At 39.7% G+C, this 129,051-nt stretch overlaps 2 protein-coding genes across 4 annotated transcripts; both read right to left on the bottom strand.

The window, feature by feature from the left end:
- Nucleotides 1-7,772: 7,772 nt before the first annotated feature.
- Nucleotides 7,773-20,188, bottom strand: hmgcs1 (3-hydroxy-3-methylglutaryl-CoA synthase 1 (soluble)). Of its 2 annotated transcripts, none has more exons than XM_077243324.1 (10): nucleotides 20,042-20,188; nucleotides 16,902-17,359; nucleotides 15,484-15,609; nucleotides 15,128-15,292; nucleotides 14,190-14,358; nucleotides 13,689-13,859; nucleotides 13,482-13,588; nucleotides 10,612-10,737; nucleotides 10,362-10,510; nucleotides 7,773-9,385 (listed from the first exon to the last, which is right to left on the bottom strand). In XM_077243324.1, exons 2-10 carry the CDS (start codon nucleotides 17,347-17,349, stop codon nucleotides 9,299-9,301), a joined length of 1,548 nt encoding a protein of 515 aa, XP_077099439.1. In that variant the 5' UTR covers nucleotides 17,350-17,359; nucleotides 20,042-20,188; the 3' UTR covers nucleotides 7,773-9,298. The 2 variants fall into 2 exon arrangements, with proteins under 2 accessions (XP_077099439.1, XP_077099438.1); XM_077243323.1 differs by lacking the exon at nucleotides 20,042-20,188 and adding an exon at nucleotides 19,114-19,272.
- A 7,474-nt stretch (nucleotides 20,189-27,662) lies between these two features.
- On the bottom strand, nucleotides 27,663-103,597 carry map3k1 (mitogen-activated protein kinase kinase kinase 1, E3 ubiquitin protein ligase). 2 transcript variants are annotated; one of them, XM_077243312.1, is made up of 20 exons: nucleotides 103,196-103,597; nucleotides 69,797-69,947; nucleotides 66,744-66,938; nucleotides 65,655-65,849; nucleotides 64,225-64,341; nucleotides 63,998-64,146; nucleotides 62,826-62,947; nucleotides 61,189-61,270; nucleotides 60,075-60,270; nucleotides 59,251-59,493; nucleotides 49,557-49,678; nucleotides 48,189-48,280; nucleotides 47,324-47,516; nucleotides 45,054-46,305; nucleotides 44,067-44,219; nucleotides 43,634-43,796; nucleotides 41,656-41,787; nucleotides 41,082-41,224; nucleotides 31,573-31,704; nucleotides 27,663-29,781 (listed from the first exon to the last, which is right to left on the bottom strand). In XM_077243312.1, the coding sequence occupies exons 1-20, from the start codon at nucleotides 103,567-103,569 to the stop codon at nucleotides 29,632-29,634; spliced, it is 4,356 nt and encodes a 1,451-aa protein (XP_077099427.1). In that variant the 5' UTR covers nucleotides 103,570-103,597; the 3' UTR covers nucleotides 27,663-29,631. The 2 variants fall into 2 exon arrangements, with proteins under 2 accessions (XP_077099427.1, XP_077099428.1); XM_077243313.1 differs by lacking the exon at nucleotides 103,196-103,597 and adding an exon at nucleotides 72,754-73,062 and having other exon boundaries at nucleotides 28,231-29,781.
- Between the last annotated feature and the right edge of the window lie 25,454 nt (nucleotides 103,598-129,051).

The following is a 129,051-nucleotide window of genomic DNA, read 5'->3' as shown; positions in this document are numbered from 1 at the left end:
TGCAGCACAAGTGAAAATAAACAAGACTCTTCTTTCTCAGTATAGCCCACACTTAGTTTCAACACGTAACTGGATTTTGACCTGTTTAGTCATGATTTTTGGAGCATCCCTGTGTGTCAGTGTAGTGAGGCTTATAGACAGTTGCATCTTCTGACCTGTCATTGTAGTATGGATCACATCTTCCAAACTGGCATAGGATAATGTACCCACTTGCCCGACTTCCACAACAACCCATGGGTGGATTCAAAAGAACCGAACGCTAACGTCAATCCAACCTGGGTGTACACTAAAGTGTCAAAGCACCCTTACTTTCATTTGGAGAATTACTAGATAAATTCAAGCTTCCACTATCTTGTGTTTATTTTGTTGTTTATTTTTATTATTACCATTATTTATTTACAGATTTTTTTACTGTTACTATTATTGTTGCTGTTATTTGTATTTATTTTGTTGTGTGACTTGTCACTAAATAAAGCATTTTAAAAAACACGACGGCTTTCTTCTTCCATGAGGGGGTTTGGCATCACAACGGCGTTGTTTCCAGGTGGAACGTTAAAAAACGCAACACACAGGTCTCTCAAAGATCCTGAAGAATCCAACCAGTCAGATGACGACTTTGTAACTCTCAAAGTGTTTCCCATTTTATGCATCAGACGTTCAGCCAAAGGTCCATGACATCTGAGGCAGAGACGAGGGTGTGGTTGGACCCTCTAGCTCCACCCATTGGGTCCAGAGAGGGGAAGCTGGACGTCAAGCTCCACCCACTGGCCTTAAAGGTGCAGTAAGCGATTTCTCAAAACTATTGTTGAACACTCTTGATATTTGAAATTAACCCAAATAAACATGCAAGAGTGCCCCTTTTATCATAGCAGAAGTGAAGCAAAATAATGCCTCACGAAAAATTATGAACGAACAACAAGGAAGAATGAACACACAGTACAAGCTAGAGTTGGTTGTTAGTCGCCAGCAGCACACACTCAAAACCAATGCTACTCTCGTGGAGTAGAAACACCCTAACCTCTCGTCCTTTTTTAGAAGTTTCTGCTGAGGTCTCTCCAGCACTGGACAGCTTCTCTAGTATGATGCTGCCTTCAGGAAATTGCGCTATCGGAAATTTCCTACTTCCCACTTCTGAAGTTGTGATTACAAGCTCATCGCATTCAAATTTTGACTTGTGAGGGCGTTCTAGTCCAATTTTTTTAACAAGGAAACTAGTATGTATGATAATTCCAATAGCACGTGAAAAATGAGCATGCCTAAAGCTCTTGCCTGATCATAATAACCCTTCTTTTTCCAGTGATATTCCTCTGAGCTTTCCTCTTTTGTAATGTCTCTCAGCCTTCCCTCTTTTCAGTCTCTTCAAATCTCTCTCCTCCCCTATCATGAGTGGACTCGCCCCCTAAAGCTGATTGGCTCACTCTCTTTCCTTCCCCATCATGAGAAGACACACCCTCTGCTGCTGATTGGCTCACTCTGTCTCCCCCATCATGAGTGGACACACCCTCTGCTGCTGATTGTCTCTCTCTCTCCTCCCCCACCATGAGTGGACACGACCCATACAGCTGATTGTCTCTCTCTCTCTCTCTCTCTCTCTCTTTCTCTCTCCTACCCCATCATGAGTGGACTCGCCCCCTACAGCTGATTGGCTCTCTCTCTCTCCTCCCCATCATGAGTGGACACGCCCCCTACAGCTGATTGGCTCACTCTCTCTCCTCCCTCATCATGAGCGGACACACCCCTTCTGCTGATTGGCTAAGTGTGTTGTGGTGCTTGGACCGATCCACTTTCAACAGCGTTTCTCAGAAATCGCTTTCAGCACCTTTAACTCCTGACAGTGCGAAAATGTGATGAAATGACAAAGAAGGTTCAATTGCAAGTAAAAGTATTTATTCAGATCTGGATAGTGACAGGGAGCAATATTGATAATGTCCAGGGATGAAGTGCACTTGGAAACACGCTGGGACAGCCCATCAAGATGGTAAAGGTGAAGAGTAATCCAGGTAGATGGCGATGAATGCAGAAAACAGAACCAGGAAGTGGGTAGCGGGGAAGACTGAGTGCTGGACGACAACGACGACACGGGAACAGTAGGCCGGCAGGAACACAGCGAGAGACAGGCAGGAACACAGCGAGAGACAGGCAGGAACACAGCGAGAGACAGGCAGGAACACAGCGAGAGACAGGCAGGAACACACCGGAACATCCACAACGCTCTGACAAAGACAGGGTGAAAACAGAGAGACTAAATAGTAATCGCTGATCACAGCTGCAGCTGGCGCGCTGATCAGACACGGCTGATGGGAATAAGCGGCAGTGATCAGCGACACCGCCCACACGTAACACACACACACACAAGACGAGAACAGAGACAGCGAATTTATGAACTGTGACAGAAAACTGTTTCCGGGTCCAAGCCTCTACTCAGGTTCAAATGAGAAAGCTATCTCAACACTAGCGTATACTAGTCTCGAGCAGCAATCAGCAGAATAATTACAACACAAAGAAAAAAAATGGTGCAGTGATGAATCCAACAGGATTAAAATAATAAAGCACTGTATGAAAAAGAAGCCAACTGTATCTGCATGGGCTATCCATGAATGTATTTAGTGACACAATAAAGTCCCAATAGTTAAGGTTAGTTGGTTATCTGAGAGATTTTAATTTAAGAATGACAAATATAATGGATGATATTGCCCCTTTAGAACTGAAAAAATCCATTGGAAAACAGAAAGCTCCATGGATGAATGATCCGTTAGTTAAACTGAAAAAGAAAGAATGTAGGAGAACAGAAAGGAAATGGCGTAAATCCAAACCTAATTCAGATTATCTGATCCATAAAGGGACACTTTACGAATACAATTCTGTAATTTGTAAAGCAAGACAATCTCATTTCTCCACTATTATCAATAGTAAAGCTAATAACACCCGTGCGCTATTTTCCTCCTTTGAGAAGTTAACAAATCCTTCACCTTATCTGGCTCCTGAACTACTTTCAGTTGAAAAGTGCAATGAATTTGCTTCTTTTTTTAAGAGCAAAGTAGAGAACATAAGACATCATATCTCATTTACGTCGCATAGCATCTCTCACTTTGAATCACCAATTAGTCTGAGGGATGAGCTCAGCACTCTTTCAAATTTCAGCCCTGTTGACCTCGACACTCTTGAAAAGTCTGTACAAAGTCTAAGTTCCTCCACATCTGAGCTGGATATTTTACCAACTAGCTTTTTTAAATCTGTGTTTCATCTAATTGCAACTGATGTGCTTTTAATAACTAATACCTCTCTACTGAGCGGCGTATTCCCTAAGTCCCTTAAAATAGCCATTGTAAAACCTTTACTTAAAAAGAACAACCTGGATGAGTCTGTCCTCAACAACTACAGACCCAAATCAAATTTGTCTTTTATCGGTAAAATAATTGAAAAAATTGTTTTTAATCAAGTGTCTGCGTTTCTAACCTCAACTTCCTGTTTTGATCTCAACCAGTCAGGTTTTAGAAAATACCATAGCACTGAAACAGCCTTGGTCAAAGTAGTCAACGACATTCGGCTAAATAATGATGCTGAAAAAACCACTGTTCTTATGCTGTTGGACCTCAGGGCGGCTTTCGACACTGTTGACCACAGCATACTAGTAGAAAGACTTAAATGCTGTGTTGGCCTCTCTGGCTCGGTCATCTGCTGGCTAAAGTCTTATCTAGAACACAGGAGTTTTTATGTTTCTATTGGTCATTATGCTTCAGCTCCTGTGTCCTTAACATGTGGTGTCCCTCAGGGCTCAATCCTTGGCCCTCTTTTGTTTAATCTGTACATGCTCCCTCTTGGCCAAATTATGAAAAACCATTCTATTAGTTACCATAGCTACGCAGATGATACACAGTTATATCTATCCTTGTATCCCAACGAGTTTGCTCCCCTTGAATCTCTTTATCATTGTCTTAATCAAGTTCAAGACTGGATGTCTAAAAATCTCCTTAAATTAAACACAAACAAAACTGAAGTAATTATCTTTGGGAAAAAGGATCAAAGACTAAAGACTGCCACATTATTGGGAATGAAAGGTTTTGAGGTAGTGGAAACCGTGAAGAACCTCGGGGTCATTATTGACAGCGACCTAAGTTTCAATAGCCACATGAAGGCAGTCACAAAATCAGCTTTTTATCATTTAAAAAACAATGCAAATGTTAAAAACTTTATATTACCGGTAGATTTAGAAAAGCTTATTCATGCTTTCATCACCAGTAGGGTGGATTATTGTAATGGTCTTTTCACTGGTCTCCCTAAAAAAACAATAAAACCTCTTCAAATTATTCAAAATGCAGCAGCAAGGCTATTGACCAGAACTAAAAGAAAAGATCATATCACACCAATTTTAAAATCTCTACACTGGTTACCAGTGATCTATAGAATTGATTTTAAAGTTATTTTTCTTGTTTTTAAATCACTAAATGGTCAAGGACCTCTTTATATAGCAGAGATGCTTGAAACATATAGCCCCTCAAGATCTCTTAGATCTGCTGGAAAACTCCAACTGGTACAATCCAGCGCTCGTACCAAGCAGGGAGTGGCAGCCTTTAGTTGTTATGCGGTCCGTCTTTGGAACCGTCTTCCTGTAGACATTTAGACCTCTCCTACTGTCTCTATTTTTAAATCCAGACTAAAAACAAAACTTTTCTATGATGCTTTCTATTAACCCTCTCTTGTACCTGTGGTTTTTAAGGTTTTTATTTTAAGCTCTCAATTTTGTGTATTATGTTCCTTGTGAACTATTATGTTTTTATTTTAAGCTCTCAATTCTGTGTATTATGTTCCTTGCAATTTAACATGTTTTTATTGCTAATGTTATTGTGTAATTTCTATTATGTAAAGCACATTGGGTTACCGTTCTGTTTATGAAATGGGCTATATCAATAAACCTGAACCTAAACCTGAACCTGAGAGACGAACACACTCAGGTAATTCACACATGCGTTAACCTCTCTTTCTCTCTCTAATGACCGCTTAGTCTTCAACTCTACGTAACAATGGCTGAAGTTTATCCGTTACAAACTCTAAACGCGTTTTTGGAATTAGCAGCGGACGCTTGGGATGATCAAGCATATAACTGACTATGATTATTAGAAAAATAACACTGTTAATTCTTACTTAACTAACAATGAGCATATGCATTTGCTACAGTATTTATTGTTAATGTTAGTTGTTAAAATACATTAAAGTTGGTATTAGCATTAACTATGATTAATAAATAAATAATAAATATATATAAATAATAAATCATTTAGATGTATTCTTCACTGCTAGTTAATGTTAACCAATGAAGTTAACTAATGCATTTAGGTCTCACATTTTTAACCTTATTTTGGGAACCATCTGGTCAAAGATGCTGATAACTTCCTCTTTGTCCAAAGGAATGTCCCTCTCTATGCCGTGTTCTCAAGCAGAATCGAGTTGATGTGTCCTGCTTCCCATGCTGTATCTGTGGAAAGCGTAAGTGTGCCTTGATAACCAATCACATTACAGCCAACAGTTTTATTACAGTCAATAACTTTTTGCGGATACCACAGAAATGATTAAATAGTGCCGGAATTATAACGATTAATATAATTCTGTCATGGATTGTCACTGGCTATGATGAGGAAACGGGAAATGACCTCTTGATCTGGATCAGTGAATGTTTTAGAGAACAAGTGTGGTTGGCATTTTAAGTGTAGTTCCTGAGCTCTAAACTCAACTTTTTCTCTCGTTTTTACTGCTGTCAGGCAGGAAGTCAGAGCCCTGAATGTCACAATCCTGGAGTGTCCCAAAGGCCCTCTCTGGGGTAAAGGTCAAGAGATAAAGCATGTCTAAATCTAACAGCCTATTTCCAGCTGCTTAACCCCTGATGTGCCAATTATTAAAGTCCCCTGCAGTCAATAATTTTATCCCTTATTACTCATCTTTGATAACCAAAATTACATATTTAAAAGTTTTTTCTTCTAATTAAGCTTAAATGTAACTGTACACCATTGACTCATTTAGTATGCGCAGTTATATGAATATGCAAATGAGCCCCGCCCTCCACTCACTCACTCAGCTCAGAGATCCACTCGTTGACGATCACAAGTTGATCTGATTGGTTACAAGGTAGTTTGTGACGTCAGAAACACCAGCGATTTCAAACCGTGTTTTTGAGACTGTCTTTGGTTCACTGCAGTTTTAAGGAGAAAATACTCAGCAATGCTGTTGACTTATGAATATACTCATAGTTTGTCTTAATGCACCATTAACTTCACTCCTACAAATATGGACCAGCTGAAGTTTGCGTACAAGGCAAACAGATCGACAGATGATGCGATTTCCATAGTTTTACACACACTGTTCTGGAGCATCTAGAGCAGACTAACATCTATGCCAGGATTCTCTTTGTCGACTAGTTCAGCCTTTAACACAATAGTTCCAAACAAACTAATCACAATCTGGGGCTGAATGCACACACATGCAACTGGATTTTTTAATTGACAGAACACAGACAGTAAGGCTGGGAAAATACACATCATCCACTCTATCCCTGAGTACGGGAGCACCGCAGGGTTGTGCTTTAGCCCACTTCTTTACACTCTTTTCACACATGGCTGTGTTGCGGATGACACTATACGGTCATTGGACTGATAACAAACAACAGTGAAACAGCATACAAACAAGAGGTACACAGATTGTGCACATGGTGTGATGGCCACAACCTCACACTCAACATCAGGAAAACAAAGGAAATGGAGAGGATCACGTGTTTCAAGTTTCTCAACTAGAAACTGCTGGTGAACTTCTGTCACAGTACCATTGAAACACACTGTATGATGTCATGGTATGGTAAGTGTAATCAGGCTGACAGGAAAATGCTGCAAAGGATTGTAAGTACAGCACAGATATACCATCGGGACCCAGTTACGAGATCTGGGCTCGATGTACACCTCACTTTGCTTGTGGCGAGCTCAAAACATCTTTAAAGACCCGTCTCACCCAAGCCATCCCGTTTAACATTCTGCCATCCGGGAGGAGATACAGGAATATCACTCTTTCTTTCCCAGGATTGTGACAATACTTGAACACCACTTCTGCTACCCATAATCCATCACACCTCAGTTTTAGATAATCAAAGTCCACAGACTAACAGGTTCATCTCATCATTGTATATTGCTGCTCTTTTTCATCCCGTATTTTTGTTATTTATTTTATGTTAATCCCATGTGTACTTATTGTTACAATGACGATAAAGCTCTATTCTTATATCTGATTTTTATCTTAGCTTACTATATATTATTTTATAATCTAAAGCATATAGATTATATTTTAGCTCTAAGAACTGATAAGAATGTAAATGTGTGCTTGAAATGCAATGTAAGTCGCTTTGGATAAAATGTCTTATTCTTATTAAAAACACCACATACTATAGACATATAAACAACATTAAAAGCTGGATTTTCACCACAAGGGGACTTTAAATAACAAATACTTGCATATGAAATGCAATAGGAGAAAGTAATACATATTTTGGAGCATTTATCAATTGATATATTAATCAATAACGCTGCCTACAAAAATATAAATGATTTGTAGACAGCACTACAGTATATCCGTCTAAACCAGATGCTCGTCTGTGAGGAGTGTGTCCCCATACAGGACTGGACCAAACTGCCGACTAGCCAAAGTGCCCATGTTAAATATGTAAATATTTATGATACATGATATTACTCTGGCCCTGCAGTAATTCAGTGGATGCAGAAGAATAAACATAGACGTCAGCAAAAGAACATTTAATCCTCAGTTCATATATTATCAGATTCCCATGTACAATTGTGACATATCCTCTATACAGCTTGTTTTCTACAAGTCGCATCTGATCAGATTCCAATTTTTGTCCATCTGGAAATATAAGTCAGTACTGTACATTACTTGCCAATTATTGGCATGAACTGAACTCAGGGAAACCTCTTGTAAACATTGGCTGTTTCAAGTTATATCTTTATAGTCAACATATCCTGGCAGCAGAATGAAAAGAAAGAAAAATACCTCTATACAGTTTTCAGAATAAACTCTTATGTGTTTTATACATTGTTAGAATAAGGCTTCTCAAAGTTGATGGATATGCAGTTTTCTTCAGATGTTAACATGGACCCACAGATTGAAGAATGTTCTGGAAGGAAATGCCATCTTGCTATCAGCGTTAGTGCAATTAAGCGTAATATGTCTGAAAATATCTCTTCTTAGCTTTTAGCCTATAATATCTGCCTTAAGCCCTTTGACATCAAGTTTTTAAGGTGCGAGCTTCTACAATATTGTAGTATTATTATTAATGTTGCTTCTCGCCTCCCATACATCTCTGAAACAGTTGCATCATTACGGATAAGTGCTCTGTGTTTAAAACAATCAAAGATTTGATGACTTAAGCTCACGTCATGTGAAATCACATCATTTCTCAACAGATCAAGGAAGTGAATATTAGGGCAAGTTGTGATATAGAGCGAGTTCACAGCTGACTCTTTCTCACTTCAATACCTAAACTGTCCAAAATTAATTTGTTGTTACCAGTGTGACTGATTATAACCTTTAATGTTTTTATCAATCTTTTATCCTCTAACAATAACCATGACTTTATTTCCTGGTCTGGGTTCATTATAAATGTACACCATCTACTTATGATTCTCGTTTCAAAGGACATAAATGCCAACAGAAGCCAGTTTAGCAGCAACTAAACAATTATGTACTTACTGTATGTAATTAAAACTTTACATTTATGGCTCATTAATATGTGATCCAGGCACATTTCCCTGACATGGCCATGGTTATAAGACTGACTAGAAAGAGTTAAAAACACAAATCCTGACAGCGATACAGTCATGAGTGTGAAAACTGCAGCTATTAGATCAATTAAAAACGAGGGTCGATCTTCCCTAAAACATCCATGTTTAGACGCTCCGACCCTCGAGTTCTCGGCTGGCCTAAAACGTCTATTATGACTGACAGGATCGAGAACATGGAGCTTGTGAAAGGCCAACAGGTAGATATTTGAAGTTAAAAGGATTAAAGGAGTCAGGATTTCTGCATAGATGACTCTGAGCATCAGAGAAACCTTCCCATGTACTAACACTTCATCTTCAACACAGTGACGGTCAAACTAATTCTGTCCTGGGACATTTAAAAAGCTTTGAGTTTGATTTGACTCATTGATGAGTGATTTGGCTGCAGAAGTCCTGGGGTCTTTTTTTAGCTTGTTTCTTCTCCAGATAATGTGTCCTCAATGTGACCTGCACCTCATAGAGGTAAATCAATGATCCCCGTTACTGATGACCACCTCAGGGCCAGCTGTGGTAGTTGGGATACGGGGCATCTTCTTGAGCGGGCTGGGATTATGCTGAGAAGGACAGAAAAAAAACAATCAGCCAAACCCAAAACACTTAGAATTGATTTACTACAATAAAAGACTATTGTAGTAAATCGTTTGTTTTCTCCACTAGTTGGGCCTGTTTAGGCAGATATGAACACGGCAATCGTTCTCAGGCCCCGTTCACACCTGCATTAACCCACTGGTGCTCTTCGAAAAATATCTTTATGATGTTTTTTTTTTCTTCTTCATCGGAATGGTACAAAACTTCCTTGACAAATTTCATCTAGTGGAAACTTTTGGTACTGCGGCCAAACAAAATTGTACTGAAAGCAAATTTTTTGAGATTTCAGGCTGAAATTTTGAACACAACTTTCGAACTTTCACAACTTTCATAAATCGCAAGATTTATGGCTTTGATTTTCTCTTTTTTTTAGGGGTTTTAGAGTAAAACATGTTTTTGAAAGTATATATTTCATTTAAAATTGAAAATAGTATTTTTGCACATAAATAAATGTAAAATTCTGTAACTTTTTTTAAGTTCACTTTTAAAACTTTTTTCTCTTCAGCAATAATCTGCCATGTGTCGTCTTTGAAAAGAGAGTCCTCCTAAGTCTGTGCTCTAAAGCATTCAACATTTACAACAGTTTAAGTTGGAAATTACATTTTCAGATCTATGCTCAAAAAGTGAATAAATGGATTATAAATACAGCGTAAATATAATTTAGTAACATAAAATCCCCTAAAAATACAAGATATTAAATAAAAAACATTATTGAACTAAAATAAAGTAAATTCATTTAATAAAATAAAACATTGTCATTTTTGACTGACACGCGAAGAGCACCAGAGGGCTGTTTTGTGATGTTTTGTGGTCGATAATCGGTACAGTAAAAATGATTAAATTGACATCACGTGCTCTACACTAATCCCCTAGTGCACACGTAAATGGGCTTTACTTCCAACTGAATGAACATGTTTAACTGGTCTAGAGGTAAGTGTGTACCTCAGCTGCAGTGAGCAGTCCTGCCTCCAGAGGCCTGTGGTCGCTCATCGAGCGTCTGGCGTACTGTCTGCGATGCTTCTCGTCCACACGGGTTAGGTACCATGTTCCCGGGGAGAGTTCCTCTACAGAGCCTTGAGGGATGTAGTTTGCTGTGGGAATATGAGAAACATCACATTGTCAAATGGATCCGAAATATTTTCATAAAGACAAAAATCAATGCGAGAAGAAGAGAATGCAAACGCTTGATTACCTAAATGGTGGGTTTCTTCTCTGAGCTTCATGTTCTCAGCAAAAACCCCCGGTGAAACCTTCTTTCTAGAGTCCAGTCTGGCCTGCAAGTCACACAGGCTGGAGACCATCTTATCCAGAGCAGAGCCTTGAAATGAAGATGTACGTTAGCACAACTGACTGACTGTCATCAACCTTGAGTTAACAATGGCTGGCCGTTACGACTAGCCTCTTATGGAAACTTCAGGCAGCTTTGCTCATTATAAATAGTATTTATAATACTATTATAAATACTGGTGGGCCGTCAGGGCCAGCAAGGCCTTCTCTGCTGGCCTAAACACTAAACATCAGAATCACTGACTTGCACTTCAATATATTTATCCATGAATGAGTATTAAATTATTCCCAATAGTCCACTCTATTAATTTCATAGCATTTCTCTTGGTTGCGCTGCTTCCAGTAGTGTATGTTTATGTTAGGGCTTTTATCCAATCATATTTCAGCCAACGAGTTGTCAGGGTCAAAGAAATATGCATCGAGGCCTTCAGAATCAATAGTGTGGGCACCTGTAGTTTAAAATGAATGGCAATGAAACTGTTGCTTTGACCAATCAGATAATCAGTCAGATTTAATCAGCCAATCAGATTTCGATTTGACTGCACCGGGGCCATCTAGCAGGCGTACAATGACATTGGCATTTTCACGTGCTTTGATTGGGTGGTCAGAGCGCGTACTATTACTGGTAGTCGGAGCTAGCTTACCGCACCTGTAGCGAACTGCGTAACCTACAATATATTCCTGTAGATTTAGTAGTTTTTCAACCCACAAATTAATGTTTCTTTCCCTCCTCGACCCCCAGCAGGTTCAATACTACTGTAAAAATCCCTTATTCAGCCTGAGCTTAACGCAGAGTCACGGAACTCTATTCAATCTGTCCGGGGAAAAACAGAACTGACTATGTAACGTTATGCCACGAATGATTCTGAAGGCAAATGTCCCGCTGATCTCATTGCTTTTCTTCAAAAATCTGTGTGAGAGCATGGGGCAGCTGTACACATCGTCATGTTTTGCGGTGACTGTCCCTCTGTACACTGCTTCTGTCGAGCAAACACTCTCAGCCCTAAAGCGAATTAAAACTTATGCCAGAAATATGACGGGACTCGACTTTCAGCATAAGCCTTGATAGAAAAGACTTCTTGTTGGAACAGAAAACGCACAGAAAACCCGTACAACAGAGTAATTGAAGTCTTCGAAGTCTTAGAAGGAAAGAAATAAGGATGGATTTTGTGTAAAAAATAATCAGTTGTTTTGGTGAGTAGCTATAATGCTTTTTTTGCCCACGTTTTTTTCCGTGGCGAATATGATTTTCTTCTGAATTTTTCTTTTAAATTTATGAAAACTTCATTTTTTTTCCTCAAACATTCATACTATTGTAACGTCTAAAAAGGGACTATTGTAACCCTTGAACGACAAGTCAAGGGAGGCTCCATTTCTGGACTTATAATTGGAACGCATGAACCACTGAACACAAACGCACCAGCCGAACTCACTCGCTCGTTTCTCTCTACCCGGGCTTTTCCAAACTCACCGCATTAACCCAATAACTGCTGGTGCAAAATAAAAACAGCAATTTCACAACAATTATTGAGAGTCTATGCGCTGCTACACTATTAAAAGTTATTAATTCAGGTAGGACACCACAGAAGGCCTAGGTGTAAAATGCATGGCCCGCCACTTATAAATACGTTGCGCGGCGCTTGTGTCCAAGGTGCAATTCTGTGTCCACATTGGCTGTCTACACTGAACATTATAAAAAAAAAATATTCCAAATCCAAATGTCCTGTTGTCAGAAGTAGTACATCCCAAATGGAGCCGTTTACCGTTCTGCGACTCGGCACTACACAACATATCGATTGTAGACAGCATCAGTGATTGTAATGGGATTCTTTAGATTTTGACGTGTCGCACAGCTTGCATCCGGTGCAGACACTTTAGTTAAGACTGCACAAAATTACAATAATCGCATACAACTTTTGAGAAAATAGTAGCATTTCCATCCCATGTGTTCAAGAGAACAAAATTATCACTTCCTGGGAAATTGGCACAACATATCTGTAATAAGAATGAAAGTTGCTGCAATCGGGTAAGATAATGTGGCTCTTTTTCCCTGCATCATCAATGACCTTTGATGCATGCGAGATGATTATGGGAGGTCGTTATGCAGAACCATTTTGATGACGGACTTTGGTTCAGAATGACAAACATGCTGAGATGCTGTGCGATGAAACTGGTCTGATGGTTGTCCAGTTATCCAATCACATTATGTGCATGTCTCCTTATTGGATAAAAAAAATATCCAATAATATCAAATATCCAATATCAAATATCCAATTATCCTCCTCAATTGTGTGCATACAATATTTTTTTTAGAAGTTATGTTAATCTTGGTGTTTCCATCCACCTTTTTGTTTTAACATACAAATAGGTGGATGGAAACAGCTACTGTAACTGTAGGTTTTTACAATTGCCAAGCAATGTTGCAAATGTAATACAGCACATTACTACAGAATTCAGCTGATTCAGTGCGGGCAAAGCCCGCTGCAATTTATTTTTGCAATGATGCCAGATTTACCTAAGCAATCTTCTGGTTACTATTTGGTTAGTTCCAAATAAAGATGGAGTACTTTTCTTTTAATTCACTCTATCAAAAAATAGGCATGACTACATTGTTATGTATTATTATATGATACAATATATCTTAAAACATTTTTGGGTTGAAATTCCACATGACACGAAAATGTTGTACCATGACTGTGAGCTTGGTCGTACCGCCCACCCTAGTTTAGGGGAATGACACTCTAATAGAAACTGCTTCTGTGTGTGTGAGTGTACCAGGTGTGGCGTCTTGTGAGACTCTGATGGAGTAGAGTGTGGCAGCAAAGCCTGAGCCGTAAGAAAACACACCGATCCTCTGTCCTGCCAACTGCTGCGGTGTGTGTCTGTAGAGATTTACAAAATAATAAGAATCACGTTTACAGTGGCTTTGAATATAACCATGAATGCTGTATGAAAATAAGACGAGGCAACCGTGACACTTACTGTGCAAGAACTGAAGCCAAGCAGCCGTACACTGATGGCGTGTACATGTTGCCGTTCTGGTTGGATATGAGGAGAGATGCTTTGGTTTTATTCTCAAACAGTTCTGAACTGGCTTTCATAAAGGCCTTCTCCACATCTCTGTCAAAATAAGTGTCCTCAATCTTCACATCTCTGCAAAAAAAAGTAAAGAAATTTAAAATGTTTGGTTTATTTAAGATGCGGTCACTATGATCTGCTGTTGTATGGAAAACAGCTGTGAGAAGAATCTTGAAAATCTCTCTTTTTGTCTTTCATTAAAAAAAAACCTGCATATGGGTTTGGAACAACATGAGAAAATGACAGAATTTTCCATTGTGGTGAACTTTTTCTTTAAATAAAATATATTGTGATTTAATTAACGTTAAATGTGACCATTGAGTGCACTTCTCAGCCTGTCCGTGTGATGCTCATTTGGCGCGACTCTTTTTAACACTCAATTGTCAGCTGAAGGAGCCTATTAACCTGAAAGCTTCCAGTCCGCTGAAGGGGCCGCTCTCAGTGTTTGGACTGGGATGACACATGAAATCGTTGAGCATTAGACGAGCCAAAGACTTCTGGACCAGTTTGCAGTAAGGAGAGTGGAAGACCATGAAGCCAAAGTCTTCAAGACTACAGCGCCTCTCAACACCCTCTGAAACACAACAGAAGCCCTAATTAAAAAATGAGCAATAAGTCAAAATCCTCTAATAGTGTTTTTCTCTGTTGGGATGTGCACTAATAGATCCTGAAGAAAAGATTAAACTTGGAAATGGTTTAGCCAGTGAAAATTGAAAGAGGACATTTTGGCCGATAATGTGAACACAAATCTTTACACTAGCAATCAGGTACATGTCAATCATTAAGGTTTAGAACACAGCATGTAATGCATGAGAGGAGGAAGTATGAGAAAATAAAGGGACTCCTTAATACTAGCATGCTTTTCCAATTTAGGTGCCTTTAACTAACATGTACTTACATCATAAATAATTGTTTGGTAAAATGTACTTATTGTGTTGATGTTGTATTGTGAAACTCTTGTGCTGCAAGTGAAGCTAACTGCGTCATTTCCGCTTTAAGGGTGGGTTAAGGGGTTTACAGTGTGACTATTTTACAGAAATTAATAACAGCTGTAATTATATGCAGGCACTTTTTAAATACATGAACAATGTTAAAACATGTATGTACACAATAAGTGCAATGTATCAAATGACACCTGTAAATGTAAGTATATAGTAGTTAAAGACACTTATTATAAAGAGGGAATTTTTTATGATAATTTTTGCTATCTGGCAGCCCTCAGTCACGATTTACTTTCACAATATGGCAGAATAATACAAATAAATACATGAAAATAAATAAATAAAAGAGAAAATCAATGATTGATTTACATTGTTTAAGAATATGTGGATACATTAGCCAACCTCTTTGCCACTGGGCGTGGATCTTGTTCCTGAAGACAGAGTAGCATCGATCTAAAGCGCTGAGGTAACACTGGATGGAGAGCTTGCCGTCCACCACTGGATACTCGGACACCATATCTGGCTTATAAAAATCATACGCATGCTGCATATGTGTCCCACGCAGCCCTGTGAAAATATGTGATTACATTTCAATTACTTCATGGAATAAAGAATACAGAGCATTACAGGTATAACTGTGTTTTCTGCATGAATATAGTGTGGACTTTAACCGTGGTCTCAAACCAGACCCTGTTTAGTTAGAGCTGTGTTTGAGTGTCAGAAAGGTCATGACAGCGGACGTTAGGCAGGCCTCATACCTCTCTCAAAGGCCAGAGGGGCGTTGGGTCCCACTAGCATGGCAACGGCTCCGGCGCCCCCTGTAGGCCGGGCGCTGCCCGTGGCGTAAATTGCAATATCACCAGCGACAACCACAGCATAGCGACCTGCACCATCAAAACCAGTCAGTTAGTCAATGCTCAATAGGCAAACAACTCAACTCAAAATACAGCTTTTAGTAATGAATGTGGAAACATGCCATGGTCAGGTCACATTTCACCATAAAATCAGAGCTGGAATAAAAACTAACCCAAATAAAATATATTTTGCATAGAAGGTAACAATGCATGTTTTAGGACTGTTGTGATTTTTTGCACTTTGATATTATTCTCTAATAATTAAGGGTATTTCTCAACCTAAATTCTTAGTTTTTTTAAACTTTGAATATGTAATTCCCATTATTCTTAATGGTGAGTCTCACTACTGTAATAAAAGCTGTATCATTTAAATTAAAGGCAGTATTTCAAATACTACCATATATATACACAGTAGTCAACATTTGAAGTGGATCAAAACCTTTCATCAAAGCTATACGTGAATTTCAATTCTGCACCAACTTCAATACACCAACTTCAATTCCCAGGGAATGCAGGGACTGATAAAACGTACTACCTTGGATGCAATGCAAGGGAAAAATGTGCCAAATGCAAAAAATTATTTCCATTACAGTTTTTTTTTTACAGTAATGACCTGCTTTACTGTCCTAAAGCAAGTCGTTATATCACACTGCCCTATTGTTCTTTAACTATAAATATGAATATTTGTCTTTAGATGTTGTGGTGAGACGGGAGCTCTACACAGACACATGTGTAGGGTGTTAGAGCAGCGACCCATCCCAGGAGCTGGACTCCACCCAGTTGTGTGTGTGTGTGTGTGTGAGCAGTGTGCGCTGTCCAGGAGCTGGACTCCACCCAGTTGTGTGTGTGTGTGTGTGTGTAAGTGAGAGCAGTGCACCATCCCAGGAGCTGGACTCGACCCAGTTGTGTGCGTGTGTGAGAGCAGCGGATCGTCCCCAGAGCTGGACTCGACCCAGGTGTTTGTGTGTGTGTGAGAGCAGCACACCGTCCCAGGAGCTGGACTCGACCCAGTTGTGTGTGTGTGTGTGTGTGAGAGAGCAGCGCACCGTCCCAGGAGCTGGACTCGACCCAGGTGTGTGCGTGAGTGAGAGCAGTGTACTGTCCCAGGAGCTGGACTCGACCCAGTTGTGTGTGTGTGTGTGTGTGTGTGTGTGTGTGTGTGTGTGTGTGTGTGTGTGTGAGAGAGAGAGCAGCGCACCGTCCGAGGAGCTGGACTCCACCCAGTTGTGTGTGTGTGAGTGAGAGCAGCGCACCGTCCCAGGAGCTGGACTCCACCCAGTTGCGTGTGTGTGTGTGTGTTTGTGTGAGTGAGAGCAGCGCACCGTCCCAGGAGCTGGACTCCACCCAGTTGACGGCGTTGAAGAGCGCGGCGGTTCCCCCGTAGCAGGCGTTGGTGGTGTCCACTCCCTCCACGTCAGTGTTGCCCGACTCCTCGAACAGCTGCATCAGAACCGTCTTGGTGGATTTGGACTTGTCGATGATGGTTTCGGTGCCCACCTCGAGCCGGCCCACGCTGTCGTAGGACAGGCCGTTCCTCTCCATCAGCCGCTGCACCACCGTCAGGCACAGGGAGTTGATGTCCTCCCGGTCCGAGCAGAAACCCATGCGGGCCTGTCCCAGCCCGACAGTGTACTTCCCCGACCCAACGCCATCGTACTCCTCCAGCTCGGCCTGGTCCACGAACTGAGAAGGCACGTACAGCTCCATCGCTATGATTCCCACATCTTTAGGCCACGTGGCCTCGCAAACTGCAGGGAGTGATCCAGGCATTCTGAATGGACTGAGACAAAAGTGTGCAGGACGCTATAATTCAGCACATCGACTCACATAAAGCAGGTTCAGACCAGTATCAGTCCCACTAGATGTGTGACATGTGCGGCTTATTCAAGACAGACAATACTGATGTCTAGAGAACCGAGTCGCAGATCACAGATAATGCAGAGGAACATATTTCATAATGTTTTGTAAGATGTCTCTTATGCTCAGAAAGCATTTACTTAATCAGAAATAGTATTACAATTTAAAACAGCTGTTTTCTATGTGAAAATATTGTAAACTGTAATTTATTCCTGTGATCAAAGCTGATTTTTCAGCATTATTACTCCATCAAAATTATCCTTCAGAAATCATTCTGATATGATAATTTGCTGCTCAGGAAACATTTATGATTATTATCAATGTTGAAAACAGTTGTGCTGCTTCATAATTTTGTGGAAAACTTGCCAGCATTAATTTGAAACATCATTTTGTAGCAATGTAAATGTCTTTACTGTCACTTTTGATTAATTGTAATGTGTCCTTGACCTTGTAGAATAAAAGTATATATATTATATTTTTTCTAAAATGTTTCTCGAGCATCAAATCATGATATTAGAATGATTTCTGAAAGATCATGTGACACTGAAGACTGGAGTAATGATGCTGAAAACTCTGCTTTGATCACAGGAATAATACATTACATTTAACTATAAATTCACATAGAAAAAAATTTCATTATTTCATTCAAAATCAGTATTTTAAATTGTAATAATATTTCACAATATTACAGTTTTTATTGTATTAAATGCTGTCTTGCTGAGCAGATGAGACTTCTTTCAAAAACATTTTAAAAATCTTAATTATTCCAAACTTTTGAGCGGGAGGGTATTCATAAATACTATGAGACCAGTAAGCGGCAAGTCCTTTGAAAAATGAAAACAAATATATGTGTGCAAGATCCTGAGGAAAGAGCCATTAGAGAGGCACATGGCAAAGCCTGTGAGCCACTGGAGCTCTGCTCTAATGAGATTAACCCTGTAACGTTAACTGGGTAAAGGACATTACCTTTAACCTACATAGATATTGCTCTGCAGAGCAACTTGTCCTGTTCCATGTCAAGTAAACACACTTGACCGGTCAATGTGAAAAAAAGGGAGAGAAAAAACCCTAGTAAACACTGTTGGTATTGATTTATTTACGCATAGGACATGTGCATAAAAGAGGTCATCGGAAATAAAGTAAATGCATTTTGGTATCACGTGATCTTGTCTTGTAGTGTTAAAACATATATATGACATATGGTAAAAACAGCTAACTTGTCATGTTTCTTTCATCTAACGACAGTTGACTTTAGTCATTATGAATTACACCTTTACAGATTGTTGTTCTGGTTTGATTTGGATGATGTAATCATTCCTCTGTACAATTCTTAGCCTCTTAATCAGTTTACTGATTGTATAAGTAAATAACGCGCTATAAATCACGCGTTTTGGTTTGTCGTGTCGTTAACAGTAATGTGGAAACGCTTTCACTCCTCACTGACGCTTCTCTTAGCAATAATTCATTTTAATAAGTAACCTACACGCAAATCTACATTTACATTAAACATATGAATTCCACAACCAGTAAGTTAGTAACGTAATAATTCTGGAAAGGGTCTAGGCAATGACCCCACCAAACGTTACATGTGTCACTAGCAGACCGCTAACACCTCATTCATCACTACGGCATATAACTTTACACGACATCATTCACATACAGGATAGTTCTTCTTACCTTACAATCATATATCAGTTTCTATAGCTAGTCTGCTGTATGGTGAGCTCAGAGCTGTCCGGAAGGAGATATCATAAGGTCAGATGTGTGATGAGTGTGCACTCGAGCAGTGTTTGTCGACGGACCGTCTTCCGCTGACGGAGGAGCGCGTCTCAACTCACACGCGTCCACTGCGCACTACACAGTACGCACATTCAGTGTGTACCAAGCAAGAATTTCCTACTTTTTTAATCCTTATATTCGGAACGCGTGAATACGAACCTGTAATGAATGCCTGAAACGTTTTTAAACCAATATTATGTTTTTTTGTTTTTGTTTTAATAAACATCAAATAAACATTAGATGTATGATATAACCCTATACTTAAATGTATAAATTGGCGCGAGACATTGTTTAAAAATATTCAATTTAACGTTACGTCGTTTCTGCTATTTCAGAGCTATTGAGACACTTTTCCCCAGTCATTTCAATGGCAAAGGTTTCCCTGAATTCACCCATATTTAACATTAGTAGTCACTACTCTGATAGTAAACGAGATCCTCCGATCTCGTTTACTATCAGAGTACTAGATTTTAGCTTCACAAGGAAATAAAATATCTGTAAACTTATACAAAAGTGCTCATATTAAATTTAATTCAGAAAGTTGGTCATGGGGATTTTATTAGTGTTGCGCCGATATTGTATTTCACTTTTTTTTAAATTAACGTTATGTTTTTTAGAATAATTATGAATCTTTAATAAAAGTAAAAAACTAAATCAATAAATCAATAAGAGAGCTTTTCAAGTGCATGCTGAACTATCGAAAGTCAAATTCATCAGTAATTTTGAAGTTAATGTAGTGTAGCCAGAAACTTTATAAAATAGGCTATAAAATTCCTCAGAATTAAGCACATTGTTGTTGTTGAAAACAGTTTTAGACTGGACTTACCTTTATAACCGAGTTCAGTTCCTAATAGAGCTTGTCATTAAGTGAAACGGCCGTTGAAGACGGTATTAAAGACATATACTATTTATACACGGCGAGCGGACGATACCTGTGCAGCGCGCGCGTCTGCTTCTGGAGCGCTTCCCACACAGCCAATCAAAACAAAGAACGCGTTCTGAAGGTCCTCATCTTCCCGTCCCCTCATACTCTCAGCCAATGAGCACTTCAGAAAGGAGGGTGCTAGACGAGGTGCGCATAGTGGTTCAATGGTGTGAGTGGATGACAGTGTATGGTGAGAGAGCAGCAGCCAATCAGAGCGCACGACTGATTATGCTCGCCATTTCTACGCGAATCGGCAGGGAAGCATAATATCGTTTCCATGACTACAAGAGGTTGAACGATGAAACACATCATATCGGACAATCATAAGTCCAGTCTTCCTCCTTACCAGTTAGATTATTAAGATGACAATGAAATGGGATAGATTAATTGACCAACAGAAACTAAATCAATAACGATAAATAAACTCTCAAGACATTTTAAGTGGTCTAGTTAGTATATAATAGATAAAATAGTGAAACGTAACATGCAAAAGTTAAATAAATAAATCTTCATAGACTTACATTACAAAAATCGTAGTTTGTTATGTAATCTATAAGATATTAAGAAAAATAGGTAATATGACTTTGATGACTTTTTTAATTATTTTTGACCTGTTGATCATAATTTGAAAAAAAAAAAAATATATATAACAAGAAAGAAAATATAGTTTATACTTTGTTAGCAACAACATGATTTGAATTAAATATTACATTAATTATAAATAAATATATTAGTAAAAGATGTTCAGATGACAAAAACGTTTTGGGAGTTGAAAAAAATGGGAATGTATTACATTTAAATATGACATTTAAAAAAAATAATTAGGAAGAATGAAAAAATGATTAGTGCAAGAATTTACTGCCATTGTGTGTATTGAATCATGTAATCAATAAGTTTAAAAAAAGTGTTTTAAAATGTATTATAATCAATGTTCAAGTAATTTTTGGAATAGGATTATGTAATCCAGATTACATCAGCTTTTTGTATACATTTAATATATAGTATTTAGAAAGAATACAGTTTTTCTCCTTTAGTATCTGAGTTAAAGAAACACAATAAAGTTTTTTAATGTTGTTTAAAAAAAAAAACTCCAGGTGAATTACATTACAAACTTGTTTTAAGGCAAAGGTGTATAGGATTTTACTGGTTCCCTTTCGAGAGGTCTCTCCTATTGCGTAAGTAGCTTACGCTATGGGAAAACTCCTTTTCTCGAGAATATTGAAGTCTTTATGTAAAACGCATTGCAGCTGCACAGCTGACAGCAATGAACGAAGGCAGCTCGGTCATTGGCTGTGCTGCGGCAACTTGCTCGAACCAATGACGGGGCGACTCTGAATGCGCGACCAATGAGCGCGCTTCGCGCCCACGCGCGTCAGAGCCCGCCAAGATGGGCGTGGCCAAGAGCTATATATTGGGCGCCCCGTCATGAGAGTTCTTTAGATTTAATCTCCTTCAGCGAACACCTTCTTCGCTGGATCCTCCGGATTATTGAAGCTTCGCCGTCGAAAAGCATACCAGCGGGATTTGCTACGAGGACGTCGGCACCTTCAGCCGCCTTCTAACGCGATCCTACTGAGCCATCCGGCGTACTGCTCACGCAAGTATTTACATCTGTTCGCTCTGCGACACTTGTAAAAGAGCAATTTTTCCAAGGCGTTGTTTCAAATGCCTTCCTGCGCGTCGTGCAGAGACCTTCTCCCGGACGGGGATCGTCACATCATCTGCGCTCGCTGCCTGGGCCGGGACCACGCAGAAGCTGCTTTGACCAAGGGCGGATGCCCCGAATGTGACGACCTGGGTCTCTCCGCACTGCGGGCTCGCCTCGCCGCTTTCGCCGTGAGCGAGCCCATCGCCGCCATCCCTCTGTTCGAGCCGCGCACTAAGAAAAAGCGCCGCTCACAGAGGCTTCCTGAACCTGAGCTCAGTGACGTCACGCCGAGCCAGTCTCCGCGTGCTTCACCGCCGCTCTTGCCTTCCCCACCGCCGGTTCAGTTCACCCAGCCGGACCCACACCCCTCTAGCAGAGCGGTGGGCCTTGTGACTTTCGGCGCGTCCGAGGACGACGGGGGAATGGATGACAGCTTGTCAATCGACGCTGCATCGGACGACTGGCCGGGCTCCACTCTCGACCCCGCCCCGTCGACGCTAGCTAGCGCGAGCGGGGGCTCCACCATGGATAGCGAGATTATCCGTGTTCTCTCTAAGGCCGTGGAAGACCTCGGGCTCGATTGGTCTTCTCCCGAAGAACCAACCCGGAGCCGACTGGATGAGTGGTTTCTGCAGGGGCGCCAGCAGGCCCCTCGGCAAAGGCCTTCTCCCTTCTTCCCGGAAGTTCACGACGAACTCACCAAGTCGTGGAAAGCCCCCCACTCTGCGCGCCTAAAGCCTTCTTTTTCTTCCTCGCTCTCCTCTGTGGACGGCGCGAAGGAAAGAGGCTACGAGGGAACACCGCCCCTCGAGGAGGCCGTGGCCAATCATCTCTGCCCGCCCTCCACCACCGGATGGAAAGCCAAAGCTTCCCACCCCTCGAAGCACTGCCGCACTACTTCAGCTCTCGCCGGTCGCGCCTACGCCGCCGACGGCCAAGCTGCATCAGCGCTTCACTCTATGGCGGTACTTCAAGTGTTCCAAGCCAAGCTTCTCCGCTCTATGGACGAGTCTGGCCCCGAACCCGAAGCCTTTAAGGACCTACGCAGCGCGACTGACATAGCCCTGCGAGCCACGAAGGCCACCGCCCAGTCTATCGGCCGTGCCATGGCTAATTTGACTGTTCTCGAGCGCCATCTGTGGTTGACTCTGACTGAGATGAAGGACGCGGATAAGGCGCCATTTCTCGACGCGCCTATCTCCACCAGCGGGCTGTTTGGACCGGCGGTTAAGGGTTTCGCCGAACGCTTCACTGAGGCCCAGAATGCTTCACAAGCTATGCGGCATTTCCTGCCCAAGCGCTCCAGCTCATCGCAGAGCAGACAGAGGCCGCCGCAGCCGCAGCGGGCTAGAACAGCCCCCACCGCCTCTCAGCCCGCGCCTCAGGCTGACGCTCGACGCCGCTCGCGCTCTCACAACCGCAAGCCGCCTTCTGAGCGACGGGGTCCTCGGCCCAAGATTGTGCTGAACCCCGAGCCTCGAAAGCCGTCCTAGCCACAAGAATGAAAAGAGAGAGTGCGTGTCTCGCAAAAGCCGGACCACTCTCTCTGCAAAAGCTCAAGCATTACCCAGTCCCCTTACAGGCGGCTGGATATGTTCATACAGCAGTCAATGGGCCAGTCACAGAGCTCGCTCACCTGCAAACAAACGCCGTTTTTACGGCGACGCACAGAAAACACAAAAAGAGTCTTTTTCTGTCTGTGTCACTAAGGGTTCAGATGTCCACAAAGTGTGCATTCCCAGATACTGTCAAAACAGTGCCAAATTCATTCCCAGCTCAAGCTGCGCACCCCATGAATGTAGATCACGTGCCTACGGTCATGTACGCACCACTACACACAAGCACTGTTCACACAGTTATAAATTCATCCCCAGTAAAAGCGGGAAACATTATAAAAGTGACGCGTGTGCCTACCACTGTTTATGCACCCCCACTTATAAACACTGTCCTTACAGTGTCAAACACAACCCCAGCCCAGGCTGCGAGTTTTACAGACACAGCGCGCGCTGCTGTAATCACACACGCGCCCATTCACTCAGCTGCTCAGCGCGCGCCCGCGCCTCTGAGAGCTATGAGCTCAGGCGATTCGCTGGCCGGGTCCCTGCGTCACAGCGGCCCGCCCCTAGCCTGTATTCAGCCCATATCTGTACACGCAGCGCCATGGGAAAATATTCCAGATATGCCGAAATGGGTATTGAATATAGTAAAGCACGGATACTCGCTCCAGTTCCCTCGCAGACCACCACGTTTTACGACTGTGGTCGAGACGAAAGTGAGAAAAGAGTGCTCACATGTTCTACGCACCGAGGTGCGCAAACTAATAGAAAAGGGCGCTGTGGAAACTGTTCCCCCCTCTCTGAGCGAGGCAGGTTTTTACAGCCGCTATTTTCTCGTCCCGAAAAAGGATGGCGGTCTCCGCCCCATCCTAGATCTCAGACACCTGAACAAAGCACTAATGATTCGCTCGTTCAGAATGTTAACAACCAAGCATATCCTCGCGCAAGTACGCCCAGGAGATTGGTTTCTCTCAGTGGATCTGAAAGATGCTTACTTTCACATTCCAATAGCGCCTCATCACAGGCCGTTTCTGAGATTCGCTTTCGAGGGACAGTCGTACCAGTACACAGTACTTCCGTTCGGCCTGTCCCTGGCTCCCCGTACATTCACGAAATGTATGGATGCAGCACTTTCCCCCCTAAGGCGAAGGGGAGTGCGAATACTGAATTATCTCGACGATTGGCTGATTCTAGCACAATCAGAGAGTCAGTTAATAACACACAGATCTTGGATTATCAGCCATTTAGAATGCCTGGGTCTAAGAATCAATTTTGCAAAAAGCATACTATCTCCCAGCCAGAGGATTTCTTTCCTGGGAATAGTTCTAGACTCGATGCAAATGACAGCGCGTCTCTCATCAGAGCGCGCGCTCACCATCCGGCGCCTTGCAACATCACTCAGGGCGGGCGCGCTCGCCCCCGTCAAGCGGTTTCAGAGGATGCTCGGTCTCATGGCCTCAGCATCGGCCGTACTCCAGCTAGGATTGTTGCATATGCGCCCTCTCCAACGCTGGCTCAAGAGCCGCGTCCCTACTCACGCGTGGCGTTCGGGCCACCTTTTAATCAGAGCGAACCACGGCTGTATAAAAGCCCTGACGCACTGGAAAGCCGCCGACTGGTACCAGTCAGGCGTGAGTCTGGGTGTGAACACAAGGAGAAAGATGATAACGACAGATGCCTCCAAAATAGGTTGGGGGGCCCTTTACGAGGGCAGGCCTGTCTCCGGCTTTTGGTCAAACCCGGAGAAGCGCCTACACATAAACTGTCTGGAAATGAAAGCGGTCGCTTTGGCTCTCAGAGCCCTGCTCCCACAGCTGAGAAACGAACACGTCTTGGTCCGAACGGACAACATGACGGTAGTATCGTACATAAATCGCCAGGGTGGACTCAGGTCGAGCTCCATGCATTCAATGGCCAGGAGACTCATTTTATGATCCCAGCACAACTTGCGCTCGCTGAGAGCAGCGCATGTGCCAGGTGCCCTGAACCAGGGGGCGGACATGCTATCCAGAGACAAAATTCTCCCAGGAGAATGGGCTCTCAACCCGCTGACGATTCACTGGTTATGGAAAACCTTTGGCAAAGCGGAGATCGACCTCTTCGCCTCCAAGGAGAACGCGCACTGCCCTCTTTTCTTCACGAAAAGCATGGATGCGCTCGCCCAGAGCTGGCCGAGCCGTCCCTTATATGCCTTTCCCCCGATCGCGATGCTACCGCAGGTCATCAGTCGGGTCAGAGAGGAGAAAAACGCAGTGCTGCTGATAGCCCCACTCTGGAAGAACCAAACATGGTTTCCAGATCTGATGCAAATGCAATCTGCACCACGGCCGATTCCACTGAGGCCAGACCTCCTCAGTCAGGCCAACGGGATGATATTTCATCCCCGCCCCGATCTGTGGGCCCTTCATGCATGGCCCCTCAACGGGTTCCCAGGAACCTCACGAGCGGAGCACTAAAAACCATCGCTGAGGCGCGGGCGCCCTCCACGAGACGCTTATATGCCCAGAAATGGAAAGTGTTCAGTGTCTGGTGTAATGCCAAGGGCCTGAACCCTGAAACATGCGAGATTACGAACGTACTCGCTTTTCTACAAGGGCTTCTGGAGGCGGGCCGCGCCCCCTCCACGCTCAAAGTATATGTGGCGGCCATCACAGCATCACACGACCCTGTAATGGAACGTCCATTGGGAAGAAACAACCTAATTATTCGTTTCCTAAGGGGCGCTAGGAGGATGAACCCTTCACGCCCCCCCTCAGTGCCGATCTGGGACCTAGCTACTGTCCTAGACGCTCTTAAAGGGCCTCCGTTCGAACCACTCCGAACCGTGCACCTTAAACAGCTCTCGCTCAAGACTGCGCTCTTGCTGGCACTCGCCTCGGTCAAGAGAGTGGGCGACCTGCACGCGCTTTCGACAAGCGCTGCCTGCCTAGAATTCGGACCTAACGACTGCAGGGTCGTCCTTAGACCGAAACATGGGTATATTCCTAAAGTGCTCACCACTCCCTTCAGAGCACAGGTTATCTCCCTAACTGCGCTATCGTCCCCAGCAGACGAACACGACGCTAATCTACTCTGCCCCGTTAGGGCTCTCAGAGTGTATTTGGAGCGTTCTGCCCTATTCAGACAGACAGAACAACTGTTTGTATGCTTTGGCGGCCGCACGAAAGGTTCCGCCGTTTCAAAGCAGAGAATCTCTCACTGGATAGTTGAAGCTATAGCGCTGGCTTATGAAGCTAAGGGACTTCAATGCCCCTGGGGAGTCAAAGCACACTCCACCAGGAGTGTGGCTTCTTCCTGGGCATGGTCGAGCGGGATACCGATCGAGGATATTTGTGCGGCGGCAGGCTGGGCCTCACCGTCCACATTTATCAGGTTCTACAACCTACAGGTCCCGACACTGCATTCCAATGTACTATCAGCATGATGCTAGTTGAACTACGAGTTCGTATCTAGATTATGTATGTGCTTGTGTCACACTGAGCGCCTTCTAGCCGCTCTGTATTCTTTCCCACATATAAAGCTCGCCTCTGCCGGCTAGTTGGATGATAACTTTGCTTTTTTAGCTCAGGCACCTGCCTCTGGCTATCATAAGGCGAAGTTCAGCACGCACGGCGTTTTGCATGGTGTTCCCATAGCGTAAGCTACTTACGCAATAGGAGAGACATCTCGAAAGGGAACGACTCGGTTACTAACGTAACCTCGGTTCCCTGAGAGGAGGGAACGAGTATTGCGTAAGCTGCCGTGCTTGTGCTTGGTTAGTTCGCTTCAGTCGTTTTAACCTAAAGAACTCTCATGACGGGGCGCCCAATATATAGCTCTTGGCCACGCCCATCTTGGCGGGCTCTGACACGCGCGGGCGCGAAGCGCGCTCATTGGTCGCGCATTCAGAGTCGCCCCGTCATTGGTTCGAGCAAGTTGCCGCAGCACAGCCAATGACCGAGCTGCCTTCGTTCATTGCTGTCAGCTGTGCAGCTGCAATGCGTTTTACATAAAGACTTCAATATTCTCGAGAAAAGGAGTTTTCCCATAGCGTAAGCTACTTACGCAATACTCGTTCCCTCCTCTCAGGGAACCGAGGTTACGTTAGTAACCGAGTCGTTTCCATCACCATAGTAAAACAGGCCATAGCTAAACTAAAGGAAGTTACAACGATGAAAGTTTAGCATGTTAAGACGACCATATTTCTTACAAATGTAAATGAAACCACAGTTAGATTGACTGAACCGCATGTAATCAGCACATCCAGTGCTGCTGTATTGACTGAGAATAAAAGGACCAAAAATTGAACTAAAAAGAGTAAAAAAACACAAGAACAGACTGATTTTCCTATACGTTTTATTTGCTATAAAGACCAAAATAGGTAGATTTCATTATAAAATGCTTCCAATGGGGTAAAAACCTAACAATTAAAACATTTTTGACAAAAGCTACACAGGATTAAAAGATACAGCTTTAGCCAATTATCATTTTATTTTGCTGAACCCAGAGATTTATTTGCACAATAAAAGGTGCTAATATAAGTTAGCCCTTAAGCCCTGGAGATCTTTGAGGGAAAAAAACAAAGAGTCAGAGATATAAAATTATAATAAAAGAATATATATTTCTATATATATATATATATATATATATATATATATATATACTTATTATTTATATATATTGAGAAGTGAACTTTGGTAGAAGAAAACTCTAGAGGACACCTGAGGTAGAAAAGACTGGAATAAAACAGCAATAGACAATCTTCACATAAAAAGTACCACCAAGTGACGAGAAACGGCATCATTTCATACAGGTCCGTTCAGCCCAGAACAAAAAGCCCATGAAATTACAGAACGCAGTGAGATGAGGAGAACTGAAGAAATGAAAGAAGATGTGGAAAACTCAAGTAATACTGATTAGATTTTATCAAACCAACTGAAACGGACACCTTTCCAGTATATAAAAAGACAGAGTGCATAACTTTAAAGCTTTCATAAAGGCATAGGAAAAAAAAGAAGGAAAGAAAAAAAAAAAAAAAAAAACACATCGCAGGAACAAAATACATATTTATGATGAGAAGTGTGGCTTTAAAAATGCAGGAGTCAAGTAAAATATATTTAGCTACCAAAATTCATATTTACATCTTAACTCTTCAAGCTTGATCAGCCTGTTATCCACATAAAGCAGTAGAACTTGCATTAAATAACGTTACTTTTAAAAAATATTTTGAAATTGTCACGTTTACAACTCGAGATTTGTGTGTCCAAATAAGGTCATCAGTATTTTTAAAATGGTTTTAAAAATGGAAGAAAACCTAAAAAGCAACAACGCTTGAAGAGCTACAGCTCAGACACCTGACATGTTTTCATAACATGCATAATGTTAATGGTTTTTGGGGAAAAAAAACAGTGTTTACGAGCACTAAAGTTGTTAGCTAAATACGAACCCTCCACCGAAATGTTCAACGCTTGTAATGGAGTAAATAACATACGAGGAAATATTCAGTTACGCGAGCTGGATATTCCTTTAGGAAGCTTAATCATTTACAAAAAATTTCGTGAACTTGAACAGAACCGCACCAATAACATGGCTGAGTAAATAACAGCTGAAAAGGAAATGAAATTTCAACTGAATCATGATGAGTCGACACCCAAAATAAAGAAATAAGTCAAATCATGACATATAAACTGAAATCGAGCTGGAGATCCGAAATAATGTTCCAGTGAGACTCTTAAACAAGATTTACAGACGCACATCACAGTCTAAAATTGGGTGATAGCTTTGAAAAGGATCCCAATTACACCCATTAAGCTAAAACATGTAAAACCAGACATTTATACAACATGATCTCCGTTTAGAAATGAAAAGCGAACCATACCGGCATTATAAGCATTCACATTCAGCGGTGCGCTAGTTCAACTAGCAGAGATTTGTCTTTCACCAAAACACATTCGTGGTGTAAAAACACATGAGGCCCGACATGAAGATCCGTCTAAAGTCAAATGTGTTAAATGTGAGGGGGGTATAACAGATGAGCCACTGAACTCCATTACTCAGGCTGAATTTTACAAAAGATCACCTGATTTCTAGCCTTCCAGAAGCTAAATGGACTGAGCAGAGATCTAAACTTAACAAAAATGGCACTTTTATACAGAAACTCTGTGCAATCGTGTTTTTTGCATCATGTATTGAGGATACAGCATTTAGGGCCCTCTGCATTGAGTGTGTTTTGTTTGTGAAAGACAGAAAGTGTGTAGACTAGCAGTAGGAGAGCGTCAGCAGGAGCAGGCTTCAGTAGTGTGCCGTCTCTACCAGGTGTGCCTGAAGATGGGGTGTTTCAGCAGCTCTCGTGAGGCCGGCCGGTCCGAGGGCTGGAGCTCCAGGCAGCGCAGGGTCACGTCCCGCAGGCCCGGGGACAGGTGCGGGGGGATGCCTGGAGCTGTGGTGGCGCTGGCAATCTGAGGGAGGAGTCAGTGAGAATGTCAATGTCAATTTTATTCATTTATTTATCACATTCTAGGTTGACCAATGTGCTACACAATAAAAACACAACAATAAGAAAATACAATATAAATAATAAAAAAACAATGCAATATAACTTCCTCATTGATTATATACCAAATAAAAAAAGGGTTTAAAACTTAGATTTAAAAACAGACAGTGATGATGCAGATCGAACACAGAAGGGCAGAGACTTCAGAATGCACAATCTCTGGTTGGACAACCGGAGACGAAACTGGACGAAGTTCAGTCAATATATCCGAGGTAAGGAGGAGCCAAACTGTTTAAAGATTTAAACACTAAAAGAAGATTTTTAAAATTCACTCGATAACGCACAGGCAACCAGGGCAGAGAGCGTAAAACCGGTGTAATGTGGTCCTGTTTTTTAGTACTGGTTAAGAGTCTGCAAGCGGGATAAAGCTGACCAACTAATCTCAAAATAAAGGGAGTTACAGTAATCTAATCTAGATGTAATAAAAGCATGAATTACTCTTTAAATTTGTTTTCTTCACAGAATAGGTTTTACTTTTACTAGTAGTCGCTGCTTAAAAAAAGCATGATATGACCACTGTATTTATGTGTTTGTCAAATTTCAGCCCATCATCAAAGACAAAGAAAAAGAGCTGATGTTCCCTTTTGCCAAAAACTTTAACCATTTTTGACTCTGTTGATCCGACTGTCTGTGGGTTAAAATTTAAAAATGTCAAGTCAAAATCACTCGATTTGCATCTTCCGGTGGACTTTTGCTGACGAACAATCAGTGATATCTGGGAGCAGCTGATGCCCTGTTTACTCCTGGTGTTAAGATGCGTTTTGATCGATCACAAGTGGACGAGGGAGACACATTCACGTTCACGTTTTAATCCGTCTCTTTAGTCCACTTTCAACCACTTCTGTCCTGATTTCTTCGAGGTGAGGGTCTACGGCCAGGTAAATGTATGGGTTTTTCCAGATCTTTTGATCTAATGGGCAAAATAAGATCACGCAATTTACATATAAACGCGCCCGGAGACGAGAGAGAAACACACGGGGAGCATCAGCTTTAATTTCTGCTCTGACAGCCGTAAGATTACGCTGAGCGCTGTGAGTGTGTGTTAGAAATCAGGAATGGTGAGAGAACATTGTGCTGTGTTTGTTTTTCGTCTTCAGTCGATAGTTTAAATCCCATCTGGCTAGCGCTCTTCCCATTATGTTTACGCATTAGGTCAGTAGTTGGAGAGTAGACAGTCTATCGTGGCTGTTTACACTATGAAAGCAATCCGGTCTAATGTGTTTTCATCTACCTCTGGAAGTGGTCAAAAACTGGACAAGCTAAAAGTGTTTTAGACCCCGTTTACACCTGTATTAGCATTGTCGATTCCGATCAACCAAACACATCTTAATACCAGGAGTAAATATGGCCTCAGAAATATTGTTAATTTACATATATTACCGACATTAACAATACAAAGCTGGTTAAAACTCAGTGAACTTAACCTATAATACATGAATATGCTTTTTCACTTCCTGAAGCTACTGAGAACTGGTTTAGTATGTTTTTAACTAGTAATTGTATTATTTGTTCAGCATGAAAATGATTGTGTAAAAACAATTAAGGAAATGTCAAATATGTTCTTAACTCACCTGCAGTCATTTACATTAACTCATGGTAACATGTATTATAAATGGGTTAAATTTTCAGTAAACATGACTACATTATTGTTTTGCTCAAAGTCCTAATATGTGCACACATGCAGTTCAATCCGCACCTTGAAAATGAGTGCCAAGTGGTTGGAGTGTTTCTCAGCGTTCCAGGGAGGCTTGGCACAGGACATCTCTATAATAGCACAGCCCACACTCCATACGTCACAGCTGCGCCCGTACTGCTGCCCTCGCAGCACCTGGACACACACACACACATATATGCTTAAAACAAACCAGTTCACAATCACAAACTCTCATCTGACACCTGAGACGATATCTGTAGTAACGCCGAGACCATTCAATAAAGCTGCCATCAAATATAAAAAAATGCAAGTTGTCATTAACTGAAATTAAGTGTCTGAATTTTTACATTTTTGCTTTGTAGTCTTTTTTTTATAAACCTTTTGTATGGAAGTAAAATAATGGCAAATGTTTTTGAAACAAAAAAGCCTGTTGAATTGCAAAACTTGAAAAAAATATGCATTGCATAAATCATGCCTGTATTTTAATGCATTGTATTTTAATGCATTGTATTTTTAGGGCTGAAATTTAGCATGGTTGAATATTTAAGCTGTGAATATTTAAATTCAAAACATTTCAAACATTTTCATTAGTAAAATTTAATAATGTATATTCACCTTTCATATTTCACTTCCAAAATATTCAAACTGATTAAAAATACAACCTATAATATTCAGCAGGCAATTTTCGGTCCATTTTATTTCGCTTTGCAAATTCGCTTCCACAAATTCAGGGGTTCAAACTCGACAGTAAATTCAACGTTGACATCCAGGAACTGCGAAAAGCAGTAGATTACCGAGCGTACTCTCCATCTGCTGTTAGTCGACATCACCAGCAGGGGATGCAAGCGCGTGTTGTTAACATAGACAGTAAAAGACCGAGCAACAGTTCATAAAAGTCCTTCCAAGCCATTCATTCATAAAAACTCATATACGACAATGTAAGTTTATTTGTTATTATTATGACGGCTTTTTATGTGAAATTCAGTGTCTTCCCGATTACTTTTCCTGTGTACCGTAAATACATCTTTCTCTACCGTGAACAAGATTATAATGTTATTCCCCCAATGCGGATGTACAGATCCAATGTTACATTTGAGTTTGACAAATATTTCTCTTGGTTGTTTAGTTGCCTTAACTTTATATTGGTGCGATGTGCTGCATGCATTAGACTACTAGGGTTTCGCTCAGGACTTCAGGATTCCCCTGCTGGACATATAAAACGCTTAACGGAGCTTAAATGGACTAATACAGTGATATAAAAGACCAAACTCGCAGGCAACCAGATGGACTCAGAATATGCTTCCCAGTGATATACTGGCATATACTGGAACGGTGCATTGTGGGTAACGGCGGCCATTTTAGAGGCAACGCAAAGGCCGGTTTGGAATAAGGTAATAGCGTAACCGGCCGATCTCCGGATAAATAAAGGAGTTTATTGATTTAAAAACGATTGCATTGGTCCAGAATGAACAGAACTGTGTCCATGGCAACGCTCTGTTTTCCATACAGTGGTCTGTTATCAAGAAATAACAGACCGCATTCAATATTTGTATTCAACCAAGCCATGTAATAATAACAATTAAACTACAGAGCTCCAGCAATAGAATAATATGTAAGCTATTAGTAATAATAAAGCATTTTAACCTTTAAGATACAGAGCTTAAGCAACAGAATACCATTTAAGGTCCAGTGCAGAGGAGACTATAGCTAGAAATTACCACTGCATTTGTGTGTCTATTGGCTGATGCTTTCTAGAAGTGTAAGGTACAAATTATGCCATAGCTTGTCAGTATAACACTAACCTAGTCTATCTACCAAAATCTAGATGAATAAACGAGGTGACATTGCTAATCGAGAATTGATATGCTGATTTGGCTGATTTAGCAGCTACATCAGTATAACAGATTGCTCCCAAAACACAGCAACATACTTACTGCTTTAACGTTAATCTGAACAGCAGAACTTTAGTTAACTGCTAAATGAATACATTCAATGTAAATGTAGCTAGCTAGTTAACTCTGGCAGCTGAAAATCTATTGACCATGTGATAAAAATATCAGTTATCAGTTAGCGCTAACAGAGTTGACTACAAAGCAAAGCAAAAAGACCACCACTTATATGATTTATGAGGCGTTTGCCCTGTCGAAATTAACCTAAATTAAACCCTAAAATTACCTAATGACCAACGTAATTACATACTGCCTACTATACAGTACATCTACTTCCGTACCGTGATTCCCACAATGCATCGTGACGTGATGTGACGAAACGATCCCGAGCTCTATAGCATTTGAAGAGAACGACTTAGTCGTAAAACCAACTGTAAAGTGTTCATGTAGGTGTCATGCATAATGCGCAATTTATTCAAATAAATTGAAGTTCGCTATTGAAGTTCGAAATGTGTAGGCCTATACCAATGTTGTATGCAACTTTAGAAACGGTCCGTAAATGTGCCAATGTCAAGCCAATTTTACATTTAGTCATTTAACAGACGCTTTTATCCAAAGCGACTTAGTTAAACTAACAATATGGGACAACAATATGCAAGTGCTATGGCCCTTCCCAGTTTAATCTAACGCAAGACATGCATGTAGGCATACTTCCCCAATAAGGTGCGAGTTTGGTCTTTTATCAATGTATTAGTCCATTAAGCTATGTTAAGTGTTTTGTCCCAACGGAAGGGGAATCCTTGACTATGATGAGGTATAGAGGGAAAACGATTATAATCCCGTTAGAGAAAGCTGATAACATGTAGGTCATCTGTTCCCAACAGGGGGTCTTGAAGTGTTGAACAGTGAGCATTAAAGCAGCAGTCTGTAACTTTTTTTGTCTTCAAAATTTACTAAATTTATATAATGAGCGAGTACATCATGAATCCATTTTCCAAACCGTGTTTTTGGGACTATTTTACACTGGTTCGGGTCGCACCGAAACGCATGTTTATTAATCGCTAGAGCGCCAAACAATCATATTACATTAGCCAATTTTATTCATGATCGCCTGGCTGACCAAAAAACGTGTTTTCAACTAGGTCCCAGACACCAGTCATTTTGTAATAGCCTATATTAATTATTTTTTCCCTACACAACAGTGTGAATACTGATATTTTTGTTATTGCATTTCAAATAGGGCCAATTAATAGGCTACTCCTAGGCTTACGTTTTTAAATTACAAATGGCCTACTGATGTTTTTGTTTTTGTTGTTGAAGTATTTTCTATATTATATGCTATTATTTGTGCATAAACATATCTGGTTATAGTAATAAACATACTGTTGGTTTAAAAACAAAACATTTTGTCATCCTTGCTGCAAGCTTACAAGAGCTACAATATCATTAAATGTGAAGTGGGGCCCTAAAATATTTTCTTGGGAAAAGGGGGGTCTCAGACAAAAAAGGTTGGGAACCACTGATGTAGACTACACAGTGAAAGTAACAATGAAGTTAATGAATGAAACAAACAAAGCTTTTGTGCCTTTATCATCTTTTCCGCATAGGCTACTGACCCAGATAATCATCACAAAAACGTAATGCATGCTCAACTGCTGTAAATGAGTTTTATGATGAATGGCTTGCTCTAAATGTTGCTCGGTCTTCGTCAACAACACGCGCTTGCACCCCCTGCTGGTGACGTCGACTAACAGGAGATGGAGAGTATGCTCAGTAATCTACTGGTTTTCCTGCAGTTCCTGGATATCAATGTTGCATTTACTGTCGAATTTGAACCACTGAATTTGTGGAAGCGGATTTGCAAAGCGAAATAAAATAGACCGAAAATTGCCTGCTGAATGATAGGTTGTATTTTTAAACAGTTTGAATATTTTGGAAGTGAAATATGAAAGTTGAATATGGATTATTTAATTTGCAATAATGAAAATGTGTTTGAAATGTTTTGAATTGAAAATTCACAGCTTAAAGGGGAACTCGGCAACTCTAGCCATTTCTTTGATGATTTTCACTTTTGTTGTCGCATATTGTCTCATAAGCTCCCCCTACAGCTGTGGGGCGAATATTTCACAACACTGTGGTAAAAAAACTCACTTACGGCACCCTCCTCCCCCTTTCTACCGCTACTCATGTGCATTTGTTATTATCGGAGCTGGCCAACTTGCTATGTCTACCGAGGTGGGTAATCCATCATACACACTGAGGCGGGTGTGCGTGTGTTTATTTCGAATTGCCGTAAAGCAGTTTGTGTTTCTCGCTCGTTCTCGCTTCTCATGAGACTTCCTATTTCCATCTTACCGGGACGTTAGTACCCATGTTGCAAGGTTGGTTTTCCGCCTGGGAACGTTGGGGGGAGCGCGGAAAGTCACCATTTTCACTGGAACAGGTTATTTAACCATCCAAATGATTTTTAAACGGTTTTAGTAAGTTGAAATAGTTGCCAAGTTCCCCTTTAAATATTCAACCATGTTGAATTACAGAACATCAAAATGCAAGCCCTAAAAATACAAAACATTAAAATGCAAGCAGGTTTAATGCAATGCCATTTTTTTCCAGTAGTGCAATTCAACAGGCTTTTTTGTTTCAAAAACATTTGGCATTTTTTACTTCCATACTTTTATTTGCAAAAATGAAAATACAAATATTATTTTGCATTGAATGATTACTTTTATTTTATGATTAACTGTAAAAATGAGTAGATGGTGAATCAATGATGAGGAAACAGCAGGTGTGTGCAGTGGCTCACTGTGTGCGTACTGCCATGTATTGGTGGAAAATCTTGCCCTGGAGGGCCATTGCTCTGCAGAATTTAGCTCAACTTTGAGACATGCTATTCATTACGAAGCCATTCTGTTCAAAGAATTGTTTCTTTATGTCGTTAATTGACATAGGGTCACTGCTTGGAGCAGTACTAAAAGCAGTGATGATGCTGGGATACCCTCTTTACCATCTTGTTGGACACCTGAGTGTCCAAAATATTACCAGCTTATCAGAGACAGACCAAGCCTGGCCAGTGGATGGGGAGAGGTGAAGCAACAACCACCACCATTCAACCCACTGGTCCCATTACCCATAAAACAGGTGGCCCTTTAGCAGCGTTCACACTGCCAGCGAATTTTGTCGCTGTGTCACAAGACTCTGTAAAGTGTAGTCGATTGTGGGTGTTTCTAGTGCTGTTGCTCTAATGTTATTGGTAGACTGCACATTTCAACATCTTTAGAAAATGAGATCGATGAGATGGATATTTTATTCTGAATAGTAATTATTTTTCACAAAAAAAAGAAGAAAAAAAGTAGTAGTATTCTGCTGCCAGAGAGTTATAAACTCCTGTTGCTATTGTTCACTGGTGTAGTGACCCCAGCTTGTTAAATGCTGCATTGGTTGTGTCTTGCTTCTCAGTGGGGTCCGTATGCTCATCATTAAGACCTGCGACCTACCAGGTTGAAGCCCTCTTGGAGTAGCTGTCAGGCAGTGGCCCTTATCAAGTGCCTGAGTCTCATCAGCAGGTTATTTGAGCTGGAGGTCATCTAGGAGTCTTCCAGTCTATGGTACAGCTCTATGATGAGTTGATTGAAGAAGCTCCAGCTCTTCTCAATGCTAGACTAAATGAAAGGCTTTTGGCAAGTGTCTCTTCAAGCCAGATATGAAGCACTACAGCATGTTATGGGTAAGACGACACAGGTATTTGCACTCTGAACGAGTCATTCTGTACTCACACTAAATGTGGCAGTCTAATATAGTAAATATAATCATCATACAGGCACGTTCACTTCAAGAATGAACAGAGTTGATTATTCTTTAAGTTTGTTGTATGAGAAAATGGTGCAACATCACAAATGGTAAATATCAGAAACTTTTATTACGCAATTTCTCTAAATGAAGCTTAGACTTTATACAAGCTAACAAACCACAAAAAGACAGCAATAAAATGCAAAGTGCTATAACCTCCTGAGCTGTAGCTACCCACCATTCTGAATCACATGCTGGTACCATTAGCTACTAACTCCCCGGTGAAACCTAGACCGTTGGCTGTCACAGGCAGGTCTGTGTGTAAATCCTTCCTTTCTCTCTCTATGCCAAGGATGTCCAGTCCTGCTCCTGGAGGGCCAATGTTCTTCAGAGTTTAACTCCAATCTGCCCCAAAACACGTGTGCTTCTAGTGATCCTGAAGACCTTTATTGGCTGGTTCAGGTGTTTACTAAGGAGTGGAGCTAAACTCTGCAGGATTGGACACCCTTGCTCTATCCTCTAAAGAACATGGAGAGGGGGAGAGATTCTGTCATGTCCCCTGAAGAAGAGACGCATTTTCTCCTGGAATGCAGAACCTCACATCATGAGTCAGGGTAAGAGCATAAAGGATATTCTGCAGCCCTAAACTCTCCATCCTCTGTGAATTTCCTAAATAAAGGCCCCTTTAGAAATAGGGGTGGGTGGAAAAAATGTATTCTCTGATGCATCACGCTTCTCTCAACGATTCAGAGAATTTCAGAATCGATTTTGAGTTTGTTTTTAACCGCAGATTTGCTATGGCAGATATGTGATCTTAAAACGGCTGTTTTCTGATATCTTCCAATTCCACACATGCACTCAAAACCATTCAACCTTAGACAATCCAAATGTTTTATAACTGCAGCGACTCAAGTTTTTACAGAATTTTTTTTTTTTTGATATTGTGTTCTGCATGCCACGTCATAGGTGCACAACTTTACTTGCTCTCTAAGCTTTGGACATTTAGAGGTCACTGTCCTTTCACAAAACTGTGGTCAAGTCTGGTGACCTCTCTGTGTGGTGTTCAGACTTACGTGGCCAGTCAGGAAAATAGGACAAAGTGGATTTAGATCTCTGAGTAACTTGAAATGAAAGTAAATTGCAGTTCTTTTGTGGAAGCCACAATAGGCCGACCCCTTGTGTCGTTGTTGTTGTTATTGTGTGCCCAAACTCTGTTTAATTAGGAAGCAGTTCAGCTGGCCCTGCTTCCCTCAGCAGGGTATTCATTACTGAAACCTCCTCAAAATGAACAAGCTTTCTTTTGTCTGGGAAGGTCTCTTTCTCTTAGTCTCTCAATTTCCAACCAAAGCTTTAAGCAGAGTCTGAGTAGGCTAACTTCTACATCTCCTTTAAGTAGTTGAATTAATTGGACCCAAGCAAAGTGAGTATTGTGTGCCTCAGTTTAAAACCCAAAACAGAAGCATATTTAGGCGGTAATGTTTGCATTTAATGCATCAAATACATATTGCAAACAAAATAAACTTTGCTATTGCTCTAACTGTCCTATTTAAATGCAAGTTGTGAAAAGTAGTTTTGGTATTTTGTGTCTGACTTGGACGTTCAAGGAACACAGAAGTTAAATGATTCACAGAATGAAAATTTCAGGATTTTTCTCCATATAGTGGACAATTTAAAAAAAAAAAAACCCCAAAAAACATTTATATACTTTATAACCACAAATGCTCATCTTGTACTAGCTCTGCGATGCATCACACATTACGCAATCATGTTGAAAGGTCACTTGTGATGTAGGCGGAAGTACCGATCTAGTGTTTACAAAGCAAACATGCAAAGACTAAGTCAAATGCCATTTACAAAAAAAAAATATATATTAATAAAAAGGTATAACAACGGTGTTGGATGATTTTGAAGTTGGATGAGATTGAGTTTTTCGCCCTGCCCTACCCTACATTTTTTAACCGGAACACGCATGACCTTTCAACGTGATTACGTAATGTGTAGCGCATCACAGAGCTAGTGCAAGACCAGCATTTGTGGTTAAAAAGTATATAAATGTATTTTTTTTTTGAAAATGACAGATGTTTGGCTAGATAAGACTCCTATTCCTCAGCTGCGATCGTGTCGAGACTTTGAAGCTGCACTGAAACTGACATTTGGACCTTCAAACCGTTAGACCCCATTAAAGTCCACTATATGGAGAAAAATCCTGGAATGTTTTCCTCAAAAACCTGCATTTCTTTTCAACTGAAGAAAGAAAGACATGAATATCTTGGATGACATGGGTGTGAATATTTATCACAACATTTTTATTCTGAAGTGAACTAATCCTTTAAACAGTGGCCTGTTTAAACACTTCAGGGTAAACACTTCCATCAACACATGTTTTATGTAGTAAACAGGCAGGTTTTGTATTTTTAAAGGGATACTTCAGGATTTAGCATTAAGCTTTGTATCAGTAGAAAACCAGTAATATTTTCGAATTACCGTGCTCCCCCCCCTCATATCCCCCTGATATGAGAGATTTATGTATTTTTAGTCTGGGAAAAATCCTCCGATGACCCAAAAATCGTCATTTTGTGTCAGAGGATTTTTGGGCCAGAGGCTTAAAACTACAGCCAGTACTAGTAGCTAGTTCCGCATGTTTTCACCACGCCCATATGGGGCAGGATCTCACTCACAGAAAATAAAGATAGTGTCAGCCATCTTTCTGTAGAAGTTAAGCTAACAGGCTCTTGCTCTATGTAGAAAGTTTGTATAATCACGATTTACGAGTTTTGAAGTTGAAATGGCAGAAGGGGATTTCGAATATCTGTTGCGCGCATCTGATGCTCGCGGCTACCTGTACGAGCCGCAATACAGCGATGAACAGTTGCGGAAGATGGAGGAACAAGAGGCGGCCAGAGCAGCTGCTGCAGCAGGGGAACAAAAATTGACTCGAGCCCGGCCAGACTCCAGCTGGGGCGGACTGGCGGTGTCAGCGCTCTCTCTGTGCGCCTATGGAAACAGATAGGGAGTCCAATTGCTGTCACGAATTTCAGCGATGCCATTTTCTTCTGGACGAGATAAATTGGAAACGCTTGGAAACAGATGAATTGTTTTTCCAGGCGGAAAACCAGTGTAAAGTGAGTATTTGCTTTGTTTTTCTTTTTTTACTAAGACGTAATAAACAGAGTTTGGACACTCGGCATTATCACAATGTTCTTCCCGCGTAGTCAGCTGAGCTATTGTTGTTATATTTACATCTATGCTAGCATACTGTATGTGCAAATAGTTCGCATTGCTAACGTTGTGCTTAACGTTACGGTTTTGTAGACAATATCGCCGACGCCTAACAGCCTACCATCACTTTATGGAATGGGTCCTGCAATGCGAGAGACATAGTAAAGGCTATCGCCTCTTTTTGCCCACCTGTGTTGTCCAGGATATCAGACGGAGATATCCAGCTCCTGACGGGCAATACTGTGAATAAGTAAACAGCTGAAGCTCTGGAAGAGCTTTGAGTGTAAAAGTGTTAATATTAATTATTTTTTTAATTAAAAGTTATAACTCACATTGGTTGTGGTTCTTTTTATAAACCTTTACTGTTACTAGAGTATGTATAAGCCTAGAGAATGTGTGGAGACATTTTTCGGGTACTGCCGCCTGTAACCGGTAGGCGTGGTTAGGGAGTGACTTGGCCTCGTAAGGGCAGCAAAGTGCATTCTGGGAGTTGTTGTCTTTCAGCCACATGAGTAAAAAATACATTTTCTGCCTTTTCTCAGTCTAGAATGCTTCAATTTCAAAAATAATTTCACATTTCTACTATATAAATGACCACTATTAAATACACATTCATCTTCCCAGAGCTGAAGTATCCCATTAAGTTCAAATGTTTACCTCAGGAGCCATGAAGGCAATGGTTCCCAGGAGCTGACCCTGGAACTCCCCCGCACCCGTGCCTTTTGAAGCCAGACGTGCTGCTGCCCCAAAATCAGCTATCCGCAACCTCTGGCCCGTGCTGTCGATTAGTAGATTGGCACCTAACACAGGTTAAAAGGAGACCATAAATATGGGAACACACCCTAAAGCTCTGCTCCACAACCTAGTGAGCTGCCTTGCTGTCTACTGCCTATTTAGAGAGTAACTATGTATCTAAGGCAGCAGAACTGAAATGAAACGCCACACTTGGGCAACAACCCCACGTTACACAAATAGAGCTCCAATGCTGTGCAACAGAGTTGAAAAGGAAAAAAAGTTGGGAGCGCACCTACAGTATGATGCTATCTCAGTAGGCAGTAGGAACCTGCTTAGGTTTGGAACAGAGCTTATAACACAAAAATATTTTACTGAAAAATTCACTGCCTTCTATCCACCAAACCAACCTGTAAAGGACACAAGAATACGCTGGAAACCATTCCTCCCAGTTTGAGACAATAGCAGTGCTTTCTGTAGCCATGTTCCAGTAGCTTACCTTTGATGTCGCGGTGTATGATTTGATTCTCGTGGAGGTAGGAGAGACCTCGTAGGAGCTGCTCGGTGTAGTTGATGACCACACCCTCCTTAAATGCGCCATATTTATTTAAGAGATGAGATACTGAGCCACCTGAGGAAAACAGAGGAGTTACAAGTATGACTTTTATGGACCAGGACAGATCTGGTAAAACAGTCATTCTGAAAACTGTTACTTACAAAGAGGAAAATAGCCAAAAGGGCCTCTTGTTAATGTAATAATGAACTGTGAGACACACCCTGACGAAGGCAATAGCCGCAACGCGTAGGTGTATCTGTCACCAATTTTAATGATAGAAGCCATGATTCAATAAAGGCTTTTTACTTTTTTGTATACACAATTCGAGTGCCTTGGATTATTACTTTGATTATGAACTGTGAGATTCAGTGTTGCCCGGGTCGTGGTTTTCCTGCACAATTGGGCTATTTAGAAAATGCAGTCTGGGAAAAAATTAACAAATTTTTTGGGCTACATTTAAATTTAAATCTACCCTCTCTCCTCCAGGCCAGCACGTGCTACTCCCTCCAACCCCTGGTTATCTGATGTTCTCCGTGAACACAGGACCAAACTTAGGACAGTGGAGAGGAAATGGCGCAAATGAAAAAGACCCATCTGACGTGAGTATGTATCAATCTCTATCGAACACTTTGGCAGACACCTGGCAGACATCTCGGCATGGATGAAGAAACATCACCTGCAGCTCAACCTGGCAAAGACTGAGCTTCTCGTTTCCCTGCCAATCTGTCTCTCCTGCACGATTTCACCATCCAGCTAGATTTATCCTCAATCACCCCATCAAGGTCAGTCGGAAATCTTGGAGTAATCTTTGTTGACCAGCTGACCTTCACAGACCACATTACAAAGAAAGCTCGATCATGCAGGTTTGCACTGCACAACATCAGGAAGATCAGGCCTTTCCTAACTGAGCATGCAACAACTTCTTGTCCAGGCCATGGTAATTTCTAGGCTTGATTACTGCAATGCTCTTCTGGCTGGACTTCCATCCTGTGCAATTAAACCCCAACAAATGATTCAAAATGCTGCACCCCATCTAGTCTTCAACGAGCCCAAAAGGCCCATGTCACTCCTCTCCTCATCTCTCTGCACGGGCTACCACTCGCTGCTCGCATGAAGTTCAAGGCATTGACGCTTGCTTACAGATTGACCACAGGTCCTCCCTCCCACTTTTACTTGCTTCTACGAGTCTACATCCTTATGATCGGTTAATGAGTGACGACTTGTGGTGCCATCACAGAGAGCCACAAAATCACTCTCCAGAAAATTTTCGTTCACGGTGCCTTGTTGGTGGAATGATCTCAACACCCTCATCCGGAATGTAGAATCTCTGACAACATTCAAAAGACAGCTGAAAACTCATCTCTTCTGTGAGCACTTAACCTCTTAAAAAAAAAACTTTCCCTTTCCTTTAATCCTCCATTTTCCGGCTTATGCTACACTAAGCAATGCCTGAACTTTGTATTTTGAGCACTTTTTGCGTAGTTTTTGCCTCTTCATGATGACTGATGACTCGCTTGCTTTAGTCCTCATTTGTAAGTTGCTAGGACAAAGGTGTCTGCTAAATGACTAAATGTAAATGTACAGTGGCCGCGAAAAAAAGTTATTCTGTAGACAAAGAAATTAAAATAGACCCTTTTTACTAATGTGTATTGATCCTCAGAAAGAATACCTGGCAAACTAAGGACCACAGTTTAGCTTACAACTGGAATTTTAAGGTAGTTTGATTGAGTTTGGCATATTAATTATTAGGCTATTAATAATAAGTCTACGTTAGGGTTGCCAATGTGGCATAAATAATACAGAATCGTCCCATTAAGCAGTGATTAATTTATAAGCATGGATACAAGCAATTTAAGTTTAAGACGTAATACTGGACCCACTGACAACACCTTTACTCTTTGCAAGTTTGTGGACAACCCACCTGCCATCCACTCAACAAAAAGGTTGTAGTTGTTCTTCTCACAAGTTGCCCCAAGCATTCGGATGATGTTTGGGTGGTTAAGGAGACCCATCATGCGAATTTCCTCTCGCAGTGCCTCCACCACCTCCTCCTGCTCTGAGGAGGTGTTCCTCACATACGTCACCTGATGAATAAAATCTCAATCAAGCATCGTGTCTGTATGTGTTCTGCAATAGCTGCCAAAAACAAAACATTTTCAGCCCCCATGTGTCCATATTTAGTGCTTTTGTATACCCCAGGGGTGTCCAACCTTGAGTAAGTGACCCGTCAACATAATTTCTCAGAATTTTCGCATAATTTTCATAAATTTCCGTTTACAACTATTCAAACACACAGATCCCCCATAAAGTGTTAGGAAAAAGTATTGGGTGGTGTGTGTAACAGATATTCTCACCTGTTTGACAGCCATCAGAGTACCGGTGCCCACATCCTGAGCCTGGTAACATGACGAAAAAGCACCCAGGCCAATTTGTTGCCCTTTTAGCCATTCCTTGCCCTCCCTGTATGGCTGCTTTGCTTTGGTATGACCAGGCAGTGTCTCTGGTGTCTGACCATGAGAAGGAAAAAAGGTGGGGAGAAATGAAGCCAAATAAACTTTATCTTAAAATTGTACACGAGCATAGCCTGCGTAAGGCTGAATGATTTAACAGTCAAGGTTTAAAACCTAGATGTTATTGGTGTCAAAGCTCTTTCCACATTCTCAGAAAACCTTTAGAGGTACAACAGCTTCTAACTGGGGCAGTGCCCTTAATGGGACATCTTTGTACCTTATTTCTACCATACCTAACCTTATTGTACTGTATTTCATGGTGGAACCTTAATGGTATATATTACTACACCAAGGCCGTTCACACCTGGTATTAAGACGGGTTTGTTCGATCGGATCACAAGTGGAGGACGCTAATACAGGTTTAAACGGGGTCTGAAACCTTTTGAGCTTTTCCACCTTTGACTACTTCCAGAGGTAGTCGAAAACGCATTAGACCGGATTGCTTTCGTAGTGTAAACACTCATGTGGCCGATCGAATGTGTTCAAACATCCACAAAAGGCTCTCCGCCTACTGACCGGATGCGTAAACATTATGGGAAGCGCACTAGCCTGAAAAGTTTTAATCGTTGTCGGCAGAAGACCCAAGTTTGGTTTGAAAATGAAAAACCAACCAAGCACCATGTTCTCTCGACCAAAACGGATTTTAACACCCGGTCTAAACAGGGCCTAATCTACTAATATGCATCCTTTTGTGGGGTAAATAAGGTGCCGAGGTGTCCTTTTAAGGGTACTGCCCCAGTGGTAAGCTGTTATTTCTGACAGTGTATAGGAGTCACCTTTATTTTTGTATGATATTTCATTTTACTATGATATTAATAGCCATGCACTTACATCCACCTGAATAATGATCACGTCCTCTCCTTTCTCCACCTGTAACTGCGGGATGATAGGCAGGGCATCTTGAGACTCGGACATTGCCATGACCACAGCCAGCGCCTCCTCTTCCTCAGCCTCCATCTTCTCCTTGCACTTCTGGTTCTTGGTCATGTCCTCACTGTAGGTGTCGTCGTTTGTGTTGGCCTGCTCCGGTGACAGCACTGCCACTTCAGACTGGAAGGTGACGGTGCTGTCTGCCACAGGTATTGAGGCCTCCAACAGGTCCTCCATGCTGGAGCTGAGATCGGCCGAAGCATCTATGCCGGGGAATTTCTCCTCGACTGGTGTGAAGACCGTGTCCTCGCTGGGGATGTGAGCCGAACCGCCACTGCAGCACACCTCGTTTCTGGACCTGCCCTCCTGAAGGTCCAGTTTCATGTTGCTCTTTGTCCCTGGGCTTAAAGCTTTAGCTCCATCAGATGGAGAGGGTCGAGAGGGTCTGGGCCAGTGGATGTGACTCGAGGGAAGCGGTCGAGCTTGGGTGAACACCGGGGAGGGCAGCTTCTCCGGCTCCTTCCCACTACAGGCACCTCCACTTAATCCCTTCTGGACTGGCAACTTGCGCTGGGAACTCAGCGAGGACTGGGGGAGTTTGTTGAGAATAAAACTCTGTGGAAGGCCTTTGTGGTTTTCTGGAGGGAAGGCTGAGGCGTTGGACAGAGAAGGAAGGCTTGGGGGTTGACTGGATGAGGGGGAGTTCAAACATTGACTAGGTCTGTTTCGGGCCTGAATAGGGGGCTTTGGAAACTCAGCAGGGCTTGTGACTATGTTTGAGAGTCTCTCTGTTATATCATCTACAGGAGTTGAACTGGCTTGACCTGAAAGCGGCACCTTGGCGGTTGACTGCTGTAGACCATGGGTGGGCGAGTTCCTTTCAGTTGCACACGGGGAGTTATGGGGGGCGGTGGGCTCGAGGAAGGCATTGGAGAGCGAATTGTGCCCCGTCTGTAGGTCGTCCACTCCCAGATGGATGGCTTCCAGGATGTCCATCTCCTCAGCGATGGCTAGAAGACGCCTGCGCATGCGAGCGTAGTGAGTGGAACTGGTGACGTTGAGCATGTCCAGAAGCTTGACAAAGACATGAGGCACACGAGCTACCATACGGGCAGCGCTCAGGAAGACACGACGAGAAAGCTTACCCACCATGGAGTGAGAATTATCGATGGACTGCAGCGCAAAACTTAGAAGAGGCAGTAGCTTCTGGTACCTACAAAGGCAAGATAATGGGAGTTTAAACCCATGCCAATACAGGAAAGCACTTTACACAAAAAGGCTGCAAACTGGTTTCCCTTTCCTTTTTAAATTGGTTTCAATTATCAAGAACTGAATAAATATTGAGCTATGTTTTGCTTGCAACTCTGGTACAACTCACAAAATATCTTAATGCCTGCTCTAATGGGATCTGTGATGCAGTCAACAGTAAAGGCCCAGGTATACTTAATTTTTTTGTTAGGCAGTGTACAGCTGTACATGTGCAGCATGTGTATGCATGCAAGCTTTACAAATCATACTCCATTGGCCGTGAGCACGGAAAGACGCGTTCGGCGGATGCATACTATCCATTGGACTTTACTTTCAAGTGCTCAAGTCACTTGCACATGTGCGTGCCGAAGTATACTTTGGGCTTTACTGTGTATGCAACGGTGTGACCCAAATGGCCCATACAATTAGTGAGACAATGTCATCTGATATAAAGGTCTGGTTGCACAGACAGCACCTTTGGCAAAGACTTTAAGAAGGATGAGACATGAAAGAATCGGCCGCTATGTTACACTAACACTTTCAATAAAATCTTTTTACCAGCATTTTACTCAAGACAAGAGTAGAAAAAAACTTTAATACATTGAATTTGGCTGATCAGCTGTTGGGTGGCTCGCCAAATAAAATGTAAACAGATACCAATCTAGCAAGCTCTTAGTGAGTGATGGGTAACACTACAGATGTCCCAAATCAATTTGATTTTGACCTCGATTCAGTTTTATTAGATTCTGATTCATTAGAGTTATAATGTCCATTTTGCTTACATATGAAAGAAATGATCCTAGGTTAAATCTACAATCCCGGTACTTGTTTTTAACTTTATAATTTTAAAATCTTATCACTGGAAAATTATGACAACACACAATCATGTCCTGAAAATAGTTTACAGGGTTTCAAAAAGGCCAAACTTTTATAAAGGTTCATAAACGGAGAACAGAAGCTCAGTGAGATATGTATTTCTGTACCTCTCCACAAGGTTTTGGGCCTGGTTGCAGTCTCCACCTGACACAATATGAGGGTAGAAATCAGCAGGAAACTCCAGTAAGAGCCTGTCGATCAGACACAGACGACCCAGCAGTGCTTGCCAGTTATTTGCCTCCGTTTTAGAGCCCAAGATACAGTTCAGGACATAGTCAACTCCACCGATACCAATAGAGCCTAATGGAAAATCAGAGATGAACATGTTTCCATTGAAAACTAAACAAATGTTAAAAAAAGGGTAAGTTTATAAGTTAATAATGCAAGCTTCTTATTCGTCACACAAAGCTAAAGTATAGGTGCATCCCAATTCTCATATTTATGCTCTATTCTATGCGGTTTTGTAATATAAAGTTTGAGTAGGGTGTTCACACTGAAAATGTCAAAATGTATTTAATAAATTAAAAAAGTGTGGAATGTTTGACATTTTTTGCACTCTGTCAAAATAACCTTTTAAAACTTATACACTAGACCAGGGGTGCAAAAGCCCTGCAGAGTTTAGCTTCAACCCTAATCAAGTCCTTTAGGCTTATTTGAAAACTACAGGTATGTGTGTTGGAGCAGGGTTGGGTTTTGCACCCCTGCACTAGACAGTTGAGTGCATAGTGTATAGTGCGTCTTTTGGGACACAACATAACTTCAAACAACATGGAATATCGTTAATAAAGTCAAATGGACTACTTTTATGATGCTTTTCTTGTAGATTGCCAGCCAAAAAAACAAAATTTGCCTTTCTGGGTGCACTTTCAATTTAAAAAAATAAGAAATAGGAAGCTGTTCACGGAATAATAACCACCAGCAAACTTCAGGATATTTCATTATTAGACAGATTTGCTGATTACAAATTTGTACCTGCTTTGAGGATTTCTCTGCCCACAGCGAGTTCCCCCATTTGACCTTTGCACAGCTCCAGTAGAGTGGACACGGACAGCTGACTGGTGCGACTATGAGCACAACAAGACAAACACATACACTTATCAAACCCCCTTCAAAAGAGCATTTAAAGTCAATAGGACTCAAAGGGATACTAAAAATAAACACGTGATTATCCATCAAGAGTTGATTGGATGGGGAAAAGAGGACGTCAGTGAAAAGCTTTCAGTTACTAGATTCTGAAAGATTGTTTACTTTAAAATAACATGCACCAATGAATAAAATAACATGCACCAATGAATAATTCACATTAAGACCAGGGCCCGTATTAATAAAAAAATTTAGTGCAAAGAATAGCCTCTAGTCAGTTAACTTAGAATGATTGCTTAAGCTTCTGTTGTTGTACGTCACACGCATCACACACATGACGTAGCTCTACGCAATCATACTAAGTTAACTGACTAGAGGCCAACAGAGAAGGAAATGAATAGTTGAAATAAAGTCGTTATTTATTTATTTATTTTGCGCACAAAAAGTATTCTCGTCGCTTGATAAACTTAAGATTGAGCCACTGTAGTCACTTGGACTATCTTAACAATGTCTTTAATGACTTTTCAGGGCTGGCAAGTTTCAATCCCTGAAGAAGCCTATGGACTAGTATGGAGGAGTGATCCAGCTCTCAGATTTCATCAAAAATATCTTAATTCGTGTTCCGAAGATGAACGAAGGTCTTACGGGGTTGGAACAACATGAGGGTGAGTAAATACTGACAGAATTTTAGTTTTTGGGTGAACTAACCCTTGAAAATTGCTCTCTTTTTTCCTTCTTGGACAACCAACCAATCACAGTCTTCAAAAGATTGTGTCATACATAGCAACAGGGTCAGCCCCGTCTCCTTACTTAGATGAAATTTGCTCAGAGTTGCTCTCAGATCGGTCCTGAATCGCTCGTAAGCTAAGACTCCTACATAGAAGTTTTTAAGCTAAAATAGGAGTTTTCTGAGAGGATTCTTAGAAGCTTTAAGAATACGGGCCCAGGGAGTTCTGGTGGAGTAACAGTAACATTTGATATCATACTGACAACTCTTTTAAACAAAAATTACAATATCATTACTCTTCAACAAAACACCAGCAATAATTTGTCTGTGCCTACAGTACCCATCCACTAGGTGGCAATAGCCTGTTAACTTCATGACAGCCTAGAAATGATATGATGTATACCAGACCTTCTGATTGTGATCATTCCCCTTTTAGCTAGCTTTGAATAATGGAGGAATACTGGATCAGGTCAGTTACACCAGGCAACTCATTTATCAACTATGCGTGACGACTAGAACCCAATCAGTACCTATTAGCATCTGCACACTTGACCAGTATGGTTTCCACCACGGGCCGCAGCAGCTGCTGTAGGCGAGTCCGCTCTGACACAGAGTGACATGGGGTGTACACCAGCATCGCTCGCAGGGTTTTCTGAAACAGTGTAAAGATTGACTCTTAATACAGATCACAAACGATATTGCCAAATTCAGGACTGTGGCTTGTGTTGTGGATCTAGTCCTGTGTTGAGCACAAGATAGGTTCTCAGACAGTTGTGATTCAGGACACAGAGGGATGCACGATTAATTGAAATATTTACCCCCGGTTTCACTGTCAAGGCTCAAGTCTAATCCTGGACTAAAATGCATGTTTGAGCTGTTTTAACTGAAAGCATATCTTAAAATATGTCAGTGCCATTGTTTTGTCTCAAAATTCACACCAGTAATGTTTTTTTCTAAGGCACGTTTATAAAAGATACTTATATGTCCTAATTGAACTAAGACCTAATCCTGGCTTAAACAAAACCCTGTCTGTGAAACCAGGCCTGAAAGTGCTTGTCAACAAAAGAGAATCTTTAAGACTATTCCTTTAATAAAAGCATGTTTGTTTAACATTTAAAAATGAAGAAATTAAGATGGCAATAAATATTAATATTGGAAATTTAGTTGTACGATAAAATAAAATTCTTATTTTTCTTAAATATTCGTTTTTTACTTTACAGTGAAATTATTTATTTTGTTTAATATACTTAGTAATGATAATAACTAGGAATGCAAAAATCATATTTAGTAATAATAACTAACAAAAATAATAAAAAATTATGAATATATTATTATTATTGTCATACTGACATACAATTACATCATTTTTGGTCAAATTGTGCTACAAACAAGCAAAGCAAAGAAAGATGATGATATTTAAAAAAAAACAACAACATCATCATCATCAAAAAAAACATTTTCAATCAGAATCACAATTTTTATCATAAAAATCACAAAATAAGGCATCCCAACACTGGGCATCATGTGATGGCCAAATATAGTACCAAAATTGTTTACGGTCAAATGTGGATTCACTTATTTTGTTTGTTTGTTTGTTTGAGTGTTGTGAATTTGAAAATGTCCATGTTGGCATCTGCCTACACGGCTAGATGTAGAAACACAGTGACCGAGTTTGATTGGCTCTGACGTCAACAACAAAAGAAATGAGATGTGTTTTCTCCATTTTAAAAGTTGATACGCATTTTTCTTTGAATAGCCTTTATACACAAACACAAGTATGTGATTAGTTGCAGTTTATTAATTTTTTGCATTACCAGGGTATTCTCCCGGGAGGTCTGTGATCGGCTTGACTACAGTACATTAACAGTGCTACACTGTGTGTGTGTGTGTGAGAGAGAAAGAGTTCACCCTGACCCTGACTCCCAGAGAGCTGGGGAGTGGTGACTGATATCACAGTGCAATGGAGCGCAGCCCAGCATTGATTAACATAGTATACACACCCCTCCCGAGCACAAAGTAACTAACACACACACACACACACACACACACACACACACACACACACACACACACACACACACACACACACACACACACACACACACACACACACACACACACACACACACACACACACACACACACACAAAAGGATAAAATAATTCTCCTCTGCCTGCAAAAAATAACTCCACGTCAAGTATAAATAGTAAAATATTATGACATTTGAACTCGCCACATTTAGTTCACAAGAAGACTTCAGATCAGCCAAAGCGCTACACGACTGCAGTGTTTACAGAGCAGTCTAAAACTAGGTAACATCCTGAAAGCTTTTGTCTGTAGTATTTTTAGTTCATAAAGACAGCCCTTTTTTCTGGTGCGTGTTTGAAGAATATAGGAAAACTGCTGGAAAGCCCCGAATGGACAAAACCCTTGCTGTTTTCATAAAGGCGGTTCACTGGAGCACAGAGCCTGAGGGAAAGACACCAAGTCCAAGCAGCAAGAGCTATTGTTTTTTTGTTGTTGTTTGTTTGTTGTTTTTAAGGAGGAGAAATAGGTTATGAAAGAAAGAAAAAAATAAACCTTTCTTTTCCAGCTTCAGTCTGAGGATCCCTGCTGTTTCCAGACTTCCTGGTTTGAAGTGAACTTTAAAACTAGCCAGCGTGGTTTGTTGCACTTTAGTACTCTGGCCTGGTTCAGATAACCTCAGATCAAAGTTGACAAAAGAAAAAGAAATATCTAGACATTGTATTCAATGAAGATGTTTTTGCACACCAGCCAATGGCAAGTAAAAAGTATTAAGGGCCATGAAACGGTATTTTGCGCTATTTCGGTTTTATTTCTTGGGATTTTTGACATTTTTACTGAAAGAACAGTCTATAGGTGTAGGGCTGGGAGATCAAATATTATTGGTATTATTGCATTTTGCTGGAATTATTGCATCATTTTACTTGCAATATAAAATTAGGGAATGAGTACTTGTGTAAGTGCTATGTGAAAAGAGTCAAAAGGAACACTACCTTATAATAATAATAATTCGTCACACAGCACTTTACCCAGCACTTACATATGGAAGAGGGGAATCTCCACCAATGTGCAGCACCACCTGATGATGATGCGACGGCAGCCATATTGTGCCAGAACACACACCACACACCGGCTTATTGGTGGAGGAGACAGTGATGAAGCCAATCAGTATTTAAAAGTGGGATGATTAGGAGGAGCCATGTTGGTGGGCAGAGGCCAATGGGCAGATTTGTTCAAGATGCCGGGGTTAAACCCCTACTCTTTATTGAAGGACATCCTAAGATTTTTAATGACCCAGGATTCTTTAAAGAACTTGCTTTGTTGCGACAACCACACATTTTTTAAATCATTTTATTTATATTGGTGCCTACAAAAAAAATAAGATATTAAATGTTCCTTTTGTGTTAATTTAGTAAAAAGCAGTAAGTGGTTCTATGCCTGGATTATTTTTTATTATTTTGCAGTAAATGTTATTATTGTGGAAAAATGTTGAAATTTTTATCTATATTGCCCAGTCCAATTTGGATGCCCCCGTGGTATGATGGAGGACACTGAAACCAGCCAGTAGATCAGCAAAGTGATCACATCTTCCTCAATGTGGCTCAGTCACCCGTTCTGACAAGGTCATGTGAACATTCTCCTTTGTCCCGAATTGTGGTGTTAATGAAGCTAAATGAAAAGAGCAAAGGCCACCAAGCTAAAATGAGAAGCCAATACTCGGGTTTGACCAGCCCCGATGACTGTAGGAGATCTTGGTTAGTGCAGGATTGTGCAACTTCCTTTTGCTGTGCCACAATCTCTCTCGTTCATGTGATCTTAAAAGAACCATCACACGCTGTCAACATGAGGAGAGAAGTGTTCACACGATAAGAGCAGTGGGTCAGGCATGTGAAACAGTGGGTAAATAAGCTCACATGTGACGGCACTTCACCAAACTGCATGGACATAATTAGGGCTGGAGTGTTTGAATTATAAAAGATCCTTGCTTCACAGAAACATGAATGTAACCCAGTGGTTACCAAACTTAACCCTCTGCGGTCCTATGTGTTTTTGGGGTCCTGGAGCATTCTGACATGCTCTAACATTTGTGCTTTTTTCAGTTATTTATAAACATGTTAATGGCAAAGGTGTAAATTCACTCTATATAGCACAAACAGGGCTACCATAATATGTTAGCAAGATGTATGTACATGTTTGTATTTTTGAGAGAATATTGTTTATGCATGGTTATTGAAAAAACTAAAACTTAAAGTCTCTGAAATAAGGCCACAAAACACATACTAAATATGTGTCCACAAGACCTTTGACTAATGGATGTTCTCGCCTAGGATTTTTGCTTCAAAATGATCTGAAAATCATCCTTCCAAATCATTCACATAAAACAATACATTGATTTAAATTTAGTAAAACACTTTTTGTTTGGAAAGGCAATATGCGAAATGGGCGTGACTCATGTATAATGGTCTGATTCACACCTGTGAAGACAAAAGACCTGCTTAATGAGCCTGCATAATGAGCTTTTCACACGTGTGTCACTGAGCCACAAGAAAGAATACAAGGACACAAGAAAAGAAATGTGTATATATACAACAAAATTGGTTCACAGTTGGAAACATCTATAAAAAAATAGTATTTTTCCACTTGTATTTTTGCTTGCAAATTGTATAATATCCAAGGTGAACATTTCTAGTAATTGTGTAGTTAATTCTCATACTGTATTTTCAGAAAGTTTTGGATATGTATCCTCTCCCCAAATTTGTCACTAATAAAACACAATACAAATACTTTGAAGAGAAGGCTTATATTGACATTTTAAGATTTTGTTTACATCTACCTTGTAAATATATTATTTGCTATTTTATTAAAAAGGTTACAATTACAGCAACAATTAAAATAACAATATTTCAAGTGTAATATTTCTTTGTAAAAACTAAAGTATACATTTTATCATACATATTTCAAAGTTAAGGATTCATTAGTTTGAATAAAGCCTACATTGGAACAAACACTATAATAGCATCCTAGTTGATGACTTTATTTTTGACAAAACAAACATAGCCTAATATATTTAACATTTGAGCAGAAATTGGTGAACAAAAGCTTATTCAATGTGGCAGTAGTCTATAGTTTAGGCTACAGTTAATAATCTATCCAAAAACTAGTCAACGAAATGTTGTCTTTCATATTTCTTCTGTAACATAGGCATATCGTTTGTTGTTTTTATGATAGCCTATATTAGGGCATATAAATATTAATATACAGTTTAATACGTTGCTAATACAAAGACATTTTAACGTTATTTCAACATATTTCAGTCGATTTTCACTCATCTCAGTATAGCAATAGGGTTTGGTAAAAACTGTTCAGTTCATTAATTCACACACAGACGCGATTCATATTTAAACAGTCTTTTTGCGGTTTACATACACTATGATATCGCGATTAGAACAATAATAATAAATAACTTACTTCTCAGATGGATATTTCATATTTCTTTGTAAAAACTAAAGTATACATTTTATCATACATATTTCAAAGTTAAGGATTCATTAGTTTGAATAAAGCCTACATTGAAACAAACACTATAATAGCATCCTACTTGATGACTCTATTTTTGACAAAACAAACATAGCCTAATATATAACATTTGAGCAGAAATTGGTGAACAAAAGCTTATTCGATGTGGCAGTAGCATATTTTACATTAAACAGTTAATAATCTATCCAAAACTAGTCAACAAAATGTTGTCTTTCATATTTTGTCTGTAACATAGGCATATCGTTTGTTGTTTTTATGAGCCTATATTAGGGCATAAATATTAATTTGCAGTTTAATACGTTGCTAATACAAAGACATTATAACGTTATTTCTACACGTTTCAGTCGATTTTCACTCATCTCAGTATAGTAATAGGGTTTGGTAAAAACTGTTCAGTTCATTCATTCACACACAGACGCGATTCATATTTAAACAGTCTTTTTGCGGTTTACATACACTATGATATCGCGATTAGAACAATAATAATAAATAACTTACTTATCAGATGGATCCGTTGCTCCTCGTAATGAAAAAAAACAGCACATGTTCTGAGGTAAATGTCCCAGGATTACTCCTCACACAGCCTCGCAAGAAGAAATAGTAGGCTACATTAATCTGATGATTACATTTGTTGTGTTTATGTTGCGTTTATGAGGGGCGTTGACACTTTGCATGTGTTGCTTCAGATCATCTGCGTTTGAATAGCGCGCGCTCTCCGTGGGCGTGTCACATTAGCAGAATAATGAGCTGAGAGAACGATAATGAGATCGGCTGACACCTCTCTCTTTTTTAATAGATTACATAAACAGAGAATATTTATTTTAGTTTTGAATTAGATATTTTAAAAGTACAAACTTAAATGATTATAAAGATATTTTGCTCATGCTTGTGTGAATAGTATTCGCTGAGCTTTGTTTAAGTTTAGAGACGTGCACCAGAAAAAAATTTAACGGAGACAGAGAGGCAGAAAGCACACCCTGTTTATTTTCTTCATTTTACAAAAGCACACGGTTTTGATGTTAATGTGAGTGTACACAAAAAAAAGAAGACCCTCTATAGTTTATAATCATGTATTGCTTTTATTTATATGACCAAAAATGACGGAGTATTTTAAGTCTATGTTGCTGCTATGTGGAAAAAAAACAGCAAAACGCGCCGGCGCGTTTCTCGACCCCAGAGAGTTAAGGGGCCTGACCTGGAGTTATAAAACGTGTAGTCAGCAGATTGTTATGCAAAATACAACTCTTCAGGGTGATACAAGACCCCACTGCGAAATTATCCTGCTTATTGCCACTAGGGCTGCAACAACGAATCGATAAAATCGATAAAAATCGATTATTAAAAGAGTTAGCAACGAATTTCATCATCAATTTGTTGTCACGCGATTATTACATCAGTCAATAATTCGCCAAGCTGTTTGAGTCTAAATAAAAAAAAGTTGAGTTGAGTTGAGTGCGGAACAGAGCGGGACAGATCTATGAGGCGCCGGACTGGACAAAAGCGAAGTGAACTCCGCGAGCGAGCGCGAGAGTCTGAGTGTGTCTGCGCGAGAGAGAGTGTGTTTGAACATTAGTAAATTGGTACATACTACATAGTAATATATATAATTAAGACTATGGAAGTTCGATAAATGGACAACAATATAAACAAAAACAACAATCACGCCCGAGTCCAACTGAACCGTGCTCTGGCCCACCTCTTCCAAGCGGGCCAGGGCCGGCTAATCGAGCCGCGCCCGGGCACGGTTCGGAGCACTCACACTAGTCAAACGGACTGCGCTTTGGTGGTCAAACGCACTCGGGCACGGTTCAAACTGGCTAGTGTGAGTACACCCTAAATGACTCAGAGAAACTTCACTATATGCCCGGAAAGGATGAGCTGCAAAATACCTTACACACCATAGGAGGTGGTCAATCCATTGTATTGTTTTTTTTATAATGGTATAAAAAAACAAATGGTAAATGTTATGCATACGAATTTATGAAACACGAATGTAAACCGTGTACTGAGTCGCGTTTCAAACTCATTGATCAATATGCTTGCGTAGGAGTCAGTGAAATGTGTGCTGGTTTCTCTCCGCGTTCTGCGCTGGTGTGTGAGTCTCATCGACAATAAACACAAGCTCTTACCAGCCCTATCCACCCCCTCATTAGCATACGGACAAAGAAATGTAGAAATAAATAAATGTAGAAATAAATAAATGTGGAAATAAATAAATGTAGAAATAAATAAATGTGAAAATAAATAAATGTAGACATAAAAACATATATATATATATACATAAATGAATGTGGAAATAAATAAATGAATAAATGTATAAAAAAATAAATGTGTGAAAAAATACAATTATATATAAAGGAAATAAAAGTATAAATTTGTACATTTTTACATTTCTCTGTATATTTATTTATGTATTTAATTATGTATTTTTGCTTTTTTACATTTCTTCATATATTTATTTATGTATTTATTTATTTTTAATTAAGTCAGCTTTGGCATTCCATACCGGCGTGCATATTATTTCAATGAGTGCAATCACACCGAGAGCATGAGCGTGGCGTGAGCAGCAGTGAAGCGGGGGTTTCAGTGCAGAGTCTATTTTTGCTGCACTTCTCGCGCTCAATTAAAGTGAAAGCACACTTTTGATGGACAAAATAAATATGATTTCACACAAAAAGTGCCCAAAATGCACAGAATTTGCATGTCTGGTCTGTTTTAACAAGAACTGGAGTAGGCTATGTCAGAAAAGAAAATGAAGACTCAAAAATATTTATAGAAAATCTACCCATTTAAACTTGTTTTTATTATTTCCCAATCGTTCACTGCACTTGCCCGAGTTTACCCCTCTGCACCATGTACAAGCGTTGACAGAGAGCGCTTGTTTAGTCTGGCTGGACATGTGGCAAAGAGAGAAGAAACAGACTATCTGGTGACAAAGCAGAAATGCTTCTGTTTGCAAAAAAAACTTGCCATTATTGAACAAGTGATTGCAATAGGCCTGTGTGTGTGTTTTGATAAATATCTTTATACTGCAAGGCTATATTTATTTTATTTTTATTTGTTATGTATTATTTTATTGCCATTACCTGTTTTCATACAGATGTTTAGTTTGCTAAATAGATCACATTTTTTTAGTTGGATATTGTATGTGAAAAGAAAGAAACGGTTCTTCCATAACACTGCAATTTAGATATGTGTGAATTTCCCACACCAGGAGAATTTTATATAGTTCTATTTTATAGCAATTATCTGTTAAAAAAAATTTCTATGCAAAATGTAAAATGTTCTATTAAAGAAAATATAGAAAATAAATATTTGTGTGTGTGTGCTGTAAAGTGGTTAGAAAAAATGTAAAAGGAATCGGCTAAAATCAGTATCGGCAGCTCAAACTCAATGAAAAATCGGAATCGGCCTAGAAATTTGTAATCGTTGCATCTCTACTATTATCCATGTGGGAGACTTGTCTTTTGTGTGCATTTGCTTGTCAAATAATGTCAAACATTTTGTTAAAGATTATAACATCTTTGACAAAAAAACAAGTTTGTGACTGTCTGCATCTGTGAGTGTGAGAGTGTAGTGTAGAGAACAAGTTTTCTGATTTGTATTTTTCTTTATTTTTTATAAATTATTATTCTGACAGCTCGGGTCCCTTTAAACAAAACTATACATCTTTTTGTGCACTTTATTTTTAAAAAGCCTATATATTTGGCATATGTAAAGCATACGTGTGTGTTTTTTGTGTTAGTCCATTTTTTTGCACTGGATTTTTTTCACTGGGAATTTGCACTGTCAGTTCTTGAGTTTTTGAATAAAGGGATGGAAATTAATGCTTTTTTAAAATGTATTTATCCGATTAATCGATAAATCGAAAAAAAATAAATCAACAGAATAATCGATTATTAAAATAATCGTTAGTTGCAGCCCTAATTGCCACTAGTAAATAGTTGAACATCTTATGACCTCACGATGACTCAGAATCAGAATTGAGTATTGCAGGGAGCCGTGTGAAAATATAAATGGATGATGCACGGTTCTGCACTAAGCATGTACACTTTTGTGAAAGGACTGCCAGTGACAGGTAAACAAGTGTGACAAGACAGTGACACAGCTGCAAAAACACTGTCTACACCCGACGTGAGCGGCGCGACAAAAACAGAAAGAACCCATTATTGAATCAGTGATACTGACTGAAGCACTAATTCTCATGTCGGAAACACTTTTCAATAAGGTTAACTAGTTAACATAAGTTCATGTATTAACTAAAATGAACTAAAAAAGATTAATCAAAACTGTAATATACGTATTTCTCATTGTTAATGTTGGTTAATAAAATACAGCTGTCTTGAATTGACTGTTAGTTCACAGTGCATTAACTAATGTTAACAAATACAACCTTTGATTTTAATAACGTATTAGTAAAAGTTGATATTAATATCATCTAAGATTAATAAATGCTGAAGTATTGTTTATTCTAAGTTCATATTAACTAAGGTAGTTAACTAATGAACTACATTGTAAAGTGTTACTGTCATGTCGAACAGCTAATATACAACTGACAGTATTACTGAAGTGAGGTTGTCTTGCTTCTTTATTCAGTATGCTAACCCTATACCTTCAGATGCTGTATCAGTGGCAAGCATGAGTGTTATTAAAGCCTCTCACCAGTGCTGCCACATAGACCTTGTAGACGGGGTCAGCGCAGACCATGGAGAGCACACTACAGCAGGACTCCACCACCACCACTCCGGTCACCGTGCCCAGCCCCGCCCCCGCCCCGGCCAATGAGTGCTCCCCGTTGGCCAGCAGGAGCGCCCCGCTCACGTCATGTGACAGCCGCCGGAGGGCCATCTCCCTGATGTTCCAGTTACGGGAAAAGAGACAGCCAACCAGCTCCAGACCAAACACCTGAGAGAGCGCATGAACACACAACAGACCGTTTACGTCAGATAATATAACATTAAGAATCAGCAGGGTCATATTTTTCACTGCAAATTTGAAAAAGAAATAAAATAGAAACAACAGAAAGATTTTGTACATTGTTACATATCCGATTTTGACAAAATCTTTACAAATTAAATGATAAAAGAAGAATACTACCATGCAAAATGGTATTATGTTCTCTTATGTTCTCCTCTTATGTTGTTCCTAACCTGTATTAATTTCTTTCTTCTGCAGAAAAACTAATTATTTCGACATTCAATGGGAACCAAAACTGTTTGGTTACCATCATTCTTCAAAATATCTTCTTTTGTGTTCCATAGAAGAAAGAAAGTCAAACAGGTTTGGAACAACTTGAGGTTGAGTAAAAGATGACAGCATTTTAATTTTGGGTGAACTACTGGGTCTTATATAGGTTTAAGAATACATGGAAGCTATGTTCTTTTTGTTCATGAATGGTCGTTTTAATGAGTTGAAGACCTGATGCAGGATCTTGTGTGTGTGTGTGTGTGTGTGTGTGTGTGTGTGTGTGTCTGTGTGTACGGCACCTTGATCCAGGGTTCGGCGAGCTCGGTGTAAGTCTGCGGGATGTGCTGCACTCCGTACTGTGGGAGAGAGAAGTCTCCCTCCTGCCCCGATCTGAAGCTCTCGGCCTGAAGCGATGAAGACGAGGAAGAAGCAGCACCAGCTGTTTGACTCTGGGAGTGGTTTGTTGTGCCTTCCACTGTAGATGAGGCCTCATAACTACACGCACAAAGACACAGCTCTTTAAGGCAACATCCACTGTACACTACTGTTCAAAACAGTGTGATTTTTAACTAAACATTTATTAAGACAGGATACATTTAATTGATCAAAATTGACAGTATCAATTTCAATTAAATGTGGTTCTTTTGGGAAAAAAATAAACAGCATGAAAAAATGCATTACTGCTTCCAAAAAAAACAGCGCAACTTTTTTTTAACATTGATTATAAACAGAAATGTTTCTTGAGCATCGAATCATCATATCAGAATGATTTCTGACTGACTGTAGAAGACCGTTTATATTAATGGCTGCCATTGTGTCTCATAACACGACAAAACACATGCATGTTTAAGGTCTAATAGCTCAGAAAAACATCACAAAAGATAATAAACTGAAGCCGTGGATTGTGTTCTCATAAGCGGAGATGGCAAGACCATAATGCAATGACTGTCTGAATGTCCCAACCTCTCAAAAGTCATGCCATCTCACAGTCAGCCAAGACAAATGGAGGGGGATTTACTTCATGAAATTAGAATAATTGCAGTTTCCTAAAGAAGAAACAGCAGGGTTTGGTTTCGGCATCATTGTGTGGGGGGTGAATCTCTGGATGGTTTGCGGGAAGCTGGAAAACACCAAAAACCGACTAGCCGCTAGCATGTCAATCCCAGGCAGACACACACAAACATGGCTGGTGCCGGGCTGTCTCGCTCACCTAACCACCAGAGAAGAGTTCGACATCTGCCCACCCTGACCTCTACATGATCTCATCTCAGTCTATGGGTCATGAATATATTTCTGATGTACTCTTCTGAGGGAACTTATGCTCACAAAACATCTGTAACTGAAGCCTCTAGCTTCACTTTAAACATGAACTGCTGAATTCTCTAAGCTTCGATCACGCTTCTGCATCTTTACCTGTAAAAATCATGAGACTTCCACTTGGCTCTACACAGAGGGCAGATTAATGTGTCGTGATTTCTCCGGCACTCCTCAGCCCCTGAAACACAAACAGGGCACAAGAGATGTTCACATAACTCATCATTACATGAAGGCTGTCAGGTATATAGGATGGTATGCTAGGATGCTCTTTCAACAAACAACTAATGAGACTTCAAATAATCTCCTGCGAGAAATCCTCCTGTTATTACATGGAATCAGTTTTTTTTTGTGAGTATTATGACAGATTTGTGCAATATTAAGCCTATTTACTGCATTACCCAATTGGCTACATTTGGTAATTCAAATATCTCTAAAGGGGTTTTCAAACATGACTTCTTATAATTCCTTCAGTATTTTTATGCAACAATCTCTTGAGTTTTGAATTGTTGGCTGCTTTTAGCAAGAGAGGAGATCATTTGAAGAGCTCTGTAATAGAGACAACAAATGAGCATTTAACATTTAACATCTAACCTTACTTAGAAACAACATTTAAAAGATCTTCCAAAGCCTTTATTTCTTACAATTTCTTCATATTTACTGCCCTATCAATAGCTGTGTTTACACGAACCTTAATAATCCTTTTGTAATCGGACTAGTAGCACAGTGGGATAAAAAAACAACAACAAAAACACTTCACCATGTCAATCGGAATGATTTGGCCAAATCAAAATCAAAATTTCATTCGGATTATAAGGGATGATTTAAACCTTTCCTAATCCGATTGAGAGCAAATGTAAACGATCTGATTGAAAACCGAAACTGGAAAGTACTGCTCATGTGTAATGATTTGTGGAACGAGTTGCTGTTATTGTTCAATGAAGTGTCATAACTGACTGTAATGTCATTCTAAAACTCTACTTCCACTCATCGTCTGTGAAGTGAAGCACCATAACGTCCCATCAGTCCTTGTTTCAGACTCATCCACAGACGCCTTGTTTTAGCTGCAGGAAGGGCTGTTTTAACTAAATTGATTTGATAGTTTGATTAATATAAGCAGCACGGCATAACAGTTCATGTGCTCTACGTTTCCTAATCAAGACCAGAAATAGATAAATATTAAGTCTGCTCTTTAAAACAAAGAAAAGGAGAACGGTTAGTATGCGCAAACATCGGGAAACTCTGTATATTCGTGCTGTGAGCACATGTCAAAAGATCAATTCTGATTTTAAGCTTGTGACATGTAACACATCAACCCCATCACTTTACTTAGCGTTCATGTAAACATTACGTTCGGATTTCATTCCGATTGAAACAAAAGGTGTCCATGTAAATGTAGCTACTGTCTTTATTAGCAGAAGTAGATTTAAAGAAGATGCAATCAAATATGTGCACCTAAATGTCTGGTTAATGTTTAGAGGACTAGTGTAGCTGAAAAACAATGGGCAGAAAAGGCTTAAACACGCTCACTACGGAGCAGGCCTGAAGTGTTCTGTCCCACGAGTGATTCTTTGAATTGTCTATTGTAAAAGCATGCATAAAAAGGCTCTCGACGTCTCCCTCTTGTGATGTGGTGAGGTTCAGAAGTCAATTCTAGTTCCTGTGACTATAAATATCACAGTAGGTGATCTGGGATAATCTGGGATATGACCACTAATATTTCTCTTGGTACTTACATATAGACATGCAGTGATGGTGGAGTTTGTTTCTGCAGCCCTCTTCACACACCGTCAGACTTTCCTCATCCAGCATGTCCAGCAGACAGATGGGACACATCTGCTCCTCTTCATCCTTCATACTGCTCACAAGAGTAGACACACAGGCTCAGTTTCAAGACGTACTATGCGTGATGCATAGAGAAAATCTACTTTGTTTCAAATGGATCATATGAGGAATCAAAGAATTTCTTTTGAGACTGTACCATGAAAACATTTTTAGAACTCAAACATTACTTGTTCTGACATTTCACAACTTACTGACTTCACACAGGTGTATCAACATCACTGTACACATTTACACAACAACTATTTGGGGTTCATAAACTTGTCTCGCCCAGTCAGCTCGTGAGGTAACACGGAGAAAGTCAGATAGGGGAAGATGTCATAATAGCAATAAACTAGGAATTCTGATTGAATGATTTTGTTCAATTTCTCCTATAAGACAAATAATGAAGATGCTTGAAATGTAAGGGACTGTTTAAAAGACATCGTTTTCAACTAACAGAAAGCTTTTTGGCTGATCATTTACACGACAACTGCGTTTTGGGAGCCAGAAAATGAAAACTTTTGAAAACGGGTTTCAAAGTGCAAGTTTTTTAAAGCGATACTGTTATCATCTCAGTGGAAACTACAGAAATGTGAAATTGTGAAAACGGTGACGTCATGCACATGCGTATTACGTGTTCAGTCTATAGACGCGAAGTGATTCTATACAAAGTGACATCGGCATCTACTGGCCTGGCATGAATAATTCAGCGATTCTGTTGTTTTCACGGATCTGTGTGACGGGGATCGTTTTGGACCTTGACTCAGTGTATGGACAAAAATAGTTTGTTCTTTTGTGTTCAGCAGAAGAAATTCACATAAGTTCGGAACAACATGAGGGTGAGTGATTTTTAACAGCGTCTTAAAACTGTGGTGCTAAATCGCGCAAGGTGCTGAAAAACCAACAAGACTCTTCATTTAGGGTCTTTTCTCATCAAATACGTGATTAACTGTAATTGAAATTTTGAATCCAGTGACTGCCCTAAAAACATGAATGATAGGACCTCTTTAAAAAGAGCAAGTAAAACAAGATCCACAGTCAGTGACGGACTGACATCACACAATGTTTCTCGAGTATTACCAACCTGCTTTCGTTGCTGGATGGGGAGGCGCTGGAGGTGCATGACGTGTGCGAGTTGGACATGCGGGACACAAACTTCTGGATGGTGCTGCGTGAGGGAGCTTTGATGCGTGAGCTGCGCCGATTGTGGTACTTCTGAAACAAGCTCTCCACCTGAATGAAATCAAAGCATGAGTGATCTCTGAGCGTAAGGAAAGGCCCAGTGCCCTGGCTGGATCACGGTCACCTCACCTCGAAGTTCTTGAGGGTCTTGCGCCACAGCAGGGGGTCTGACGGCTCCAGCTGGAAAACCCTGAGCATCACGAAGAGCACGTGGATGCAGAACGTCCCTCGCCCACAGCTACAGGTCTGATCACACACACAACACAAGGGAAATCATATTATGAGGAACTAAATATTAATGTAAGGTATACACTACCGTTCAAAAGTTAGGGTCGGTAAGATTTTTAATGTTTTTAAAAGAAGTCTCTTCTGCTCACCAAGTCTGCATCTATTTGATTAAGAATACAAAACAAACCCATTAATATTGTGAAATATTATTTCAATGTAAAACAGCTGTTTTCTATCTGAATATATAGTAAAGTGTAATTTATTCCTGTGATCAAAACTGAATTTTCAGCATCATTACTCCAGTCTTCAGTGTCACATGATCCTTCAGAAATCGTTCTAATATGATGATTTGATGCTCAAGAAACATTTATGATTATTATCAATGTTGAAAACAGTTGTGTACCATTTTTTAGGATTCTTTGATGAACAGAAAGATTAAAAACAACAGCATTTATTTGAAATAGAATCTTTTGTAACATTATAAATGTCTTTACTGTCACTTTTGATCAATTTAATTCCTCCTTGATGAATAAAAGTTGATTTATTTTATTTATTCCCCCCCCAAAATAAAATAAAAAATTCTTACTGACCCCAAAGTTTTGAACCGTAGTGTTTAATGTTAGATAAATGCTGTTCTTTTGAACTTTCTATTCATCAAAGAATCCTGAAATAAAAATGTAAATAACTGTTTTCAATATTGATATTGATAATAATGAGAAATGTTTCTTGAGCATCAAATTATCATTTTAGTGAAGACTGGAGTAATGATGTTGAAAATTTAGTTTTGATCACAGGAATAAATTACACTTTACTATATATTCACATAGGAAACAGCTGTTTTACACAGAAATAATATTTGACAATATTACTGGGTTTGTTTTGTATTTTTAATCAAATAAATGCAGCCTTGGTGAGCAGACGAGACTTCTTTTAAAAACATTAAAAATCTTACCGACCCCAAACTTTTGAACGGCAGTTTATGTACTATATTAGGCAGTGAGGAAACAGAAAAAATCTTTAGGCAACCAATCTTCATAAATACCAGGGCTTCCAAAGGGCCAAAGGGCTTTTATTTCCTTTACTGCACTGATGTATGACAACACTAAAATATGTATTTGTCTCAGGGAACCAATTTCCTACTAGCTGTTCTAGTTCCATGCCTACATCTATTATGCGTTTCTTCTCACATTATGCAATCATTTTAACTTATCAATATCATATTTATTGATAAGGCAATTGATGTGTCAGGGGCCTGATAACCTTTAGGGGTTTTTCTTTGACTAGTTTATTGTTCAGGACATATACACGTTGGTTATAGGGACATAGCATACCTGTGGACCAATGAACACCCGAAATTTGTTGTCAGGACTGTCTCCGCCAATCAAGAATGAGTTGGGTCCTATTTGCTGCAGCAGATAGAGGCGGGCTCTCATGACCTTGTTGACCCTGCGGTTGGTCTCCTCAGGACTATATGGGGAAAAGCCATCAGGGGAGGGTGCTCTGCGGGGGGGCGTCACCCTGCCGCTCTGTAAACACGCATTCAGACCACATTTTTAAGACCACATAAATGGAAAATGTCACAAAGTCCCAGAAATATTGTAATTTTTACATTTAAATTTAATCCATAAAAATATCCTTATTATTTATTTATTTATTTATTTATTTCTAACGTTATGTCAGCAACAAGGCAATCTTCATGACAAGAACAAAGTGAATAAATAAAAGTCATACAATTAAAAAAAAGATTAATACAAGACAAAGTTTATAAAATACGTTCAGATGATACTTTTGTAAATGCATCAGTTAAACACATCTCTGAATAAAAACGGTGTCCATTTACATAAAAAAAAAACCCAGCACAGTCCAGTGAAATATGTTTAACTGTCATTGGAGTTTGAAAAGGAAGCCATGATGGTGGTTCTTCACCTTTTAGTAAATAACCATGTGTGAATTTCTAATTACCTAAATGGCACCTAGTAAAAACAGCTTGATCATACCTAGTTTTGAAATTACTGAGGAAAGCCTTATGCTAGGATTTATTTCATGTAACCTATTTCTGTGGAATCCGTCCCATTCCATCTGCCACTTATGAATATACGAGTCACAGGTCTAAGGTCAGAGGGTGAAATCTGACACTCTGAAATATTGAAAGTTTAAAATATTGAACACTTTTACGCATCATCCATGCATTGCTGTTAAATTTAACCGGTTGTTGGAAAAAAGCATTCTAAAAACACATTCTAAAAATCTAAACAATTTGTAACAAGGTATCCAAAATTATTCACTGTATTACTCTCTAAGTGCTCACAATAACACATTGATGACTTTGTGTGAACTAGACTTGCAGAAACCCAAAAAACTTATTTATACAACAAGAAAATTCATGCCAGCAGAAGACAATAGAAATGTGACAAACTCACAGGAACAGGGGAGCCTCTCCGCCTGCGCAGACCAGGAGAATCGGGCTTCCCAGCAGTCCTTGTGGAGGAGGACGACGAGGATGAGGAGGGTCCAGGAGAAGGGCTGCGATGGCCTCTGCTGTGAGAGGAGGACGAGCTGTGCCCGTCGCTGCCCGCCTCAGTGCCGTCGGCTCGCAGAGGGATGGGCTTCACTACCTGACACACACCACACAAATACATTAAAAACACTGCTTCCATCCCAATTCGTTTGATCTTTTATTTTGTCATGTGGGGATGAGTGATATTGGCCAATATGTGGACATTAAAATAGTTATTTCCAGTGCGAAAACATTAGTTAAAGGTACGTTTACAGGACAACGATGAACAAAAGAAATGGACGACATTTTTCTACAGCGTTTTCAAAATCTCTGTTCACACCGATCATGAATGTCACTTTGTAAAGAAACACTATGCGTCTATAGACTGAACATGTAATACACATGCGCATGACGTTTTCACAAATTCATGTTTTTGTAGTTTACATTGAGACAATAATGCTATCGTTTTCAAAAACTTGCACTTTGATATATATATATATATATATATATATATATATATATATATATATATATATATATATATATATATATATATATATATATATATACACACACACACACACACACACACACACACAGGTCCTTCTCAAAAAATTAGCATATTGTGATAAAGTTCATTATTTTCCATTATGTAATGATAAAAATTAAACTTTCATATATTTTAGATTCATTGCACACCAACTGAAATATTTCAGCTCTTTTATTGTTTTAATACTGATGATTTTGGTATACAGCTCATGAAAACCCAAAATTCCTATCTCAAAAAATTTGCATATCATGAAAAGGGTCTCTAAACGAGCTATTAACCTAATCATCTGAATCAACTAATTAACTCTAAACACCTGCAAAAGATTCCTGAGGCTTTTAAAAACTCCCAGCCTGTTTCATTACTCAAACCGCAATCATGGGTAAGACTGCCGACCTGACTGCTGTCCAGAAGGCCATCATTGACACACTCAAGCAAGAGGGTAAGACACAGAAAGAAATTTCTGAACAAATAGGCTGTTCCCAGAGTGCTGTATCAAGGTACGTCAGTGGGAAGTCTGTGGGAAGGAAAAAGTGTGGCAAAAAACGCTGCACAACGAGAAGAGGTGACCGGACCCTGAGGAAGATTGTGGAGAAGGACTGATTCCAGACCTTGGGGGACCTGCGGAAGCAGTGGACTGAGTCTGGAGTAGAAACATCCAGAGCCACCATGCACAGGCGTGTGCAGGAAATGGGCTACAGGTGCCGCATTCCCCAGGTCAAGCCACTTTTGAACCAGAAACAGCGGCAGAAGCGCCTGACCTGGGCTACAGAGAAGCAGCACTGGACTGTTGCTCAGTGGTCCAAAGTACTTTTTTCGGATGAAAGCAAATTTTGCATGTCATTCGGAAATCAAGGTGCCAGAGTCTGGAGGAAGACTGGGGAGAAGGAAATGCCAAAATGCCTGAAGTCCAGTGTCAAGTACCCACAGTCAGTGATGGTCTGGGGTGCCATGTCAGCTGCTGGTGTTGGTCCACTGTGTTTTATCAAGAGCAGGGTCAATGCAGCTAGCTATCAGGAGATTTTGGAGCACTTCATGCTTCCATCTGCTGAAAAGCTTTACGTAGATGAAGATTTCATTTTTCAGCACGACCTGTCACCTGCTCACAGTGCCAAAACCCCTGGTAAATGGTTTACTGACCATGGTATTACTGTGCTCAATTGGCCTGCCAACTCTCCTGACCTGAACCCCATAGAGAATCTGTGGGATATTGTGGAGAGAAAGTTGAGAGACGCAAGACCCAACACTCTGGATGAGCTTAAGGCCGCTATCGAAGCATCCTGGGCCTCCATAACACCTCAGCAGTGCCACAGGCTGATTGCCTCCATGCCACGCCGCATTGAAGCAGTCATTTCTGCAAAAGGATTCCAAGTATTGTGTGCATAACTGAACATAATTATTTGAAGGTTGACTTTTTTTGTATTAAAAACACTTCTTTTATTGGTCGGATGAAATATGCTAATATTTTGAGATAGGAATTTTGGGTTTTCATGAGCTGTATGCCAAAATCATCAGTATTAAAACAATAAAAGAGCTGAAATATATCAGTTGGTGTGCAATGAATCTAAAATATATGAAAGTTTAATTTGTATCATTACATCATGGAATATAATGAACTTTATCACAATATGCAAATTTTTTGAGAAGGACCTGTATATATATATATAATTTTAAATTAATTTAGTTTATATGATACTCCTCACAACGAGCCCCATTTATAAGCAATGTATGTGAGGCCATGTATGTTAAAGCTACCCTTATAATTACATAAATTCTATTAACAACAAGAAATATGTAATATTATTAATAATGTAATATAGTTATAATATTTTATATATTATAATACTGATAAAATAATATTTAATATTTTAAATGCATATTATTACTATAATAAAACAGTAATTTAAAAAAAGGTTTCATTTGTAAATATTAGTTAATCACATTAGTTAAAGATTAATTGTATAAAGAATTTGTTTATTTGTTAAGTTTATGTTAGTTTATAAAATACAATTGTTCCTGTTGTTCATAGCGCATTAACTAATATTAACAGACTCACACAAACCTGATTTAAAAAGTGTATTAGTAATGATGAAATTAACATTAAGATTTATGAAATGCTGTAGAAATACTGAAATGTACTAATGTAGTGAACTAATTAACTTTATAATTGTTACCAATATAATTTTATTAACTTTTTGACACTATCGCAGAAAAATACCAGTAATGAAACTACATTTCACTGCTGGACTGCCTGAACAACTAGTTGCCTGATCTTAAGGTCGTAAGCAAGCCCTGTAAAATTAGCCTGGTTACGGGACATGTTTCTGCATCAAAAACAGCTGGATTTAGCGCAACACGGTGTTAAAAACTGCCCTGTTTTAGACGTGATGTGCAGTAAAGCGCGTGAGCCTGGTGTGGTGTGGTCGTACCATCGGGCCTCTCCTGCTGCGCCGCTCCAGCCACTCGCTCTTCCAGGTGGGCATGCAGGTGGCCTTCAGCTTCTCCCGGATCAAGCGCTCCTCCGGCCGGTCCTCCATCTTCTGCAGCCCGCGCAGAGTCTCCTTGCTCTCCATGTCCCGGCTGCAGGGACACAACACACTATCAGCAGTCTGAGGGTCAATGAGCATGAGCGTGAACGTGCATTTCACCAACATTTATCACTTTTCCACAGTTTCCAACATATATTTCCCAGCAAGCAGCACAGACACCAGTGGTCGACCAATAGGGACTCATTTATGGCCAATGCCGATACTGTAGAGAGAGCAAGGTGGCCGATGGACAATATAAAGACGATAAATGAGATATATCACACTATCTATTTAGCTAATTATTTAAAAACTATTTAAAAAGTAAATAGGCATGCACATTTATTTGACATAATATATATTAAATTATAAAAACTATTTGAAAATAAATAGAGAATGGTAAATTGCTCAGCTCACTTTTACACAGTTTATATTACATAACTGTTGAATAAAAGACAGTATTGTGCATCTGCGCTGGCTGTCAAATTCAAGGTCTAAGCACTTCCAAGACTCACCAGCTGATGCCATAAATACGAATGCAAAATATCGGCATAGAAAATGCATCTTGTTCCATCTCTCTTGAAGTCCTAAAAGCGCTCACAGAATTTGCACACTGTACAATCACATAGCAAGAGAAATATTAACACACAAATGTGTTGTTTGTTTGCAGCCAAAGTTGAATGTGATGAGACGTTAAGACTGGTTACAACAAAAATTAAAAAAGACAATAAGCCAACAACACCACACTGGCCTCACTGGCTGTCTGCAGCAGTGCATGTATTCATTAAGCACACGCTTTTATCCAAAGCGACTTACAAATGAGAAACAGCACATGACATTTATCATATGCAGTCATACATGCAAGGCATGAATAAATGACTCTTAAAATCAATCGGTCAGGAAAAACTCACAGGTCACCTGTGAACCAATCAAATTACTCACTGAACCCATAAGTAACTGTTTCCACCCAAAAATGGGAATTTATCTTATGGGTATAATTGGAATATCGCATATAGCATTTTTTGCGGATAAATATTGTTGCTGCAATCAGGATCCTTCTTCCTCCATCATAAATGAGTTGGTCTCAGAGCGTCAGAGGAAACAAGAACCGCTGTCACGTTCTCTTGTGTTGGGATGCTGGTGTTCCAGGTCTCGAATTTCGGTGCGGGATTGCGGGTATTGCGCATCATTTTAATCATTCCCGCAGGTCTTGTGTTTATAATGCGGGAAATTCCCGCAAACATTCATTCAATCTAGCATGTAGGCCTATGAGTGAATTTAACTTAACAGATTATAAGATCAAATCAGTCATTTTAAAACTTTATGCGAGACGCAATTTCACAAACAGCGTGAGTGATTCTGCCAAAGAGTCTTCCGTCTCTTAAAATGTGTTGCACAAGGCACGTCAATCGCGCTGCACTGCAGGCGGCGACTCTAGACTCTCGCGTTTCAGGAGTCGGGACATATGATGGAAATGTCACTTGCACAATCGGGCCATTGCATCGTCACTAATGTTTATAATTTGTGCGTCTTTTTAAGTCTTACCTATTTAAACATTCAAGCGATTTTAAACCGCATAACAAACAGCTCGTGAGTAACAAAACTGAGTTATTTTTCGCAAATTATAGCGCTTTAACGGTCAAAAGCACACAACATTGTCTTAATTCCGGTCTTGGGGAGTATCCTCTCAAACACAATCGGTTATGTCTTAAAAAAAATAATACAAAAAGAAAATGCATGTGACACTATTATGAAAACAGTATGGGCCGTTCACTTTACGTCTTTTGCGCGCTCATCCTTTACTGAAACGTCTTCGTCTTCATGGAGAACGTGGCTCATGATTGCTTAGCAACAGGGAGCCCTTTTTAAAAGAGGAAAAAGTGGCGCGGACTGCGCTTTACACGCAACATGTGAACGTTGGATCCGTGCACTAGCTCTTAAAGTGAGAGTAGCCTAAAATGTGTCTGTCATTATTGTATATAAAACAACAAAAGATAGCATTAATTGTAAGGAATAAGGATTAATAGCCTATGTATTCAAATTATACAGGACTAAAAGACATGAGACGAGTGAGCAAACATTTAGCTGAACGTATTTTTAAAAATTGTCTAAAAAAACTCCCGCATCAAATTAAAAAATCCCCCCTATAAGAATAACCTAAAGGGGGATTCCCCCCTATTTTCCAAAACGAAATTCAGGCCCTGCGTTCGGAGACGCAATTGTGTGAGACACTTTTCGAGGGAATTAAACCAAAGCATTCTGATCTGATGACAAATGTTGGTTTGGTCTTTCTCAAACGCCAGAGTCAAAGTTTGAGATGCTGTTATGTGATTGGTTCACCACGACAATCATTCTCCTTGATACGACATCATGCCACGATACGGTGATGGTTTAATTTGATTAGAGGGCCATCGATTGATATCAATATTACGATATTATTTGCCTATTTTGTCAAATGCAACCAAAAATGTTACATTTACTTGAACTCTCTGCAATCATGTTTCCCAATTGGAACATCCAAAAAAATCCACTTTAGTTTTTAAAATATAATACAAAAATACAGAGCGTTCAACAGGCATTGCATGCATGAAAGTGTCAAAATAAATGTGCATCCTAAACATAATTTTGACAAGTTGCATCAATACATCATATCATTATTCAATTGCCAGATGACTTCATCCATATGCAGGAATCATCACACACAATCTAAACGATTGCATGTTTGTGTAACAGTGCGGTTTAACATAAATATGCAAAAAAGAGTTTTTGCAATAAATGGTTCTTAAAATATTTCATGTTACAAAGAAACAGTATTTTTCTATAGTGCATGGAGGAAACAGCGTTATCTCTTGCCATCTTACCTGTCATTCATCAATTTACACAAGATGAAAATCACAACTGAGGGTCTGATTATACATCATTAAAGTGAATGTTGGAAAAGCCCCTGAACCGCCCGACAGAGAGATGAAGCCTGAGAGAGAGAGACAGTCAGTCTGGAGCTGTGTGTCCACGTGTGGAGGCGGGATGGGGAAGCTGTAATGAGCAGCAGGATCGCGGGTGTCCCTTCGCCTCTTTCGGGATCTCTACAAGAAGCAGCGAGCGCTGCAAAACAACAACAACCCGGGACAGGAAAGCCAGACTTCCTGTCACATCACACAAGGAAGTGCACTGACGTCAAACTGCTACTCTTTTGCAGAAGCGTATCTGCTGACCAACTGATTGTTAAAGCTCGAGCAAAAACTGTGATAAAAGAGTGATAATACAATTCACTGACATTAACCTCAAAACAATGTTCTTCAATCATGGCTCTAAATATTGTAGAAAAACTGCTAATGCTACTTTCTGTGGTGTCGCTAATGCAGAATACAAACTCTAAATACTATCTGAAAACTGACAGTAAGAATAAAATACTGCTTATGGTTTATTGTGTCTATAATGGAAATGAATGAAAATGGAAGAGCGGAAATATGATGATAACTGCTTGTGTTTTTACTGGACTGGTCAGCTGGTCAATTAGCGGTGGTTAATAATGGAGGGTGGGCACGGGATGGGTATTCGAAAGTGACACTAATGATCGACCATGAAAACCAAACTTTCTGTGATTCTTATGGTTTGATTCATTAGACAGCAACACAAACGCACAAGGTGACTTTCAGTTCAATGCAACACTTTTTTAAATGTCTTTTCCCCTTTCAAACTGCTAGATACAACTGAAATGTAAAAGAGCACAGAATCTCGATGGCCATGGCCAGCCGTGGCTTCAAAACAGAATTTCAGGACGATAATAGCGGTGTAAAAGATAATTATGGTCATCTGCAGAAAGGCATTAGAGACACTTTCTGAGTGATGTTTTCCATTAAGTTCACACGATGACTGAGTTTTGTAACAGGGCTGAACGAGAAAATGGAAGCGAAAAATAATAACTATTAACCCCTCTTACCAGCACTCAAGTACAAGTTTTAATCTATCCATCCATCAGTCACAACTATAATCTCTCAGCACAGGTTTCCTGATAATAGTGTGCTGGACTAGCTTTCTGTCACATGATGCAATGAGGGAGTCATATCGGTGTCTGTATGTAATTAACAAAGGCTTTGAATCGATTACATTTGAGTAATTACACACACATGCTTCTGGGATTAAATTATACTTAACATTAAAAATCATAGTCAAAAATACTGACACTGAACACCCAAATTAAAGGTGTAGTATGTTATTTCTCAAAATCGTTGCTGAACATCAGTTTCAGTACCCAAACAAACACACCCTTCCCTTCATTGCTCCGCCCCAAAACTCAAACCCAGTGTTACCTGCGTATGGAGCGAATCAAAGCAACATCTGTTTTCAGGCCTTCATGCTGAGCTCTCTTCAGCGCTGGACAGCTTTTCTAATATTAACGCGCTCTTTCCTGATCATAACCCTTCACTTCCCAGTGATATTCTTCTGAGCTTTTCTATTTTGTAATGTCTCTCAGCCATCTCTCTTCCTACAGTCTTTCTTCAGATCTCCGTCCTGCTCGTTCTCTCTCCTCCAACATCATACGCCCCTAATGCAGATTGGCTACACGTTGGTTATTGTGTTGGTCTGAACCTACCCCTAAACCTCAACTTAATCCATGTAGTTACTTTACACTACCTTACTTTTGTGGGTAAGTACACTGTAAGTATACAGTACATATACTGTAAAATAAAGTGCAACCAATACATCTATTAAACAGTATTTTTAGCTATTAAACATTATATTTGAAAGCCATCATTAACATTTTATAAGTCATTTATTAACAACAATTACAGGCCATAATGAACCATAACTTTTAATTTAAATAAACACCAACACATAGTAATGCCTACAGAAATTAATTGTCGCATTTAGTTTTGGATTTATTTAGCTTCATCAGTGATATTTGCTCGAGTTACACAGCAACTATTAAATTACAGAAATTAATATCTTATTTTATACCTTATCCCAGCCCTACATTTATTAAAACATCATTAATAGTAATAATAATAATAATAATAAATATTATAATAAATAACATTTAAGTATAATATATAATAGTATTAAATATTATCAAAAGGCCTAAATATTGGTATCCTTAGTTTGGAGATTGCAGTTTCAGTTGTTTTTATTACCATTATTATTTCCTTGCTTATTTTAGATGTTTATTTGAATAATTAATGCTGTTGTTATTAAATACATGAAAAACTTCAAGCTTCATGCACTTCATTTGTATCCTTGTTCTAAGTATGCGTGTTCATTAGCATGTGGTAACAGCACTGCTACGGAGAATCATGAAATGCAGAAACCAGTGTTTGAGAATAAACTTCATTTCGCCTTCATAAACAGTAAGGAATTGATCTTGTTGTTCAAGAAAGTTCTGATAAACATTGTACATCAAACTGCAGACGGTTTTCCACTGTATATTTACTGACACGAATGCTAATTCTCGCACTCAATGTTCTGTGCGCAACTGTGCGACTTTAACGCGACCGCAAACGGCCACACTAAGCGTGCGAGTGCATACAGACAGCTCCCTCCCACACTGGGAAAGCAGCTCTCACAAGCCTGAGCCACAGCGAAACCGGAGAGCAGGAATGCACCATTTTTACTCTGAATGGGAAAGTCTGTGGTGGCCAACCCCTGCCTCTCAGATAACAGCTATCCCACAGTGCCATGGGGCAGGAACAAAGAGGCATTGTGGGCTGCGCAGGTGGGCTGTGGAGGAGCCAGTGCTGGGAATGCATCTCGGGCTCCACGTAAGCCTAAAAATCAGGCCTGTAGCGGTGCACACCCTTTCTCACGGGCCGCCCGCTCTGAGCGCTCCGGTTACGCCAGCACAATGTGTGCGCCGGAGGGGCCGAGCGCTCGGACCTCAGTCGGGGCTCAAAACATACACTGAACTAAACCAGCAAATAACAAGCCATAAACTAACCCTCCTACCAAACAGACAAACCAAAAATGACTGATAAACAGCGACGGCAGGCGTATCGTGAAACGCTCACAGCTTTACCCATCATGAGCATAAAGCACAGTCTGGTCATGTGTTAGCTGGTTCAGGGGTGTTTGATGAGGTTGGAGCTGAACTCTACAGGACTACGGCCCTCCAGGTCTGAAGATGCCCATCCGTGGTTCTACTTAAAGGTCCCATATTGTAGAACTTTCTGAAGTTTTATTTTAGGTTTTGATGTCCTTAAGAATATATATTTGTGGTACAAGTACCAAAAACCATCTCAATATATTTTTACAGCTCCTTTCTCAGGAGCTCTGCCAAGAACAAGTCGATTTCGGCCTGTCTACTTAATATTCATGAGTCTTTCTTCTGATTGGCCTGTTGTTTTCTGAGTGACCCACCATTGGTGGGGGTGGAGACTGAAGGCGGTCACTGAGTAGTTCTGACATCATATTTATACGGAAGTCACAACAGCTTGTGAAAAGGCACAGTAACTTTATACAGGCTGTGTGCATTTGTCTGAGGATCGACTGTTTTGAAAAATATATGGTAGTTTCATAGCAACTAGACCTCTGTTATCATGAAAAAAGCCAGGAAATTTCAGTTTTGACAATATGGGACCTTTAAGCAATAAATGTCTACTTTTTTTTAAACCCTTGTGATGTGTTGAAAACCCTATAACACTTGTGGTCTTCCCGGTCAAAAATAATCGACCTACAAAAACAAACAAAAAAAACATATAAAATCACTCGTTACGCTATTTTATCCCCAAATATTGGATTCAATCTTTTTGTCATTTTTGACCGGGAACACCACAAGCGTGATTTTGTATAAAATAATTTAAAAACAAATTTCCTGGTTAAACATTAAAACACACTAGTGTGATAAACTGCAATTTTTTTCATATTTTATGTAAAATTTACAATTATCCACAGATAACACTTTTTACAGATAACGCTTTTTACAATCAAAAACGGAGGTACGTAAGCTCGGATAAATAAGGCCAACGATCGATCGATTCCAAAAAGAAATATAAAACCTGTCCTAATTGAAAGGAAAGTTGAAAAAAAGATTAAAAATTCAATCTGGTGATGTAGGACATTTTTTGTAGACCGGTCATTTTTGACCGGGAACACAACTAATGTTCAGAAAGTATATAAAAACATTTGGAAAGTTGTTAGACTCTGGGTGAGTAAAGTCAGTAAATTTTAGTCCATTGCAATAATAACATTAACTAGCATTTTCGGGTATGGGTAAATCCTCTAAGGGTCAAGATGATTTGAACATAAACAGGAAAATAATGCAAAAAAAGCCATTAAAAAAAAACACCAATAGACTAAGGCAGTGTTCAAAATATCGTTTTTAATTGATTTTCATTTGATCAAATGATACCAATTTTTTAAACGGAAGAATTGAGGTTTTTTACTGCGTGATAATGCGTGAACAGAACGTCACTGAACATTAATTGTAGCGCTCCTGCCATCCAATAATCGCAATAAGCTTTGTACTTTATTATTTTTGATATGAAAAAGGCTCAGCTTTCAAATCATAATGAAACAAACACTGGCCCTATTCGGACAGTAATTGTTTCTAATGCGGTCGTAAGGTATTTTCAACATTTACTGGGGCTAGTAGATGATTTCATCCCCGTTTCTCTCCCACCACCCGCGTAAAAATCCATGGCCGAATTACCTACTGTTTTTTGACAAACACCAAAGTCGTAGACGTACAGTAATTTAATTTCCATCCGAATCCACATCTCTGAGTTTACAAGAAGAGAGCAATTAAAAATTCACTGTTTAAACACTTTTTGATCACTTTCGAGCACCGTACGGTAAATGTTCTTCTGCATTACTGTAATTTAGATGCATTTTAAAGATCGATCCCAGGCTTTTATTTCTGAAATGCTGGAAAGTATTTACAAGAACAATATTTCATCACCACTCAAAAGATTTAGAGAAGAAAAGCACGTAAACATTTGAAATGGACCATTATAATGGCAGAAATTATATACATAAACAATATAAACCAAGCAGCTTTATGGTTACCTCATGTAAATAATATTAACTTATTTCTGCCAATTCCCCCATTTTGATTCAAATAACATCCATCATTTTGAGATAAAATACAAGACAGAAAACCATTTTAACTATAGTGCGTCTATCTTCCTATTTTTAAACGAGATTAAATAATCAATTAATAGATATACATTATTGTCCTATTATTAAGTTAAATATCAATTCATTTTTATCATTCGAAGCGTATGACATTTTATTTACAGCAGACAATCATGTGTCTGACCACGTGAGCAGCACGTTCCCGGGTTCACAGGATTACAAAACTCGCTCCTCCATGTCAATAAATCTCCATCTGAATGCATGAGTTTATCACTGAGCTGCCATGCACATTTATTTTTACAGGCGTCCACATGAGAAACAATTCCTGTCTGAATAAGGTAAAGAGCGCTCTTTAATGTGGAGACGGTTGGGTTTAGCGTCTCAGATCAAGCCAAGCGGAAACGATCTCCTCTTCTGCTTTACTACTAGTTACAGCATACACATGAAATGAACATGAATGAACATCAGCAGGAATGTTAAAAGATTCAGTACAACTTACTGAAATGTATCATGTCTAATGTAATCACTCAGTGTTTCAACCAGGGAAAGACGCCAATAAAACCGCTTATAAACAATGTTACGTAACGTCACATTGACCTCAGAAAAGCCATTCAGTGACCATAAACTTGTTGTCAGATAGAAAAATACTAGAACTCTAGAGATGAGTATTTATTTTATATAGTGTATTAATATTTGCACTATTTTTCATACTCATATTTTTACATAACCTTGTTCTTCAATATTAAATACATGTTTGAATAAATCCGTCATGAAATCAAATCGGAATAGACTCATGAAATTGTCAATGCTCAGCCTTACAACAAACTACTTAAAAAGTGGCTACATTATCATCAATGTCCTTGAAGTTTCAAATCACATGATCTTATCCTGTTGCCCCATCCTAACTCAAACAAACACGAACAGGGCATTTCCGGCGGCACACGCTGGACCGACTGCAGGAAGCCTTGGGAAATACATGTTTCTGAAAACACCAGCCACGGTCCTGCCAACATCTCTAACCAGCCCAGCTGAGGAGCCAGGACAGGCATGAAGTATTAATGTCTACTGCTATAGAGGAGTTAATCAGGTTTCCCTTGCCTTAAGCATGACAGGGGCGTTACAGAGACTAAACTGTGTCCCGCTCATCCACCAGGATCCGGCTGTGATGTGAACTATCACATGGAGAGACCATGAGCACTACCACCATATCATCACACTCAGATACAGGGCCAATTGGGTCACACTGTGACACTAGTGCTTTCAATCACTGCACACACTGGCTTACTGTACACCTGAGAACCCCCCCCCCCCCCGGTGGGAAAGCTCACAGGAACTATACCATCTAGGAAATGTAATATATCCGTGTGATCATACTGGTACCAGCCATAAGACATTGTTTAAAGATGCTATTTTAAAAGCTGATTATTTTGATTATTAGAATAGGTTAACATGCATTAATGTTAAAAAAAAAACACAATAGCTGCTCCTCCGTTCCCAGTCTGTCTGAAACGCACTGATTTCTACAAAGCCCTCCTCCAGAAAAGCTCAGAGTGCTCTGATTGGACAGCTGAGCCAGTTCGTTTATACCTTTGGGCGGGAATTATGCTAATATTTCACACTGTGACGTGGACGTTTGATTAAGGCGAGACACTACAGGTGAATAGGGTAACATTTTAAAATGACATATCACAATGAAACTTCCTCAGTTGATTTCTTACACAAGTATTTAAAAAATATGAAATTTTTATGTTTAATTATGCAAATTAATATAATGTAATATCAAAGACTGTAGAATAACACAAGACGTGTCACTCGTATTGTTTTGAACGGGGAAAAGTGCAATGCTCAATATGGTGGATAAGTCCCGCCTCCTAAATAAGAGCCAATCGCTGATTGGTAAAGTCATCGCATCACTGCAGCTGCCGTTAGAAGCTCCGGTTGCCATAGAAACAGTCAGATGCGCTTCCACTGCGCATTAGCTTGATATATACAATATATATAATTATTATACAATTATTGTGTATATATATATATATATATATATATATATATATATATATATATATATATATATATATATATATATATATATATTAGCTATTTTGAAGCACTTGATGAAATGTTTGTATTTTAAACCTTTTTTTTTAATTTGTTTTGTTTTATAGCCAGCAGTTTGCACACTCTTTTAAAGAAGAGAAGCATAAAACAAGATGTGGATAATTATTTTATGGCACTAAACCTTGGTCTTGTTTCATTAACTAACATCCATAGATGTATCAGATCAAAACGGTTGCTGGCTGCAGAGGTCCACCCAGCTGAACGTGAGCGAGGAACCCTGGTATTATTTTTGGAAGTCATCTGAGATGTCAACCTCATAATAAATTATTTCCTAATATAGAATGGACCACGACTGAGATCAGCACTATATACATGGGTTTGTTCTAGTGGAGAAAGTGACTAGTGAAAAGTCTCCAGTGAAAATACCAAGCCAAATTTTTGCTTTGAACATTAGCAAATTTCCCAGGGACGGGACTTAGAGATGATGAAACTGAACATGACTATAGGTCTGTTCTTCTACGAATAGTTTTCCTCAGATTTGGTACGCAGAGTGAAACAAGCAGACATGTCAAAGCAAACTCCACGGTCAGCCTTTAACTGTCTGGAAATGGCCAAACAGAAAGTGTTTTGTGTATGAAGGCGCCTCATTATGAACCTGCTTTCACACAAGCTTTCAAGGCACCATAACATCATGTCTAATGATCTATTTTACAACAAATTCTAGTGAGCTTTAGAGGAAATAGGCACAAAACTTTGGGCACAGATTAACTTTAGAGACTATAATTCATCCATTTGAAGGATATCTAACATGTTTGATATTTTGAGCCAGTTGCAGAACACGCATCAAAGTGTGCGACACGCTTTATAACTGCACCTCATCCCCAGCTCCCACTGTGATCTGTACAGGCCGCACTGACCGCATCTACACAAGACCACATCCAAATGTGCTTGCCTCATTTTTGTGCAACTGAGAGCACAGTCGCAAAATCTACTGCCGTCAGCTCCTGTACATCCATGTTTGTTTTCATCCGTCATGCATCTCAAGAGGCCTGGCTGAGCTGCATTAGAGAATACAGTGTTGTCGCTATGTCAAAGGGCTCTCGCACCAGTTAGTTGTACAACTAATGCTTCCCTTAGGAACATTTTCCTGGTTGCATTCGCACCGCCAGTAGGATCTCTGAAGTGACGTAAGACACGCTTGTTGTTGTGATTTTTACTTTGATGCCGCAGAGAACGTCAGAGCTTGAGCTCAAAGCGATCGCATTCTCCGTGTTCATAAGTTTATGATCTGTCTAACAGTCCTGTCTAATACGTTACTAGATAGAACTGTTATACATAGAAAGTAGACAGTATACGAAAAGTTATTAGCGTATACCGTGTGTTTGATGTCCAGTGTTGCGGAGCAGAAATACATAATCATGTTTCTCTTGGTCTCCTCAAAGTCACGTTGGATTCTCTCCTCAGCGTAAATCTTAAGAGGTTCATCTATCGCGGTTTTCCATGTTTGTAGAGTTAGTTTCTGGAGTAAATATATAAGCTTATAATCTGTGTGCTTACACAGCTTTTTTTTTAAATGGCGGGTGCTTGTGTTTTGCGTGCGTTGGGCCAGTCAGCGAACACTAAAGTCACTGTAGTTCCCATTGCGCTGGTTTAGACCGACTCTGAAGTAGAGGATAAATTAGTTTTTCCAAAAGGAGTTTCTAGAACTAAAATCGCTCGTAGTTCGTGTGGTGTGAACACGCCAGAAAGTTTTGGAATTTAATGTTTTTGAAAAATAATAGTCATGTTCACACAGCGCCAACAAACGCTGATTGAACATGTTCAGTGAAAACAAACAACCAACGCCATCAGACACAAAAAGGGGTAACACACTGATCGCGTTTGTCTGTGCGGTGTGAATTGGCCTTTAGTGTAAAAAAAAAGGTGAACCTTCCAACATGAAAATGACAAGGGGACCTTTCAATATGATGAACTATATGAAAGTGTCGCCAAGTCAAGGCCCAGGTCTATAATTTCAAACCAAATGAAGTGATGTGGGGGACTTAAAGTGGGCAGTATATGTAAGAAACCCCTCCAATGTCACACAGCTAAAGAAATTCTACATGAAGGAAAAAGCACATTAGTAAGAGAAGTAGCACCTGCAAAAAGGTTTGATTTACAGATAGAGCAGTGAAGAATGGGAATTCTGCATCCCAGCAGCGTTTCCCATTAATTACCTAAACTCTGCTGGCCTGTCATAGTCTAATCTGTGCCGCCACAGGTTCATAATAAACCAAAAATATCTCATTATAACATAAAAGCTGCATCCCAATTCAGAGACTGCATCCTTCAACGGCTGAATTCGAACAAGACACAGGCTGTCCCAAGTCGAAGGCTCCTTCAAATGAGGCCTACAAATGCATCCTTCGTTTCTCAGGCAATGAATGAAGGATACAACAGAACTAGCCGATCTCAAGATTCACTGTGTGCTGGTGACGACAGGATTTTTTAAATGCTGGATTACACTTGTGTAAGTATTGGGTTTTCAAGTTCCTTGAATGATACAAATGTAAAATAAAAAAAATAAAAAATTTTAAAGCTTAAATTTAAAGGTTCAAATGTTGACATATCTTACTAAGATGTGATTTTATATAGTTTATACTCTTTATTATGTACATAAATGGACCACGGTAAACATTAAAACGATGGATGCAGCCTCTGAATTTGGACACAGCTAAGGTCTCTAATCTAGCGTTGTTTTGCGCCATTGCTTTTGCAAAGCATCTGTCAAACGAAATAAATTGAAAGTGCGGTATGGCTTTGTGTCCTTATCAAATCCCAAAAGACTGTTATTTAGTTAAATAAGTATATAGTCTGTTTGCGCTGCACATTTCAAAGCAAAGTTGCTCAGCTAGTGTTTAGCTCAGAGCGGCTGGGTTCACAGTGGATGAACGCAGTGAACTCCATCTCTGCAAGTGTTGTGAGTTTACCCGGCATTTGAAAATGTAGTTCATTTGCATAATTTCCAACATTTTATAATGGGCAGATGATTACAGCATTGATTTGTAATGAAACACTGTTGAAAACCTTTTTTTTTTTTTTTTTTTTTACAAAAACTGTTTTCCGCCAAAATAAAAGCTCAACTGCAGTTCTTGTCAAAATAAAATCTCAAGTCATCTCTTGCATGTGTAGAAATTAGGACAAAAATAGTAATTTCCCTACTGTCACGTAAAGTAAAAAAAATATCCTTATGAAATATTCCTTTTAATTTAATTTATAGTGCATTTGTTTTAGAATGTATGGCTATTACGGTCATAGGAATAACTTCCTAAAACAGCAGTATGAATATAGACACACACTTTATCAACTAAAAGTAGGGTTGAGTCCACTTTAGTGTCCAGGTACACATCAATGCAGACTTTTTACTCTGTTCAATTTGGACAATGAACATGGGTTGGAGCGCTTAATTTTGAACTCTCAAAGTGCACCATATTGATATTTTTAACTTGGGTCCACCCACCATTGTCTCACAAAATGCTGTAGGAAACACTAATCCCAGGATCCTCCCCATGAAATTGTTTGAAAGATTGTGTGCGTCGCTATAAGCTGCAAAGAATCTAAAACATAAGGGTTTTATATAGTTTATTTCCATACTACGTACTATGCATTTCTATTTGTGCTGCTTCATTGTTTTATGACAACACGATAACACTAAAAAGTGCAAGGGGAACAAAGTAGGGTTACACAGGTATTAATATTTAAATTTAAGGTACTAATATGCACCCTTTACAGATGTACACAAGGTGTACCTTTTAGAATTGTAACTTTTCAAAAGTTTTTGTGAGTGAATTTTCAGAATCATGAAAAACAAAATGTACCACTTTTTTCACAGAAATATAAAGCAGTGCAAATGTTTTTAACACTGATAATAATCAGAAATGTTTCTTGATCATCAAATCATCATATTAGAATGATTTCTGAAGGATCATGTGACACTGAAGACTGAAGCAATGATGCTGAAAATTCAGCTTTGATCACAGGAATAAATTACAGTGTGACATTCACATATAAAAAAGCTATTTTAAATTGTTATAATAATACTGCATTTATTGTATAAAACGTGGTAAAACATTTTTTTTCAGGATTCCTTGATGGATAGAAAGTTTCAAGGAACAGTGTTTATTTGAAATATAAATACTTTGCAACATTATAAAATACTTTACAGTCACTTTTGATCAATTTAATGTATTCTTGCTGAATAAATGTATTCATTTCTTTTTTTTATCTTACTGACCCCAAAATTGAAGAATAGTGTATATTCTTAGAGGAATCAGACAATTATTTAGATGATTAAAAAGTTAATTAAAAAAATGAAAATGGACTTAAATTTGATCAAAAAGTAGCATAATTAACATTCGCAAGAACTGAAGAATGCATTAAGATTTGTGAAAATAATGCATGCATATTGGAGTAGGCTTGTTTGTGCTGGGAGAGAGACTGTATAAAAAAAAATGTGTGTGTGTGTGTGTGTGTGTGTGTGTGTGTGTGTGTGTGTGTGTGTGTGTGTGTGTGTGTGTGTGTGTGTGTGTGTGTGTGTGTGTGTGTGTGTGTGTGTGTGTGTGTGTGTGTGTGTGTGTGTGTGTGTGTGTGTGTGTGTTCATGAGGGCTGGAACAAACAAACTCTGTGTGACTTAGCAAGAGAACAGAGGGAAAAAAACTAGGTTGGGAATCCTTCACAATATGATACACCCACTGCAAAACGTCAAAATTCAATACATGCTACTGTTTCACAATATCATAACTGGACTGCAACTGAAACTGCAGAAGAGACCCAGCACGTCCACAATAGAAAGGGTTTAGGGTTTCATCTCTCTCACAGCCCTGAGTACAGGAAGAAAAACAGGTCAGAGTTTGAGCTTACAGTAGGATCACAGGCGCCAATAAGCAAATAGATATGTTGATGATGACCGGCTACCTTCATTAGAAATAGTCTATACAGGAAGGTGAATGTGTGTGTTTTTTACCAGTTAACACTATTAGCAGGTGTGTGAATGTTTGGGTAGACAGTGACTCGATTCGTAGGTTTTCATTTCAGAATGATTCAATTTGATTTATAATGAGATTTATTTGGATTAATGATTCAATGGTGTATTTTCTAAAAGTGCATTCATAGTATTCATACTTATCGAAGTAGTAGTAATAATAATTTTTTTTTCATATTCACAATTATTGTTTACAAAAAAGGAATTGTTCAACTTTAATTTGATTTTGTGATAATTGTGATAATTACCACATTGTTTTAATAATATTACATTTGTATTTAAATCAAATCAGAAAAAAAGAGAACCGAATTTAAAAACAAACATTCTACAGGGTCCATTATAATTTTTATAATTTAAGGTTTTATGAATTCAATTGATTAGACATGCTTTTAAATGGTTAAGATTTAATTAACCTATTAAAACTGAAAAATTAAAAAAGATAACAAAATTTGGGTTAAATAAAAGATTTCATAGGGCCCTAAAAATTTTTTTCTGTTAAACTTTTAATAAATTGTATTCAAGATTTAAATTAATTAGACATTATTTCTGATTACTAAAATCTAATTTAACCATTCAAATGGATTGAAAACTGAGGGGGGGGGGGAATGGCAATTGGAAAAAAAAGTTGACACTTTTTCCCCCTGATTATTTGGAGATTTAAACAGTCTTGTTGCTTTCAATCTGTAGACTAAGCGGTTATATTTACATTTTCTTTTTTTTAGTAAAGTTGACATTTTAACCCTTTTTCTCATGCACATCATAGCCAAGAGTCATGCATTTCCCTGTGTTTTTATATCCTTCAATCTGCACATTGCTCTAGAATGTACCAGGAATGCAGGGAAATTCCTCCCAGCAGACGCTTCACACACACACACACACACACACACACACACACACACACACACACACACACACACACACACACACACACACACACACACACACACACACACACACACACACACACACACACACACACACACACACACACACACACACACACACACACCCAACTGGAGCGGCACAATCTGCCCACTGGCCCCCTACTCAGCAGGACTGCCCGACTAACCCCACACACACACACACACACACTCTACAAGAGCACATCATCAGCCCCTGCTCCGTGTGACCGGCAGCTCCTGAACACGTGCGCTAGCAAGCGAGAGCTGTGGTGTGTGTTCTGTACGCAGGACAGTTGCTAACAGTGTTTCTGATCACATTCCTGCAGCCTCATCACGGGACACTTGTGTTCCTCCCCCTCCACTATCTCACACACACCTCCAATGTTAGGCTGATTGAGCCGCGATCTCTGATGGGAGCGCTGGAACTGGAGCGCAGGGCCCGAAGATGAACCCAGAGCTCATGAAACACACAGGTGAAGGAGTGAGGAGCGTAACCAACCACACACACACACACACACTTAGAAGAATGAACTTTCCATTCAGTCCTGTTAGCATTAGCTGTATTAAACAAGACTGTGATCCACTAATGTAAAAGGAAACATTTCTACCAAGTCAGTGTATTAACATCAAAGAAAAAAACTTCACGCTGAATCATTGACTATCTTGAGGTTAAACATTAAAAAGTTGTCACGGGATATTTGACCTCTTGAGCAGAAACCCAACAACTAACATAAATACCGCTGACAAAAACACATTTCATAAACAGAATGACCAGTCATCCAGCCATGAGACTTTCAGCTAGCAAACGTCATCAGCTTTATTTGAAACTGATATTTGAAGAAATAGTCAGGCATGTTTGGTGTGAAACTTTGGCAAGAATATTGCATAATACCCCAGCTAACGGTATTTTCTGACATTGTCTCCAATAAAACATGCTAAATCAATCACACATATAGAATGGAAATCCAGTCTAGTCCATGAGTGATGATGATGTGATGAGTGCAGATATGACATTGCGATCACGATGACCTACATATTCCTGTGCACTGGTTTCTTATGAACAGCAGCACTAACACAGAACATGTTAAACATTGCTTTCGGGTCCTTTTTACATTCAGGTAAAAAGTAACTTTAGTCAACATCCTTGTTAATAAATGTGTCAGTCAATGATGCTGACAAAGTTAAACTTTCAACTAAATTACCGATGCATGTAAGAAAAAACAACAACAACATTATATTCAACCTAAACACTCCAGAGCTGTTTTACGCGGCTGTCTTGATTAAACACTTTCTAGGCCACACAGAGTCCAAACATATTTCATGTATGATGACATTCGGATCATTTTTAGGATTTCAGGGGATAACGCTCAGTAAAAACAAAAATTACATTAAGGTTTAATGGTGCAATTTCTAAAGTATGAATTATGGCACACACAAGACCAATAACAAACTAAAGAGTAAGTACCGGTATATTATTTATTAACAGGGCAAGATCAAGGAAGGAGCCATTGGGGCAGTCATGGCCTAATGGTAACAGAGTTGGACTGGTGACCCATTGCTGGTTCGATTCCAGTACCGGCAGGAATATGACTGAGGTGTCCTTGAGCAAGGCACCTAACCCCCAATCGCTCCCCGGGCGCCACTCAAGGCTGCCCGCTGCTCCGGGTGTGTGTATCCACGTTTGCAGTGTGTGTGTGTGTTCACTACTCACTACTCTGCTCCTAATGTGTGTGCACTTACTTGGATGGGTTAAATGCAGAGGTCAAATTCCAAGTATGGGTTACCATACTTGGCCATCACGTGTCACTTTCACTTTCACTTTCATTGGCTTCTATAAGGAAAGAAATCTTTATTTTTTAGGTGCCACATGTAAATAAACATGTTATAAATTTTTTAAATGTTTAATTTCAGTCCTCCTGTCACGTTTACATCTGCAGCCTCAGCTTTTCATGCGTCTCGTGGATGTCCTGGGAAATAAGGAACGGATTTGTTCTTTACACAGAATCTGAGCCAGTGTCACAGACCATAATAATGTCAGCATCACTTGGACATTGAGTTTAGTTTGGCCTCCTCAATAACATATTCATATAATGAATAAGTAATATATTGCATACTGCATATTTAGCAAAATGCTCCTCTCTATAGTTATTTCTCTAGCTAACTAAAGTTTATGGTCATTGAATGGCTTTATTTGAGGTGAATGTGACGTTACCTGACATTGTTTAAACGCTGTTTTATTGACGTCTTTCGGTGGTTAAAACACTGATTGATCGATTACATGAGACGATACATTTCAGTAAGTTGCTATAAATAATTTGATGTTCATGCATCAACAGAAAACAGCAAAGACTAAGAGATCTTGAGAATGGATCAGTATTGATTAAAACTGTGGATGGTCCACTCAGCTGACGTGTTTATCCACATCGAGATCGACTTTTCAGCACCTTTACTTGGATGTTCATTCATTGACACGGAAAGATGATCCTCAGTGTCTCCAACATTTTCGATCTCTCTCATGATGGCACAACTGGAGCCTGCTTTATTATTAGCAGATGTGCCATCAGCGCTGGTGTTCAACTGAGATTAGGGATATTTTCGTTTTGGGCGCTCGAAGTCAGTGAGTGAAACGTTTTTTTGTCACTGAAACTGATGCGTCGTCACATTTTATTACTTCAACAAAGCAAAAGATATGATGGGCTACTCATCACACAACACGCAGCTAAAAAGGGATTACACGCAAATTATTAAATCATAACACGTACATTCATATTGTCTCAGCAAAAAAATCAAACGCAAATTAAAATTTTTGCTTGCAAATGCGACCGTTTTAGGCACCGTCTGGAGCCCTGATCCCCCATTCATGCTAGATCTAGTTCTCCCACAAAGGAAAACAATGAAACGCAGATCAATTTCTTATTTGCCATAAAGCTATGAGTAATCTTAAATCCATGCTACCACAACAATCCAACAAGCATCCAACAAAATGTTTGCTGGTTCAATATTAACACAGCAGTCAGGTTATAGAGGCCAGAAGTCCAAAGACAAAGTGGAATCTGTGAAGTTACATGAAAATGTCAATTATCCCATGGAAAAACGGCATCATGAATCCATATTTGTAAGGTTTGCACAAACACTAAAACAACATTTCCGAACAGCAATATTTCATGTTTCAAAACAGGGCTCACTTTGTTATTATCTGTTGTCATAGTTTCTATTACACAAACAGTATTTGTTGAGTAACAGAGTTAAAGGTTCAGCCTTATGAATGCAGTCAACACTTCATTTAAAAACTGAGAAAATGGAATAAGATTATTTATTGTCTTCCCATCAAATAATGTTGAATCATGGTTTGACTCGAAGGAATGTAACACTTCTTGCAGTATGGAGAAAATCATGCAGTAACAGTGCAAACAATTTGCAGAAAACATTGAGCTTTTTGTAATAAAATATACATTTAGCAACAATGAACTGAATTTCAATTTAAAAGGTGCACTACACAATTTCACATGAAAAATTCAAGTATAGACTCAAACAAAATCCCTCTCAATCATTTCTTGTGATCCACTCGAAACGCATTCACTAGAGTGGTGTTGTTTTGTGTCTACAGAGACACTGTCCTCTGCCTGTATTTTCTTACTGTATTCTTCTATTGCTGGACTTCAGCCAGCCGGTGTGTGCGTCGCTCCAGCCGATCAGGGTGTGTGTAAGGTCGGGAATTTATCATGCGTGTCAGGAGCTCAGGAAGCTCCGCTAAGTTCTCCTCTCGATACTAAAACAGTATCCTAATGTTAGTTACAAGGTAATTTGTGACGTCAGAAACACCAGCGATTTTAAACTTTGTTTTTGAGACTGTTTTTGGTTCACTGCAGTTTTAAGGAGAAAATACTCAGCAATGGTGTTGACTTATGAATTTACACATGGTTTGTCTTAAAGCATATTAAAAACACCACATAGACATATAAACAATATTAAAAACTCGGTTTTCACCAGAGGGGGACTTTGCACCTTTATACAAATAGTCAAATTAGTTAATTGTAATTGTCGGATACAGCAAAACAATCTCCATTTCTTACTAGGTTAATTTTAGGTTAGGTTAGGCAGTTAACAAAAAACTAATTTGGGCTTAAGATATAAATGGTTTTAGGTCCAATTATAAGACTTTGGGCTGCAGTATTAGTCTAAATTAAACCAAAATTTAAATATGGCTCAGTGCCAGTATCAAAACACAAAGGCTGTGATTTGATTGAATATGTGCGCTGCGTGTTTCAGAGTGAAGCACAGCTCTGTTCTTTCACACACGAGCCACCGGGGTTTGCCGTGTCTTAGTGATTCTACAGTGATGGGTCACTTATTTACGCATTTGGGAACACAATGCACCAGCCATCTTCAAAGCTTGTAATGAGTAGTGCTTATCTTAAAAAAAAAAAAAGTTTAACATTTGAAAATTATGAAATTAAGAATTGAATCTTAGTATTGCAATTTTAAAGTTGTATTGTAGAATACATATTTTTTCTTGAATGTTTTATTTTACAGTTCATCACTATTATTAATATTTTTATGTATCCGTATTGATTAAAAATATTTAAATAATTTGGCCAAAATTGTGTAATTTATATAACAAATTGCAGTTCTTTTCTGTAAATCGTGCAGCCCTATAATGAGGTTTTATTTTACTTATTTACATACGGAAATATATTTCCCTATATATATATATATATGTCTTCTAAATACACTACACTCACATGCACTTCTAAAGGAGTGTGAGTGCATTCAAAAAAAAAAAAAAAAACAAGAACAGAGAGACACACTAGTTCTTATGATCCAGTCCCTAATGAAGTAAGTTTCTGGGTGTGGGCAGTACAGCAGTACTTACAGCAGTAGTTCATGTAGGAGTCGTGAGGATATTTACTTAATGCTCACTGTGGCAAAGACCCATTACTACAGTCTATCTCCATTAAAAAAGCCTCTCCAGACTCAATATATAAATAAAAGCTTCATTAAGTCTCTGAACTCTCTCCACCAAACAAGGGCAGAGACTCAGGAAAAAGGTCAATTGAGATTAAATCCAACCTCAAAAGAACAGAGTAAAACAAAAGACAAAGGCAGAAGAAAGTCCCCGGGGACGCGCGGGCCGAGACAGCTGCCAGGATGGACGTGTTAGCATTACTCGTTCTGAACTTTACTTTAGCTAAAGAGAGGCACGGGAAGGCCAGTGGGATTGCGAGGTGGTCAAGAAGGGACACTTGGCCATTTCCTATTTTGGCCCCTTCAGTGCCGAAGCCGGAGCTGGGATCCTCCTCATTATGACAACAGCACTGGCTTTCACAATGCTTCTCTTTGTGTCGCCTTCTAAGCCCATGGATTCAGTGCCCGTCCAACAGCGCCAATACACTGACAGTCACTCCCAATTTACAGGCGGGATCAAGTTTCCCGCTGATGGTCCCCAGAGGCCAACGAGACGCTGGGAAAATCGATGGCCCTTTCCCATGCCGTTACAACACACAGTGTGTCAACAGCTCTTATTGGACGTGGACTGTGTACAACAATCAACACGCTCCAATCCAGAGGGGACGGCTTTCACTCTAAAAGATGCTGGGTTGTTTTAACCCAATTTTGGGTCAAATATGGACAAACCCAAACGTTGGGTTAAAAATTTTATTTAAAAAAATTTAATTCAGCAGCTGGGTTTGTCCATATTTCACCCAAAATTGGGTTTAAACAACCCAGATTTTTTTTAAATCACGTAAAGAGGGGGATCAACAACAAAAAAAAAAATATATAAAAAATTTGAAGTAACCGATGTGATAAAATCTTTAAGTTCTACTATTATGTAAATGGAGGAAGGGACCCCAGACTTCGTAAAACCCTATTTTTTCAAGGTTTAAGACAGAGACCATCTTTACAAGCCATCTCTGAAAACATGGGGGAGCAGTGACTTTCCAATCCCTTAATGTAATACTCTTGGCCACAACCATGCCCAGCATTAATGCCAACAACCCAGCATTTTTAAGAGTGTTAGATTAGTCTGACTTCCCAAACCTCTGAATATGAACACACACTGCATTCAGACACAGTTTCCAAGACGTTTGTTTCAGAGGGTGTTTGCTCATATCGAGGGCGTCTAGCCTCGGCCTGCCACAAGACCTGTTGTTTTAACCAGTAATCTGGGTCTTATTAGTCATGCTCCCATGTGTTTACTTTTCACATGTAATCTCTAGCTTGCCTCGTCCTGCTGTTAACTAAACAAAACCTGAGAGGGGGGGACCCCTGTGCCTGCAGACAGGGCCTAATGGGTATAGAAATATCCGGGCCTTTGTGTCCGGCGTCCAGGCGTGATCATTCAGCTAACCCTGGGCTTTAAATATGCAGTTCCTGGTGACCATGGAGAGGCCTCCGCTCATTAGACAAAACATGCTAAAACACTCCACAGAGACCAGCCTCAAAGACACAGCACTGCTCTTTACTTGCATGAAAATTACATGAAAATTTGTCCTTGGAATGCAGAGAAATTTCAATGACATTCAAAGTAATAATAAGTAATCATTTGCATGCCATGTTGTTGCTACAACTTTTAAAGTAATGACTCAAAGACATCTGCAGGGGTATTTAATACAGTAAAATCACCTTTTGAAAAGTAACTTGATGCTTCAAATAATGGTTGTATCTTGACATTGCTACTAGAGGTACACGATATTGAATGTGAAAATATTAAATGTGAAATTGCGATATCGATAATGAATATTGCGATATCGATATTAATTTTGATATTTTTAAACATATGTAAATTTACAAAAGTTATGGGAAAATGCATCAAATTCTAACAACACAAGGTTTCTTTTCAACAGACAGTCACATTGGACTGGTAGCCTACAACATGAATAAATAAATAACCATGTCTACTACAGAACAGGACATGTTTTACTGGTTGTACAGTATAAAAATAAATAAATGAGCATGTCTATAGAACAGGAAATGTTAGAAACAATAAAATTAATCTAAAAAAACAAGTAAAAAGAAAATGTCAAGAGAAACGGATATAAATCCGATCTTAAATTCCCAAGCTATACGGAGATTTAATGGAGTTCACGTCACCAAAAGCAACCGATATGAGCTGCATTTTATTGATCATCAGCTAAAATCAAAATCAAAGACCGCAATAAAAGAGAGCAGCAACAGCACTGGTAAGATCATTATGTTTCTTTACTTTTAATGATGATGATGATGAAGATTTAGTGTTACGTGTCTGCGACTTCCGTTTTGATTTGCGATAGTTTGCTCGTTTGCTTGATGAATAGATGCTCAGCTTCTCATCTCTGGTAATGCGTGTTGCGGTAGCGCTGTCATATCTGGATATAACGTTACATATAGCCTATAACACGCTCCCACATGTTTATTTTTTAGCATTTTTGGGAAGAGTAAAATTGACATATGTTGTTTCGACAACCAGATGCATTTACACTTGTCCAGTTTCATCTGGAACTAAAGTTTCTTGATGTGACTTGGCCTCAAAAACAGACGCAGGTAATCGCACACGCTCAGTCGATCTCTCGTACTAATCCACGAAGCCTCTGTACAAATCACCATGATAAGGAGTCTTGTTATCATAATTAACTTATTTAACATTCAATACATATGAACGAAGTTCAAAACAAGAAGGGTATAACCTTATGAAAAAAGAAAACACGCGAATATTGTGGTTCCTGCGGTAACTTGCATTGTCAGTAGCGCAGTACTACAATATTGCGGTTATCGCGGCAAAAATTTATTTGTCATTGAATCGTTCATTCAAGAGATTTTTCAAAAACACTGAATCATCCAGTGTTTTTAAACGAATGAGTCATTGAATCATTTTTTTCAAACAGATTTTTTTTTAAATTAATTCATTCAAATTAAACATTTTTAGATAGACTGCTGCAATTAACATTTTTGTCAGAACCTCTAGTAAATTACATGTTATTTTGTTTAGTTGTCTCTTCAGTATCATGGGAAAATCGTGATCTCTGTTTGAAACTAACAACAACAAAAAATAGTGATTCTCATTGTATCCAGAATAGTGCAGCGACTAAATGTCAACTGAAATACTCAAAATGACTGGGGAATTTTTAAATGCATTTTCTGGCTAGATACAAACACCAACACTTTTAAAAAGCAGAAATATATACAATACTAACTCAACAACTGCCCCACTTAGGGCTGCACAATTAATCGAATTTCTAATTGCGATTACGATTACGGATGCCACGATTACCTAATCGTTCAAAGCCGCGATTACAAAAGAAAATCCACTCTGCGTGTGTGTATAGAGCATAATTATGTTATGAGAGGCGAATCACGACTACTTCAGAAAAACCCAGCACAATATGACATACCAGGCAGTGACGTAAGTGTACGCTGAAATAAAAAGTCTTTCACCTCAGAAAGACGGACTTCACTGTCCTGTCAGCCGTTATACTGTGCTCGTAGTGCGCACTCTTCAATTGCACGCGCAAATGCGGCGGCGCGCTGTGTATCGCTTCACTGTATAAAGTGCAAAAGAAACTACGAGCATGCAACGTCGTTACAATGTAAATTAGTAAGTCACGGAATAAAAGTAAAATATCAATAAGTCACGTGTTAGCTGAGAAGGATTTGCATGCAGGTATGATTTTCATTCTATTCACCAGGAGCTGTTTCATTAAACAGTTCTTGTTAGTATTGTGTATTTACCATGGTAAGTGTCATTTCCATAACCCAAAAATGCCACTTTATTTTCACGTTGTGTTATTTTTTATATTTTTAAATGACTGTGGTGGCTCATATCAAAATTGAATTAACAAAAACTAGTTTGGGACTGCTATTGCTAATTGCTTTAGAATAGTCATAATGTTTTTCTTTACTAGGAGTCATTCTTACAATTTATGTGTATGTTAAGTAAAGGGGGACAGTACTTGTGTATGTTAACAATTTTTGTGTAAACATGTATTATAATATGCCTATATATATTCAATGTAAATTGTGATAATCGTAATTAATAATCGCAATTACAATTTCAAGGGAATAATCGATAATTATGATAGCTCTAGCCCCACTGATGTTTATGTGTTCACAAATCAATAGTGGTTTGGGCTGCACCGACATAAATATCGCAAATATGTATATTGCAAGGGCTAAAAGTTAAAGACTGAAAAACAAAATGACAAGGGAGCCACTGGCTCTTAAAATAAAAATGTTTAGGAGGGAAAATACAGAATAGCTGAACAAAAATGGTTGTTGAGAAGCGGCTCAGTTAATTTAGGGCATAGCTTCATACTCTTGCTTTTAGCAGTTACCTCGTAGAATGAATTGTAGACCAGACTACAACAAACTAAATTAATTAAACTAGCTTGATTTTTTAGTTGTATTTAATGTACTTTTTAATTTGATGCTAGTAATAGTATTTGCAACATACACTGTTTTGTTGCATTATGACACTCAACTAAAGATGTCATGTTTAAGTTTGATTATGCATGTTTGTTGTTTTACACTGATGCTTAAAACATCATTGCAAGACTTTTTCACTAATTGTATACTTTCAATATTGTTCACTTTCAGAAATTTTAGTGATACTGTTTTTAAATATACATTTCTTCATCCACTTATTTTCTTTATTATTCAGAGGCTTATGCTACAAAACAGGCAATTCATCCAGGAGACAGTAAGCTAAGAAGTGATAAAAGAGACACTTCCAGCATTGAGGTCTATTGAAAGGTCACACGTTACATGAATATTGTTATGAAGAGCAAATTCATTCCTGTGAAATATGTAGTCGACAAACACATCTTCATCTGGCTTTCAGATGACTGAACAAATACAGTGAGAGGTCGCAAACACAGCAAGATTCGGTCTAAGCAATTCAAATACAACAGCAAGATCCTTATTAGAACAAAAAATGTGTTTTTGAGTTGTAAAAGTGAACGTTACCACAGTTAAACAAAATGCTACTCATTCTGGTAATATACCACATATTCATAAATATATATATAATTTTTTAATATATATATATATATATCTGGCACAGAGTATCTGCATTAGGTGTGATGTGAACAGGCCTTTACTCTGACAGAGAATACTATGAGAAAGCGAAATTTATCCTCTATAGCTGAAGCGCAAGACTGCCGTTTTAAGAAGTGTCACATTTCACACTCAAACGCCAGTGAGTAAGTCCCTCAGCGTACGTTCAGGACACCACAGATGAACATACACCACAGATCTTTATTTTAGCCCTTCACCATCTCCCACAGGAAGGCTATATGTGTCACGATGAAGCTCCAGAGGACCTTGTGAGTTTCTGGGAGTCTTCTTACAACCGTTAGCTTGTCGAGGGCACATTCCCAACAGGAACAATAGCATTTAGGACCGTGTTTGAGAGCAAACGTTTGAGGAGCCATTTTGGCTCCAGATGTTGGTGGGGCGCTAATCGAGGGCCGGCCTGGAAAAGTCAGTTTGAGAGATTACTACTCGCATGCTCTTTATGGGGCATCAATGAAACATTAGATGCTTAACAAAACCAGGACGTGTGCTGCACAATCACACAATATTTATTTCACCTGCGAAGAAAAATACAGAGAACAGTGTGAATTAGGGGTGTCCCCGACTAAGGATTTTCATAGTCGAATCAGAATCGTCAAGTCTTCCCTGTAGTCGACTAATAGTCGAATCGTGTGTTTGGGGTTAGGGAGGGGGCGGGGCTTTAACATTTTAAAGCCGCGATGTACAGAACATCACACAAAGATATAGCAAAAAATGTAGAAAAACATTTCGGATCAATACAACTAAGAAATAACATAAATAACTGCAGAAAGGCCACACTGCAGACAGGATTTGCATTTCACATGCAAATCAAATTAAATCGGCTAAATTGCCTGTGCGAGCAGGCTCTAAGTAGCCTACCTACAGAGCGCATCTATGCACCGAAAAATAATCAACAATTAATTTACAGAATTAAATTAGAACAGAATATACCTTTCTAAACAAAAAAAACAAAAAAACAAAATAAGTCTGAATCAAGTCACAAGATGCAGAACAAATGTGTGCAAAGTGCCTAAAGTGCAGGGGAACATATATTCAAAAACACAAGCCACAAATAGTTACATTAGATTACCCTGAGTGATCAATAAAAAAATAAAGATATTATTAAAAAAATATCGAAAGTATAGCCAGAATGGTCAACTTTGTCTTTTTAACTGCAGAAACAACAATAAACGGTGAACTCGAGTGACAGTTTATCTAAACATGATCACAGCTTCCAAAAATCAAATTAGAACCGGCTGAAATTTTTTGAAGTCACTGGTACCCCTACCTGATCGAGAGAGAAAAAAATCTAGTCTTTCACTCTGTCTGTGTCTCTGTGTCCGTTTGAGTCTTTTCAAATTGTGTGCGCGGATAAAATACATCCTAAAACGCTTAACATGAAAAACGTTTAACGGCTTAATGTCCTAAGACAGTTATATTAAAAGATCAAATTCTATACACACCTTATTAATAAAGCATAATGTATAGCCTACAGAAAATCAGATGAGCCCAGAATATGAACACAACGCGTTTAATTAAACACTAATTTTCCTCCCATTGAAACCCGTTATTATAAAGAAAACGCTTTACGTGACTTTCTATAGGAGGAACACATTGTGTTCATATTCTGGGTTCATCTGCTTATCTGCACATTGTATGGTTTCTTAATGAGGTAGCCTACTATACATTAATTAAGCCATGTAAAAGTGCCCTAGCGTTTTAAAAGCTTTTTTCAAGTTAAGCGTTTTAGAATGTCCAGAGGAAAACCAACTCGTTAACGTTGGCCTGCAGAAGTGCGATCATGGTTTTCCTGATGCTAAATCCAGTCTGGGAAAATATCCTTTCTGATGGTGTGCATCCACTCTTTAGATTTTCTTATCCCAGACATTTTTAAAGATTTAAATCCCTGCCGCCAAAACGCTCCTCTTTCGGTCACGTATCGAAAGTGAAGATTAAACCTGTCACGGGGTGTTTGGATTTATTCATGCACGTTAAAAAGATTTATTTAAAGCTTCTTCCTTTGCACATTTGTATTTACAGCATTATCATAATAGGCTCCTATATTAACGTATTGACAGAAAACCAGTAGTTCTATGTGAAATCAGACATTGAGCACCCTTATAACCTCTGCGAAGATTTGACTGTGAGATTGGTAGTCGAATCAGGCTCCTCCTATCGATGCATCGAATCTTCGACGGTTCGGGGTCACCCCTAGTGTGAATATTCAAGATATGTTTCACAAACTCAGTCGTTTGTTAGTTCATAATAGAGGGTTTTAATTTAATCCTCAAGAGCTGATAATTCAAGATGAAACAAATTTTCCAACTAAAATGTGAGAATTTGCAGTTCTCTTTACTACCAGTCTTTACATTTAACCTCATGCTCTCGTTTTACCAGATGAAAGGCCTGTGACATTTTCTTTTCGGGAGGCAGTATCTTCTCCAGCATTGGACCAGCCATCTATGCGTAACGAGAACGGCCAAACCCCGCCACATCCGCTGGAAATGTAAACAAATTAATTACGATTCTGTGGGCTGGGAACACCCAATGGGAGCACACCAACTGTGTCACACTCACACAGGAACCCACCGGACAATGAAGGAAAAACCACACAGCTCTTTCACAATGCCAAGCTCCAGTTGCAAATCTGCTAAGATATATTAAGCAATTCAGTCCACATTCACATGACAAATGACTACAATAGTAGATCACATCCAAAATTTCTGCTCAAGGCAGCAGGACATCACAGGCAAAACATTTATTTCATGCACTATATATAAGCACTATATATATTTGTTCTATTTTACAGCAAAAATAAATAAATAAAAGATAATAATATATATATATATATATATATATATATATATATATATATATATATCCGACAAAAACTTTCGACTCTAATGTGCCAACAAAATAAAACAGATTTCTGTTCAGGAATATATTCAAATTAGTCCATGTTTAATCAGACAGCGCATGCCTCATTATCATATTTACACCTAACATTTCAGAAAAATGTTTGCAATTCTTAATGTAATCAATCAAATGGGGAAGTATGATGATATTTATTTATATGCATATTTTATAAGCTAACTTAAGGGTGTCTTTGACTTTAAAAAGAACAATTTTGGAAATCATCTCAAACAAGCATTAAGACTCGTTTGAAAACAGCAAAGCTCGCAGAAACAATGTAAACCAATCACAAAGTTACGTTACCTAATGCTGGGTTCAGACTATACAATATTTTTGTCTGTTACTATATGATTTTGACTCCTTAGCTAGTTCTTGTCTGTCATGTACAAGAAAAATGACTACAAATTGCTCCCCGACCAATTATTGCTTGCGGTCTTTAACGATGTACTTGATGTCACCAAAAAGGCAGAACTAAACAAACAATGACTATTCTCTTCAATTCTATAAAAAAATAAAATAAATGCACTAAAGTTAAACTGAGAGGGGTTATAGCACTTGCGTATTGTTGTCCTACTGTTAGTTTAACTGCTTCTATTGTTCTCATTTGTAAGTCGCTTTGGATAAAAGCGTCTGCTAAATGAATAAATGTTAATGTAAATGTATCGAAGCGGCGCGTTTTGTACTTGCTGTTTTGTCGTCAGAAAAGCCCCAAAAAAGAAAGAAAACAGTGGACATGTTCCTGGATTGAACGAAGAGGTATTGTTGCAATCGCTGCACTAAACTTTCCTCCATTGCATAATCCACCCAGCAGCACCAATACCATTGGCTCGCTCTCGTTTCACCACTTTTGAAAGCCGTGTACGGAAGAGCTTCAGTGCTCCTATTGCTCACAGATGTGCCAACCCGTCGTGGAGGCTTGAAAAAAAAATTAAACATGCTAGTCTTTCTCTCGGGACGTGGTGAAGTCATCCATTATGACACACTATATGAGATAAACAGACAGATTCAGCGTCCCTACAGCCATTGTCGTTTAGGAATCACTGTGACGGCCAACGCCAAACATAGAGCCAAAATCGTGCAGATATCATAGTCCGAACAAGCTGTTAAAGTCCTGTGTGGTGAAAATCCAGCTTTTAATGTTGTTTATGTGTCAATTTCAACCATGTGTAAATTCATAAGTCAACACCATTGCTGAGAATTTTCTCCTTAAAACTGCAGTGAACCAAAGACACTCTCAAAAACATGGTTTGAAATCGCTGGTGTTTCTGACGTCACAAACTACCTTGCAACCAATCAGATCAACGTGTGATCGTCAACGAGTGGATCTCTGAGCTGAGTGAGTGAGTGGAGGCGGGGCTCATTTGCATATTCATAGTACTACACATACTAAATGAGGCAAGAGTGTCGCGTTACATTCAAAATATTATAAGGCATCAAGATATTTTTTACAGGAAAAAAAACTTTTAAATATGTAATTTTCGTAATCAATGAGGAGTTTTAAGGGATACAATTATTGACCACAGGGAGACTTAAAGGCTTTCTCTGTGAGCTAAACAGGTGTCAAGCCAATATTAGTCTTTGTATTTTATGGACCCGCATTTGGCGGATGTTAATGTCAAGCCCTGGACCCAATGTATTCAAGGTGAAATATGTCACTTTTTTCCAAGTATTTATAAATACTTTCACCTGTCCCACTAAGTCAGCCAGGCGGATTCCCATGAAAAGTCAGAACACTGTGACTCTGAAAACAATCAAAACATTACTCAGTTTGTTTGAGAATCCCAACCAGCCAGACACAACAACATCAGCTCAACCAAGAGCGAGAGGCAGACGCATTCAGTTCAAAAAGACTGGGAGAGTGTTCGGAAAACCAGTTTGGAAACAACCGAGAATTATTTTAAGTTCGTTTGGTGCCGATAGTGCCACATAGAGACTGCACTAGCGGTGTAACAATATATCGTGTCACAATATATTGCAATACAAAAATGCAACAAAATGTGTATAGTTCAGCAAAAATAACAATTACCACGTGAGGAAAAATTTCACGTTTACAGAGTTTTAGTGTGAGTAATACATTCAAATATTATGTTGAATATAAATGTATAATAATGCAACGGGGAAATATTTGTGGGTCCTGATAATGCCAAATGTCTGATGTTACCAGTAAAAAGTGGCCAACATTATTTTAAATATATCTAGTCAGTGACAGAGAACAAGCATATTCGTCTGAAATAATTCCGTATTTTCAGCTCCAGAATCATGAATATTGTTATTCTGGTGTCTCTACTGTCCTGTGCTTTGGGTTTCCAGCACCAAGTCCAAGCCTATTCAAAACACTCACAATGTAGCACCAAATTTACCATTTTAATCAACAGTACATTTTTTGCTAACCTTTTTCATATGTCTTGAAGTATCGCAATAATATCGTATTGTGAGTTCAGTATCGAATCGTGACACGAGGGTATCGTTACACCCCTAGACTGCACACTTCTTCACTGTTTCAGCTGTTCCTTTAACAGCTCAAGGGCCGTTGAAATGAAACTGCTTTGATCTCTAAACAAACCCAGTTTGAGAGGATGAGGTGTCTTAGTCAAGCAGGAGAACATCTGCTTCAACACCTGTTCAACACCTGTTGTGCCCATCAGGACTGTTTCTGGCAGTAACCTTCACTCCATTAACAAGCACACATGAAACACACACGATGCGTGACGCTCCGATTCGCACCTGAGGGGGAACGGCGGTAAATGAATAAGCTCAATGACGTAAGCCATGGTTTGGAGTCACAGAATCCCTGCATGGCTTAAAAACACTCAACGAAAGACAACTAAACTGAAAAACATCTATAGTCTGAAAGGCACACACAGTCATATATGGGTTTCATTATCAATCTCAAAATTAATATGCTGAAGAATCTGGATACACTAACATGCGTCCTTGCCTAGTTATTTATGAAGAAAATAATAATAATGGATGATGAAACATGAATCAAAATCTCATATATATATTCTCTGTGTGTGCATTAACTCAACTATTCTCGGGGAAAACAGAGCTCACAAAGGCATGCAGGTTTTTTCCAGCAGATTCTTTAGGTTTCAGCTCCATTCATCTCTCATTATCTTAACAGTCTCAAAGCCTGCAGCTCATATTGCATCAAATCCTGCGCTCGCAGTCTTCCTTCTGAAAACAACTGCCATTCAACCTGCAGACACTGAACTTTCTCACACCATAGTATTCACACATCATCATCATCATCATCACACTGAGCCGAGGAGCACAACGGTTTTCAACACCACTCTCAAATATGAACAGAATATAAACAATTATTTAATACACTACTACTTGTGTCTGTATATTTCAAATACAAATAGCTACATATCTTTAAATGCATTTTCTCAGAAATCTCCACTTCAGCAGCTCTAACAAACTTCACAGTTTTATTAATATTCTGGGGGTATTTTACAAAATAATTTGTTTATGTAGGCTACCATTTGCCTGATTTTATACTTTATGCATTTTATTACCAAAAACATGAGGACATTTTCTGGGTTTTGACAGTATTTTCTGATTTAAGGAATATATGAAGATAACCAAAATCTCCTCTGTAAAATAATTTAAAGGTCTAACCTAAAAGACCCTGTTTTCAACAACACACTCAAATAAGAACTGAAAATATGCAACATCAAAAACACAAAATATCATACATAACAACTTTCACACAGGAGAGCAACTGACAAATGTGTTGAAATCAAACGGGAAAACAAAGCCTATAAAAGCATGTTTGTTTGTTTTTTTGCCAGTAATTGTTTTCAAACAACTATTTCGACTATGTAATTATAATTTAAATAACTTGTAATTATAATTTATTTAGTTTAGCTTGCACTTATTAGGCGTTAGTTCAGTAGAAGCAAAAAACAAATAAAGCGTATGAATATATTTTAAAGTGTCTTAAGAATTTTTAGTACACTATTTTACAGTGTCCTTGTTACATGTAGTTATTGTAGCAATAACTATAAATTATGCACAATTACATGCAACTAACCCTAAAACAAACCCCAATCCTAACCCTAGTAAGTATAGTTAATTATTAATCCTCGGTACTAAACTTTTTAAACTCACTTGCATATGACTGTCACTTGCATACATTTTGTATCACATGTTCTATATCCTTAATACTTCACTCATATACACACATGACGGAGCTCTGCCAGAGAGAAGCCCATATATATCACTAATAAATCAAGTTTGTAACGTTTCCCCAATTGCACGAGGAACGGAAGCCCGTTTGTCTGAAGTAGTTTCGCAGTTATTTTTACCTGTTGTTGTGTGAAGCGTTCACGTCCACAGCAGCACAAGCCGCTCCATGTTCAGCAGAGCTCGGATTCTTTAAAGAGCTCCTCATCCACTCCTGAGCACCATTATTATCATTCAGATGAGCGCTGGTTCTGTCGCCGAGACTGTGCTGCAGTAATGCGGACTGGACCGAGCCGCTCTCGCATTTATCCAGATCCACACTCTTCACCTTGCGCCTCCACTGAGAGCTCTCGCCCGCGCTCCTCTTCGCCTTCCCGCTGCTGGTCGACACACTGGTCCCGCTGGAACTGTCCTGGGCTCCGGTCCCGGTGCCTGAGCCGCTACTAGGGTCCAATAATCCGCCTAACGACGACGTCCGGCTCCCCGCCGTCGCCATTTTCTGTCCTGAATATTTGCCACTTAATAGATTCTATGTGAGAGGGAGTGGCGGGAATTTGGGGGTGGATGAGAGGGAGGGGCTTCCGGCTAAATGGGAGGGGTCATATACAATGTGGGAGGGGCTAAGGGACCTCTTTTGGGAACCTAAGTGCACGGTGTCATACAATTTCAAGGGGCCATGTCATAACAATTAGATTTTTTTGTGTATATACTGTATAAAGGCTATAACCATGTATATGTATATATGTGATGCTTTGCTTTCTTTATCATTCATGTAATTTTTACATTTTTGCTATGTAGGCCTACTTATATTTTTGATACCTTTGTATTAATAAAATAAAAAAAATAATTCGAATATACTTGACCTTTAAAGATGAAAGTTGAAAACTACACTTTTTTTTTACTTTCAAAAAATTTCACTCAGATATTTCTAGTAAATTTCACTAATAATTACAAAGAAATAGCAAGTAACACATTTAATTAAACATGACAAACATGTATTTTCTTGTAAAACGTACACTCTTTTAAAAATAAAGTTTTTTTATTGCCATTAATGGTTCTATAAAGAACTTTTAACCATTTAGAGGTCCTTAGGGTCAGGCTGACCCCATTTGAAAATTGTCCTTTAAAAAACATGGTTTCCTTCTTCTCATTGGCATGAGAATTTGTAACTTTTGCGACATATATAAACACACAAAACATCTGTTTGCAAGGCCCCACATCAAATTTACCCCACATTTAAAATGAATGGGAAAGATTACATTTTATTTTTCATTTGTCAGAAAAATTCAAAAATAAAGCCAGCTTAAATCTGAAAACACATAGAAATAAAGGCCTGGTACTAGAGCATAAATCCAATGTGGAAAGAACATGTTCACTCTCTCTCTCTCACACACACACACACACACACACACACACACACACACACACACACACACACACACACACACACACACACACTTTTAAAAAAGCATTGTGTCTGTACAGGATGTTTTTTTCACAGATCGATAGTATTGGAAGAAATGTCACTCAGACATTGAACGTCAGAAAACAAACAAACAAACTGACTCTAATATTTTGAGAATATCTGACTCTCAAAACCTAAAATGTAACTGATGATTTTAGTTTTGTGGAGTTTATAAGTTGGCAAATGAACATTGTGTAAGTAATTGGTAAATGAATGTGAATAACTGACTGTCAAAACCTAAAATTTAACTGATTGTCTCCTCAACTCACAGTTCACAGTAACCTGAACACTTGTAATTGTCCTAAACAGGTTGTAAATTGTCCTCCATTTCATGCAAATTACAAACCACATGCATCATTTTCTCAAAACACTGTACAACATTCTCAATTGTTTTCGCAGTAGTTCATACAACCAGCCAAAACTTTAATATATCAGGAAAAACAATTGCAGCTTTTTTTATTGGTTTCACAAGAATCACAATCGTGCTCCACTTATTTGTTAAATTCTCAGTTGCACTTGGAATGTCCTCAATTAGCCCCAAATAAATATCTGCTGAGTTAGCAATGCACACAACACAGGACATGCACATTTCCCAATTGTTCACACAGCTATCTCAGTTACAAAAACTATAAAAGAGGAAAATAAAAAAAGAAGAAGAATGGGAAATGAAGAAATGTAAGAGTAAGATATTTTGGAGAGAATAGAGGAAGGGTGATATTGACAGAGAGGAACCGTGGAAGAGGTAGAAAGAGATGAGGGGAAAAAACAGATAGCAAAAGGAGATGAAGCAAGAAGAGCTGAGGATGTAGAAAGAAGAGAAGAGGGGAAGAGGGAGAATGCTATAGAGACAATTGCTCAATGTGCTCCTGATCACCCTGCTAAAAGTGGATTTTATTGAGAGAGTTTAAAACATTTAGGAGCCTTTCTGTGTTGTGCAGCCCCAGCACTTGTTGTACAGGGACATTGACAGTGACCTGACAATTAGCATCCAAACTGTATGCTAATTGTCAATCGTATTTGACGATAGTGGTCCTGACATAAAAACACCAAGCACAAACAGTGCGAAGGCATCAACCCTTCTGGCGCACTCAGTGTCCGAATTCGCTCACTCGTTTTCATTCACTCCTTCAAGTGGATTATATTAGTTGAGTAATGTAGGGGATAGTGAATGTGGGTATAGGGGGCGATTTCGAACACAGCTTAGGATAATAGGCAAGACAGGAACAGAAACATACACAAAGAACAAAACATAATCCTGACAACCTAAAACGGAATCCCTTCTTTTCTTCTGGGTTTAAAATTGATTGTACGTGTTTGAATTGCAAGCAGTCCAGATCGAGAGAGTGGAAAATCCCTTTAACTGCAATCAGCAAGTCCCTGAATCAGCAAAAATGTGCCTTTTAAAGCAGAAGTCCAGTGGTTCAGCCTTCTGTTGGTTGAACACAAGTAAGCAGAGCATTCGTTTAGGGGCTGCTAAAGGAAGCAATTTCCTGTTAAAGATCCACTTCATCAGTAAGTGCTATTCTTAGCCAGTCAGGCTTCCTGCAGCTTCTGTGTTTTCCTGCTCACGTTGACCACGACACAAAATATTTTTGCCCCAACTTGCAATGCAGTTTAATCCCAAATTAGAGTTTAACAAAATGAGTAAGACAAATGATGGAAGAAAGAATTAAGCATATATTATAAGAGTTCTTTTAGAGATTTGTTTGCACTGAATTACAGAGAAAACTGCCAGAAATGATTAGGCCCGTTCTAAAAGGTTACACTAAATATATTTCAACCTTTCTGTTTTTTTTCTTTAATGCTGAGATAGAGATTAAAGAAAATTTTGCTTCGATTTCTACATTTCTGTGACTGTCCAGGTAAAATACAATGCCATTTCAGCAAAATGAAACAAGACAAAAGACTTCCTGGACTTCCCATAGTAAACGACTCGAATGCAAACAAAGAGCTGGCTTGACTACCATGGTAATCAAATGGTTTGAAGCAAATGTTCCTTAACACGATCTATGCAAGATTTCTGCAGTGATACACATACTGTATTCAACTACATACATATTCCATATTGTGAAGCCATATAATAGCTTCATGTGACAAAAGAACAATATTTAATTGAAATCTTCCCCTCTGTGGTAGCTCTCAAACTAAATTTGCATTTAGGCTAATCAGAAATGCTGGTATAAAATGTGAATATGCAGAAGTACAAATGACATTTGAATGCTACTGCAGAGGGAAAGATGCAATGGGCTCAAATTTACTTGAGTATTGGTGTCAGTTTGTATTGTTAAACTCTGCATGAAATAAAAAATGACATTATTTATTTTCTTAATGCATCAATCTTATTGTGAGCAATTAATCTGTTCATTTAATCTTTTATTAGCCTATTATTATTTTTGGACTGCGTAACTTGTAATCAAAATGTAATAACTAGCTCTCCCTGTGATATGACACTATGCGAGGCTCGCTGAAATTCAGCCAATCACATTGAAATCTCCCTCAGTTTCAATATCCAACACTCACTTTTCACAATCCAATCATAAACGAATGTACTGTATAATACCAAGTCCTCCTCTAGATTTTTCTCGCTCTTTAATATCCGTTTCACTTGATTAGCTTGTAATAAAGTCTAGACTCTAGAGTTCTCTTAATATAATTTTTGAGTGTACAATATTTTCATAATGCTTTTCAAAAGTACAACTTATTTCTTTAGGGTTACATCTTTATCATACTAAGTGCACCTAAAAGTATAGGTTGCAAATTCTGTTTCGTGATGACTTTAAGTTGCATCCAGTATGACTGAAAAAGTTTTACTTTACTACCACAACAAAATTAACAATTCCTTTACAAGAGTCTCTCACACTTTTCTGTAGGCTTCAGACTACTCCTTTTTTTTTGGTTATTTCATTGTAAATTTACCAAAAAATAAAATAAAAAAAACAAAATTACTTTTCAAAACTGTTCCTCTCTCCTTTGTCCTCCTCCTTCATCAACTCGTAACAGCTGATGACTTTGCCACATTCTTCATAAATAAAACAACAACAACAACAACCATCAGCGGTCAATTCGACACACCACAAACCGACAAACACAAATCTTAACATCAAACACACACACTCTCCCCTCCTTCTCTCCGCTCTCGGAGGAATACGTCTCCAAATTCACCCTACTACGAGTCTGCTTGATCCCCACTCATCTCCTTCAAGACATTTCTTCTTCAGTCACCCCGCACTCACTCATATCATCAACACCTCTCTTCACACTGGTATATTTCCCACAGCATTTATGCTCGGGTTACCCCGATACTTAAGAAACACACTCTAAATCCAGCACTTTTAGAAAATTACATACCAGTATCCCTTCTTCCATTTATTGCTAAAGCACTTGAACGAGTCGTGTTCAACCAAATCTCTGCCTTTCTCACACAGAACAACCACCAGTCTGGTTTCAGAGAGGTTACTCAACTGAGACGGCCCTGCTCTCGGTTATTCAAGCTCTGAGACGGCAAGAGCAGCTTCCACATCTTCAGTACTCATCCTTCAGGATCTGCTGTCTGCTGCTTGTAACAGTTAACCAGCAGATCCTCCTGTCAACCCTCATGACGAAGGGCATACGTCACAACATCTAGCTACTGGGGTGCCTCAGGGCTCAGTGCTGGGACCACTTCTCTTCTCCATCTACATGTGCTACACCTGTCATGTTCAAGTGAATGGCACTTTGTGTTATCATCCCAAATATAACAGAAATCTCAGGAATCTCAGTTTCTCAGGAAGAGGAAAACAAGAACAGAACAACCAGTCCAAAGTAACATAGCCTACACAGTAACAGGTACACATATACGTCGACAGACACTAAACAGGACAAACCTGGGGCTTAAATACACAGCAAACAAGAGACACACCTGAACCGAACTAACTCAATCAGTAACCAAGGATACAAACAGACAGGGTACTGAGAAAGATTGAACTAATTAACACACAGACAGCAAAACACTACAACAGAACTACAACAGAACTAAACACTTGAATCGAAACGCATGAACAAGCGACAGTACTTTGCTAGACTAACTGGGACTTAGAAGCCAGGTCTGGAACTATCTATTTTATAATTGTTATTATACAGCAGTGTACAGTATTTGACTGATCACAGAGTATCCACCAAGTATCCACCTGTTATTATTTTTTGTGAAAGTGAATTTCACATGAAAAAATAAATAAAAATTAAAATTTAAAAATGTAAATCTTCCTGTGAAATATAATTTAAACAGTGCACCAATACACAAAAGCATGGTTATTCAAAGGAATAGGAGGCCAGTATGGTCAAAGGCAGGAAACAGCTTTGTGGATAGATGTTATTGTTTCCAACTAATGAAAGGAAAAGTGACGCAAAGAGCTGTGATGTGAATCGGAGTGGGTGGTTGTACATTCATGAAGAATTGTGGGATGGTTATACTTGGATACTCTTCATAAATTGGAAGGTTAAACTGGACCCCTGATGGGTGAATGTATCTGTAATATCAGAGTAATGAGACTCCATCAGACTGGAATAAGTGATTCAAACTAAGGCCAATTTAAGTGCAGGATATTAAAAATATAAAGTAAAACGGTTTCATCAGTATAGATATTAATATCATATCAAGGTTGTCAAGATAATGAAGATAATAGCAATGTTTTATTAGATAATCATGTTGGTTGAAATACCAATATCACCTGGACTGTAATTCTTCTTACTAATGTCACTCTACTATTATCTTGTTTGTAATATGATTCATATTATTGTGAGAATTCATATTTTATTTTGTTGCCTGTAATTACGTGACTGAACATTGTCAGGAAAAAAGGCTTGTCTTATTTTGAATAGCTGCATGAAAGTCCAGACACAAATATATTCCTCTCATATTCCTCTACAGACAGTGACCTCTGAGCACCTTTATGACCCGCATATCATCATTTCATGAGTTCACACTTACAAATCATCAGATAGATTAAAAGAGTAGGTGTATTTGGCATGCTGTCCGAGGGGAGGCTCCGAGCTGGGAATGTGACCCAAACCCAGAGTACTCCCCCGTATCCCTGGCTGGGATAGGAACCAGCTGAGAGTGAGGAGTTGGGGTGGAGGGATTCAGAAAAAACTGTTGAGGAAGGTAAGTGAGTCACCTATTTATATAGGCCTCCAATCGTACTGATTGGGTAGATCATTTGAACGTGCTCCTCCCGAAACGTTGTTAATGAAACATCATGTCTATGGCTGCACTTGGTGTTTGATGCCCAATTGCAACACTGTAAAAAGTGATCAGTTGACTTAACTCATACATTTTTTTCATTAGTTTTAAATTTAGGATTAGTTCACTTCAGAATTAAAATTTCCTGATAATTAACTCACCCCCATGTCATCCAATATGATCAAGTCTTTCTTTCTTCAGTCGAAAATAAATTAAGGTTTTTGAGGAAAACATTTCCAGGATTTTGCTCCATATAGTGACTTAAATGGCAACCAGTGGGTTGAAGGTCCAAATCGCAGTTTCAATGCAGCTTCAAAGTCTCTACACGATCCCAGACGAGGGATCCCAGAACTCTGCGATGCGCCCTGCATTACGTAATCACGTTGGAAAGGTCACGCGTGACGTATGCAGAAGTACCGCGGCAGGGTAAAAAACTCACATTTAATTTTCTCCTCCAACTTCAAAATTGTCCGACATTGTCGTGTTACCTTTTTTTTGTAAAGGGCATTTGACTTAGTCTTTACACATTCACTTTGTAATTATTGGATGGTACTTTCGAATACGTCACGACTGACCTTTCTAATGTAATTACGTAATGTGTGTTGCATCGCAGAGTTCTGCAAGGTGAGGGCCAGAGTTGAGAATCCCTGCAATACATATTGTTAAAAATGTGACATTTAGTTCATAGCACAAAATATTAATTTAAGATAATTCTATAAAATTGTATTTTGTTATTTAATTATTTAATTTGACTTATTTCAGTTTGGTTTTCAGATTTGGTTGAGGTTAATGTTAAAGAGGTCCATGTGTCGAGCAGGACAGGCTGAGAGCCATGGGAAGTAATGAGCGTCAGCTGAGCCCTACAGCGGCCTCGAGTCTCACGGAGGAGCTCCTGAAGGAGAAAAAGAGGAGTGACGACAGTGAAGGACGAGAGAGGACCAGGTCTGGACTTCATGTTGTGTTTTACAGTTTTTCAAAAATGATTACACACATTTAAAAAAAAAAATGATGGTGCCATTTCTCAATTCTACACACAAAACCACAAAACACACACATAAGATGCAAAACACCACTCATCTCTTGCAAAAGAAAACACTTCATTCAAAACTATCTTATAGGGACAATGTGTAGATTTTTAGGTATTTTATTATCTAAAATCAATAGTTTTATTCATAAATATGTCCTCGATGGTGTACAAATACCTCTGCCAATGATCTGACTTATCCTCGTAAACAAATAATTTATTATCTTTATATACATGTGACGGTAGGTCCACGGAGGCTTCCATGTCGTTCCGCCATCTTGAAAAACTATAATAGTAGAGAGGGTCATAAAGTACTAGGCCAACGCGTTTCCACAAAGCGTTTTCGTTCAGAGCCAGCGTCATGAAACTGAAAGCAGCAGAAACGGAGGAGCAGAGCAGTGAGAGGCGCTTGTCACTGCCCCGGCAAGTCAGTCGGTTATTCATACTGTAACATTCGTTTGTTCGTTGTGTCAAGTTGCAGTTTCTTTGAAATAACAAACCTGTTCACCCGAAGGAAAACTCGACGAAGTGCTATTAGAAGACATCCTGCTATAGCTTTTTGGTACATAACGGCTACCGTAGATGCAACACGCATTTGAAAAAGCGAGGCGCTGGAGAGCACAATTCGTTTGAATGTAAAATACAATTTCACCACTAGATGGGAGAAATTCCTACACAATGTCCCTTTAACTCTTCTAAAAATGCTATTTTTGTTTAGTAACTCTACACAAACATAATATGATTAGCCACATACTCATACAAACTTTACGTTGATTGTTCGCCTGTACAACTACTTTTAATACTTAGGGTTGGTCTCTTCTGTTAACAACCGACCACAACACCCGAGCAGGATGACAAGTTTATCATGGCAATTTACCATTAGGATTCTCTTCAGAAAATCATTAAAATATGCCTTATTTGCAGTTCTGTAATTTATAATCAAAGAATTCACTGTTTTGATTAAAATGCAACTGATGTCGTAATTATAAATTCCCAACTCGTAAAAATTAGCTTCCCAGGAGGACTTAAAGACACTCTATGTTACTGGCATTTAGGTGTCATCCGCTAATTACTAATCTAAATGGACAACTGCACTTTCATGAAAACTATATTGTCTGAGCAGGACGGCCTGTATTGGAAGCAAAAAGTTAATGACATGCTCATTTCGTGTCAGAAAAGCTACTGAGAACATGAGAGAATCTGGCATTCCCTTTCGTTGTCACTCCGAGTTACGTCGGATGACGATGAATGGGGTTTCGCTTAGAACACCTATCGACTTCGAGTATTACAAAACGAGCCAATGGTAATGCCATGGGTCTGCGGAATTTCCATAGCGTATCTCCGCCTTACCTCGTGGGTATAAAATGAGGACGCCGGCAACATGCGGATATGTTTTCGCTTCGGAGCCAAGAGTATTTCTTCACTCTACAGCCATCTCTGACTTCGCTCTACGAGGCGAGCTTCTCTCTCCGGTGTTGGTGTGACGGCGATCTGCAGCGAGCTCACAGTGCCTGCTGATCTGTGCAGTGATCTGCCAGTGTGTGTGTGTCTCACTGGGCGCTTCAACATAGCGGAGTTTTTTCTCCTCTCATAAAAGAGCTCGCACGCGGCACGTCTTTTTAAAGACGGCTCGCCCGTGCATTTCTGGTTGCAGCGGACTGGTATCGGACTCTGATGGGCAAGAGCGCTGTCTAGTGTGTTTGGGCTTTGATCATGCTTGAACAGCGCTCGTGGATGACTCATGTTCTCTCTGGGAACGTGATCATCCCATCACATATAGGTCGAGACTCGGTGAACTCGCAAGAGTGAGAGTCCCCTCATCCACCACCCGATCTTCGGCTGGTGGCCAGGGTTACCTGAGGGTGTGGTCTGGAACAAGGCGCCGACTCTGTGTCCACGCCCCAGCCCCCCCTCTTTAATGACGGTGCCCGCTCCGCTAGCGAACTGATGGTTCCACGAGTCTACCACAGTGATGCTGTGTCTGTAGCAGCATCACTAGGTGGGCTTGATTCTTTTGGAAATGATGACTCGTCACAGCTTCCACCTTCTGGTGTGCATACGGCTGTGCCTGAGTCTGATCTGGAGATGACGGCCATGCTTTCCCGGGATGATTGGTTTTGGGGTGAGGCCGCCGACCCGCGTCCACGGCAAACCCCAATATCTTTCCTCCCGGACGTGCATGATGAGATCACGGGTCCTCTCGTTGGTCTCATCCGCCTTTCCTCCCCTCAGGGGCCGCTGCCCATGGGTACACTGGGGTCCCCCCGGTTAAACACTCTGTTGCCATGCTTCTGTGTCCTCAGAGTGCTTCCCGGCGCAATCCTAAGCACCCGTCCAAAGCCTGTAGTTCTTTTCGTCTACACTAATCTGTGGCGAAATCCTATAGTGCCACAGGACAGGCAGCCGCCTCACTGCATCCCATGACCGTTCTGCTGGTCTACCTGACCCAGATGCTCATGGAGGGCGGGACTGACCCAAGGCTCTTCAGTGAGCAGCGCGCCGCCACTGACCTTGCTCTCCGAGCGACGAAAGTGGCCGTACGCTCTCGGAGTCAGGTGAAGTTCACCAGTCTGGGGCTGACCGGTCTGATGTGCACGATGTCGGGCGGACCCGTCTGCTCGACACCCCCATCTCCCAGGTCGGCCTCTTCGGCGGTGCGGTTGAGTGCTTCTGCCCAACAGTTCTCAACCGCCCGTGAGCAAATTGAGGTTATTCTGCCCGACGGCCCCGCCGTCCGCTCAGATCCCTCAGTCTGCCCACCGCCGAAGGCGCCCTCCCACGGTTCCAACCCCGCCCGTTCACCCGGGCCTGGCTCTGGAAGACCGTAGGGGGGATGCCACAGCCCTCTCCAGCCCTGCCCCCCGCTAAACGCCGGGTTAAGCAGCACTTTTCAGTTGGGCTGCTCAGAGATGAGACTCAGTTCTTTCCAGGAGTTGGTAGCAGGCCCACTCCTTTCCCCGGTAGAGGGCTGGGAAAGAATCCTTATTCAGAAAGAACTGACTCTCTTGTCTCTGAGCATACAGAGTTCTTGGACGACAAAGAGCGCCGCCCACAAGCCGTGCTCTCCTCGTCCCCCTCTGTCCCAGAGGCGGTTGACACAGCGTGCCGTCCACGGACCGCTTCGCCCCTGTCCCCCTCTGTCGCCAGACTCCTGACAGAGCAGGCCCCTGTGGAACGCTGGTCCTTCCCTGGCCTCCTCTGTCAGGGTGCGGTTATGACCTTGCCCTCACACCGGGCCGCTATGCCGTCCACGTCTGGGCCGGTCATTCCGCTTTGCTGCGCCACCGGGGGGACGTGTGTGGTTCTTGACGACGCTGGCACAGTTGGGAGCCTGCCTAGAGCTTCCCTATCTGCTCCGCTGGGCCACGCGAACCATCGGCTCGGCTATGCGATTCAGTTCGCACGGTCTCCTCCCCGCTTCAGGGGAGTCCGCTCCACTTTGGTCGATGGCTATGCCCCTATCATGAGAGTGGAGGTTGCTACCAAACTGGCGAAGGGTAGAGTGGGGAGTGGGCAGTCACACCAAGGGGGCACGGTCGACCTTGCTGCTGGTATGCCAAAGCAATGGTGTCCACTATCCAGTGAGACAACCTCTGCTTGGAGAGAGCCTTCCCTTCATCCTGAGTAGGGAACGGAGACGTTACGTCTTCCTGCCACTTTCCGCTGTGCCGCGGGGATCGCCTGAGTTCAGTCCCGGCTCCTCAGCGAAGAAACATATCTGCATGTTGCCGGCGTCCTCCTTTTATACCCACGAGGTAAGGCGGAGATACGCTATGCAAATTACGCAGACCCATGGCATTTCTTTGCCATTGGCTCGTTTTGTAATACTCAAAGTCAATAGGTGTTCTAAGCGAAACCCCATTCGTCGTCATCCGACGTAACGTCTCCGTTCCCTACTCAGGGAACGAGGGTTACATATGTAACCGAGACGTTTTATATAATAACAGCAGTTGCTCTTTTACTGCTCGAGGAAATAAGGCCATGATGACAGATGAGGGAAGATGAACCGAACTCCCACACACTAGTGAATGCAACAGTGTATTTCCAGTGCTTGATTGTGTTCATTACATTGAACTAAGAGAAACAAGAATGTTGTCAGAAAAATATACATTCTACAGTTTTGAGACAAACCATATGGAAAAAAAATGTGTCCAAAATATATTTTTAAAAACATGCTAAATATATGCAGTAAACAGGAAAAAAATAATTAATTTGATTTAAAAATATAAATATTGTTTAAACTTCTATGGGTATGTAAATACATTATACAAATAATAATCTTAAAACACATTTTGGGTAAATAATTTATTTCCCCAAAATATTTTTAAATTTAAACAAACAAACAACAACACACTTATTAAAAAAAATTCCCCAAAATAGGCCTATACAAGGAAATATAAGTAACTAAAACTTATCGAAAACATGTTGTTGTTTTTTACTTTGTCAATATATTTTTCGCTATATATATATATATATATATATATATATATATATATATATATATATATATATATATATACTGTATATATATAAATATATCTGAAAATCTCTGTATATTGTTTGCCGTATGGGACTGCAGAGGAGGTTAATATCAAAGCAGAGGTATGCATCCCCCCCCGGGCTGAAGCTCAGTGCCTGGTACAGCCGAGCCTCGTCGACACACTCCTCTGTCCTCCACCAGAGTCTGTTACCAGAACAACCAGTGGAGCATGTCAAGCGGCATCACACAGACTATACAGTGGTTACACAGCAATGTGCTATAGCTCTGCTTTTACAGCTTTCGACAATGGCCAAGGCGTGATTTCTAGAACTATGACTCTTTTTCTTTAAACTCTACACACAAAACCCCAAAACAAACAAATGGGGTGGGGGCTCCTATTATGTATTACATTTCATCATTGTCCCACTCTAACACACAACATGCAAAACATTCCATATTTTTTCAACAAGACTGTAATAACACTGAGGGCGGTTGGAGTCGTGGATGAGCCAGGAGGTCTTTCTGTGGAGAGTTTGCATGTTTTCCCTGAGTCTGCGTTGGTTTCCTCCGGGTGCTCTGGTTTCCCCCACAGTCCAAAAACATGCAGGTTAGGTGAATTCGAGATGCTAAATTGTCCGTATAGGTGTGAGTGTGTGTGAGTTCTAAGCCATATAACCTACACTGGAAAAAATCGTAGCCAAAACATTTCATGGAGTCTCTTGCTTTTGGCAAGAGATGGCCATAAAATCACCAAGAGTCAGACATTACTGAAAAGTTAAAATAAAACTATTTTTGTAACGAGGAGAGCAAGGAAGGCTTGTGGAAGAGTGAATCCAATTGCAGGAGATTTTAATAAATAGAAGAAGAAGAAGAAGAAGAAGAAGAAGAAGAAGGACATAACAACAACAACCACACTCTTAGAAGAAAAGGTTCTATATAGAACCTTAAAAGGTTCTATCAGGCGCTACGTATTTGGAACCCCTAAAAGGTTCTATAAAGAACCCTTTTTAAGGGTTCAATCAAAAGAACCCTTTAGGGTTCTTTGTAACCAGGAAAAAGGTTCTATATGGAACCTTTTAGGGGTTCATTCATTATCATTTGTTTTGTCCTTTCCGGATTAAATTGTTCCTGCAGGAACACAAAAACACTTTCTGAGCACTTAATGATTTTAGATTTGCAGTTTATAAGTTGGCAAATGAGCATTGTGTAAGTAATTGGTAAATGAATGTGTCATTTTGAAAGATGTGTCTAATGTAGAAAAATGTGTTTAGAGTTTTGCAAAAAAATATAGGAAACTGAGTGTAACTTCAGGTTTACTTCCCTTGTGGACTGCACAATGTAGGTTAAAACACACACACACACACACGCACGCACGCACGCACGCACGCACGCACGCACGCACGCACACACACACACACACACACACACACACACACACACACACTTTTAAAAAAGCATTGTGTATGTACAGGATGTTTTTTTTATCACAGTAATAAGAATGATATTTTTTCACAGATTGATAGTATTGGAAGAAATGTCACTCAGACATTGAACGAATATAAAAATAAAGCCAGCTTAAATCTGAAAACACATAGAAATAAAGGCCTGGTACTAGAGCATAAATCCAATGTGGAAAGAACATGTTCACTCTCTCTCTCTCTCACACACAACACACACACACACACACACACACACACACACACACACACACACACACACACACACACACACACACACACACACACACACACACACACACACACACACACACACACACACACACACACACACACACACACACACACTTTTAAAAAAGCATTGTGTCTGTACAGGATGTTTTTTTTAATCACAGTAATAAGAATGATATTTTTTCACAGATTGATAGTATTGGAAGAAATGTCACTCAGACATTGAACGTCAGAAAACAAACAAACAAACTGACTCTAATATTTTGAGAATAACTGACTCTCAAAACCTAAAATGTAACTGATGATTTTAGATTTGTGGAGTTTATAAGTTGGCAAATGAACATTGTGTAAGTAATTGGTAAATGAATGTGAATAACTGACTGTCAAAACCTAAAATTTAACTGATTGTCTCCTCAACTGTTCAGTATTTCTGTGAAACTTAACCGCAGTTTCAATCCATCTCTAGATGTTGTGTAATTGGGCAGGGGATCAGTGAGGAGAGAATTAATTAGCTCAAGGCCTGCATGGTTTTGGGAGGGAACTGGAAATAATCAGCTTTAATCACAGAAGTGGGGAGATTCAAACTCGTACCCCACAGACACCGTGTTCTTTTGGCTCGGCCAATTAGTCGACAAACTAATCTTATCCAAATGGTCCGACAGATTTTCTCCCAAAACAAGGGCCATATATGTTGGGAAGTTTTTAATTCCACAGCAGTCGTCAATGAAATCATTGTTTAATGCAATAAAAGGAGTATTATTTGTCAAGTTGTGCACTGTTGATAGAGGAACTCTGCTGATACATGTTTGAACAGGCTGAAATGTTAGTCAGTCTGAAAAAGGTTTTACGATCAGGAGATACCGCAAATGATATTTCTGCATCTGAAAAGTTTTATCTATTTCTGAGGTGTTGGTTTGGCCTCCTATTGAAACAACAATGATGAGCTAACTATGATGGTGCTATTGGTTTGATATTAAAGTGTACCCTCTTTAATTTAACTTTTTATTTCATTAACATATCATCTACAAGTCAAGTTTTTAAAATATATATAAGTTTTAGATTTAATATTCAAAGTACGGACTTTCTTGTCCTTCTTTTCTGAGTCCTAACAGAATCAGAGCGGGAACTTTGAGACAGAAGGCAGTTGTCACAGTCATGTTTAGTTCCATTGTCTTGTTCTGTGTCTGAAATCACCGCACATTTACAAGTGGTGTCCAAAACCATAGTGGATGTTATCGAGTGCATTCTTTCTATCCCACAATGCATTGCACTAACAAATTTTAATTTTACTGATTGTGCACTTGTAGTGTACTTTAAATCTTAAACTTATTTTTTTTTTTTAAAAACTTGACTTGTAGGTAATATAATGTTAATGAAATAAAACGTAAATTAATGTACTTAAAGACAGTACACTTTCGTGACTTCCACTGACATACCTGTACACTTCGATGGAAAACACACAGATTTGAATAAAATGCACATTAATAAAAAATTACATTCACTTGAGGTGGATACAGTTTTTGTTAGATAAGAAGAAATGCACATAAACAATGATAAAATACTACATTCATATTGAAAAACGTTATTTGACTGAATAATTTTCTCATAATAAAAGAAAATTTGTGTTCGACATAGCTCCATCAATTCAAGTGAAATGACATAATTTTGTTACAATTTCACTATAGTGCGTGCACATGTACGTATTGTGTGGTTATGCAGTTTGTCTATTTATTAAATTACATTTACTAAATCATTTGGCAGACACTTAAAAGTGACTCACTGTGCCTGGTATGCATTGTTTACAAGCTGTTTGAATTGATGTACAACTTGAAAACTTGAAAGTAAACTTAGCATGCTAATTTAAATCTTGCCATTCATGACATGACATCAAACTGCGGTGGTACTGGTGGTTAAAGATGTTGCCTGGTTGGTCCAGTTGTGCCTGCAGAAAGGGAGCTGTAGATTGATAGCATTTGTTTGATTGGTTTGCTGAATGCAAACATAACAGCTGATTCAGTGTCAATGCATGTGAATCAGTAAGATGGTATACAAAATGTTTTGTACAGAGATCAAGGGCTCAGGAAGTTTTGAAATAGTTGTCCTGGGAGGTTAAGTTACAACATGCATCAATCTACAGCCTAAGTTTGAGGTTTTGCATTTAAAGACCTTTTTATTTTTGATCTTAGCAAAGACGTCAAAACTTTGGAATGCCACAAAGTGGAAAACTCACACAAAAGAAACCTGACAAAGGCAGTTTGCTTCTTAACAACTACCTGTTGATACCCTCATTACATTTAATTTTTTCAAGATCTGCAATCCCACTGTGAAACAGTTTTGAAAAGAACAAATACAGTTGCTTCTATGGTTTTAGTTAAGGGTTAAGTGTGTTGTTATCGATGCACCTAAACTTTCTGATGGGACTAGTTTTCTAAACAATGTTTGAGTAACAATTGTTATTCTTGTTGATTACAGAGGTGGGAGTGTGTATTCCCTTTCGAAGTGTAACTCAACACTGCGATCTTGGATCGACTCTATAGGGATGCAATCAGCGTGACCGGTGTCTAAAGCATGTGTGTAACGATAAGTATACTCAGAAGAGATGCACAGACGACCTTTAACCATTTATAGAAAACGGAGCACAAACAAACAGGTAAATGACTGTGACTTTGAGCAGGCTGAATGGTGCATTCCAATGGATTAATCAGTCTCTTATCTTTGCAGGTTGGTTTGGAGATCGTGACAGCTGGATGGAAGTGCAAACACCTCAGTTGGTGTTGGTAGGTGAAATCCAGGTGAGTGACTGAGTGAATGGTGCCCTGGAGAAGTAACAATGGAGATAGAGAATGACTTGGAGAATTTTGGGAGTAGCAGAGGAGAATAACGAGAAACACTTAGATCAGAAAATGCCAGAGGAAATACACAAGGTCAATCAGGTAAAATGAGTGCAACTGAGGCTGCGTTTACACTTGGCATTAACATGCGATCACTGTGATCTAATTAAACAGATTGGATCATAAGCCAATCAGGACACAGTGCGTTTACACCTGTCCACATCAAGTGGCTTCTGTATCTGGATAAAAGATTCAGATTCAGATTCGCATTCCCCTGAAAAAAAAAGGATGGCTCTGGCGCAAAGTCGAACTGAACTGGTGGGTTTTCTTTTAAAAAACGTTTTCAGTCGGGGTACAATTTACAAATCTCACAAATTGAGGAGGATGAAGAGGTTGCAAGTACTTATAATGTGGATAGATGCCGTAGAGAAACGTATCCGAGAACGTTGCCAGCTGTGGAGGGAAAAATAGGCGTTCTTTACAGAAAATGAATGGTTCTGCAACTTGGGTACGAAAGCAAACATTTCAGTATATTTGCGATGTACTTCGAACTCGAGTGTATCACAAAACCACACAGCTCTCAGTTCTGGAGTGAGGAGGGGGAATAATAACAGTGGGCGGGTTTCGTGTGACGTCCACCTGTGAATGTGTACACACGGTGGCTGGATTGCGTCTACATTACACGGAGATCCGATCACAATGCGTCCTCGACTACCTCCAAACCTGGACATGCTGATCAGATAACATGTGTATGTGGACAACATCCGGATACAGGTCGTATGTTAATGTAAAGTGTAAGCACAGCCTGAGGTGTGTGCTTAAAGGCTGTGGTTGATGGGAATGCTGATGAGGGACAGGAGAATGTGATTAGTATTTAGGAGATGGTGGACGTGTCCTGAAGTGAGGGTGGAGTCTGGTGAATTAGTGACAACTTCACCAGTCCATGAATTATGTGCCACGTGTGCCAGGTTTTTGACACCAGAGGACAAACACAACCTGTCTATTATGTGTTTGGGTGAGGAAAACACATTCAGTTCTCGAGGGATCTGAATGCGCCTGTTGTGAGAGATTCACAATGAGTAAGTTATGTTTGTGCTTGGCCCTATTCTCAAGGGATGTGGGACAGGGGGTCACAGTAAAACTTGGGGACCTTCGAGAAAGGTTTGACTCTCTCTCTCTTTCCTGAGTCACTGGCTGGAGCGATCTGCTGGATCAGGTTGTACTCTCTCTTGAGTCCTCTGATCCAGCAGATAACATGTTACTGGCACCATCCAGCCAGGATGAGACAGACGGGGTTAAAGAGGGCGAAGATATTGCTTGCATTGAGCCCTCTCAACCTGTCAGCCCTGCATGCGCGGAGTTGCTGGAGATAATGGCCAGACTAGATGAGTGGTTCCTGTCAATGTAACGTGACTAGGAGATGGAGGCAACAGCAAGTAAAGTATTTATTGAGTTCACAGATGTCAGAACACACACACACAAACACGACGTCAGTGCAGTGACACAGGGACTTTAATGGGCTGATCCAGTTAAGATGATGGTGGGTGAAAACCAGGTCCGTGAAGTGCAGGGTGAACAGATAATCCAGACGGGAACAAAGAACGAAGATACATATCCAGTACAGCACAACACAAAACGAAGACCACGATGCCAGACAGGAACAGGGAGCGGGAACAAAACCCGGAATCCACATAACGATCTGACAAAGACAGGACGAAAACAGTGAACATAAATTGGCACCGCTGATCAGCCACAGCTGGCACCGCTGAGTAGATTCAGCTGTCGCCGCTGATCAGTGGTGGTGATGAGACCACGCCCACACGCACAATAACAAACACACAAGATGAGAAGGAGCAGTGAATTCATGAACCGTGACAGTCAAGCCATAACCAGCCCTCTCCAATGAGCCATCCTTATTTTCCTTGCCTTTCTTAAGTCATGGAAGAGCCCATTTTCAGCTCACATCTCTCCCTTTCAGCATTAAAATTGTTAGATTCTGGAGGGATTGTGTGAATGGGGATATGTAAGGATGCCTGCTATTGAAGAGACTTGAGTTGAGCTGAATCAAGTATGGGGTAAAGCAGGTCCTAGATGAGTGTGTTAAGAGGGTTGAGCTGCCTCGACCATTAGGTTAGCTCCTTGGTGGCTCTCTCATAAAAGGGCAGCAGTATTGAAGGAGGTAATTTGGCTTATGGCATCCCTTCTTGTTATCAGGTACCTTTGCAGGTGATGGGAGTCTTGGGATCCTTGATGAGTCCAGGCAGGGTGTGAGCGTTTCCCCCCGGTTGTTCTGTGGTAGAAGTGCTGAAGCTTCCCTGCAGTTTCTTAGGGGTTGGAGTTCTATGTGACGAGGATGGTAAATAATTATTCTAAATGCAACCCTTGTATTTGCTCCCCCTAGAGGTAGTGATTGGCCAAGATCGCAGTCTACAATGTTGACATAGCTAAACCTTGAAGTTCAGCTCTTGGGCCACATGTGGCTAATGCCTGGCCCACACAAAGAAGGGAGGAAGGCTGTAAAGGCTGGAACTTTCCTTGTCATGGAGTATAGACGCTTTGGTGATGGCAAAGGGAATATTACTTCCTGACAGCTTTGAGCCCACTGCAGGTGCGAAAGGAACGTCTCAGGTCACGACTGTAACCACTGTTCCCTGAGAAGGGGAACGAGACACTACGTCTGGAAGATGCTATGGGGAATGCCCCCAGCATGACCAGTGTCTGAAGAGCATGTTTAAACTCGACAATTACATTGGCCGGCAACAACCCATGGTGTCACTACCGGTGCAACCGGAGTATAAAAAGGAGCCTGATGTACACTTCATTCACTTCTTTGATTGAAGGTGACGTGGGCAGGCAGACCTGAAGCATGGCAACAAGACGCAGTGTCTCATTCTCGATCTCAGTGAACCAGGGTTACACTTGTAACCAGGACGTTCCCTTTTGATTGGGAATTCGCAATGCATCTGGAAAAATCCTATGGGGAACAAATGCCCACTACGCCATGCTGAGAGGACAAATTGGCTAAGCACCCTGTTACATTCCCCTAAACACCTAGGAGGGGAGGTAACAAAGAAAAAACAAAATTTAAAAAAAGGAGGAAGGCGAGAGCACACCTCAATCATCTGTCCCATTGTGAAGATGACACCAGATGATATATATCAAAGAAAGGATTTTATTTACAAAAAATACCATAAACAGAACATCGGTTACCAGGGAGCAATGGCTCAGGAGCAATGCCTAAAAATAACAAACAAAACAGCCCAGTGACTAATTTAGGGAGGAGTCCTAACTAACCTAAGACAGGTTAAACAAAAGGAAATAAACAACATACAATTCCCTCAACTCCCTTGCTACACAAAAACAGGGACAAAAACACTATTAAAAGAAAGAGGCACTCACCCCCTACGGCTTTCCTCACAATAGTAACTATTAAACAGGTTAACAGGAACACAATACCTTGTGCTTAATTTTTAGTTAAAGTGAGATCAAGATCACTTAACACAGGCCACTGCTAAACTCAGTTAGCCACTGCTAAACTCAGTTAGCCACTGCTAAACTCAGTTAGACACTGCTAAACTCAGTTAGCCACTGCTAAACTCAGTTAGCCACCACTAACTCACAACTACTTTCTCTGAATGTCAGAAGCAAACATATTTCACAACAGAGTTTAATCTGGAGCTGGGGAGAAGTGCGCCTTCCTGCTGCAAACACTGGACTGCCCCATTATACTCATTATGTCTCAAACGGCCAAATCATGGCCAAAATCGCACAGTGTGCACCCGGCTTAAGACCAGAAGAGCTCCTAGCCTTCCTTTTTCAGAAGATGATAAAGTCTATACACATGACCTCAAGTACATTATACAGGGGCCAAAACAAAGTACTGACCACGCCTTTTATAATGTATTAGCAAAATGGGGCAAAAGACCACTTCTTGTCGGGTTCTCAAGATCGATCAAAGTACTCAACCCAGGGACTGGAGGATCCTACTTTAAGACACGACTAAAGGGGAGGGCTCAGCTCTACAGTCAAACCCGAGGAAATTGGGCTCTCTAAAGTCCATCACTCCTGAAGGGGCCTACAACTAGTAAGGGTTCGCAAACTAGGGCGAAAGAGCTGCTTCCTGTCAGGTTCCAGAGATCGCCACCACTGAGCTCTTTCTCGAGGAGTGGAGAACCCTACTATTAAGAGTTCTACAACACAAAGGTTTCTCTCTTTCTCCCCAATGTTGGACAGGTTCACCCACAGATGCCTCTCTATGGCCACCATCACTGCCATCTATCGACTGATCTGTGGTCTGTTTAGTGGCCCAGAGAGCAATATCTGTAGTGTGGCGCAGCTTGGCCACCACCTCAGGGGAAAGACTCTGGCTCTAGTCTTGGTCCTTCAGCAGGTTGGCCTGGTAAGCTTGCAACATGGCCATCTTGTGTATGTAGCACGCAGAGAGGCTTGGAGCCAGAGTCTTGCCAGCGTCTCTTCCACGGAGGGCAATGATACATATCTGTGCTCAGGCATCCCCTCTACATTTGCATAAATCGTGTGCTGAAAGAGGTGGATGCTGGACAAAAATGGTTTCCTCCATGACCTCAGAGTGGAGATCCAGAAGAAACGTTAGACTAAAGGGAGCGGGTCAGTTATATCCAGACAGAAATACGAAGGAGCAAACCCATCTAATCTTTCAATCAACAGCCAGAGTATATAAGCAGCCGCTTACCTCTCTCCAGCTTCAGCTGTTCCAGCATCCCTCCCATCCCCAAACTCCACCTTCATCTGAGCTACCATACCCTTCATAATCATATCCTACGTTTATCCACTCTGGGGGTATATCAGAGCTCTAGTTGAAGCTGCTTCATCGAGCCCCTCATCAGTGGACAGCAAGCCAAATAAGTTCAACCTAATATCTTTAAAGATTTTATGGGCAAACAAACTCGTTAACTGAACTGTGTGTTAATGTAACTGTATTAAGGACTCAAATGCTGGACTGACAACATATTCTGTAACTGTGTAAATCTGGTCAAAGTACGCCTGTGAAACACACATTTCTTTAACATTCTCTATGAAACCTAGTCCCGTCTGAATAGGGCTCAGACAGCTTTAAGTATGACATTTGTAGGATTTTTCTGAAAAGTGTAAATACTGTGGCTCGGTGACGCATTATTGAAACTTAATTGTTTTTGCAATGGTACTGGTGGTAATGGTGAAATGACTTCTGAAATCGTGGAATACTGGTGAAGAGCACCACTGGATGCCTGATATATAGCCTAATTATATTGAAAGTTTGAACTGCATTTGTGTGCAACAATCATATAGACCTATTAGTTTTCAAAGTGTATTTCATGTCACCTTTATATGATAACAGATTATTTCAACTCACCCCGTTTTGATTTTCACTAAATAGCCGATACATAGTTATCATGATAAAATTCTGTGTTTTAAATATGATGAGTCACTCTTGCTATACAGCGATGAATCCCTAAATTTTATCATAATCATGACTGACAGCAGAGGTCAAGAGACCCTTGTAAGGCTGTTATCACCTATTCATTCTGGCCCATATACAACTGTAGCATGCTGAATTATTGCTATGCCAAGATATGTGATAAAACTCTGCTTTCTGCTTAAGCAAACTGCTCTGGCCTTCTGTTGCTAAGATAACACCTGTGCTGGTTTTATGGGATGTTGATGAAAAACTGGAAAATGCAGTGTTCTCACTGGCACATAAAACAGCTTTTATTTGTTCAGCTGTGAAATAAGCCACTGCTACAGAAAGACACTATGGGAGAAAAAGCTATAAAATTCTGAGTGTGTGTGTGTGTGTGTGTGTGTGTGTGTGAGAGAGAGAGAGACAGAGAGAGAGAGAGAGAGAGAGAGAGAGAGAGAGAGAGAGAGAGAGAGAGAGAGAGAGATTCATATTTTAAAATAAAAAAGTAGTAGATGAGAGAGGCTGTCATGATTTAGTAAACTTCAGAGTTAGTGGCGCTTCTCAAAGATGAAGTTCATTTGCATAATAACTGAAGTAAAAAGTTACAGCTTTATTTAAGATGTAAGCAATATTGGAATAACAATAATAATAATGGGTTAATGGATTAACGGTAAAGGAACAAAAGTGTACATGAACACTCAATGGCAGCAGTTTTTTTATCTTAACTGTGTATTTACAATACAATGTCAACAAATACATCACTATGTATGTTTACTTGTGAATGGTCTACTATAAGAATCACTTGCAATTACTGTCACGTACTGCTCTGAGACTTGAAGGTTGAGGATCCAAATGCAGTTTTATTGAACAGAGGGTAATCCAAAGACGTAATCCAGAAAACAGGCAAGAGGTCAAAAACCCCGGGTAATCAGTCCTAACAATAAAAGGGGCACAGGCAAAAGGGGAAATCCGAGGGAACAGGCAGAGAATCAAGAGAATCAAGAGAATCAGGACACAAACATGCTTGGAATTGCAGTAGAAACACTAAACAAGACTTCGCAGGGAATGAAAGTGAAAACCAGGCTTATATGGGGTGAGCTAAACAAGGTAAAGACATACAGGTGAAAATGAGCAAAGTATTATGGGAAATGTAGTTTGTGGATGTGTGGTGATTGTGTGGTTGGAGTGCCCTCTGATGGTTATCCCGGGGACTCTCACTGGTGATCGTTACAATTACATCCACTGTAACAAAAGTAACTATTGCATCCACTTTAACAAAACAGTTTAGAAGATGTCCAGAGCACACTGCTGTAGGATTACATTTACATGTCCCTTATATAAAACTAAATTTCTGGTAAATTTCCTGCAAGCTCATATTTTCACATGCTTTGTGGTAAAAGTTTGCAGTGGCAAACAGTAGCCTAGTAGTAAAGCTTTGATGAGCACAAGTGCAATACAGGTATTTGCATTGAATGTGCACTTGTGCACTACAGTCTTAAAAGTATATTATATAAAAAACCTGTACTTGCAGAAAATACATTAATTCAATAGAAGGCCACCTAAGTGTACTTAAAATACCCTATAATACATTTTCATTTAATTGTAAATGATGATCAATTTAGTGTCCAAAGGCATTACATTCAATTCTTGATTCTTACAAAGTAGGCCTTTATTATTTCTGCAATCAAGTCAAGCCACTTTTATTTATATACCGCTTTATACAGTAGAGATTGTTTCAAAGCTTTACAGTGATAAACGGGAAAATAATGATTCAATGTTGCAAACAAGTTAAAAAGACAGTAGTGTCATTGTTCAGCTGCTGAAGTCAGTTCAGTGTTGATTCAGTTCAGTTCAATAACTCTAAAGATCATCAATTATGAAATGAGTTCAATTCAGCTATAAAGCAGCTCTGGAGAAAACAGCGATGTCATCGTCCAGCTCAGTTCAGTTCTCATACAACTGCATCAGTACAGTCAGATCATTATCGCTGAATATTAAGTGCTCTAATCTTTAATCTCTACTCAAATGCGCAAACAACCAGTGATGTTCCAACCAAGTTCATTAGGCCTACATGGCCACTACTAAAATAAAACACTTTCATTGTGTGGAAATATTTCCTTTATTTATTTTTTTTATTATAAGATAAATGTACGCCATTATACTGGTATTACTAGGTTGGACATGAAGAAAACTTTTTATTTGTGTTAGGTCAGTGTTCCTGTAGCTCAAACTGTGGAGCATGGTTCTAGCAATGTTAATTAAGGTCATGGGTTTGCCAGGAAATGCATGTTCTGATAAAATGTATATTTTAGGGGATTTTAGGGGAGACTGGAATGGACTATGTCATATGTATGTGATTTGTGCTTCAAACTGATCTGTTGTAAAGGGATCCACTGCAGGCAAGTGTAGATGAGAACCCAAGTGCAGTTTATTTATAAACAAGATTAAACATAAAACAAGAGCATGGCGTGGCATGGCATGAACTCAAAACAAAAGCATGGCGTGAACTCGTGAACTCATGGACATGGACATGGACATGGAGCTTACCAACAGTGGTTACAGAGAAACAAAACTTAAAAAAAGACACAAGGCAAACATGAGGGCTTAAATACACAGACTAATGACAAGACAAGGGACACCTGTGAACAATGAACAGCTGATTAACCAATGACAAGACACATGGCAGGATCACATGACAAACAGGGAATCACATGACAGACATGGAACGTGACATGAACAAACTAAAATGTGACAGAGACAAGACCAAATCGTGACATCTGTGGTGAAATGGTTACCAGACACTTCTTTCACAGATTGGCTTGGGTTGGATTAAAAATTCATGTTTTATTGACTTGTTGGACACAGTAATATTCAGAGAATTCAGAGTAATCTTACAGACACTCATTGTAAGTGGTGCTCATGAAACTAAGGACTCCAGCACATCCAAAACATACATAACTAGAAATGATAAGTCGCATTATTTGTAGTCGGAAGCCAGTGACAGAGCTCAGTGCAGACCACTGGAATTACAATGATTGGGATAAATGCCCAATATCATGGCTTTAGTAAAGTCCCACCTTTAAAATAAAAGAGCTAATTACCATTTGATGTGATATTGCTTATTTGAAATATGTTTATAGCTTTTGAAATTTGTGTGTATCCCCATTCAATTAGTTAGAAGTTGTACTTTTATGACTGACAATTGCTGCCCGAGTGCGTTTCCATGATGGCCTCCAAGTGTACTGACTTGTCTTGAAGGGGACTTTGGTTCAAGTAGTCCATTGGTGGGGCTGTGTCTGTATATTGTAAATGACCTTTCAATCAAGTGACAGCCTTTGTATCAACACAACCAGACCTGACCAAACGTCTCAACCAACCAACAACCCATTGGCCCATTCGACCACTGAAAGTGTCTGGCAATGTCTGGTTGTATAATGAACTGTCTTTAAGTAAACAGGCATGCCAATGTGTACTTCTGACAGCATCTGCTTTCTATAATCTCTATGTTTTTTATATTTTTGATTTGGTCACAGGCAATGTTTTCATGCTGATATACCTCTACAATATGTGTGCAGCTAGTGCAATGATTAATAGAAAAGAATTGGTTACACTTTATGGTCCACTTTAGACATTCTACTAACTATAAGTAACTTTGCAACTGCATCTCATCTTATTCTACTAACACCTAACCCTATATAACATAACAGTTTACTAACAGTCTACTACAGTCTAATACAATAATGAGAGATGTAGTTGACAAGTTACTTATAGCTAGTAGAATGTCTAAAGTGGACCATCGAACTAAAGTGTAACCAAGCATTCTTTCAGAAAACCATTCAGAAATGATAGCCTT

Source organism: Siphateles boraxobius, unplaced genomic scaffold, assembly GCF_051911475.1.
Source record: "Siphateles boraxobius isolate OS27281-9 unplaced genomic scaffold, OSU_SipBor_1 25, whole genome shotgun sequence".
NCBI lineage: Eukaryota > Metazoa > Chordata > Actinopteri > Cypriniformes > Leuciscidae > Siphateles > Siphateles boraxobius.
The sequence above is the reverse complement of the archived record's forward strand: the minus strand, read 5'-3'. Positions and strand labels throughout refer to the sequence as shown.

Coding starts and splice junctions, on each gene's coding strand:
- hmgcs1 (XM_077243323.1), bottom strand. Junction 14,359..15,127: donor CCACGCCCAGTGGCAAAGAG/GTTGGCTAATGT, acceptor GTTGTGTTTCAG/AGGGTGTTGAGAGGCGCTGT. Junction 13,589..13,688: donor TTGGCTTCAGTTCTTGCACA/GTAAGTGTCACG, acceptor AAATCTCTACAG/ACACACACCGCAGCAGTTGG.
- map3k1 (XM_077243312.1), bottom strand. CDS start 103,569: ATGGCGACGGCGGGGAGCCGGACGTCGTCGTTAGGCGGATTATTGGAC. Junction 59,494..60,074: donor TCGCCGAACCCTGGATCAAG/GTGCCGTACACA, acceptor GCGCTCTCTCAG/GTGTTTGGTCTGGAGCTGGT. Junction 49,679..59,250: donor AGGTCTATGTGGCAGCACTG/GTGAGAGGCTTT, acceptor ACACTGTTTCAG/AAAACCCTGCGAGCGATGCT.